General features: G+C 37.7%; 5 protein-coding genes across 11 annotated transcripts; 3 read left to right on the forward strand and 2 right to left on the reverse strand.

Annotated features, from left to right (window-relative positions):
• Positions 1 to 1,178: 1,178 nt before the first annotated feature.
• On the forward strand, positions 1,179 to 12,346 carry LOC117409418 (UDP-glucuronosyltransferase 2A1-like). Of its 4 annotated transcripts, XM_034924121.2 has the most exons (7): positions 1,179 to 1,960; positions 3,364 to 3,993; positions 7,245 to 7,393; positions 8,242 to 8,373; positions 8,995 to 9,082; positions 10,824 to 11,043; positions 12,006 to 12,346. In XM_034924121.2, exons 1-7 carry the CDS (start codon positions 1,237 to 1,239, stop codon positions 12,286 to 12,288), a joined length of 2,226 nt encoding a protein of 741 aa, XP_034780012.2. In that variant the 5' UTR covers positions 1,179 to 1,236; the 3' UTR covers positions 12,289 to 12,346. The 4 variants fall into 4 exon arrangements, with proteins under 4 accessions (XP_034780012.2, XP_034780010.2, XP_058849571.1 ...); XM_034924119.2 differs by lacking the exon at positions 3,364 to 3,993; XM_058993588.1 differs by lacking the exon at positions 1,179 to 1,960 and having other exon boundaries at positions 3,238 to 3,993.
• An 814-nt stretch (positions 12,347 to 13,160) lies between these two features.
• Positions 13,161 to 33,633, reverse strand: LOC131698887 (YTH domain-containing protein 1-like). 4 transcript variants are annotated; one of them, XM_058993561.1, is made up of 18 exons: positions 33,358 to 33,633; positions 30,353 to 30,454; positions 29,464 to 29,777; positions 28,374 to 28,752; positions 27,779 to 27,868; positions 27,047 to 27,100; positions 25,973 to 26,067; positions 25,584 to 25,692; positions 25,359 to 25,476; positions 24,742 to 24,826; positions 23,122 to 23,288; positions 20,451 to 20,530; positions 19,280 to 19,316; positions 19,137 to 19,176; positions 18,915 to 18,959; positions 17,863 to 17,928; positions 15,426 to 15,560; positions 13,161 to 14,826 (listed from the first exon to the last, which is right to left on the reverse strand). In XM_058993561.1, the coding sequence occupies exons 1-18, from the start codon at positions 33,383 to 33,385 to the stop codon at positions 14,611 to 14,613; spliced, it is 2,160 nt and encodes a 719-aa protein (XP_058849544.1). In that variant the 5' UTR covers positions 33,386 to 33,633; the 3' UTR covers positions 13,161 to 14,610. The 4 variants fall into 4 exon arrangements, with proteins under 4 accessions (XP_058849544.1, XP_058849549.1, XP_058849552.1 ...); XM_058993566.1 differs by lacking the exon at positions 18,915 to 18,959; XM_058993569.1 differs by lacking the exon at positions 27,779 to 27,868 and having other exon boundaries at positions 33,358 to 33,632.
• Positions 33,634 to 36,578: 2,945 nt separating this feature from the next.
• Positions 36,579 to 43,977, forward strand: LOC117968146 (dnaJ homolog subfamily C member 25-like). The gene is made up of 4 exons (XM_034915713.2): positions 36,579 to 36,996; positions 38,709 to 38,861; positions 39,648 to 40,118; positions 41,665 to 43,977. The coding sequence occupies exons 1-4, from the start codon at positions 36,685 to 36,687 to the stop codon at positions 41,785 to 41,787; spliced, it is 1,059 nt and encodes a 352-aa protein (XP_034771604.2). The 5' UTR covers positions 36,579 to 36,684; the 3' UTR covers positions 41,788 to 43,977.
• A 6,783-nt stretch (positions 43,978 to 50,760) lies between these two features.
• On the forward strand, positions 50,761 to 62,479 carry LOC117409415 (guanine nucleotide-binding protein G(I)/G(S)/G(O) subunit gamma-10). Its single transcript, XM_034015426.3, has 3 exons — positions 50,761 to 50,975; positions 59,097 to 59,229; positions 61,498 to 62,479. The coding sequence occupies exons 1-2, from the start codon at positions 50,895 to 50,897 to the stop codon at positions 59,220 to 59,222; spliced, it is 207 nt and encodes a 68-aa protein (XP_033871317.1). The 5' UTR covers positions 50,761 to 50,894; the 3' UTR covers positions 59,223 to 59,229; positions 61,498 to 62,479.
• A 4,991-nt stretch (positions 62,480 to 67,470) lies between these two features.
• LOC131698902 (protein shortage in chiasmata 1 ortholog-like) lies at positions 67,471 to 118,567 on the reverse strand. Its single transcript, XM_058993607.1, has 29 exons — positions 118,473 to 118,567; positions 117,218 to 117,304; positions 108,924 to 109,053; positions 108,123 to 108,213; positions 106,268 to 106,425; positions 93,598 to 93,760; positions 91,585 to 91,687; positions 91,033 to 91,180; positions 90,016 to 90,135; positions 87,943 to 88,072; positions 87,272 to 87,366; positions 86,048 to 86,284; positions 85,576 to 85,605; positions 85,045 to 85,464; positions 84,014 to 84,142; positions 83,387 to 83,563; positions 82,039 to 82,146; positions 79,780 to 79,970; positions 78,606 to 78,678; positions 77,983 to 78,049; positions 77,020 to 77,219; positions 75,880 to 75,994; positions 75,276 to 75,387; positions 72,664 to 72,785; positions 71,817 to 71,910; positions 70,932 to 71,063; positions 69,821 to 69,970; positions 68,446 to 69,337; positions 67,471 to 68,352 (listed from the first exon to the last, which is right to left on the reverse strand). The coding sequence occupies exons 2-29, from the start codon at positions 117,260 to 117,262 to the stop codon at positions 68,255 to 68,257; spliced, it is 4,530 nt and encodes a 1,509-aa protein (XP_058849590.1). The 5' UTR covers positions 117,263 to 117,304; positions 118,473 to 118,567; the 3' UTR covers positions 67,471 to 68,254.
• Positions 118,568 to 129,283: the final 10,716 nt, after the last annotated feature.

Consider the following 129,283-nt stretch of genomic DNA (forward strand, 5'->3'; position numbering starts at 1 on the left):
TTCAAACAGAATATTAACAAAACGTGTTGAGCAGGGGTGTACAAATGCAGTCCTTAGGGTCAATAGTCGTCCATGTTTTATTAGGTATTAGTAAATATTGAACTGATTTACAACTTGTTTGACATACCCTGATTACTAATCTTGGACAACCTTACCTAACATAACATTAGGTAGTCCAAGATCAGTACTAATTGCAGTCTGTGAAACCAGCCCTAAAACCTGGAAGTTGTTTAAATTGGTTCAATTAAGTCATTTTCAGGGAGTGGGACAAAAATGGAACCTTGAGGTTTGGAATTGTGCACCTCTGGTGTAGTAGAGTGTCATATCTTGTTTAAAGGGTTTGCATTTAGTACTGAATTCAAACCAATACAAACTAAAATAGCTATGAATTGGAATATAAGTTCAGGTTTAGGCTCATTACAAGTTTAAATCCTTTGTTTTATTATTTCACAGTGGTACAGTACGAATGTCGTGTATTTAAAAATGAGACAGCGATAGTTTTCGTGAAGTTATTTTATAATCTGAAATCAGTATTAAAATAAACTGTTGAACTCACAAATTGTGCAACAACTGCAAGCTGGGAAGGACAAAGTAGTTTGGCATTGCAAAATGAAGTGGTGTAAATTGATCATAAGTAAGGGTTTTGCTTTTTTTCTTGATTCTTGATTCATCATCCTAATAGATTGAACAAAAATTGAGATTTCTCATACAGACAGTTTGCATAAACTTGTGTATTTTATATCTCAATAGTTTCCTTATAGCTGTTATTCGTTGTATATTATACCGTGTTTGTCAGTGAAGCTTGTTTCAAAAAGCACAATGTGGGTGGGAACATGATCATTTGCTACTGTAACTGCATTAAAATACTTTGGTATAGTAAATTGATACAGTATCATTATTGTTTTGCTTCATAATCTGATATGCACAACTGTATGAGCTCCAAGCGTATAAGGTTTTAATTGAATTCATTACACAAGTTACTTGGAGGGCATTCACAGCCAATCCACAAGATTATTCCCTAATAGCCAAGCCACCTTCTCATATTAAAATACATCTCAGGGCTCATGCCTAATATCCACTTTGTCCAGGCTGTTGTGAAATAAAACCAGTCCTGCGTGAAAGATTAACAGAGGGCCAGAAAAACATAAAAGCTTTAAAGTGTCTGGCAGAGAGCCAGTTAAAAATTGTGGGTAGCTGCAAAACAGTTCACTTCCAGCAGTTCAGCCATTTTGAGTCATGACTACTGTTAAGTGGGTCTTGTCCGTTCTTTTTCTTCAAACATGTTTGACAGGGATAGTAATGAGTGGGAATGTGCTGGTCTGGCCCGTAGAATACAGCCACTGGATGAATCAGAAATGCATTGTGGAGGAGCTGGTTAATAGAGGTCATAGCGTAACGGTACTGATTCATACTGCAACACAGAGCATTAACTACAACCAAACAGCCCGGTATCACTTTGAAGTGTTTGATGTGCCTTTTACAAAACAATCTGCAGTGGACATATTGGATCAGTTTATATTTTTCTCGATTTATGAGTCATCATCTTCATCATTTATTCAGGCATTTCTTACAATTAAAAAATTTCTTCACACAGCTACAGCTCAACAGATGCAGGTGTGTGATGGCATCCTCAGGAACAAGGATCTGCTGGATAAACTCACAAAATCCAAGTTTGATGTTCTACTTTCTGACCCAATGATGCCATGTAGTGAACTTGTTGCTGAAAGTCTTGGGCTCCCCTTCATCTATACATTGAGGTTCTCTTTCGCCAGTACAATGGAGAGGCTGTGTGGACAGCTACCGGCTCCCCCTTCTTTTGTTCCAGCTATCACTCTGCAGTACACTGACAGAATGACCTTTGTGGAGCGACTCATAAATCTGGTGTTTCTTCTGTCTCAGGACATGTTGTTTTTTGTAGTGTCAACTTCAAACTGGGATTCATACTACAGTGAGATTACAGGTATGTCTTTTAAAAACTAAATATTGATAGCGACGGCATATTCTGACTAATTCTATTGCTGTGACATCAGTTTGTCACAGGAAATACTGTTGCACTATCAAATAATGTCATTGTTTATAGCATGCTGAAATCCCCTTACCCTAAACCACTACACTATATTCCTCAGAATGGCAGATCAGCGGTGTGTGCTCTTGTTTTGCATGTAAAGTAAACTGTCGGACCATCTCCAAGAGCTTCACAAATGTGAAAAAGAAAATTAAATGCCCCTGAGGGGGTGGGTTTGTTGTCCATTTTTCTAAACATCCAGGGCATAATAGTTCTGAGCAATCTATGTTTTATTTTATTTTATTTTATTTAATGGTTAATCTGTTTGCATGATGCACAAATCCAGTAAATATTTAAACCATCTTAAAATTCAGTGTTAAATTTAAAAAGTGCTTTTTTGGTTTAAGGGTATTAGGAGTATGTTGTAAGTAAAGTAAGTGGCTGTACTGAAGTGAAATAGTGGACTAAATGTTCACAGTTTCATTATTATTTATATTTATTTCTTAGCAGACGCCCTTATCCAGGGCGACTTACAATTGTTACAAGATATCACATTATTTTTACATACAATTACCCATTTATACACAGTTGGGTTTTTACTGGAGCAATCTAGGTAAAGTACCTTGCTCAAGGGTACAGCAGCAGTGTCTCCCACCTGGGATTTAACTCATGACCCTCCGGTCAAGAGTCCAGAGCCCTAACCACTACTCCACACTGCTGCCCTTCATACTTTTGTTAGAGTGACGGGATTGGATCAAGTACATTAAATTAGGTTATTTAATTTTACTGGAGGCATTAAAATCTGATTATCTAATCATCGCAACACTAATGCAGTGGTGCGCAAACTTTATGTGCTAGCTTAAACTAGTCCCATTTCCTACCCTACAGAAATAAAAAATGTAGTGTACAAGTAAAATCAAGTAAACAACCACTAATGTCTCTCAATTCCAACAGTGCTTATTCGAAATGATAAACCTCACTGATTGTTTCAGTCAACAACTGTCTTTCTACTCTGGATTTGAACATTAGACTGATGGAATTTTCAAATAATTTCTGAACACGTTTTTGGCATGTGTCCCATTAGTCAAACATATCCAAGCTCATGTTCTTTAGTCACAGTTTTTTGTACCTGATTGTTAAGACCGTCCCATTTAGCCTGTTGAACTTTCCTTCAAATCTGCACAATCATGTTTGTCAGGACTGTTTCGTAACAAGATACGCTATATAAAGCACACAACTCTCAGTTGTTCAGGGATTTTCAGTTATGACACCTGTTAAGTGGGTCTTGTCTGTTTGTTTTCTTCAAGCATGTTTGACAGGGATTGTAATGAGTGGGAAGGTGCTGATATGGCCTGGAGAATACAGCCACTGGATCAATCAGAAAGTCATTGTAGAGGAACTGGTGAATAGAGGTCATAATGTTACAGTATTAATTCATTCCGGATCAGCAACTGTTAATTACAACCAAACAAAGAGGTATCAGTTTGAAATTTTCAATGTTGCTTTTTCAAATCGCTCAATGGATGACTTGTTTGCTGACATGATACATTTCTGGACATATGAATCTTCATATTTATCTTTCATACAGCAGTATCTGAGACTTAGAGATATGATTATAAGATGTTCAATTCTAAATAAGCAGGTGTGTGATGGTGTCTTCCTAAACAAGGATCTGCTGGATAAACTTAAAAGATCCCAGTTTGACGTCATTCTCTCAGACCCAATGACTCCATGTGCTGAGCTCATAGCAGAAAGACTTGGGCTCCCATTCATCTATACATTGAGATTCTCTTTCGCCAGTACAATGGAGAGGCTGTGTGGACAGCTACCGGCTCCCCCTTCTTTTGTTCCAGCTATCACTCTGCAGTACACTGACAGAATGACCTTTGTGGAGCGACTCTATAATCTGCTGTTTTATGTGCTACAGGACTTGTTCTTTTATGAATGGACATATTCATACTGGGATTCATACTACAGTGAGGTCACAGGTAGGTACCGAGAGGCACTAAATAGTAGGTGTGTGCAGAAAATTATACTTGTGCTTAGAATTGCCTTTAAGAAGTATTTATCTGCCGGTATTCAATAAATCATTTCATTAATGTACTGATTTCAAAACTAGAAAAGCTGTCCTTCTTTCTGGATGCCATTACAGCAGTAAAAATGTCAGCGCCCTGGATGAGAGGAAAATATTCTTTCAATCAGGTTTTAACACTTGTTTTGATATTGTGATGGGCACAAAGGAGGATACGGACAACATGCCCCACATGTCCACCTGTTCCTATCCAGTTTTAAATAACTTTAGCATAACAGAGGCAGACGTGTTAAAGGGACTAGGAGCTCTTAAAATAAACAAATCCCATGGGCCGGATAAGATCCTCCCAATAGTACTCACAGAAATGAAAGAAGTTATTTACAAACTGCTAACCAAGATCATGCAACAGTCTCTTGACACAGGGGTTGTACCGTGGGTTCAATCCCAGGTGGGGGACATTGCTGCTGTACCCTTGACCAAGGTATTTTACCTAGATTGCTCCAGTACAAACCCAACTGTATAAATGGGTAATTTTATTTAAAAATAATGTGATATCTTGTAACAATTGTAAGTTGCCCTGGATAAGGGCAACAGTGGTTTAAGACGGTGGTTTAAGTCAATTTTGGCTGTACCAATTATTCCGACAAATGGTAGGGACAACTAGAAAACTCTTCATATAACTACGACAAGAACACAAGGAATTCTCTTTCCAAATACTGTGCACACTTAAAATTAAAATTGGTTCCTTTACTGTAACATTAGATAAGATTATATAATTATAGCCATACAAAGTAGCTTATTAAAAACCTTTTAAACATATACTGTTGGTTGTTCCTGTTTAGTATCTGCATTGGTGTTATGTTAGCTGTGTTTTTTGAGAATTGTACTGACTTATTTTTATATTATTGATAATAATGCAAAGCATTAATGGTATGCATAATGGTGTTTTTATTCTACCTATAATGGCTGCTCCCTTAGAGAACAGTTTAAGAACTTAATCCTGACACACAAAAGGCTGCAAGGCAAGGTCCCTGTTTGCTCTTGTGTAGGTGTGCGAACAGCCTTGCCTTTTATCCCAGTGAACTTTCTTTCAAATCTACAAAAAATATTGTGTCAGGTTGTCAGGGCTATTGTGCAATGAACATTTTTGGCTGAAGGCCAAACTAAGGTAGCAGGTATCAGTAAAATTATAGGTTTGATGCCTGCCAATTGGGGCTTGTCCATTCTCTTTCTTCAAGCATATTTGACAGGAAAAGTAATATGTAGGGAAAGTGTTGATCTGGCCTGGTGAATACAGCCACTGGATAAATTACGGTAATTATGGCGTCACGCTCTGCCCACCCCCACGACCCTCCACAAATTATTATTTTGATTATCTCATCCATTTATAATGGAGGGCGATGGCTAAATTTGATCTGCTCCGGTTGGTTTAAAATCCACAGTGTGGACTCATTTTGAGTTTTATTGCATCAAGGACTCGTCTCATGTTGTTGGTAAGAGTCACGTTGTGTGTAAAATGTGTAAGGCTCAAATGAAGTACAACCAATCTGAGTGTCCACTTAAAACGACACCATCAGATCGACAGCACATCATCGTCATTACAGTTACAGACATCGTCAGATCGGTCAGCAAATGAAGGTATGGTAACTCGATATGCACTAGAAACATTAAATCGTTCAAAACTCTCTGCAACATCTATGCGCGCTAAAACATTACTCAGTCACTACTGCATTCCGTTTGCAAAGATATGCGTCTCTACTGTATTGTGGAAAATTAAGGGATTCAAAATGGTTTCTTGCAGATTTGTTTGGTGACACATTTAGTGTTGAAGCATCACAATCAGAGACCAAAGTCGTGTTCTGTGAAAGCAGATATTGAGGTCATAAAATATAAAGAGGCAGCACCTTTACCTCTTGATGGCCATCCTCTTGACTGATGCAAGCTTCACGAAGTGGAATATCCATGTTAGCCAAGTTAACAAAGCGTTACCTGTGCATCCCAGAGACCAGTGTACTCCACTGCTGGAGATGTGGTGCATCACAAAGATGTACACTCAAACCAGAACACGTAGATCACTTCGTGTTCCTCAAGAAAAAAACTCAAAATATAAAAATGATATTTGTTTTAAGAAGAATCTGCATTTAGAACTGTTTGTTTTTTCTTTTTGAACATTTTTCAGTTAAAACTTTGGAAAAAAAAAACGTGTTTCCAAGAATGGTGAATTATTATTATTATTATTATTATTATTATTATTATTATTATTATTATTATTATTATTATTATTATTATTATTATGATTATTATTTACTGTGTTTGTAATTTATTTTAAAGAATAAACAGGAAACAAAAATAAAACACGCATAGACCATCGATGAATGTAGCCAGCAATAAAAGACAGAAATATAAATGCATGGCTTAATCTTAACCCAAATTAATTTTAGATTCCATTCAAATAGGGAAAAGAGAGAAAGTGAAAGTGAACAGGAAAAGGGAAATCGAAAGGTGGGCAAGGAAAGTTACTACTCTGATTGGTTAAGAATCCAAATCAAAAATAGAAACACTGTTATATTATACTCCCAGGGGAATAGTAAGTTAAAATGTAGACAGTAGTCAAAGCAATTCTGCTAACAACAAGAAACAAGCTGTACACACATATGCAGAAGTGAAGTTTCTTGGTTTCTTGGTTATGTTGTTTGTAGCTGGTTAGCACATAACTAACCTATTTCCAAACCTTACTAATACTGGAATAATATAGAACAGGTTAAAAAAAACATCATTTGCTACAGACACTTTTTTTTAATGAAAACTAAATACTAAAATGCTTAATACTATTATAAACTGTTTTTGATTTATTTTTTTAATGAAGACATTTTTAAATGTGTTTTATGCAATATTATGTTCTGGTTCGGTTAGGCTGCGTGAATGTTGCCACTTAAAGTGAGTTTTTATAGATCATCTGCCTAATGACCCCTCTACTCAGAACCTGAAACAATCAGTGAGGTTTATCATTTCGAATAAGCACTGTTGGAATTGAGAGACATTACTGGTTGTTTACTTGGTGATTTTACTTGGTACGTTTACCAGACACTTTATAGAGTCATTGGCTCTTTTATAAATTAATTCATATTCAATTGGTCAATAGTACAGGCATAATATATAACTCCTATCTAATAAAAGTTACTCAGTGTTGTTTTTTTCTGTTTAAAGGGAGACCAACAACTTTCTGTGAATCCATGGGTAAGGCTGATATGTGGCTGATAAGAACCTACTGGGATTTTGAATATCCTAGACCATTTCTTCCAAACTTCCAGTTTGTGGGAGGACTTCATTGTCGACCGGCAAAGCCATTACCTGAGGTACACACCTAATACTGGTCATATTTCAGCCGTGAGATGAGCAGTGCTGGTATTGCAACATCGACAACAACATGATTGGAGGAAATAACACATACATGACTTTTTTTATACAGTATTCAAATATGATAGTGCTCAAGACTGGCACATTAAACATCATGATTACAGAAAAAGTTAAACTACCAGCAGGATACCATTATAATATTTGTTCATACAACTGATATGCTATTGTTATGTTAAAATATGAAAATGTGGTATCATTCTGCTAATGGGTCATACTATAGTACTGTATCTGCACAAAACTGCTCTTTCTCAGGACTTCTTTGTAGTGACACTGCATTCCCATTGAAGATCATTTTGGAACGGGATAGTTAGAACTGTTAAACTACGCAGAACATACAAGACAGATTGCTGGCTTAGCAGAACTTGTATTGGGTTAAATAAAAAAAAAAGAAAAGAAAAAAAAAATGAATGACCATTTTTTCACACAAAAGTCCTTTCAGAAGCAATTTTTGCTGGAATGCATGGCAAATAATGATACCATTCAAAGGGAACCAATGCATATGTGACATCTGAAATGAATAACACACATTCTACTGTACAGTTTGTTTTTCCCCTGGCTTTAATATGTCCGGTACCATTTATTTATTTGTTTATTTTTACTGTAATATATGGTATTATATAAAACAAAATGAAAGAATATTCAAATATTTGTTTACATTTAGAAAGTACAGTATATTCAAACATGAGAAAACGATGTTCATTCGAGCACTATAATATAATATTAAAGAGTTAAGAAATGAAACACTAGGTAAATGTTGATGATATATTTCATTTGCTTTCTTTTTCAGGAAATGGAAAAGGTTGTACAGAGCTCTGGAGATCATGGCATTGTGGTGTTTTCACTCGGCTCAATGGTTAAGAATCTAACCAGAGAAAAGGCTAATTTGATTGCTTCTGCTCTAGGGCAAATACCACAGACGGTTTGTACTCTTTTAGTTATCTAAAAAAATTAAAGCAGGCTTTTAATCATACTTGTGTGACTGTTTTTCACATTAGTCCATAATCTTGTTGTGAAATGTTCAGAAACCAAACCATGTAGTTTTAACACATCTTCCTCCTCCATTGAAACATTCTTTCCAGTTGGAGGCTCATTTGTGGGGTCTAATTGTAGCTCAAAAATGTAAACAAAGGAAAAAAGGCAATGTCCTTTCTTAAATGGCGAAGTGAAACAGACAACCTGAGAGTAAGCCATGTAAACTGAGTGCTTTCTTTAACATAGAAACATGTCAGATTTTTGCAAATTAAAATACATATTTGCAATATCATGTGCTTCTTTGGAAACAGCACATGTGAGACTCATATTGTGAGTGGAAGTGCTCATGCAATTAGTATTTATAACCTCTAATCAAAATGAAATAGTATTACGGTCTACTCACTATTGGTACAACTATGCACAGCTTACTAATGGTCATCTAAGTTTGATTAATACTGTTTAGTATTTTGGAGGATGAAAACATTTCCTATAGGAATATGAACAGTAGTATCACAGAATATGTATTGTTATACTGTTCCGCTAAAACTGCTGTCTGAATTATTATCAGGTTCTATGGAGGTACAGTGGAGAGAAGCCAGAAACCTTGGCTCCGAACACCAGAGTTTATGACTGGATTCCTCAAAATGACCTGCTTGGTAAGACACTGCAGATGCCAGGCAAACCAAATGCTCTGTATCAGTAGTTTCCAAGCTTATGGCCGGGCCCCACAGGTGGGCAATGGAACCCTACTGGGTGGGCCGCAGACGTAACTTTTTCCTGGCGAAAATGTCTTGTGCAAACAAAGAAAAAAAGCTAATGCTGTTAAATGATTAAGGACGGAATGCAGCACAGAACATTCATTTAACAGATACATTTAGGATGCATTCTGGCACGTTCGCACACATCTTTTATTCTCTAATAGAATCAGGGGAGGCAATTGGGAGGACAAACAGATGGTTGAAACTCCTACAGTGGATCGTTTGTGTGTTGGCTTACAGATTTTGACATACACAGACAACCTTCAATCAAGAATAATCACACAGACTCGGTTTATTCAGTTTAATGAATCAGAGTATATATTTACTCCTTTGGTTTAATAACGCTTAAAACGTTCAAGTGATCACAGATTTACATCAAATCCTAGCTCATAGACAATCCGGTGTCTGCGCAAACTAACCTCATTACTACGATAAAGCAATATGGTTACAACACATACTTTTATTCAGTCTAAAAGCACCCAAAACTATCCTAAAGCATACAATATAACAGCCTCTCTAAGCTAAATATAATAATCATATCTGTAGCCTTATGATTCAATATAGGTGAGACACAATACAAAACTATGCTTACTTAGCTAAAGGCTCTGAATACAACACCAGCAGTCAGCTTTACAGGAAGATCTCCAAGCAGATGGACCAGTGGAGTCTGTGTTACCAAACTTGACTGATGAATAAACTGCAGTTTTGCCCTGATATTTATAACTTTTTTTCTGCTTCGTGCATCATAAGGCTTAAACATAAAGATTATAAAGACGAGGGGCCTCTGATTTAAAGCACCCATTCTGTCAGTAAATTTAGCCTCACTTGCTAAAATATTTCTCCAGTGCTTATAGTGTTCTATCACTCCTGCTAAAATAAAATTCGAAATAATAAGATGTTGTAAAGGTATTTGTATTTATCAATGTATATTTATAAGCAATATCGTGCAAATCCAGCTATCCTCCTAACTGCAGTGCTAACCAAGGAATATTCCTGTTTTGGGGTTGCTCACTAATGATGGTCAGCTGTCAGAGCTTTGACTTTCCCATTGGTTGCTAAAGCAGGCCCTTCAAGTGAGGCAGAGAATACCCTGGGAGATTTATGGCCCGCCTCTGCTCACTCCTGATTGGTCAACCCGTCTAAAAAAAAAAAAAGGACATTCTTCGACTCGCCTATTGGTTAAACTCACTCAAGACCTTCAACTGAAATGGAGAATACCCTCAACTGTTTTTTTTTTCTAGCGTCTGGTTGTTGTTCTAGAATTATGCAGGGGAAATGCAGACCTCTAATTGGCTGATCACATCCCCTTCAGAAAACCCCTAGACTTTTTAAGGAAACCCCTTAAAAAAAACCTCTAGTAAACCCTGTAAGTCATCTTGGATAAAGGTGTCAGACAAATGAACAAATAATAATTAGGAGTAGTATGTTTCACTGTTCAACTCACACCAGCACAGCTTGATGCTGGATTCTGAACTGGAGATTCTGGACTCTGGATCTAAAAACTATGCACACCACTGTATTGCATAATATAGATTTTGGTGTTAACAAAATATTACTAGTCGTCTGCAAGTGACTTTCCAGCTGGGTAGACTAGAGTCATTGAAAAGCAATGAATATGTTGAACTTGTTATTGCTATAGGTCATCCGAAGACCAAGGCTTTCATTACCCACGGTGGTACCAATGGGATCTATGAAGCGATATACCATGGCATCCCAATGATTGGTATCCCGCTGTTTGCTGACCAGCCGGACAACATGGTCCACATGGAGGTGAAGGGGGCTGCTGTGGTGTTGAATTTCAATCAAATGAAAACCCAAGATTTAGTTGATGCCCTGAACAATGTGACACAAAATAAAACGTAAGTAGAATTTAGCTCTGCACAAAAAAAAAAGTTGCATATGCAAGGCCCATTTATAAGTTTTTTTTAAAATTTTTACCCAAAATGTGGCACTCATGCATGTGAAAAGACGATAGATGTATGCATGCATTTCTTTTAGTGCAAGGCTGTTTTATTTATGCGGCTGTCTGATTACTACACTGCAGTACTGATACAGGTTAGCTTAACCAGCTTCACATGATCACTCAAACTGTGTGGGTTTTTTTTTCATTCACAGTAAGCTGTTTTTCTCACCAATATTATCCCCAATAATATTGGGCTAGCAGTATGATGAGACAGTTGATGCCATGACATTTATCAACAGTATTACAGAATGGTATAGAATAAGAATTGACAATTAGATTAGTGACTCTCAAGACATAAACTTGTAGGTGTGCGACATACAGATGGATTGATGAACAGACAGACAAACACCTCCATATATTTCCATAATAATCTGATCTTTTCAATAACTTTAATTAAATCATGTATAGTATTTAGGGCTGTCAAGTGATTAAAAAAATTAATCTCAGTTAATCTTGGTTTTAATTACATATTTAATTGATACAATTACTGCATCCATCTCATTTAAGTTTGTTTTATTACTGATGCTATTATTATCATTATTATTATTATTATTACAAGTAACCTTCTTTCTATCCAGCGAACCGTCAGCAAGTTTTAAAAAAATAAACGTCCCATTCACAAGTCCTTCAGTTTGAGTGCTTTGCTACATAATGCAGTTCCGTGACACATTTATATTCAAACTGGCATGCACTAAAATGGTGCCTCAGGAAATGAATTACGGTATGCTAAGAGGGACAAGACAGGAGTGTGATTAACGTGCGTTAAAAATATGTATCTCCCAAAAAAAAGCGTTAATCGCAGAAGTTAACTGCAAATAATTGAAAGTCCTATATATTATTTTTTTTCCTTTCTTTAAGATACAAAGAAAATGCCATGAGGTTATCGAGAATTCATCATGATCAGCCGATGAAACCCCTGGACAGAGCTGTATTCTGGATTGAGTTTGTAATGCGTCACGAAGGAGCCAAGCATTTAAGACCTGAAGCCCACAACCTGACTTGGTACCAGTACCACTGTTTGGACATCATAGGCCTATTACTGGCATTTGTAATAGCACTTATGTTTATCATTGTAAAATCCTGCAGCTTCTGTTTCCGGAAATGTTGCAAAAGACCAGAAAGGAAACACAAGAAGGAGTAATTTGTTTTCTTCACTTGACCACTGAATCACTTATTAAAATCTAAACACTTTGCTACAACATTGATTATTTTAGTTATTTGTACATTTTAGCTATCAAAGTGCAAGTGTATGTAGTGTATATGGAGGATTACATGATATAGCACTTATTTGAATGATTAAAACCAAGCCAACATCTAACATACTCCAGTGATAAAACACAGTAAAGTTCAAAATCTAGAAGATTCAGACATTGGATTTGACGATTGTGTTTTGTGTTTTTTTTTTTTTTTTTTACTTTCTTGGCAAGTTTTGCTACCTTAATTTTGCCACACAAAAAAGGTGGTGCACAATACCTGCCTGATGACATTCATGGGGTTTCCATGCGGATAAATTTACACGTGAAATGGCGATGCGCGTGCACGGTTGGGAGAATTACTCGGGTAAATCAGGTTTGTGACCACTCTTCCTATCAAATTGTGCATCACCTTTTCTGTTTTCATTTGATCATAATCACCCAGTATAAAATTCAAAACAACGTAATTCAATCATTGTGGGTAATTTACTGTATGTTAACAAATGTTCTGCTAATAAATAAATAATAAAAGCGCACGTCATGCATCAGAGAGCTGTCTGTTTAAAACAGCTGCTGATATTTTCTTTTTTAATTTTACCCAAAATCCATTCTGCCCTGTATTAAGTCCAATGACCATTTTTCTTTTTCTTGCTAAAGTGTTTTAAACTTTAATCTTAATCTAAATTTCAGACTGGTCAATGAAACAGACAATTTATCAGCAGATGTGGATTTCAAAAAGGCCACCTTTCTTTAATCCCCAACATTTGATCAGTCAACAATTGGATGAAAACTTCTGAAGTTTAAAAAAAAAACTGCTACATGAAACAAACATTATTTATAGTTTAGGTTGTATTCAAGGGATATTTTCTTAATTACCTTTTCAAGTACAAAATCTCTCCCCTACATTTGACACCATGTTCTCCTTACCAGCTGTAATATCAAGTCAGTGCAAGAGTCATTCTCTTCTGATTTTAGAACCTGTAAGCACTGTATACAGATGACTTGGTCTCAATGAGGAAATGCCTAGTACCCAAGCTAAATCATCCCATTAAAGCTAGAACTAATTTAATAGATGGTTTTCAAAACACAAATGAAGCAATTACACCAGACACTTTTTACTTAGCAACTTCACAATATGTTCTGGGTTAAAATTGAACAATTACATCCAGTATCCACGGCTCCCTCTAGTGGGCTGCCTCTGAGTGTACAGGATTATAAATAAAATAAACGAATACTATGATTCTTGTAAAACCAGTTTTGAATATATTATATTTAAAAGAATTCTTTTAAATTCCCACAGATTTCTAGTTTTAAATACCATCATGCTTGTAGGCAGAGAACACACCTCAAGCATTTAAAGAGATTACGCTAATATTTGTACTAATTCAAATTCATAACATGAAAACCAATGTCACCGAGTCCAGAAAAGACTAAATACCAATATACATGCATTTCTCCCAAATAAAATTGTACTTACAAAGCCTGTACTTTGAAGAAAAATATGGTCTTAGCATGAAACAATTCCAAAGCAAAAATACAATCAGATTTTTTTTTTTTTATTATTTCATATCAAAGGTATCACTAAATGATACTCTACCATTTTTTTTTTTAAACCACATACTAAAAGTTGTGTACATCGCAAGCCACTGTATATTAGTTTAAGCCATATATAGTATTGATTGGAAACCTAAGTGGTCCTAAAGGAAACGGTTGAAAATAAGTTTAAAATAGGTGGCAATAGTGTCTTAATATTGCTTTTATCTTTCAACACTGGAAAATACATGGTTTGAAATCTAAAAAGGACTATAAAAAAAGTACTTGCTACAACACTGCCATACAGTCATCATTACACTGTACAAGTACAGCTGAATACTCCTTATTAGCAGCAACATCTTCATTTAACCATGTGCAATAACAAACAAAGAATGTGGCGAGAGCAGGGATACCATCCCTGGTTTTCAGGATTAACACATAACTGGGCAACAGTAAAGGCAAACAGGTAGTTGTGTCCATATAAAACAGGATATATACATATATTCTTGCACCTGCTCAAATAAAAAATAAAAACAAAAACAAGAAAAGGTTTAAGATATGCATTTTTGGTAGATTTTTCTCCAGTTCGTTACACTACATGCACAAAACATACATGGGCCATTGGTTCTAATATACAAAAAAGTAATTTGTTTTTTGTTTCTTATAAAAAGGGACAACTTAAACAAAGTTTCACAATTGTAAACACAAAGGATTTTGTATTCAACAGTGCTGGGTTATTATCTTCGGTATCTTCCCCTTTCCTTCTCCCTGTCCCTGATCCGCTCCCTCTCTCGGTCTCTCTCCCGGCCCCTGTCACGTTCTCTGTCTCGGCGTGTGTCCCTGGGTCTGTCGCGCTCACGTTCCCTGTCCCTTTCCCGGGGACGGCTCCTGCGCCCGCTCACCACTGCCTGTGTGCGCCGCAAGAAGTCGTCCACTCTCATGTCATAATCATGCTGTTAGACAAGAAACAAGTTTATAGTTTGTAAATGACACCTTACATTAAAATTGAGAAATAAAATAAAAGGGTTACCATTATTCAATTCAGCAATTAAATTAGAATTCATTGGTATCCTGTACTTTGTGTATTCTAGTTCATTATAAAGCTAAATGTAAAGCTCCCTGGCACTTAATAGCAGGTGACAATTTTGGTGATTAAAAGCTAAAAACGGTTGGATTCACAGAATCACACCTTACAAATTTTAGGTCGTCCAACATTAACACAAATTGGGGTCTGTGAAACCTGAAGAAGTGGTGCAATTAAAGCTTGTGGTTTTACATGTTTACCTGCAGGCTGTTACACCACTGTAAAATGTTTAAATGTACATGACATGGATTTATCTCCAAATGTAATGTTAGACCAACCAGGACATTGGGTTTTTAAACAGCATCTAAAGCATTCAAGCTGCTAATGAGGCAAAACTAGCCAGTTGAAGCATTTGGATGAGAACTATGGTTTTACTTCAAGTTAAATTTTGGGTATTTTTTTAAAGTTTTAGCTTGCATCTCATGGCCTTTCAATAATCACAGGAGATAAACATGCAAGAACACCTACCACACGTTTGTCTCTGTATCTGGTGTCATGTGGCACTGGGTGATGTCCGGAGTATGGTGGGTGAGGTTGAGGTGGTGGTGGATGATGCTGGTAATAAGGATGATGTGGTGGCTGCTCCATTCCAGGATAGGGGGGCTATGAAATGCAGACAGCTGTTAGACGGATATCACGTTGTGTGCAGGTAGGTTCACTTAACAGCTGCCCCTTGCTTTCTTTCTAAACATGCCTCTTCTAGAAAATGAGCCATGCAATAAGGAATTATTTGTAATTTCTGGTTACCGTTCATAATTATGCATTGTGTTGTAACAAAATGTAAAATTATCCATTCAAGGGGTAACAATTATTTGACTGGTCTTATTTGATTACTATGATACGTTAATTGTACTACAACATTATTAGCTCCACTTATCTCTTCCATGTTATTAACTGAAATCCACCAGAAAGCACATTGTTTTGATAATCTGTCAGCCACAGTAAACTACATGGACCACTGAAGACTTGCCACCAGTTTCGTTAATCAGATACAACAAAAGATTACATAAAAAAGCTTGGGAGTTCTGAAAGCTTGTTTAAGATTCTGATCAGAACTCTTTTTAAAACATGTATTTAGGTCTCCATGAAAGAGATTGTCTGTCTCTTTAACCACAGCCTGTCAACAAACAATGAACTTTTACTGAATGAAGCACTTGAGAAACCAGCCGACTGGTTCCTTTTCTTATGGGTGCATAACATTGTGAAAGATACAGTTTGACTGCATTTAACAGAGAAGTAAGATAAATTCAGGTTTATTTTGGGGGGTTAGAAATTGGGGTGCACCGATAAATCAGTAGCCTATCGGCATGGCACAGATATAAGGGGAAAAAAAAACAACCACAAATCGGCTATCGGCAGTTTTTTGTTATTTTAGCCGATAATGTACACCGATATTCATGCTTGAATTTCTTCCAGCACATAATTTAATGTTTGGTCAGGTGCGCTTATTGTAATGACACAAGAACACTGATACACTCATTTTCCCAGTGCTGTGTAACGTGCAACCAAAATGCAATAAATACGCCTCAATCGCAGTGTTTTACTTATTTATTTTTAATATCTGAAGACAATAGGAAAGTGAGTTGTGTGCAGAACAGACTTGATGCTACATTAAATCCAACGATGAACTGCGAGTAGAATATTATTCTGATGCTTTAAAAAAAAAAAAAAAAGTTAAATCCTAAATAACATTGATAGTTTAAGTTGTTGTTGTTAATAATAATAATAATAATAATAATAATAATAATAATAATAATAATAATAAGTAGTAGTAGTTTAGAGTACAAATAAATATAAGTATAAAAGTATATATAATTTATATTACTTTATATACTTATTATATATATTTATTATTCGGAAGGAAATAGTATTAACTAGGCAAATCATTGTTCAAATGCAGCATCGATGCGCGGTTAGTTACTAAACTGCCTCTGCGATGTCTCTGCTCCGTCACGCTCTTTGGCAGCTTAGCATCACCTCAGGTCCTCCTCCGTAGCTCACTTGATCAAATCCTTCAACGTTTGCTGAAAAGCAGTTTTTTAAAACCAAGTCTACAGCAGCAACAACAATCTCACTAACTTCCAAGGAGTTGTGGCCTCTCTAAATGTTAAGTGGGAATTACCTTTTGTATTTTTTGTTTATCTTGCTCTGTTTGTTTATTTGAATCTGTGTTAGGCGGCATTTTGAAGGTGGAATTGATTACTGTGCCGTCTTGTTTAGTAACAGATTCAAGTTTGACTGAATTTTGTAACCGGATATTTTCATGACATCTTTTTGTTTTTGATTAAGTGAACAATTTAAGTTGGACTGCATTTTTAAATAGTGTATGCTTAAAATAAGAATTTAACAAATGTTATTGTAGTTGACATTGCGTAGGCTAATTTTTTTCTTCTTCTACGGTACAGTATAGGTCGAAGTTATAATACGCAATGTTTAACAGCAAAATGTCACATTATATATTTTTTCTACAGAAGTGTTTTTACTAGTACAAATGCAAAGTGTTATTTTTGTGTTGTATAGATTGCTGACAAGCACAAAATATAATACTATGTTATTCTTACTTTGTGTTCATTTTCTGAAGTAAATGCAACAAGTAAACAATACCTGTTTTTGTCAAAAACAACAAGTAAACAATATCTATTAATTGTTTAACATTTATAATTATAAAACAGTTTAAATATAGGCCCTATGTCTTGTTCTAGTAGTTTACCTGCACTATCTATTATTATCGGTATCGGACGACATGGGTAGATAACCATCGGCTATCGGGATCATCCAAGAAAGTCTTATCGGTGCACCCCTAGTTAAAATTGTTGGCAGGTAGTATGCGTACCCATGAGGAAGGATCAGTGATTAAAAGCATTACAAACAATAAACAAAGTAAGAAAAAATAAATAATACTTGCCATTCCCTGCCAGGGAGGGGGTGGCCCGATGCTGTGATGAAATTCCCTCATATAATCATTGTAAGACTGAAAACAGAACACATTGTTTTGTTTTAACCAAATATGCTGATTAAAATAAAGCAATCAGAAGACATCGCTGTGCACTGACAGCATGCATTTTTTCCAATGTTTTTAATTTATTCTTGAAATTACAACTTCTGGAAACTGAGAAATACTGACAGTTTTAATTTAATAACAAAAACATTTTTAAAAAATGTTCAGGAATTTCCACAAGCTACATAGAGAATAAAACTCAGGTTGCACCTATAAAACGACAATAGAAAAAAATAGTGCAGCCAACATCTGGACAATTAAGTTCCATCTACAATCGCTCAAAACTAGATGGAATTTGATTGGTTTCAGATTTGAAAATTACTGGTTTTATTTTATTCCTGCTGATCTTTGGAAGCTAAGTGAAAAATAAAACAGTGGTGGATCATTCATTTTAACTTTTTTTACTGCTATTTTGTTATTTCTGTACTGTACTAAAGTTTGTGGAGACAAAAAAAAGAGAAATAAAAAATGTCACCGTGGCTTTGGCTGATGCATAGCACTAGGTTTGTTTTTGCATAAAAATTCACAATAGAAACTACACAATAGTGAAAAAGTAAAACAAGAAGGATCGACAATTACATTTTTGAAACTAAACACTTTTAAACAAAACAAATCAAACAGATTTCAAAGGAAATTTAAAAAATACTAATTCTTTTTGTTTAGTTCCTCTTTATACACTTAAATGAAGAAAGAAACGCAACAATAGCACCATAAATGGACCCTATTGTCTAAACTATAACCCTTTCACCTTAACCCTTTAATGCCCAAATTATTTTTCCCAGTCTGCAAAACAAGCTTTGGAAAGCAAAAGTAATTCTGTTGATTTGTCATTTGAAAGACAAATTTAACATTATTTTATATATTTAAATGAATGGTTTCAAAAACGTGTAAATGTGGATACATTATTTTATTCTAAGACAACATGGGCCAAAAACCTGCTCACTCCCAAGCAAACTCACCTTGTGCTGCTCTTGGGAGGTTTGACGTGGCCAGCTAGGGAGTGCCTGTGCGTGCAACAGGTGTCAATTGTGTTATATTGGTGAAAAAAACAAAAACACACACACAATTTTCTACAACAGGCACTAAAGGGTTAAGCCAAAAATAAATAAATAAATAAATAATCTGAACTGTTCATATGAACACAATTGTACTTGCTTTTTTACAAAATTCAGGAAACTCACCCCATTTAGAAACACATCCCGTCTCACTCCTGTAAAACGTCTGTTGGGAATGAAGTTACTTGTTAAAAAGGGATCTATTCATTTGATATAGGGAAACAAAGCATAAAGCAAAATTATCTAGATATGAATTATCAGGAACCTACCTGTCTACATGTTGATTTCGAGGGTCTTTCATGAAACCTGTTTAAAACACCAATACATTGATTAATAAATTCAAAGCAGATCATATTCTCAATTTACTTCAGTAGTACTATCCGCAACATAATTTTAAAAAGTACAAATCAAGCCATACTAAACAGCAGCACTTGTATTGGAGATGAATGGAAGTAACTGGAGCAAGACAACTTAATGACTGTTGTAAATCAAAATGAAACATTCACTAGTGTACTGTTAAACCTGTTAATACATCAACCAAGGCAATTGTGTATGTATACAATGCCATCTATAATGTACATTTACATGGATAGTAAGGGATTGCTCCCCGACAACTGCCAACAGGAACACATTAGCCTGGAATCAAAGTGCTCATTATAATAAATGTCTTACATACAGGTTCGAAAGTAATTGGTCTTCTGGGGTGGGTGGGAGCAATATTTCTCTCAGTATACAGTACATCCAAACTACATCACACATTTCAAGAGAGTAAGGAACAGGCACCTGCACCGCGCACAGTAAATGCTTCCATATACCTGTTACTCTCATTTAACCTTCACAAACATTTTGTAACAGATATCCAAGCATAGATATACATTTACAGATAAAGGAAATAGTCAAAACTTTTGTCTACTTAATTCTATGATTTAAGTGTTTGGTTTATAGTTTTAGTTTAACACCAATGAATAAAAACAAAAAAACTCAAGTGCCATTGCTTAGCAGCTGTTTGAATTGGTCTCATTTTAGTTCAACTTTGTTCCCAGTTCAGATATAAAACAAAGAAATAACAGATTTAGAGATTAAAAGGGGGGCTTCACTGAACGCCGTGGTTAACATTAATCTTGGACTAATGTTACCTTAGGTTCTCCAAAAGTAGTGATCATAAAGGTTTCTGGAACCAATGCACTAAAATCTGTTTACAGTAATCTTTGACTTTATTAGTAAGGTTTTAAGGATCAGTGTATTATCTATGCACGTACATATTTTCAAGAAAGAACAATGCTCAACCTGCCCAATACAGTTATGTGGACAATGCACATAGGTAGTAAAATACTAAACAAACAGAGTCCACACATTTCAAAATTAACAGTATTAAAAATGGGGGGGTTTACTCCTTTAAAAACGTCACCCTCAATAATGTGATGAGTACGAGATAATGACCTGGTCTCTGAGGAAATTCAGGTGGATAGTCAATCCTTGGTCTTTTTCTGCTTTGCATGTCAAATTCCTCTGGTCGACGCCTACATGAATTAGGTAAATAATTAAGAACAATATTGTGCATATTACAATACAGTGAAAATACAATTGTATCCCAATTAGGCATGTAAATCTCCTTTCTCACACCCAATGTTAAACTTACTATGACAGGACAATCTGCAAAGTCAAGAGTCTGCAGTATACATACATAATATGTAATTTGAAATGCAAGTCTAAACATGACAGCTTTTACATTTCTTTTTTACTAAATGTTAAAAAAGTCAAATTGTTTTGCTAATGGTTTCACCACTTGGCAGCAACAAAATGCAAGTCAAATGATATTATTGTTTCAAAGTGTATTCTTAACTAAAGCCTCTATCAAACAAATGTAACCAAAATAGTATGAACTCCTTAGGCTTTTTGAAAAGCAATATATGTGGACTCCCTAGAGATAAGTTATGATGCATGCATGCTTATAGTACTTTTTTTAATGGTTAATTCACAAACCAGACATTAGTTAGCAGAAACAGTATTCATAAAATCCAGGACTAAACCAGGCAGAATGTGTGCGATATACAAGACAGGATTAAGGTAGAGGGATCTTAATAAACTTGTTTTCTGTTGCTGTTTTAGAAGTGAAACCAGTATTTTTGTCATTGGGGAAAACCAATATATTTTTTATTAGCACTGTAATATTGGAGGAAGGCTTAAAAAACCACATACCTACATGCTGTCACTTTATAAAGACTGTTTTACCTAAACATGTTATACTGCAAGTGCTCACTTGCAAGTGCATACATACTTTCAGAAGCCACTGGCTTCTACATGTACTGTAGCCTTAACTGACCATCTATACTGTAGTTGTGCATACAATCTAATCAGTGTAAACTACTGTTACTTCAAGTATCTATCCCTTTCTAGTTAAACTTCCAGACTCATATATTACTGGGTACATTAGTTTTTGCATACATTTATCTAATTTATCACATTTATTACCATAATACAACTTAGAAAACTTTCCTTTTTTTTGAAAATATTGCAGATTGCACTAATGAAAAATTGTATCTACAGCAAATTCAAAAAAAGAAGCTGGTTAAAGTGGCAACATACCGATTTCTTGTAGTTTTGTGACTGTGTTAACGATGGCATTAATTATGATAGAAAAGTTCATAAAAGCAGTCCAACTAATGATTTATGGTCTAAGCCACAAACACAAAAGGAGGGCCTGGCAGGCAGAGCTGGGTTGGTAGCAGTGATATTTTGCAGTCCATTGCAAACAAAAAACAAAGGAAAACTCCATTTTTATATATATGTATATTTACACAGCACTGTGTACCCCCTTGGCTCATAACTTCAGCTGGGTTCTCAGTCCATTTAAGCCTTTAACGAATGGGGTACTGCCAGGTTTCCTCCTACCTTATGTGTATACAAAAGTCCTTTAGGGAAAAGAAAATGGAAACACTCCTTGGGCTTTTCTACCTACCGCAGGATGTGTTTCCACAATAGGAAACGTTACCAATGGCTTTAGCACCATCACAACACAAACATCCACAGTCCTTTTCAGAAGTGAGCAGTATAAACCATTACTTTTCCTTCTATGCTGGCATGGGGGAAATGCATTAAGGAGCATGGGTATTTCAGTTCATTCATAAGGTTTCTCCTCTTTTTCCTTTTTTTTTTTTTTTTTTTTTTTTTTTTTTAAAGGAATACTTTAAAAAACCCTTTTAAATTCCAAAGTGTGGCAAACATACAGTGTTCATATACAGCAGTGCTCAATTAAGTTGATCCCTGAAAACCCTAAGAAGTCCATAGGCACTGCTGCAAGCACAGCAACAGCAACAGCCCGTCTTTGTGGCCCTTGGGAGACCCGGCAACAAACCAGATTCCCCCTTTGAAACCGGCCTATCACTTTTCAGCAGCTCAGCAGAAGGATGTGTGCATTCTTTTTGTGGCTACTTTTTTTTGTGTTAAAACAGAACATTTTGCATGGGGCACACCACGATGGCAAAACTGAGAAAGTCCCGCAAAAATGCTCCTCTTGAAAGCATAACTTAATATAGATATATAGATATATATATATTTTTTTTTTATTATTATTATTTTCCCCTCAAATTGAGGCATCATCTTCTGAAAAATTATTATGGCTTCGTTATAAAAGTCCCATATCTGATTAGGTTTATCCCCAGGGATACACCTGAAAGAAAAGGCTTTTGCAAGATATTAAAACAACGGTTCTATAAATAAAAGTAAAATAACGTATGTATTTAAAAAAAAAAAAAAAAAAAAGCAAGCATGCACTCTCCCCCCATCTGCTTAAGAGAGATATTTAAAGCATCTTTCTTTTAGCTCTGGTTTGTAGAAACTGCAACCAACCTAGTTTACCAAATCAAATATCAGATGTAACATTAACTTCTACAAGTTATGTGAGGATCTCCATCATTTTGCTCTCCAAAACGATTTGTGTGTGCAATCCTCACTGAAGCCACAAGTCGTCCATGTAGCTCTTTTTTTTTGTTGAGGATTTCATATTCTCCCTCTTCTGTACTGATGACACAACGGTGATGGTGAATCTCAAAAGCTCCGTCATGTTACTCCAACACAAGTGCCTACTAGCAGTCCAAAGAACATTTCTAACCTTCCCACATCGCGACCTGGTTCTCGGCGGGCGGGGCGTCCTCTCGAGCGTGGTTGAGAATTTATCCTCCTCTTGTGGCGCATTTTATGAATCACCTGATACAAGTCAATACTTTCATCAGGAGGAAACAGTAGGCAAAGCTGAGTTCCACATTCCAATTCAATTTCCTTTAAAATAAAAAAAAAAAAAAATAAATTGTCAAAAGAAACAAAAAATGTAAAACTTAGTAAGTGTTGATGCAACACAAGCTACTTTTGGGAGTACCATTAATATATTATATGCCCAATTCATAGTACTAGCTTAAACATGTTTATGCACACAACTTTAATACCTCATTTAACCACCCAGATGATTTTTTTTTTTGGTAATTTCCATGTTAAAAATGCTCTTTTTGCAGATTTGTCACTCTTAGCCCTCAAATAAGCAATTTGGACAGTTTTCAAAACAATTTGCTATATGTTTAATACACACTTTTTATTGTGATTATGATAAAACGGAAATACAGTATTTCAATAGAACTTAAATAACAAAACAACGTGTTTACAATTGTAGCATTATAATATAGATTACAACATAACATTTTTTACCCCCCAATGGCAGCATTATACAAGTATAAATAACATAATACTTGTTAAGGCATATCACTTTTTAGAAATTATTTTGTGTGATAGATTTCAGAGCAGACACACTTAAATCCCTCATCAATATTAACATCTATCTAGCACATATACATGAGAAAACTTGCAGATTTTCAAATCAGGTCACATACAGTATCTTCCCCAGTTTCAGGCACAGGTGTATAGCGCGGTTATATGAATTCTGTGAAGTGTAGGTACAAGAAATAAATACGTCGTTTTAACCAGTACCAAACCTGACAAGGCTTCCTTACAACCTGTAACACCAACAAATAAAGAAAGAAATCTCCTCGTTTCACTCTCTGTAGATACACAGGCATCCATTTTTCACTCTCAGCTGTGTATATACAAATCACCTGGTCTGTCAAGCACATTTCTTAGGGACTGCTGCCATCTGCCAGTAAAAAACAAAACTGCATACACTTTTACAATACAGTTCTTATTTTTTTCCTTGAAGCACGTTAAGACGACGTGTTCAACTTTGCAGATGCACATAAGTGGCTGCACGCTATTCTCAGAGGAGTGACTAATTTGGACTCGCATGAGCTCCATGTGTAAATAAGCAACTGGGTTGTTAAGGAGCTATATTTTGTATGTATCAAAAGTGACTTAATGTTAAGGGAAGCTAGTATAAAAAAAATTGAATGTATTGGCTTACCTTTTCCATTTTTCCGATAAACTTAAAAGGTTGAAACAGTGATGACCAAAAAGTCTGTTCAAAATTGACCAATATTTACCACTTTTGAGAGACATTTCACAATCTAGTTTGAATGCTGGTATTTTAAAATTACTTTTCCTGTTGGTATAAAAGATCTTTCTTCTCAAGTAAAAGCCTAGTAACCTTTTTTTCCTGAACCATTAGAAGAGTCACCAAAAGGCAGATTATTTTTATACATACATACATACAAATCACCACAGAAACACATCATTTAGAATATAGCTGGTATTTACACAATTATAATTCTGAAATAAATGTATTCCAAACCTGTCCATCACGTCCAATTTTCACTGGCTTATGTTCATTCCATGGATTTGAGAGGTGTGCAGTTTTTGTGAAGGGCAGCTCACGTCTACCAAAGAAAAAATACAAACATTTAAATCATACAGAAAAACTGTTTTTTGACCAGAAATTAAAAAGCCTTCATTTTAAATTAATTTATAAGGCAAGGAATTGTCTTATTTCAAAATTAATCTGAATTGAGATATAAATACAGGATCAATTTATATTTGTAAGAATTAAAGAATGTTTTGGTCTGTTTAAAAGGATTAAACAAAGATTGATATTCACTATAAAAATAAATACATATTTAAACTAGAATGAGCTGCCGCTAATAGACGGCAATTCTGATTTTTAATGGTCAATTAAATTTGTGTACCTTGGTTCTATCAGACTTTCTACCAAATTTCAGGTTGTTTAATGTGATATTGTTAGCAATGGACCACAGACTCAATTAGGGCTATATGGATACTCATGGAAATGTATCCAGAGAAAGCATTTGAGTAGCATTTGCGTCTTGCTTATATAGTTATTCGCCCTGCAATAGAACTCTAAAGAGGTGTTAGTGTTAAGTAATCAAGAATAGGTTTATTTTATTTTAGTACCTGCAAATCCAGTCAATTTTGAACACACCCCCAAGCATTTTTGCATTCATTCCCGCTGGTAAAACCCAATGTATTGGTGACCCTCCGTGGTGGGATTCCGATGAAAGCCTTGCAAAACCTGAGGCGTGGAAAAAGTACAAAAATCAAGCAAAATAAAAAAAAAAAAATGCATGTACTGGGGTTAAAAAATATGAGCCACTATTCATATTGGTTCATTCCACTTACCCTGAAACTTTCCACTTTCTCTCACAGAGAATACCAAGATAACACTTCTGGCTGATCTAAATGCAGCATTTAGCTTCTTCTCGTTTACTGGAAGTGTGGACCACACCCCCTAAATTAAAAATAAATAAATAAATAAATAAATTTAAAAGATGCAATACCTAAGCAATGGACGCCCCAAGGCAGAAATTGTTCACAACAGAATAACAAGTAAAACGTACATTGCACCTGTAAATATTTAATACAAAACCGCTAGATTTATATATTTCTCTCCAGTGGAAACTGGGTACCAATTCTTTTTCAATAAAGTGATTTAACCCCCCCCCCCCCCAGAAGTTGGTCTTAAGTATAAAGTACAAAATGAGCAGTTAAACTTGTGATTAGTTACATACCTTAGCTTTGGCCAGGGAGACATTTTCGTGGTTATTACTCTTAATAAGGAAAAACCTTGCGTCTCGAAGTATATATTTCAGCTTACTTGTTGGATCTAAAAACAAAAACATGCTTTTACATACTTTTGTTCAATGGCTTGTGTTAAAACCAAGATTCTGAAGTATATGATTGAATATATGCAAAAAAGTCACTGGATTATCAAATCCACTGCATATGATGTGCAAACATTTATATTGTGCAGGAATCCTTGTAAACAAGTAACTGATTCCAAACATCTCTATGGAAAGATCTGAATGTATGAATGCTAAATGATGGCGGCAAAACTGCACTTCAGTTTGATGGCAGTGAGGTGAACAAAACTGCATTCTAGGTCGGGGTTTAACTAGGGCATTGTATAATCTTAGCATTACCTATCTAGACTTGATTTTCACATTTTTTGCAATATAGCCTAACATTCTACTTGCCTTTTTAATTGCCTCACCACACTGGTTATAGTAGATGACTCCACTATAACCTAGAGACCTTTCAAAGTCCTTGCTCCCTATTTCCATCCTGTTCATTTTATACTTAACATGGATTTTTACACCCAATATGCAATATCTTTTACATTTCTTAACTATAAAATGAATTTGCCACAAGAGAAGGTCTGAATCCCTTTGAATTAGCTGGGCTGTGGTAGTTCACTACTACTACCAAGTTTGGTATAACTTGCAAATTTAACAATCTTACAATGCATATCTTGATAAGTCATTTCTATAAATGAGAAAGAGTAAGGGTCCAAGTGCAGACCCTTGTGGTACTTCAACCAGTTCTGTATCCAATTTCATGTCTTCCCCTCTATCCCTGCTGATTTTAATACAAGTCTTTCATGTGGGACTTTGTCAAAGGCTTTTTGAAAATCAAGATAAATTATCTTATGCGTTGTCATCATCTACATTAAACATCCTCAAAAAAGTCAAGTAGGTTAGTTAAGCATGACCCCCATCTGCTGAATCCATGCTGGCTATCCCCTATAACACTGTTGCTGTATAAATGGTGGATAAGAAAAAATTAAATGTGGTTCTATAACCTACCTTTGCGAACAGCTCGCACAGAGGATGAAAGTTTGTCATGCTTCTTCTCTGACCCTATGTAACAAGACTAGATATTAAATCATATACAGAAAGCAACTCTCGCATGCAAGGTATATGTATTGAGAATTACTCCTTGCATCAAAAGCATTTTTACAATTCCAAAAATAAGTGGGTTTTTTTTTACACTACAAGTAATGAATGGGTTTACTTGACAGAACTGTGCATTACGATATTTTTACGAGGATCTTAAGCCGGTTTCAAGTTAGAGACATTGAAATCAACTTTTATATGTTGCATGAAATTTACACTATATGGAGGTAGCCAACAGGTGTCAGTAGAACACTGCCATATCACAAAATACAAGTATTCTTTAAAAAAAACAAAAACACACACACAACTAAAATCAGTACTGCTGTGCAATACTGGCTAATCAACAGATTATTGCTGCAAAAGAATATTCATCATAATTTCCAAGGGACAGCAAGACTACCATCTGTTAAGGTTTTCAACTGTAATCTTGCAATGTAACTTAAAGTATGAAGATCTCTCTCAACCCTTAACCTAATTAAATCAGTCCTCTTTTCTTCAGTAAACCTAACTTGAGTTTGCTGGAGATCCGACATGCAGATGGTTTTTCTGACCTAGTCATTATATGCAATAGAACAATAAACTACTGCTATCCAATGTTAGAACGGGAACCTAAACTTCTTCAGAATCATAAGAAGTTTATACCTGCATAAGATTCTGAAGCTGAGCTTCCACTTCTATCAAAAACGATTGGAGAAATCCCTCTAGCCCGCTTCTTCTCTTTTTTCTCCTTATCTGAACAGTAAATTGGAAAACATTTCCCTTGTGTTAGACTGTCCATTTGTTCAAGATAAAGGACTGTTCTACAATACTGTACTCCATTTGAATTACTTTAGGCAAATCTCCCTTTCTACAGATTTAACTTTGACACAACCAGGCAGCAACCCATAGTGAAAACTTCTAACAACATACAAGTCAACCCACAAATACACTTAAGGCTGCTCTGCAGAGCAGGCAGCCCTGAAGGATTGTAAACATGCTGTTAAGCAACTTATTTTTTATTAACTATAATTTTGAACAGCAGTATCTAAGTAAGAGCAGGAAAGTAAAGGAAAAGGGGAAAGGCAAAGCTGTATCTTGTGAAGATGCATTCCGTAGCGATAAAGCCTGCCTACGGGTTTTTAAAGGGCTACATTGAAATATAACTGATTTCAAAGGGTTCACAGGTGCAGGGTGAAAGACATCAGTTGCAGGAAGTAAAAACAGTTTGTGTGGGGAGAACAGACATAAATTAAAGTACCTGAAGCTTCAGATCCTGATCCAGATCTAATAGATTCCCCCTCGGAGAAAGACACCGACTCGGATTCAGAGTCGCTGGCCTCACTGCGAGTGTCGTAGTCATTTTCTTCATTCCTCTCCCGCTGATCTACCTCCTCTTGCTCATACTCCTCATCCTCATCCTCCTCCTCTCCCTCCTCCTCTTCATCCTCCTCTTCATCCTCCCCATCAACTTTATCACACTCAACTCCCTCCTCATCCATCCCCTCGTCCTCAGAGTTGTTTCCCTCAGAGGATGCCGAGCTTCCTGTCTCCTGGTCAGACCCGTACTCGTCTGAGTTTGCACCCTCTTTGGAAGAGCGGCTTGCCCTCCCGCTTTCCACACTGGTGCGACGCAGTTTCTGTTATATTAAAATGCACACAACAGTTTGTAGTAGCAACAGTTGTAAACACAACTGATTATACATCACAGGTTTAAACAATGTGGCAGTGGGAAAATTATTTTTTACTGGACAAAGACATGTAGATCTTACCTGAGAATCACAGTATAAAGAATTGTGTACAGAAAACACATTAAGTCAAAGTGTACTGTCTACACCCCAGAAACAGTGTCACACATGACCGCAATTTGGCAGCCATAATGTCATTGGTCAAGACCACCAACCTTAGCAGGCAGACTTTACATAACCCTGCAAATAAGAAGTTACTGCCCTAAATAGTCCCCGAGATGAGGCAGGCAGCTTTGCAAAATTAGAATACATTAATTCCTCTTGAACGATACCCACCACCAAACTTGACCTACAGAGAACCATAAGATTCTGTTGTAAGAAGCCTGTATCTCAAAGGATTAGATCTTTATCCGCCAAAAAGTCGCATGACCAAAATATAGTAGTAATCTTAAGACATATAAGGCTGAAGTGAAGGGTACTGTTAGATTCAAATCACCTGGAATTGCTCGAGATGTTCTCCTTAAAGGCATGTTCATAAAAAAATGTTTTTAAAAAGTGATGAGATTACAATATAGTATTCTCATTAGTTGAATGTATGCTTGTTTTAGGAATCAGAGTAACAGGATGTGCTTGCAAATGGCTTTTTATATTAAATATGTTTACCTGTGGTACCTCTGCCATTAATGGTTTAATCCTCCTGTCTGAATCCTTTCTTCTGCTCACAGGTTTTTGAGCATCCCTGGAGCTGCTCCCTCTTACAGAGTGGTTCTTTCTGTCAGCACAGTCCTTACTTCTATCATAGTGATATTCCTCATTCTTGTAGTCTGAAGAATGTCTGCCTCTGGCATTCATGGGTTTCTTGCTGCTGCTTATGGTGGAACCTGCAGCTCTCTTGACAGCTTGCCTGGTATAATGGCCTGAAGATCTTGGCCTTTTGCTGTCGTTATGGTCGCCTCGATCATTTTTCCTCTTTGATCCTGCAATTCAAAAAGTGTAAGCCAATTATTTTGTTTCAACGTAAAGCATGATATTATCGGACATACAGCTATTCAATATAGTACATAGTTATGGTATCATGTTTGTTTACCATATGCCGAAGCCACATTTCCATCTGCACCATGAAACCAGTCTGTAAAACTTGATCTTATCTCATTCCAGTGGGCTGCCACTACCCAAGGGCATGTTCTTGAATTAGTAGAATTAAGTATTTTCTTGATTGTAAAATTAACCAAGGTTAAACATCCATCTCTAAAGCAGTTTGCATTGGACACTCACTACCTTCAGAGCGCACACAATCCCAACAGAGGTTTATGAAGTCCCAATTCAAACCAGTTATATTTCTGCTGGTGATAAACAAAAAAGTACTAGTTTCAAGGTGTTTTTGACTCTGTCCCAGTGGTATATGGAGACAAGCTACTATTTTAATGCTTTAATACAGGAACAAAATGTATCTACCACAAAATAACTTAATATCAGGTGAAATTCAAGGCTGCCCTTTGACAATCTGAAATGTAAGGCATCACATTTGAGAGAAATGAAACACTGCCTCTACCTTTTTTCTCATTAATGTCATGTTCACTCTCAGGGTTGTACAGCTCATCATCTTGATCAGGTGCCTCAGTCAGGATGTCATCCAACACATTAAGTTCACCATCTGCAAGATAAACACTTAACGTGAGGTTCAGGGACCAAAGTGCTTTCTGGATGCACCTGCTTCTAGTTATCTATATTGCAGCTGTAAATGGACAATGCATACAACTATCATGTTAATCTGTTTGTAACACACCACTGGGCACAGAACTGTTCAATTACAGTATATCATAATACTGTGCATCATAACAATATATAGACAGTGTTACATCTTGACTCAATTTATACTGTCTGAAATGTCCATTAGCACTTTTTTTGAAATGACCAAACAGTGACAGGGGGAGGGAAATATATTCACACCGAATTAAAAAAATGGATTAGCATGAAAACAAATCATCGTGTTTACAATCTTATCATAAAGCATTTCACCCCACCCCCTCTATTCTCTGCATGTAAATCAATTTATACTTGATTACCTTAATCCCAGATTATTGACTGCACACTGTCCTCATGCAACAGTTTGCATTGTATTGAAGAATCTCAGAGGTGATGCACTTGCAATTTATCTCAGATGTCAATACTATCTGCATTCTGCGGTTCTTATAGTAAATTTAATTTACAGCAAAAATTCAAAAAAGCTTTATTGGTTTACCCCATCAGATTTGTGGTTTCATCGTTTTTTGTAGCCCAAAGGGAACAATGCAAAAACTGTCCAATAATAATATTAGTCTACTCCTTATGCACAGTGTGCATTAGAAATTGAAAGCCCTCACCCGCCTGACTCAAAAGTAAATAATACTTCGTATATAGTTTTGTCTGAGTGGGTAAAAGCCAGACCAAGACAAAACTGTCTGGACAGGTCATTAAAACATCTTAAAACCTTTATCACACAAGTACGCCTTTTCTATAGCCTCCAAATAGGGCCTAAATAACTGTGGCTTTTTTTGTTTTTTATCAATTAAAAAGCAGGATTGGGTAAAAGCCAGAGCGAGACACAAGTTCCCAGACAGGGCATTAAAAGGGGTCTGGTTGTCTTAAAACCTACAGCAAAGTATGACTCCCTCCCCATTAGTCCACTTTTGGATGAAGAACAATGAAATGAACTGGAAGATAACAGCAAAAAAAAAAAAAAACTGTCTATGTTACTAGCCCCGACTTTGTCACTTCAAATATATTTTTAGTGGTTTGTAAACAGTAACGAAAAACGCAAGACACTTGTGCACGTTATCCACCCCTCTCTGACTTAGATTTTGAACAAATTATTGAAATCCGAAACGTTGTTGAATTTATTTTTATTCCTCAAGTTTGTTCTGCTCACTGTGTCTGCACTGACAGGAAAAAAATAATAATAACTCAGTGCTGTCTGAACTCTGCCATCCCCTGGTGTATTTTTTCAATGGCAATATGCACACTATAAAAAAAATGATTTACTTTATTTTACTCATCTTTTAAGGATATTTACCAAAAAACACTAATAATGGTTTTGCCTTAAACATGATTTATGCTTTTTTTTCCCCCTTCAAATCCATTGTTTTACCTGGATTATAAATGCAATAAGGCCCTGTAGGGCGTCCACATATACACTGAATATATGTTCTTCTCAGGGGTTGAAGGAACTCGAACTTGTGCCTCACATTGCCCGGGCGTCTGTATATTCGACGTACACGGACGCCCAGCCGGGTCTTATTGCATACATATTGCCAAACAGAAATTGTTACTATTTGTATCGTTAGTCAATCAAATATTGTGATATTACAGGAAAATGGTGTGGATAAATGTTAAGTCACTGATACGTAGAATCATTTAGCAATCCACATTTGCAAACCTTCCTTACTTGTCAGTTAAGCAATGTTAAAGGCTATGCAATGTTAAAGGCTTACTAACATTCAGAGGAAAATATTTGTGTGTCTCATGTGACAGTATTTTAGTTAAGATTTTTCTGCACTGTGATATTTTGTAATAACTGTAAGTCACCCCGAATAAGGGCATCTGCTAAGAAATAAATAAATACATAATAATAATAATAACAATTTTCTTGATACTACTGCAGTGTTTGGGAATATGGTAATTAGTATTTTTGCCAATTTGAAATATGGGAACTGCTATAATGACCGCTCTTTTTCGCATGTAGACTATAGGGAAGGTGTAATTTTGTGTAGGTTAAGACTTCAGACCATTTTTAATGCCCTATCCGGTAACCTTTGTCTTGGTCTGGCTTTTACTCACCCGCATTTTAATTGATTAAAATAATAATAATAATAATAATAATAATAATATGGAGGTTAAGTTGTAATTAGGTTGTATATGTTTTAAGACGTTTCTTAGTTATAATTCTGTGAGTTGAGTCTTTGTGCGGCAGCATTTTATGTATTTAAAAAAGTATTACAAGTCATATGATGATTCTTTTTCAATCTGACGTTATAGAAAATGAGTAATTGTGTAGTATATGTCAAGACATTGCTACATATTTTAATCCCCCGTCCGGCAGTTGTCTTGGTCTTTACCCATTCCCTAAAAAAACACTTGCTGGATACAGCAGGCAACAAACAGTGCGATACAAAAAAATCCCGTTCAGAAAACGACACTGCATCATGTCTGCGGATGGATATTAAACAGTAAACCGTTTTACAACAACACAGTTTTGCAATTGTTTTGTGTACTTTAAATCTCTAGATTTAATGTTTTTCTTAAGTTATTTCTTGCTGGGATGCAAAATTGGACATTATTCAAACACACAATAAGACATCGATCTTTTAAAACAGAGGTGCGCTCCTTAAGACATGGATTTCTAAATGCTGCATGTTATTAATCACTTCCACGAAAAAAATAATAACCATGTAAAACGTTTCAGGTCGTGGAATATCTTAATTACACAGATTTAGCTTTATTATAAAACACGCTGTGCCCGCCTCCCTTTTCCGGTTTCCGAAAAATATCAGAACCTAAATAAAAACACCGAAATAATACCTTTCTCGTCCCTTCTGTCGACCGCCATCCTCTTCCCCGTTCTGTGCTTGGCGCTTTTTCAGCAAAGTCGCTTTGCTTCGCCTTTCCTACCGACTACTTTGTTCTTTTTTCGAAAATGATTGTTATTAAAACTGTTTTCTTTTTCCTTTATGTTCTCCCCGTCGCTACTGGCAAAATGGCGCCCGACGTCTCTCTGCTTGCTACAATAATACGATTACCCACAATCCGCTCTGCAGCGCGTCACAAAGCCAATGCTGCTGTCCCACCTCCGTCACGCTGCGGGGTGTATTAAATCACAACACAGGGAACACAATGAGACTAAATAAATACCCAATAGTTTTAATTATTGTTATTATGAATCAAGTACACGGGAGAAACACTGTAACACATATATAACGCCGCTCCGAAGCCATGTTTTCCTAAGAACTACTGTACCTACACCTGGGTCACGCGCCCGTTGGAACATGCATGTCAGCGACATTCTTACCCTGGCCACTGTGCTGTACTGTATGCATTAAAAATTGCAGGACTGCTGCATGCACATGTCAAGATGTTAGTGTGACATGCAGACAGACTCCATAAATCCCCAGATTATGATACACTCAAATGGTGTGCTAAAGAATGTTCTTGGCAAATCTCAACAGATTTTGACAAGGAGTTTCCAAGATAATTGAAAAACAAACCAAAAATAATACTGCTGAAAAGTCCCACAAATGCTGTTGGGTAATGACCAGCGAGGTTTGGGAATTGGCAGTTCCCTGATATGCACAAAGCATCACATTTCTATTTCAGGGAACCAGGGTTATGATAATAACACAACACTCCCTTTTAAGTAAGAAATGTAACCATTACCGAATGGGATATTTCTCTTATAACCCGAATTACCTGAGCACTTACATCAAAGGTGGTCCTTTAGAGCCCCATCTGCATCAGGCGTTTTCTCCGCCCCCTGGAGATATCAATGACTGTCGCACACGGATCAGAGCCATTTTTCTTTCAGCCTGCCTGAGAAAGGCATGAGACTTTTCAATCAAAACTATGGTGATAAATTAATATTTCACTTTTTCAGTCCAAAGCAGCGGTGAGGTTACTGACATTCCAGAGGCTTCTGGGCCTGATGGCAGCAGCATCTCAGATCCTTCTCTTAGGGCTTTAACAAATGAGCCGTCTCCAAGCCTGATTCAACCACAAGGTCCTTCACCCTGTCGTGGACTAACACAGCCTGCTCACAGTGTCTTGTCACTGTATGGAAGCTCTCTCGTGGTCGAAACAACCAGCTCCCCTGTGCTTGGGCAAAGTTTTGTGCAGTGTCATGGGGAGAGAGGTGGTGACTTAAGGCACTGTCTGGAATGTGGGAACAGTTTGGACTGGTGACTCCATCTGGAGGTTGTGAACCTCATATGGGCGAAGTTCGGGTGTGCAGAGACAGACCTCTTTGTGACCCAGGAGTCCACCCATTGTCCCCACTGGTATTCCATATTGGAGAGTGTTCACCCACCTGGCATAGACGCACTGGCCCACAGATGGACCACCATTGCCACTGCTTCCACTGCGCATGGAGAAGATCAACTCGGGTTTTCTGACAGGGTCATTGTTACCCTTCAGAATACCAGGGCAGCGTCTATGTGCTCCCAGTACAGCTACAAATGGGGTGTCTTCCAGACGTGGTGTCAGTCGGGGGGACTGAACCCCATGACAAAATATATCTTGCAAAATATGTAATTAGAATTACTTAGAATGTATAATTGAGTGATAATGAATCAAAGGCATTGTTCTGCCTGTCTATAAATAACTAAGGTATTTATAATGTTAAAATTAGGTTAAATAAACTTGGAAGTGTTGTTATTTTTTAGCAAGGATGTTTCTGAGCACAATAAAAATAATATCTGCCTCAGGGGGAGTTTTTCCTCCTCACTTGCATATTCTTTGGACTCCTTATTAATTACATTAACACAAGACATTATGAAAGCTTTACTGTACATTGACCTTGTTTAATGGAAACACACTTCAACAGGGGTGGCAGCTCACACACCCCTTAGAATTTCAGCTACTTCCACAAACCAAAATGACTTATTTACAATGGAATCCTTCAAATAAATATTTTTTTTCTTAAGTGTAACTGTTTTGAAATAAATTGCTACAGTGTAATGACCTGTAACAGCAATCCTAGTGTGAAGTGGTGTCATCTTGCAACTGTATACAATATTAATAAATAGGTTGACAGGTTATTCAATTGACACTGATTGGTTTGATTAAATGAGAGGTGGTATTAACAAGCTGTCAGTCAGTTGACCTTGCTGAATTATTTTGTAACCTATGTTCTGCAAAAATGACCATGCAAATGTACTTTGGAAACTGGTTATCATTCTCTATTTTATTTATTTATTTATTTATTTATTCTGGTTAGAACACTAAATAACAATTTCTGCAAAAATGTACTTCAAAGTTCTATTTAAGTAGAAATTACAGCATCTCCATCACTTCTAAAACTACCTCACATCAGAATAGAATGAAACAGTTAACAGGAATAGTAAACAAATAACTGAAAATCAGCAGCGAAACAACAATGGGTAGGAGAATGTTAACAGCAGCGGAACTTCCTGCGACACGATGCGGTTTTAATAAACACATGTCACAAAGACTCCCTTCTAAGTAAAGCACGCTGCTGAATGACTGGTTCAAGTCAGACTCTGGGCACACAGCAATGTTTATTTAAAACAGTTCAGCAGTCACATAATAGCTAAAGTTGAATGAATATCCCAAACTGATTTGATTCACCGGCAGACCACTATCTTCCGGTACACCGTTGTGACCTGCAGTTACAAAGCATAGTTAAAAAAGAACGATAACACATCGGCAAGGATTGTAAACAACAGAACAATATTGTAAAACATGAAACAACATTATATGCTTAAGCACTGCAATTAACTTCAAAATGCCTGTGTATGCAAATTCACCATGGTAAACTATAGGGATTTAATTTTAGTCTCTGTATCATGTTGGGTAGAGGTTTAAATAGACTAAAATGTGCCCAGTTGTGTTATGACACGTAACATAGTGGGGTTGTTCCATCCCCTGGTTGGTGCAATTATAAAAAAAAAACACAGAAGGTTGGTTCATCAAAGTAGAAAACCTGAGTGTAGTGTGTAACAGTCTTTGCTAACAAGTTGTGGGTGAGGTGTGTGTGGCACGGCTAGGAGCGCAGACCGCAGTGTCCACTGTTCTGCTGTTGATTTGCACAAAACAAGTTAAGAACTACGTTTCCCAGCACGCCTTTCCCGTCTCAGCATTCGAACGTATTGGTGGGGCGACTGACTATGTGCTGACATGGCTGCTTCCATGGAGTTCGTGAGGTCCAAGACTGGTCCACAGTTAATAATCTTATTCTTTCTGGTGTTCTTCATCCCCACAGCAACTGCCCTCATTGAGGGACTTTACTGCGGTACAGAGATTTGCTATGATGTGCTTGGGGTATCCCGGGAATCCACAAAGTTGGAGATTGCTCGGGCTTACAGACAGCTGGCAAGAAAGTATCACCCGGACAGGTACCGGGCCGGGGATCCAGGTCTGGCTGGAGAGACTGCAGAAAGTGCCCATCAGAAATTCCTGCTCATCGCCACTGCCTACGAGACGCTGAAGGTAAGCAAGCGCAGCTCATTTTTTTGAATATCTTTGGGATCATTTTTATGCTCTATGCATTGTGAAAAAGTAAAGAATAAACAGTACATAAGGAATTTGCAGTGCATTGTATAAATTGTGGTTCTTTGTGTCAAGGTTAAAAAAAAAAAAAAAAAACTTGCCTATGGAACCCGACAATGTATATAAAAAGAAAAAATATAACTTTTAATAGTTGATAAAGTACTGTACTGCTTGACTTAATTTTAGTAATTACATTGAAAAAAAACTGCTACTCAGTGTTATGTTAACGGTGTTATCATTACGAATTTTTTATTTATTTATTTATTTTAATATACCGTATTACTCGAATTAACGGCGCCCTTAAATTAACGCCTCACTCAGATGTCAGCTTTTTAATAGACGCCGCCCTCGAATAAACGCCGCTCTCAACAAAACTTAAAGGTGTTTTTTTCCTACACCTGATCAAAAAATAAAGAAAGAAACGCGCGACTCTGCCTATGTACATGACACCCCCGAAGAGACTGCAACCTCAATCCAGCATATAATACAAACTAATGTACACCCACCTTAGTAAGCACATGTTATTTTATAGTACAGACTCTAGACAGACAACCCAAAATGAACTACTTACAGCACAGCAGTCCTTCAGGTCTGTGTTTTTCCAGCAGAGTTCAGTGCCAACAGAGCAGGGGATAAAACAAGGGCTGTCTGTTTACCTCGTCGTCAGCTTGGATGGTGAAAACTTAAACTCAGAGGAATTTAGAGCTTTGCCGGTCACTTTAAGTGCTATCAGAAAGCTGTCTGAAGATATCTTATGGGTTTAGTTGTTTTGTTTTTTATTCAATTGGAATTTTACTCAGTCCTGTACAATTATATATAAAAAGAAACACTTGCTTACTATCTATGAGAAGATTTAGTTTCGGTTTCTCGTCCAGAGAAATTACAAACAAGCAGGTAAATTACAGTGAGAAAAATAAATAAATAACCGAGTAGGATATATTTCAGTTTAAACAGAAATCAAACCGATATTCAGAGGTAATGTTTTTCGTTAAGAAAAACAACTGCATCACACTCAACTACCGTTCTCGCTCCACTTCTTGTCCCGCCCCATAGCAACCAATACACACTCCTGATTCGCTGGTACAGTACTCCTCTGACTTCCCAACTCCCCCCTAATAGGCTCTCGTTAATGGTCAGTAAATGTACTGTATTCAAGCCCCAAAAACACACAAGAGTATAGTGCTGCAGATCTGAGCCTCTCATGGCGCCGTTTCTAAAATGCCTTAAATCATTTAATAAAATATTGCAGCGTTTGTAAAGCATAGTATTATTAATAAAGGCCGCCCTCGTATAATCGGCATATATATATATAAATTAGCTCAAAATATAGTAATTTAAGTTTAAACTGTTTTATGTGAAAATTGTGTATTTACTTAATATCCCTTATATGATTGGTCAATTGCATTAGGTTACTATAGACTAAATATCTGCCAGCACTGTGTTTTGACAGTAACCTGTGCCATTGTCCACATTTACAAGCACCAGAATAAGAAAGATGCACTCAAGGTTTTGTGAGTGTTGAACTAGAACCACCACAGCGGCTGGCTTAATAATAAGTAGTGCAGAGCTCTGGAATTGCCAGAAGACAGCAGACATCAGGTATCCATGTGGTTCTTGTTAACCCCGCGCATGATTCTGCCCTTGTTTTACAGGATGAAGAGTCGCGGAAGGATTATGATTACATGCTGGATCACCCTGAAGAGTACTACAGCCACTACTACCATTACTACAGTAGGAGGCTGGCGCCCAAAGTGGACGTCAGGATAGTCATTCTCGTAACAGTGTGTGCCATCTCTCTTTTCCAGGTATGCAATTTACATAATGACAGATAAAAATGAAATAAAAAATAAGCCTTTTGTTCCAAAGTACCACACATTGGGCTGATAAATTACACCACTTACATAATGATCTGATTTGCATTTGAACTCAACTGTTTGTCATTACGATCCATTGTACTAAGTGGTTTTACACTTACCTTTTATAAAGAGGTGGATAAAGGATCTGATTAAACAGCACAAACTTTGACAAATAATTTAAATAATAATATATCTATGAAAAAGCTGAAGGACTTTAATTTCCCCAGCAACAGCAATGTAATGGAGGTGCTTATTAGTGTACATACTGTATGGCAAACGTACACTTTTAGCTATATCTTTTAGGTGTTAAAATCATATCCGTAAGCATAGCAGGGTAGTAGTTTGGATATCCTGGTAGTGGGGCCCTAAAAAATCCAATTTTATTTTCAGGCTTTTTTCTCCTGTTCTGTTTTAAAATAGTTTTTGTGCGTGTGTGTGTGTGTGGCTTTTTTGATCAGTTATTTTATATAATATGTGTAACTTAAGAACACCCCTTTTAATCCTTGGTTCTATCATTTTACAAACAACTAACAGCTAGGTCATCCACACTGAAGATCACACAATTAAAGCGATATACAGGAAATTGATTATTCAACAATTATGATACTAGTTTATTGCAGCGCTATGCACTGTGCTGTGGAAATGTAGCATGTTAATGATTTTGAATGGATGTGAGTTTGTACAAAAAAAGAGAAAGAAAACAAAATTGATCTGTGTAGGCTTTTTTCCCCTTAGTATTACAGCTGGTGGAGTAGCTACACTGAAGCCATTAACTACCTAACCACTGTACCCAAGTACCGAATCCAGGCTGCAGAGCTCGCCAGGCAACAGGGGCTGCTCAACAAGACTAAGGAGAAGGGTAAAAACAGAAGGTCGAAGGAAGAGATCCGAGAAGAGGAGGAGGAAATTATCAGAGACATCATTAAAACCAAGATTGACATCAAAGGAGGCTATCAGAAGCCTAACATATCAGACATACTGCTGTGTAAGATCGTGCTAGCGCCCTACTTCCTGTGCACGTACATCATCTGGTACTGTCGGTGGATATACCGCTTCACCATCAAAGGGGAGGAGTATGGGGAGGAGGAGAAACTCTACCTTATTTGCAAGAACATGAAGATGTCCCAGGCTCAATTTGACAGCCACGAGGACCATCAGGTGCAAACTTTCTTGGAACGACAACTTTGGATCAAAGAAAACTATGAGGTATGAAAGTGTTATTAATTGCAGTCCCAACCAAAATTACAATAATAAGAATATTAATCCAGGTCACATTTATTTTGTGAAATGAAAATCAGGCTGTGTGTCTACGCTTGTTGTTTTTCATTTCAGAAAAATCCAGGGTGGATCCAATGGATATTGTCCTTGGGTAGTTTCTGCCAAGTTGTTTTGTAACATTAACTATATTTCAATAATACCATATTAAGTTGAGATGTAAGAAGTAGTCACGAAAACAACATTTACTGAACTCTTTATCTTTAAGCATTTTGAATTGTAGGATTTTTGGTATCTTTGTAGCCTGCCACTATTTGCCCATATGATAATCTGGTCTTAGTATGAGGTTTGACTTGGGTGCTGTTGAGCTTTTACCTGCCTTCTGAGTAGTATGAAGTGCTCAGTTTGGATTGTTGGAAGAGGTTGGAAATGGGTATTATCAAAAAGGTTTGGTTAGAGAAAAGCAAATCCTCCCTACTAATTGTTTAAAGTTTTTTTTTTATATATAATGTGTTTTCAGCTTTGAAGTCTTGTATGAGGGACTAGTTAACAAGCAAACCGTGAAAGAAAAAAAGAGAATAAAAGGCTAAAAAAAAACTTGAAAGACAGATGTGGTACAAAGGATGATGTTTGGATTTACTTAGTAAATCTTACCTTCATTCTCTCCTTACACATTGTCATGATAAACATTTTAAAAACTGAAAAGTAATTCTTTGTATTCATATTTATTTATTTATTTATTTATGTATGTATGTATGTGTGTATGTATTGATATATTTATTTATGTATTGATTTATTAAGTTTTTGAATTTCCTTTGAAGAGAAACTATCTTTTTTTTTTCAGGAACTGTGGTGTTTTTTCTTTTCTTTTTTGTGTTTTGTTAACCTGGTTGGTTAGGTGTTTTGAGGGCAACACTCATTCCAAACGCAAGTAACTTGAAAAGTAACTTCAAATCGTATGTCTCCACATGCACTTAAAAAGCATTATTTGAGCAACAGAACCACTCGGAATGATTATAAACAAGGGGCAGGTCAAATTACATTTGAAGCTACTACAAAGTGCATTGCTATGAAGAAATGCAGACTGAGTAACTTTATCCATGCACAACCTAGCTTGGCTTACATTGCATTCCGATGTTTCTAAATTACCATTGCATTTAATTGCATTTTCCAGCGCCTGCCTTCAATTGGCGGTTCTCTGCACATTCAATCTGGGGTTTCAGTGTTTGCTAGTCGGCTACATTTGCAACTGAACCTCAGGCTTCATAGATGGCCTTGGTGCTGCCTTACACTTTTAGGATACAATTATGAAGATATAAATATGAAAATGCTGAAGGTTCAATGGATGTAGAGGTCGGCATTGTAATATATGCATCCATAAAAAGTTCCAACTTGTTGGATATGTTTTTGTTTTTTTTTTGTAGCAAAAATAATTCCTTTGCAGTCTGTCTCAACAAACTGCTTAGTACTTAATCGCCAGTATCAATGTGCACCCGAGGGTACGATGATACCGTTTGTTTAATCTTGTTTTTTGTAGGTATACAAGCAAGAGCAAGAGGAAGAGATGAAAATGAAGATGGCGTCAGACCCTCGGTGGAAAAGATACAGACGGTGGATGAAAAATGATGGGCCTGGAAGGTTAACGTTCATTGATGACTGAAGACAAACAACATTGCACTCCCACAAATATAGAAACAATATATATACATATAAAATGATGGGCCTGGAAGATTAATGTTTATTGATGACTGAAGACAAACAACATTACACTCATACGCATATAGAACCAATATGTATATACATATACATATATCTGTTGATTTAGAATGATTTTCATAGCATAAGTTATATTGGAGGGTTTGCGTGCACGTGGAGTGGTGGACTCAGGAATGTGCGTAACATGCAGCTTCCCTAATAGCTCTCGTTGGTAGAGCACATCTGCTGATCCCACATTGAATATTGCCATGGCAAAATATGGTATACTTCAATCTGATTTCTTTATTTAGAATGTTTAGAACAAGTTCCCGAACTCTGTTCTGGGTGACTGAATCTCAGGTAATCCCTACAATTCACTAGGGTCACTGTGAAAACTCGGGTCGCTGTCACACCTCAATTGTAATCCCTCAGTGGAACTTTTCTGCATGCATTTTGATCCAACCCGGATTTATGCTAAATAGTTAACATTATCTTGCATGTTGGGGCTTATTTTAGTACTTTTTTTTTGCCTGAGGTACAGTATGTTGTTGCCCAGCTAGAAAAGTAGACTGTAAAAAAGCATAAACATGATTTGCATCATTTAAGTATATATCATTTCCATAACTTCCTCACCTCCTCCAGAACAGCGTGCCGTTTATTAAAGTACATTGTTCTTGGCCCTTACGATAGTGTAGTTGTTTCTGAACTATTTGCTACCAGTTTCTATTTCTAAACCCCATACACTTATGACTGTTATTTTATTTGAAAGCCAACCAAGAATCATAGCTTTTTTGTATTGGTTAAATTATATTTTCAGGTAATGACTGCCCTTAACCACTGGTCGCTTATATTAACTTGATTAAGCCTTATAACAGGGGCGACGCATTTTGTCTCGCAGGAAACAAATACGGTATATTTGTAAATATTTTACAAACACCGCCAAAGCCTTAAAATGCGAACCCTTTACTTCAAAGAATCTGAACTGCTCTGCTTGCCCTTATTCTACGCGGTTTGTAGCTGCCAACAATAAACATCCAATCTGAAAAAAGTGTCTGTAAAGTAACATTTCAGGGTCAACTGGGGTTGGCGTAGAAATATGAGTTATACTGTATCTGATAAGACTTATTCTCAACCTTGAATGAACTTACAGGAAACAGTTTTGTTACATCTTGTTGCTGTGTCTTGGTTTTTACATCATTTTTACGAGTAGTAGGCTAATTCAGTTATATGTAGAGAGCTACTAGAAGGATGAAAAACATTTAAACACTTACAGCGGTATTATGCAACATTATGTAGCAATATTTCTTAAAAAGACCATAGAATCATCACTTTTGAGACGTTTTGTGAAACCTCAGTAATTAGTGTGATCTTGGATACTGAAATGCCTGCCTTCCATGTGCCAGCCCTCAGCCCTCAGTCAGATACCATCAGGTCTGCTGACTGGTTTCACTGTGACTGAAACAACAGGGAGATGCAGCTTTTATATATTACAGAACATGCCTGGGCATGTCTATTTACACAGGTGAGGATGCTACATGTTGCATTTATTATTCTTTGAAACAGTGTGGTTTATTTCTTTTAACCTGATTTAGCCTTTTTTATTTTCTTCGAAAAAGTTTTCTCCTTGCAAATTTTCTGTGCTTTATACACAAACTGCTAAATGCTTAAATGCTTAAATGAACCTGCTTTCTTTTCAAAACTATTGTTTTAATTTACCCTCAAAAATTTAAGTTGATTAGATGTCCACATGCCAAAGTGAACTAACCAAACCCATTGTTCCCCACACCAACACATACACATGTACCTCGGTGACATATAAAAAAAAAAGTCTTTGAAGAGAAATTAAATGAAGAGTTTATTCTACAACTCATTAGATTGTCGATTCTACTTTGGCGTACTGGTATACAGAACTACCCTTACATGTTTCTGGAGTCATAAATCAGTAGAAAGAAAGAACAGCTTGTGTTGTGCAAGAGCACCGCCTAGGGGCTTCTCAGTGGCACAGCAACCTAAAACTGCCCTTGTTTCAACAATCCGTTTGATATGGTTTTCAAGCCTTGCTCTATGATGGGTGTCCAATCCTGGTCCTGGAGGGCCGGTGTCCCTCCTGGTTTTTGTTCCAACTGTGTCCTAAATTACTTAATTGGACCAATTATTACCAATTATTGTTCTAATTAAGTAATTTAGGGTACAGTTGGAACAAAACCCAGGAGGGACACCGGCCCTCCTGGACCAGGATTGGAGACCCCTGCTCTGTGAGTTCTGTATTTAACTGTTAACAGAGGGTTTGTTGCAATTGCGCATGTATGGGGAAGGAAACAAAATTTATATTTAAAATCCTCAATAAAACTCAACCACTATAGATTTGTTGAGGCCAGTTAGTCCTCTGATATCAAAGTTAAGCTGAGTAAACTGTATCAACAGAAGTGCTGCTGTGTCACAGCAGAAAGAGCGCATTGTTTTAGAGGCTGCGGGTTACATGGCTGCTTGTCAGGCCATCCTCAGTTTCTTTCAGCGTTGCATAAACTGTTTCTGCAGATGGCTCTCACGTAATCCAATAACCGTCTGGCCAGCTTTTGATTTTGGCCTCATGAAAACCTCATCAACATTGTACAGTATACAGTATATTTACATGTCATTGGTGCTTGTTAAAAATCTATATACATTTGTATATCACATTATGACAATTTTTGTTAATGTAAATTGATGTACAGTATCACATAAAAATTATTAACAATAGTAATATACTATTTAAGTTGATTATAATTAGCACATTTTGCTAGCTTCATATTTTGCTAAATGAATAAAAAAAAAATCACAAAAATCGAATAACTCAAGGCTCTTGTATTGGAACAGTACTTAATCATTCAATTGAAGAGTATGAAGATAGCCCACTTTGATTATAACCCCTGTATGCAGTGTCTTTAAATGGGTGACAGCCCAACCTTTACAATTCTTTTTCATGGCTCTTCTAAGCACAAGCCACTTTATCACTGCGCCCCGAGCAAAACATAATTGAGTTCTTTGCATCCTTTTTCCAAGCTATGTTTTTGATTAAACATTTAAATGTCTGATTCCTTCAGCAAATGGCTTCCTTTACTGTAAGTCACATGGTCTGATTGTAGCTAGGCCATTGTGAATTTGACCAGGAACAGGAATTCTTAAGGAAGCCACAACAGCTGTTAAAGTAAAAGAAACAAGCAAGCAATGAAAAGTGGGACCAGTAATCATGTTACAAGGTTGAACCCATAGAGATCCCATATTTTGTAAAGCAGGACTAATTGTTTTTTTTTTTTTAAGGGGGTGGGGGGAATTAACAGTCACTGCAAATCCTACTATCATCTATCGGGATGTGCAGCAACATCAAAATAATGTCTGTTTTGTGATCATCACTGATGTGTATTACTGCATAAAAGAGGAACTGTTAAAGGGCATTGTTCCCAAAAGAGAGAAATCAAACAAACAAACAGAAACCTTATTTTGTTAAGTTGTGGGATGCACTGCCTACTGTCTCTCGGACCTTCTTTGCTACAGGGGTGTATTTTACTGAATAAGTAAAAGAGTGTTCCTTTTTCCCATTTTGTAAAGCACCATGTAGCCTATTTACAATTTACAATTTATAATACAGATGGTTTTCTCTTGAATGTTACAGAAATGCCTTAGGAAAAGAACACTTGAGATGTTATTTAGGATTGTGTACACATTTAAAGCCACTGGCATTTCCCCCATCATGGCTTCTTGTGCAGATTCCTTTGAAGATCATATGTTTTTATTTCTCTTCTAACCACTTACACATAACTGATACCAAAATAATTCATTTTTATATCCCAATGGAAGGCACCTCAGTCACACAGAGCTTGCTGTGTTTTTAGTTAGTTTTCTTGAGTTGGTTTTCTGCTGCTTATTGGGGCGTTCCAACAGCAAATATCAATATCCCTGTGATTTTAGTTTTATTGTGTTTCTTTTTGTCGTTTGTGTTTGTTATTGTGCATTTAAAGTTGGATTATACCTTTTCAAGTAGCACTAGTAAATTTAGGGAAAACCAATGCTTTAAAACATTTTCTTACCTCTTACTAGCATTATCCTTTGTGTTATCATTTTTGCCATTTTCAAGCAAGACTCAAAAACAGTTTTAAAACACTTTTTAAGCTGCTGCTTCTACGTTTTCTGTGTTAGCCGCACTCAAGTCGCCTACCAAAATGAGACAGGGCTCATGGGAATCGACCTGACCTACAAAACAGAAAGTGATAGGGTGCAAGAAAGCATCAGTTTAAACATTTAAATGTTGAAAAAAAAAATCTGCATGCCAGATTTTTTAGCACAACATTCAGAGACCCAATGATAATAGCAACACAAATTAATACCAATATCAGCAGATAATACCAATATCAGCTAATCACCTTTTTAAAAAAAGTTGTACCAGTAGAGTGCAAAATTATTTATAAACCTGTCAAAATCATGTACATTTACACATACATTTCTGCTCTTGCAGTGTCTGTGCAGGGGTGGAAATAAGACTCCTATTGCATAGCAGTTTCACCCATTCCAAGTTTTATTACCAGCTTGATTAGTCACAATGTATGGATAGCAAGCTCAGGTTCATCTTATTGAACACATAGTAAAACCAGGAATGGATCAAACTGGTATATAATGGGTTTTATTTCTAGCCCTGCATCTGCACTACTCTTTTTCCAGTACAGTTCCTTTTCTATCTGCCAGTGCTCTGCATGGACACATCCTCATCATCACTTTTCATAAAGGGTTAACAGAAAGAGGAGATCACATGAGCATGTGGAAGAGTTATTGCTGGTAGCATTTTGGTTCGACTGTCAGCCTGCAAATGTCCATTCACTCCTTTGCTTACTTGCAACCACTTGGTATAGAACAGTTTAATCCAAAATGGTGCTCAATGCCTCACCCCTAAAATTCATACAAAGGCATCTTTGCCAAGTACTCTTCTGTAATATCAGGCCTTTGCAATACAATTGCTCATTCATACTGTGTATCTATTGCTCATCCATGTTACTCAGTGTCTTCAGTATCCTGTGTGTGGCTGTCTGCAGTTTGAGCTCCCTTGAGTCTCTTGAGTCACAATTGTACTTTTGGAGTAATCTTCGTCGAGCAGGGCAAGGACCTGCTCAAAGGTGTAATTGATTCAATGTAATAAATTGGACATGGTTGGAATGAAAGGGCCAATTTAACTAATACAAATCATTGGCGGATCTAAATACTGCTGTAGTTAAATAAAATAAAATGAGACCTTCCCTGGCATTTACTCTTCATTTTACAGACAAATAAACTAAATACACATAGAGCTGCCTTTGTTATAAATCACTTTAAAAGACTCCAAATACCTGAACATGGTGAACAGGATTTTGACTTGTGCAATATAAGCCCCACTTTTAACAATGTGGATAGGTGGACTCATAGTTTTGTACTGTACTGTATCTTTAAAAACAATTGGTTTACTTGAAGCATCTCGTCTCTTAAAGAAAAGCCTTTTATATTTCAAAATAACCCAGTATGTAGATATTAATCTGCAGACACAAAACTTGATTTCATTTTTTCTGTGATGTGTTTAATAGCTATCATCTATCCAAGTTTTACCATCAAAATATGGTTACAATTATTTCTTTCTAAGATGTACTAGGAGGCTTGGTGGTCCAGTGGTTAAAGAAAGGGTCCTGTTACCAGGAGGTTCCCGATCCAATCCCAGCTCAGCCAATGACTCACTGTGTGTGACCCTGAGCAAGTCACTTGACCTCCTTGTGTTCCGTCCTTCGGATGAGAAGTAAAACCGAGGTCCTATTATAAGTGGCTCTTCACCAGCAGTTGTGATGCATCGTTCACCCCTTAGTCTCAGTAAGTTGCTTTGGATAGAAGTGTCTGCTAAATGACAAATTATTATTATTATTATTATTATTATTATTAATAATGTACTGGTATATATGTATATATATATTTATATATAGAAAGAGACTTCTTAGTCCAGTAGACATGTCTTTTATATATATTTTATTATTTTTTTATTTCTTAGCAGACGTCCTTATCCAGGGCGACTTGTAATTGTTACAAGATATCACATTATTACATACAGTTACATTATTTTTTACACATTATTTTTACATACAATTACCCATTTATATAGTTGGGTTTTTACTGGAGCAATTTGTGTCTTCTAGGAGTTCACCAAACTCTTTTCACCTGCTGATCTGACAGGCGATTTCACAGACTCCAATTAGCACTAATCCTGGACTAAACTGCACGATAATTCAAGATCCATGAAAAGTTGATTTCATTAACAGGATTTAAAATACTCCCGGAGTATGGTAGTTCTTGACTAAAAAAAGGTTAGTTTCATGAAGGCTGATTAGACGTAGTCCAGAACTATATGGAGGCATAACTTAATCCTGTAAGGGGACAGGTTAAAATTCAGATTAAATCTAGTTTTTCCTCAGTCTCTGAAGAAAATGGATTACTTGGACAATGTTAATGATCACAGGTGTGTTCCTTTGAGACCAGAGAGAAGAATACTGGTAGGCAGAAGTAATCCAATGAACTATTACAACTTCTATGACTATCTTTGGGTGTATATAGAAAATGTAGTACATCTACTAATATTACTGGGTCAAAAAACGGTCTCATGCATGAATTACTACAGGGGAAGCCTTTTCCTTATGTTTTACAAGTTTTGGTGACCTAAAGGTTTTTGGCTACTAGAAATTTTCATCGGGAATTTGAGGATTTATTTGGTGCCAGTGAACCAACAGTAAGTAGAATTGTGCATAAAGTCTGTCATTCCTTATGTCTGCTGAAAGATCAATGCATTCATTTCCCTGATGCTGTTGAACAAGACATTTAGAAAACACAGTTCTATCAATATGGGAACTTTCCTGGCATTATTAGCTGCATCGATAGGTGTCATATTCCCATGAGGCGCCCAGCAGTGCTGGATTATGAGGAATACAGGAACAAAAACATGGTTTTCAATCAATGTTCAAGGTGTGTGCACTTCAGAGTTATTGTTTTCAAACAGTGTTGCTCAGTGGAAAGGTGCTACTCATGATTCTATATGCCCAGTTTGAAAGAGGGCAATGTGGTGTCATTTTACTTTATTGTTCTCTCCCTATTTCAGTGCAGCAGGAGTTTCATAACAATGGTACAACCATGCTCACGTTCGTACAAGAAACCTTGTGGAACGCATGTTTAGAGTATGGAAGAGCCTCTTCCAGTGTCTGCGAAAGACACTTCGCTTTCATCCTAGGAAGTGCTGTATTGTTATCGTTGCCACAGCTGCACTGCACACTTTTTTTAAACAAGGTGATCCAGACTCTCCTACTGAGGAAGAGGAAGGCACGGTTGTTCCAAACATTGTAGCAGACAAAAACGACTGAGGTGGACTGTCTTATCTGGAGGCTTTTGTGCTTGAACACTTTTCCAGTTAGGTTAAAGAATGTAAAATATTTAATACGATGTTAGTATAAATGCAATGGAATTCAAGCAAGAGAAATGTATTTCAGCAAGCATCCCCATTTATTCACAAATTCATACACTGTGCCCTCAAAAGCTAAACCGGTACTTTCTTGTGAGAAGCCTTATTGTGTACAGTCCCTTATCGATTTTTCATGCTCTGTACAGCCCATCTTCCTTTCCTCGTCCTTGGTGGCCAATTTTCATTTTCATTTCACGCTTTCTGAAGAAACATCTTACCAAATAAATCACTATCTTCCTGGTCTCCCTCTGAGTCCAAAGAGCTGTTGACACCATCATCATCATCAGGGATACCTTCCAGGGGTTCTTGGCTCTCTAACAACCCACTCAGCAGGTCACCCAGTGGTCCCTATCAGGTTTGGGTGGAGCACCACCTCTGGTTTGAAATCGCCCCTTGTGGTCTACAGCGAGAGTTTTCTTAATTTAAAGTTGTACATTCTTCCACTGGACCTGAAAGTATCTTTATATTTTGACATAGGTTGTATCCAGTTATTGTTAGAATTTGACTCAAATGAAAGGTTTTTTATGGAGCAATGTCCATTTACAAGCACAACAAGAAATTTCAAAGCAAAATGTGGATACGATTGAGATAACAAGGGGGGGGGGCTGTCAGACAGAGAGAAAGTTGTTGAATCCTCTACCTGTAAGGTCTGCTTTATTTTGCACGCAACGCTACAATATTTTAAACCCGCCCCAACTACTTAGTGACAGCACATTCCTACATTTTTATTGGAGACTCCACTTGCGAGACTTAAAACGAGACTAAAATCAGAAACGGACGTTACATAAAACTCGAAAATAGCTAAAAAATAAGCAACGAAAAATACAATTAATAAAAACCAAAAAACAGAAGCCCGAATTATAAAGTCTACATCTGCAACCGCTTAATATAATTCTGCACTACTTTCAATGGAAAACAATTGTTGCTGTACTGAGTCTCGTGATTTCTAGTTAAACCGTATTGTGGTGATGCCAATTGCAAATATTCGTGATACAATTTGCATTACATAATAACAGTGTAAATAACGAAAATAAAATAGTTCTGTTTTTTCTCAGTGGCACAGGTGAAATGCATCCGTCTCGGTTCTTGTTAATAATGTATAATAAGGCAGTAGTAGAACAATTCAGACACAGCGAGACCCTTGAGAGAAAGGGATGCTCTTCTAGGACACGTTTCTCATTTATATACAAGGCGTACAAACTAAGAGCTGGATCAGATTTAAAACACAATGGAAAAATCTCACTGAAGCTGAAACGTCGTTTTATGCACAATTAGGAGCACAGTAGTGCAGTATAATTAGTTCTCAACGAAGAAAAAAAAAACACAACTGGAAAATAATAATTTAGGATACTCCATGCCTGCAGATGGTGTACTTACAGCGACATCCACCAGTGTTCTAATTTGCTTTGGAAGCCCTCCCTCCCGAGCCTTTTTTGTATTGTAGTTTCCCCTTTCAGGAAATCTGGGTGGGTTCTCTGATCTCAGTTCCTGTAGTGGCAAGCTGTATATTTATTACAGAGAGAGGGGTTGTAGAATACAGTCTACAGAGAATTTATACCGTTAGGAAAAGGTAAACAAAAATGTCTTCAAATTCCAACTTGACTACTATGCGAAGACTGGTGGAACAGTTAAAGTTGGAAGCAAGTGTCGAGAGGATCAAGGTAGGTGAATCTTGAAATAATAATAATAACACAAAGTTTCTACAGTGGATTAGGCAGTTATGTCTACGTTAGAGAATTATTATTTATTTATTGATATATCAAAAAGGAACAGTGAATAATATTCTCTGTATCACAATAAAGCTTTTTTTAAATTATATTTTTAAAATGGTGTTGTTTTCCTCGTCAAATGTAATACGATGAGGAGAAAGCAGTGTTTTTAAAGGAATCCAAATGATTAGGGAACATTGCCAGGAAATGCATTTAACGGTATTAATCAAATTATGAATTTTTGTGAAACTAAACTGCTATTACGACACGCAATTAAGTTAAATGGAATTATGTTTTTATAATCTGTCAATCTGACGCTTACATTTTATATTAAACGTGAAAAAATACTGCACCGTTAAACTAGCCGACTGAAAAGTGCATGCAATTAAGACACCCATGTAATTACAGCTACTGTTAAAATGAATGGAAAATAGGTTTTAATGTTTCCTGTAAACAACTTCCAGTTTACTATTTAGTTAGAAATAAGAACTATAGACTATAGTCAGCAACACCATACATTGCCCAGTAATCCTAAACATATCGATAAACACCTGGCATTAAACTACAGGAAGACAAAGCTCAGAGAATGTTTATGATAAAACTAATAAAACCTCTGTATTTAGTCATAATCACACAGGCTTTACAGAAACAACATGTATAGCAATATGGTAAACTAGTAATGCACACCCTATTTGCATTGCCCATGGCAATTTATGCTCTGGTAAAATGAAAAATATAGTGCGCTGGTAATATATGGGTCCCTTTATCGCTTTAGCATTTAGCAGGAGGCAGAAAACAGAGACGCTGGTCCCTTTTCCAAATCCTTTCTTTATTTCTTTCCTTACTGTTGGACATTCTCTTGAGCACCAAAACCAGAGCCAGCAGCACCCAACAAGAACACATAAAATGGCTGCACAGTGCCTTTTATAACCTTAGCTCCACCCCTTTAGTCTAATAGGGTACCGGAGCTTACACACATCCCATTGGTCCACAGCCACACACTAGGAACAATGGGCACAGACAAACAACGGCCAATCACAGGGGAGACGCAAAAGGCACCATGCGCAGCTAGAATTACAGACAGAGGTAAACAAACAGCGGCGGGAAATATACAGAGCGGGAAGGAACAAACATACAGAGTGTAATCACATCTAGACACGGGACACATAGACATGGATCACTACAATACCGTGGATTGACAGCTTTATTGTACAATACAGTATATGTATGAAATAAAGCATTTGTCCATTTTGTAAAACTGGAACTGAAGGTATATACGTAATTGAAAATCTGCCGTGTTGTTGGTTTCTCATTTTGTAAACCATTCATTTTATCGTCATTTTTTGTTCCATTCGTATTTTAAGACTGGAATAAATATTTTGAAAATGTGCTCCAGTGGACCCTGTTTGCTGAGCTTTAAAGAAGCCAACACCAGTCTAGAACAGTTTAGTAAACATTTCATTGTATCAGATTAATAAAAACAGACTCTAAATAATTAGAGGAGTTAAACCAAACCGGGCCACATATGTCAGTAAATATTGCACAATAGATGAATACTCTGGTATTCCATGTATAAAAGCTGCAGTTGTGTTATTGTCTTGTATATTTCATTACATACAGCTAATCTAATATGATTTATTGGATTTTTACTGTGTACAAATAGGGAAATAAAGAAAAACACACCCACACAGCTACAATATAATTCCCTGAAAGGCAGCGTGTATGTAAATAAAGAAATTACTTTGAAAGGTTTTCCATCTATAAATTTAAGTTGTATCTGCTAATATAAATAATGTAAGAAAAAAAATCCATCCATTTATTAGGCTGCTGTGATTAACTGTAAGAATGAAATTAAATACAAGAAAAAAGACTGCTTTCATGCTAAATGCAGTAAAACAAATAAATACAACAAAACAAGAGACCATACAAACAGTATTGGGCATCTGGTGTCAAGAAATATCATTTCATTGTTTTTGCTGGAACATATTCACCACTTAATAACTTGTGCTAAATACTACACTAGACTACACACCACTTCCTTTTCCTTTGTGTGTTTTTAGCTCAGGTTTATCACTCCTGCCCACAATATATATTTTTTTTCCACCACCCTAATTTGTTTACTTTTCTGATAAATATTTCATAACTGCTAGTCCAGAGCCTTTAAACATTACCACAAGGAAGGAACAATTTACATATGCCTGTCTTTTATGCAAACATGCAAAAATAGCACACGAATGAAACAAAAGCAGATATTGTTGATGAGTGCCTGGTGGTTTATTTTTGCATGTATGACAGTTACTGCAGTTACAGCTGTGTTCGTCACTACTCCCATACAATGTGGGTAGATTCTGTTGTTATTCTTATTTTGCCAGTGTATGTCTTGGCACTTTTAGAATGACAAGGTTAATGTATGTACTGTCTGGGCACTTTATCAGGATCTGCACCTAATATCCCTGATCACAGTCTTGTGGCAAAGACTCCACAAAGTTCCCTCCACTGAAGGTCCATTCAGTCGTTAATATGACAAATACATTAAAGTTCATCCCAAACATGCTGAATAGGATTTAGATCTGGGGATTGTGGTGGCCAGGGAAGATGTCAGAAGTCTCTGTCATGCTCCTCAAACTATTTGCACACAGCTAGTATGGTAGATGGTTACATTATCGTCTTGAAAGTAGCCATCGCCATCAGGGTGCAAGCGCGGTATTGTTGGATGGATTTTGTTCTGCAACAATGTTTAAGTAAACTACAGCATTCATAGTTTACATCGTTGCAGGAGAACATGCCCCTCACCCGGGTGATGGCAAATCCAATCGGGTAGACTGGTTCTAATAAAGTGGCGAGGCAGCATGACTGAAGCTCCTTTTGTGCCATTGCTAGAGATCTAGCATTGGAGCCAGGAGGCAGTTCAAAGTCCGCATCTCCATCTTGCTTGAGATCCCTAGATACTGTGGCAGTGTGCCCTGCCCCTGTGTGTATTTTATGTTTATCTGTTGTATGTAGTGTCTTATTGTTGGTGTATGTATAAGTGCATGGGATATAATGTGGGGTTATGTAGCACAAGTGTTTTAAATTAGTTGTATTTAGGCACAGGGATTGCACAGTCACTTCACGTGCAGGTAAAATGTGTATTAGTATGTGAGCACGGGGAGTGCACAAATTAGTTCACATGCTGGGATTCAAGTGAATAATTAATTAGTAATTGAATCCCGGCACAACTGTATATATAGGTGCACGTTTCACTCACTCGGGGTTGTTCGAGAGTGGAGAACGGGTTTGGAGAGGAGAGAATGAATTAAGAAAAAGAAATAACAATTGCTACGCGTGCTGGCTTTTAAATCAGCACGATAGTTGTTATTGTTTGTTGTCTATTTGTTTTGTTTGTTCAGTCAGTGTTTGTTCTGTTTTGTTCAAACTTTTATTTTGCAATAAACCGACGCAACAGCACAATTCACAATTCACTCCCCACTCTGTGTGTTTATGTTCCGGGTATGATGTCACCACTAAAGCCATCCTGTGACAATACACAGTAGAATATATATATATAATTTTTTTTTTAAGTGTTGCAATATTGGTTGCTTTCCAAGTGTAACAGTCCTGTCTGAATCATTGAGTTAGTGATGCCGGTAGACTGAATCTTCTGCCCGTGTTCTAAAAATATGGGGCTTGGTTGCACATGCGCAGATGAGGGAGAAACATTATGCAACCTACTTTGAAGCACAAGTGCAAAGGCAAAAGAAAATAGGAACTAACACGATTGCAACACGAAGACGTTGCATGAAGAAGTTCAGTTTCTGACCTGGTTTCTTGAAGTTTTTACACTGTAAAAATAATGTATTTACGCCTTACCCTTTTCTGTTCCAGTTGCTCCAAAATAGCGTGCATGCAACACTAAATCATATGTAAAAGTAACAACACCAGAGTGTTCCATAATAGGTTTTTGTGACTCACAAATATTCCTTGTTCAAATTTATTCTTAATGTTAAAATGTTTAAAAATGAATTGAAACGAAACTGAATCTTACAGCCCAACCAATTACCCTTGGACTCCCATAAAAGCCACATTAATCTATAATTTATACCAGTGGTTACTGTGCTGCTGCTGATGATATTGACCCATAAAAGTGCTACCAATTTAATCAATTCTTGGTCTGTAACCACTAATTAAAATATGACTCTGAGAAAGATATGCAAGTATCAGGCTTTGCTAAGGAAATTGATTGGTGGAAAGTAAGCCAAACGTCAGTTTTATTCGCTGTGACATGTCTAACGGGGCGGAGGCTGGGCGCAAACCGGCGACCCCTCACACCGTAAGCGAGCGTCTTAACCACTATGCAAAAGTGGGCTCGTCTGCATTAGAGCTTTTAACCTCATCTCACGACAGGGGTCATAATCTGTAATCTTGAAATAGGGCTAGGCTTGCCAGGATTCGATTTTTATCGGTAAAAAATTCCCATCGATAAAAATCGAAATATAGCTAGAGTGACCATTGTGAAGTTGTGCTTAAAACTTGTTGATGTTCCACCGGTGTTTGCTTTGTGAAAGTGCAATGAGGCGTGTACTGAACTAACGTGAACTAGACAGCTACAGTCATTGATACCCTCAGTTAATGGGTTCGGTTTACAGTACGTAAGGTCAAAGTTGAGAAATCATACGTAGTGTGCACGCAGTAACGTTCTCTTTCACTGTTGTTAGCTAGCAATACACCCAGTAGCTACCAGAAGAGATGCGTGGTAAAACAAGTAGAAAAAGAAAGGCTACTCAAGAGCACTGCAGTGAACACCCTAATCTTGAGTTTGTAACGGTCAGAAAGTCAAGAGGATGTTGACATTTTGCGCTGCAAGATTTGCAAGACAGAAATAAGCGCCAAATCAAATCGCTTTTCTGAACATTTAAACAGCCAGACACATCTGAAATTGAAAGAAATTCAGGAACGAGTATCACGGTCTACAATTGAGTCATGTCTAGGAAGTATGAAACAAAAGAAAGAGGAAGCAGCAGATTTTCCACACATTCTGGTGCATGCGCTATGTTTTGAGGGAATTCCAATGAATGCGGTCCAAGGCTCAAGCTATGTACATGCTCTGCTTCGCAAATACACCGCAGCAGCGCATACTTGTCCAGAGTGGTGCCAATTGGAAGAGAAGTATTTCCCCGAAGTGTTCGCTCACCACCAAGCGGTGATCAAAGAACTTGTGGGAGGTGAGAAATTCTCCCTTGTGATCGATGAAACTCCTGAGCTTTCTGGAAGACCGGCAGTTAATGTCCTTGCTGTGTTCTACAGTGACAAAAACAAATCCGTCAATACAGTAGTTGAAGTCATCCATTTTACTTCAGTGCAATGCAGTGGTCCTGTCAGTCTTCCTTCAAGACGTGTTGAGGGAGAACGGTTTAACTGTGTGTCAGTGTCACAAAGACGGCCGGAGTGGGTGGCGTCAGACCAGATGCAGGAAATAAACAGACAGAGATTTGTGGTTTGGTGAAGCTGAGCGAATGCTTTCGCTCAGCATTTAATAAACAGAACAGAAAATAAAAGGTTGGAACACAAAACAGGACACGGCACTTGTAGCCAAAATAAACAGACAAACAAAACGAACTAACACTTAACAAACGGTGCACGGAGAGACAAACAAACAAACACGGTGAGTGAAAACAACTACTAATTCTTACTCTTTTCATTAACATTTACCTCCGCTCCAATCCCGTTCTCCACTCACCGAACACCTAACCCCGAGTGGAAGAAATGTGCATCTATATATACTATTGTGCTGGGATTCAATTACGAATTAATTATTCACTTGAATCCCAGCACGTGAATTAATTCTGTGCAACCCCGTGCTCACATATTACATTTAACCAGCACGTGAAGTGATTTGTGCCCTCCTCGTGCCTAAATACAAATCTACATTTTTAAATACACGTGAAACACAGACCCGTTTATATCCCGTGTACCAATCTCTATACACCAACATTAACACACGCACGCAACATACAACACATAACACACAATTGCATACAGGGGCGGGGCACATTGCCACAGTCAGTCAACACTGACTCTGCAATGTACATGCAGCGCTTAATGAAAGATTTGAAAGAAATCCATCTGCATCTGCAACACATCCCCTGCATGTAGCCATTGATCACGCACTGAAAACGGATGCGTTTAGTGACATTAAGAAACTTGTGGTACATTTCCCAGCAATGTTTCGACATGCCAACAAGCTGAAACGAGTTTTTAACGCTTGCACCAAAAACAATATCAGCCCATCAGATTTGCAAGTGCCCCCCCCCCCCCCCCCCCCAGTGTTGTGCCGTCCCGCTGGTTTTCCTGGCTTGAGGCAGCAAAATACATTCTTGAACACTGAGACAGTGTGACTGACTTTCTGAAAGATACGGACATAGACACTTCCAGTAAAGCAAAAAAATTATGGCGATTGGTCGAAGATGATGGAAACCAGCAAGAACTCTACTGCAAGTTGTCTTTCCTGTGCGTGTTTTTGGAGAAAATACACGCAGTTCACCTGCAACTGGAGACAAGTGCCCCACTTATGCATCGGATTGACATTGTTTAGTTGCGATTTACAAGTTGCTGCAAATGTTGCAAGTTCTATGAAGGAATTGGATCTCAAGGCCATGGGTACAAGAAGGCAGCGCCTGTCATCTGCAATGTGTACGTTTGCATCAGAATTTCAAACCAAACTGAAGGCAACCATGACACGCAATGTACCAGAAGGTCTCTATGGGTGGGGATCGTTATTTGCAGATTGCAAGGTGTTTGACCCATTCATCAAGGCGCAGCTGTCACAAAATGTCATCGGGGCCTGGTTGTGCGACATCATCCTGAAAATAAACGTCGATAATAAATTCGAAATATATGCTGAAAAATAAATGTCGATTTTATCAGTCGAAACTGGAAAAAAATTAAAATCGAATCCTGGCAAGCTTAAATATGGCCCAAGAAAATATAATGAATTTGTTTGAATGCAATACAGAGAAAAACTTTCCTGCGCATTGTCCTCCTGTGTGTGTGTGTGTGTGTTTGTTTGTTTTTTTAACAGAATGAAAACTGTTTAACAGATTGGAGTTACTGAGATTTTTCAGGATTTCATGACTCTCATTATTCTTGTACCTTTTTGCCCAATTGTTTCCCATAGAGAATATATTTATCATATTTATTCACAAAGCCTTATATTTAAAATGTATCACTCATACAACTCTTATATGTAAAACATATATATTAAAACAAGATATATATACAACTGAGTCATTGCTCATAGGAAGACCTTCTTTACCATAAGAATCAATGTCAGCTGTACATATTAGCTTGTTGGACCAGTCCTGGCAGTCACCAGAGCAGAAACCATTTTTCAGGGGTAAAATAAAGAACAAATATATATTTGGGAACTGGTGTCTCCCTCATTGCCATTTAATACCAAATCCACTTCTGAAAACGATTCATTCCCTTCAGTAATTATGAGCGGAGATAAATACTGCATGTAAAAATAAATAAAACATTGCCTGCCATAGTAGTTCAGTTCACATTGTAAAAAAATAAGGTGTGAACAGGGAGTGTAAGACAAAAATGATTTTTTGGTTTACACTTAAAAAAGCAGGACTATTTTTTTATATCTATAAACTATTTTTTACATGGCCAAACCATAATTGGGTCACTGATTTCCGTCTCTGAGAATTAGCTGAGAATAACAGAGAACAAATGCAGATAAGAAAGGGGAAGCTATAGGCATGTTTTATAGCAAACTGCATCCATACTATGTGCGATTCTGAAAACAGAAGTAATAGACAGTTTGTCTTTTGTCTACTCAACGTTTAAAATGTTTGACATATATACTGTGCTTCTGAGAAATTCTAATGCATTAAAAATCAGTTCTAGACCCTGATAAGCATCAATTGTGGACTACCTCATGTTACAATGAAGCTAAAGTAATCCAAGATTAGCGCTAATCTAGGTCTTTGCAATAAGAGAACATTTTAACAAGTTAATTTCAATTGAATTATCGTGCTTGAAATACAAACATGCCTATTTCTTTTTCAAGCGAAGTGGTTGTTGTTGCAGGTGTCCCAGGCTGCTGCAGAGCTCCAGCAGTATTGCCTCCAGAATGCCTGTAAAGACGCCCTGCTGGTTGGAGTCCCAGCTGGAAGCAACCCCTTCAGGGAGCCCCGGTCCTGCGCTCTGCTGTAAACATGAGGTACACCACCTTTATTCAGTGGAACCTTGCGCCTACATTAGCAAACACCACACATTCTTGTGACTTTTTTCATGTTGAAAAATCAAAGGCATAGGAGGCTTGGTGGTCCAGTGGTTAAAGAAAGGGGCTTGTTACCAGGAGGTTCCCAGCTCAATCCCAGCTCAGCCACTGACTCACTGTGTGCGACCCTGAGCAAGTCACTTAAGATCCTTGTGCTCTGTCCTTTGGATGAGACGTAAAACCAATATCCTATTGTAAGTGACTGCAGCAGCAGTTGTGATGCATAGTTCACCCCCTAGTCTCTTTAAGTCACTTTGGATAAAAGCATCTGCTAAATGAATGAATGAATGAATGAATGAATGAATGAATGAATGAATTAATTAATTAAGGAGCTTCAAAAGTAGGGGTGTGCCGTTACTCATATTTTGCATTCAGGAAGCTTTTGTCGGTAGGCATTAAATAAATCCATTCATTTAATGATTTCAAAACAAGAAAAGCTGACCTTCCATCACTTTTTTACAATTGCGTACAAATCAATGGCAATTAACTTTTGTGTTATAAAAGACGATTGGAAGCAGATTTTCCTTGCACCCTCGCACTGACATTTTTACTGCTGTGCTGCCGTACCGAGCATGTAAACTCACAACGGTGCAAAATGCAACTGCTTCATCACGTAAATGTGACCGTTCTTTAAACCTAACTGAAGAGCTACCGCTGTGGAAACTGGGATTTGTATTTCTTCGTTGAGTTTACTCAGAGTTTACCCAGGACTACAATCCCACAATTCACTGCAGAGATGATGCATTTCTAAGGAAAGAAGCAAAAAATGGTTTTGTATAAAAGAAAGGTAAGACAAATAATCTCTTAAACATTTAAATGAGTTTTAGTTTGATCACGACAGGTTCTATATTAAATAACACTGTCAGATTGGTATTGATTGAAACTATAATTGTGCAAACAAGGGAAGCCAAGGGACTGCATTGTTTCTGTGCTGAGTTAACCTGTTTTATTCCATTTAATGAATACCAAACGACTTCAAATTTCTTAAAGGCAGTTGCTCGCAAAATACAAATATTGGCACACCCCTATTCAACAGTGTTTTTTTTTTTTTTTTTTTTACGTGACTATTTTATGATGCTTTGTGTTATTTTTCTCTACATGTGCTATTACCTGACTTTGAGCCCCACCAACAGGCAGGCCAGTTGAAAGATCACACTGCACCTCAAATTCAGCATTTTCAGTTGTTGACATTGGGACATTGGTTAATAAGCCTGGTTAATAATGATTTAAGCAAAAACATCAATAGAGATAATAGTGAACACACCTGATAGGATATTAAACAGGTAAGACGTATCAAAGTACATGGTGCTAACAAATAAAAATTCCAATAAATCTTAAGTAATAGATATTGCCATAATTTTGTAGGTCTTAGATTTGCCTCTTGAAAAATGCACGCATTATGGTACATTTGTTTTTTTAATGGTCATTTGTTTAAAACTGTTAGTAAATACATTAAAAAAAAATAGATTTTTTTTTTCTGTGAAACAACTAAAATGGTCTTTTAAAGTCTTTTGCATTTAAAAGCAGAAGCGATTCATCTGTATTACTGTAAATACAGTCACGCAGAACGATTGTAATAAAGTGTGTCCAGCATAAAATACTTTATTTTTCATTATAGCTTTAATAAAGATTAGTTACTTATTCACATGTTGTGATCTCGTTTGCGGATTTAAAAGCCAGTTTAGTTGTTTCACAGAAAAACTTAAATCAATTTTACTATTAACTCGTTTCTCAGTTGTGATTGAGATACATGAATGGCTTAACAGGTATGAATTTAATTCTTAAAGGAGAGTAAAAGCCGGGGTAAAACACAGAAAATCAGAAACCCTAACTATATTAAACAGACTCCAGTGAATTATATTTGAGTGTAAAGTGGTACATGATTGTGGGAGACTTGTGGTTTTAAAGTTCTATTCAAATTAGATCAATGTACCACTCAGCTATTGCAAGCAACTAGTTGCCCTACAGTGTTCTTTCTGTTACATGAGCATTTTTTAAACCAGACGTTTCTTTGTACTAATTGTTAAAAAGAGTTTAAAGAAATTACATATTTAATATGCTTGAAATATTTTAAGTAGTAATACAACAAATAGATGGAGGGTGCCCACATTTTATCATGGCAAAAGCATAGTGAAAACCTTTCTTGCAGCCCATTGATCCATTCTGGTTGACTGTACCTTACAAACAGCTCTCTTTGTTTTGTTACAGAAACTGGCTTTTGTATGTCTGAACTGAAGCATGACGCGACTATCGATTGCTGCCTATTCCGTTTTGAAGGATCGCGATTGCAGTGCCATTAAATTTCCATGCCCAAAATGTCTATTTATCAGTACCTTTTATAGTCTCTTAAAAGAACCTTTTGCTAATGTGTGTATAGTATTTTGTATATATTAAAAGAAGAGTACAGTTACACACGTTTTTTGTGAAATCTGGTTTTAGTACTGCTTTACCTATGCAATGTTTACACTTTGTACCAATGTGCCTGTTTTACCAATAGGTTATTTCCTAGTAATGATAAGATTCTAACTAACATTTGACATTATTCTGTGGCTAACTTGCAGTTTTGAAATATATAAGTAGCAGAGGTGACCAATATATACTGGCAACTGTTCTTGAGCAACCATTTCAGTTTCACATGAATTGTGCTATTCTGATAAATATACCGCACAGATAGTGGATACAAAAGAAAAATAGTTATAGAAAAAACAAGGTGTATGGCCTATAGGTGGGAAAATGCTCCTTATGGAGCCTGCATTACCTATAACAACATTCTATTACATCGTCTTACTTCATATTATTCTCCGAAAGTAAGCCGACCACAAGTTTACGAGAGAAGTTGCAACAGTATGTAAGTTATTGAGTTACAAACATTGCCAGGGTATACCTGCCTATATAATACATGTCTCAATGTTAGTTGGAACAATATCATTCTACACAAATGGTTTGTCTTGCTGCTGCTTTTAAAAAAGGTCTGCGTTTTAACAGAAGTGCCCCTGACATGCACGCTTTTTGCCTTCTGCTGTGTTATGGCAGGCAAAGACTTTTTATACAGTTAAGCCAGTGTTGTTTATGTTGGGATAAACTTCTTGCTTACGCTTTTAGGTTTACATTTGTGTTATTGAAATATGTGGAAAACCAACGTGGCTCCTTTTTTAAACTAAATATATTAAAGTATTTCATGTAGAAACAACTGTGCCTCTTTCTTTTTTTGCCTCTGGAAAAGTGGAGTCCTTCTCAAGCCAGCTTGTGTAGATCCACAGAACAAACATTCAGCATCCCTGTGGCTTTGGTAATGAGCCAGTTTGGTGCTCCGTTGTACAGCTTGTTACAGCTCTATCCATTTGGCTCTTGACCAGAATGTACCCTGGCAATGCTCCAAGTCACATTTATGAGTACCCATTGAAATGGGAATAGGACAACCTGTACAATAGTGAATAATTTGAGAGGAAAAATAAGTTTGTCACATTTGTAAAACCCTATAACAGTCATTGCAAATCAGGCAAGTATGCATCCTTAATATTTAGTTGTATTTATCATGCAGTCTTTCTCAGAAACATGTTTTAGGAAAGGTGCTGGGTCATATGAAATGTGTTGATGTACTAAAACAGGGATGGAAATAAGACTCCTATTGCATAGCAGATTCACCCATTCTAGGTTTTACAACGTGCTTGATTAGCCAGTGTATTGGTAACAAGCCCAGGTGTGTCTTATTAAGCTCCTAGTAATACCAGGAATGGATCAAACTGCTATGCAATGGGAGTCTTATGTCCATCCCTCTATAACTATGAAGTATATGACATTTAGTTAATTCTGTAAATTAAATAACATGCTTTAAATATTTAGTAATAGTAGTAATACTGCAAATAACTGCAGGGAGTCCACACATTTGAACTATTGCTCAGAGTACTGTATATACTTATAATAATCTTTATTTTAAATAGTGCTTTTCATGTAGTACATCTCAAAGTGCTTTACAATCACAACAGACACATACAACAGTCAGTATTAAAAAGTAGTCATTTAAATAAAGTAAGTTACAATGTGGAGTGGTGGTTAGGGCTCTGGACTCTTGACCGGAGGGTCGTGGTTTCAATCCCAGGTGGGGGACACTGCTGCTGTACCCTTGAGCAAGGTACTTTACATAGATTGCTCCAGTAAAAACCCAACTGTATAAAGGGTTAATTGTATGTAAAAAAAAATAGGTGATATCTTGTAACAATTGTAAGTCGCCCTGGATAAGGGCGTCTGCTAAGAAATAAATAATAATAATAATAAATAATAAGTAGATATAAATTTCAGTTTATAAATGTATGTTTTCAGTCGTGTTTTAAAAATACCAACACTTCCTGAGTCCTTAATTTCAAGAGGAAGAGCATTCCAGAGCCTAGGTGCGTAACTGCAAAATGCCCCGTCACCCTGTGGCGCGGTAGCCTCCCAGCCCAGATTTACAGGAACAGAGACTCCGACACAGAAAGCTGCAAGTTAAATTGCGCAAAGGCACACTTTTAATAAACAAAACATTAACAAAATAAAAGGTCTACACAAAACACTCACAAACATAAACAGGCCACAGACATACACACATCACAGCACCACAAAACCTACACACCAACATTAACTAATCTAATCCCACCCATGAACACCTATTTTATACACCTGCGGCTGGAGCCTAATTAATGATTTATTCAATTGTCAGCTCCAGCCACATTCCCACGTGTTTTGACGGGGAGAAATGTAACCCCCTCCTTACTATTCACCACACACCTGTGCACCGGCAGGGCTTTCACCCTGCCATACACCCATAGAGCAGAGCCTGGTTAGAGGGACATTTAACAGTCCAGAGCCTGCAGATTGCAAGTTACGCACAGGAATATAGCTAGTTACAATGTCTGAAATGTAAACCATTCAAGGCTTTATAGGTCAACAAAAAGATTTTAACAGGCAGCCAATGCAATAATAATAATGCCAGAACAGGTTGGCTGCAGAATTCTGTACATACTGTAGCCTACTGAGAGCATTTTTGATGCACCCGCTAGCAAGGCATTTCTGTAATGAAGTCGAGAAGAGACAGTCATGAACGAGCTTCTCCGCAACAGGTAAAGAGAGAATAGGTGGTAGTCGAGCAGTGTTACAGTGGTGAAAAAATGACACCTTGGTGACATTCTGCATGTGAGACTCAAAAGTTAAACTAGGGTCAAAAATGACACCAAGATTCCTAATTTCATAGCTAGACCGAATTTCAATCCCATCAATAACCATGTTAAAGCTATCGAGTTTGCGCAATTGATGTGGAGAGCCAAGCAACTTTACCTCTGGCTTTTCACAATTCAACTGCAAAAAGTTCTGTTGCATCCATAATTTAATTTCAGCCAAGCAGTGTGAAAGTACAGAAACAGCCACTTTAGTGTCAGGTTTAGTCTGTAAATGAGTCTGAGTATCGTCTGCATGAGTGGAAACTCACGTAGTGATGACGGATCTGGCCGAGTGGCAGCATATAGAAGTGGAACATTTTTTTTCCAGCCGATAAGGTTTTGTATTTTGTACTTCAAAATTAAGATCTTAGCTGATGCAACAATTCTAAATAGAAAATGACCATGTATATGTTAAAAAATCCTTTGTTTGGGTGTGTATTTAGTGCTCATGATGAACAATGGCATCGACTACAGTCTGCCAGAAGGTCAGGAAGCACCATGAGCACATCCTCATTCCTGACCTGAACACTCCCTGACATTTAGTTCTGTGACTTTCTCACACTGAGGACGGGGCATGCAACCAGAGCCAGTGTGTTCTTTGTAAGTGGCAAGTGAGATGTAATACTACTGTACTCATTTGTTCTAGGGGTAGAACTACTACTAATTTGACCAATAGTCAAAGTAAAAACTAGTCAAATAGGTCGACTAGTCAGCAATTAAAAAAAAAAAAAAAAAAAAAAATCATGCATTTGATAATGTCTGGTGCTCTATTTGTGAATGTAGTTTTGTAAAACGTTGCTGTTTATTTTATTTTTTTTTACAAATACTAACATTGCTAGTCCTGAGTCGGATCACTACTCGTTTTAAACATTCAGTTATGGTCTAATTGTGATGCAATAACGAAAGACAATAAATGCAGGTTGTCAGCAAATTTCCATTAGCTTAGTGTAAAAAATAAATCTAACCCCAACTTTCACTCTTAGGTTCAGGATTGTGTAACTCTGCAAAGCAACTCAGTCCAGCACAGTTCCACGGACGCACACACACACACAATAACAAAGTCCCAGCACCTGACCTTTTTTACAATATTTTACATTAAAACACAGTTTTCGCTATTTTTTTTTCTAGCACAACGTAATCAAATCAAAACAATTTTCTTTTAAGAAAATGTTTACTAAGGAAGTTATATGAATTTATATTTGAGCTTGTTATGCTAAACAGGCACATCTTGAGTAAATAAAGAGAGTGCAGCAAATATAACACCATTCGAAACAACTCATTAAATATATAATGTATACAAAATATTAAAAGATATTCCCATTTTTATTTTTTCTGCAAATTACATAGCACTTTATTAATTAGTTATCATGAAACAGTACTGCTATTACAGTACTTAGTGCTGAAAGATATACAAAATGTATTCTGTACTTTGTTAAGGACAGTGCTTCAGATTGATTGACTTCTTGGTGTGAAAAGACCTTTCAGCCTAGATCATTTCTGACCAAACTTACATGCTGTCATTTTTACAAGACTCCTCCTCCCCACCCCCAACTCCATCCTGCACTTATTCCAATTGATACATCAGTCTGTGCTTTAATGTGACTGGAAATAACAAGAGCATGGTTGAAGTGACACTGGCCCAACAATCCCTTAGGCTCTGGGTGGGTGTTGACCCGAGCGCTCTGGTGTCTAAGCGAAATCCACATTCTGCTAATGAAATGTTTTATTTTCTGTTTTCATTCACTCTAATTTAATAAAATGTTCCTCTATGCTTCCGTCTTGAATTTGATTATCTAAGCTGGTCTTATTTCCAAGAAGCAGTCTTATTAGTTTGCATAACTATTTTGATTAATGGCTTTCTAGTGTGATTTCAATAGAATCAGAAAACAAAATAATTATTCAACTTATTTATTTTGTCTTGTAGTGCTTTTTTTTTTACCTTGAATTTTGTTTAAATTCTCTCACACACAGTGCAGCACTGCAAGCTACATTTTTTTTACTTTGCCACTTACCTGGTATCTAAATATAGGGCTCTATTCACAAAGCTTAAACTTATGAGTGGTTAGTTTTGTGAATAGAGCCCAGTTTCAAGACAGGGACAGTTGGAAACTTGCAGTAACCAAACGGTCTATTCTGAGAGCCGGTGGCCTGTCTCCAAACACTTTTTGAAAGGAAATGACTTGAGAGTCCCCAGCTGTCTTTCGATTTTGCCAGTGGCTGCAGATTGCAAGTCCAGTTATTCTGCTAGGCATGACCACAGCATCACAGTGGATTTGAATGAACAAGAACTAAGTAGACAACATATTGATAAGGTTGGAAATCTATATAGACAAGTGAAAAGTTCAAGAGCACTGTAGTGACAATGAAAAGGAAAAAAAAAACATCAATTCAATTGTACCAAGCTATATGTATTGATTTTGTTTTCCTAAAATGCTTTTTCCATACAAGTTACATGTAATTGATTTGGCCCATGCCTGTTTACTGTATCTCCAGAATGGAGCTTGCAAAGTACACTGCCAGTTTTTCATAATTAATTGTTGCAAAAAGAAAAAGGAATTGCCTGTTTTACATGACTGTCTCATAGCTGCCTTGTGTTGTGGATTATTCAAGGACTGGTCTCTCACTTTAATTGAAAATGCAGTTTTTACTGTCCTTAAAATAAACCCTTGGAAACAGGACCGACAAGCTTCCTGGAGTTTACAATGCACAACAGCTGCTTGAATGTGGCAAGGAAGGCTAATGTCGGTTCAACAGATCAATAGGAAATGCTTCATAACTCAATAATGTCAGTCCTTAATGGAGTTAACAGACTGTTATGGTTGAGTATTTGTGTCCTGTTTTATTAAATAAATGGTTTTGTGTTTCTTACAAAAAAAAAAAAGCTAATGATTGTTGTTGCTCTGTCTAATACTGTCTTCCACAATAAAATAGGTAGGCTTGGTTTTCATGCAAAAATCAAAATAAGTTTTACCTTTTTCTCACTGTTGGGGTGGTTTCCAAGGAAAAAGAAAAATAAGTCTCCCCTTTTTCTCACACTATTTTGGTAGTACCTTTCGGGTAATGTGGGTTTCCATGTAGTTTTCTTTTAGATAAATTATCCTTCCAAATGCAAATAACTGAATTAATATAAAAATACTGGTGCGCATATTTAAATGTTTCTGTCTGAGTTTCAATTTGACCTTGCGTGACTACTGATAGCGTACAGCTTTCTTAAACTGGGTTGTCACAAAGTTTATATGTTGAAGCACCTTGGTAATAAAACAACTAAACTATAAAGCACTGTCATTTTAGGACTCGCCTGCAAATGGCAATAATCTGAAACGTTGAATAAATGGTGTCTCTAAACCCCTTGTATGGTATGCTTATTTTTATTTATTTTTTTTCTATTTGGTCAAAGAAGCTTGCCACTAACAAAAGTACATGACTTTTCAGCAATGCTGCATTTTAATGGAAATGCATAACTAAGACAAAAAATATAGAATACAGACGACTGACCTTTATTGAAATACATCCAAACATAGCAGCATGCACTGAACCTACCCAACTCTATTTTTTACATTAGATTTTATTTGAAAACTAAATGATTTGCATTCCGTTTAACAGCTTGCTATGCAGTATGGGAAATGTAAATGTAGCAGAACGTTACCAAATAATTTTATAAACATTTTAATATCAGCAAATATCAAATATGTAACAAATAAAAGATGGCCATTTTTGAACGTGCCATTATGATCTGAGCATAAATAATGTGATAAAAACAATCACCAAACTTTTTAAAAGAATGTAAGTCTTGTCTGCCCATCACTCCTTCCTGGTACTTTTTCGTAGGTCAGCCTCCTTCGTTTGAGTTGTGGTAAAAGGCTAAATCGTTCTGGAACACAAAGGACATTACAGGAGACACTATTGATAAGATACATGTATACAAAACCTCTTACAGTATAGATATAGGATAGGTCTGCTATACCTGAATTTTCTTCTCCCTCAGAACTCACTGCCCCTCTCTTCCTCTCCGAGAAACTTCGGAATGGCCTGGTGAAGTCTGGGTGCCTGCTGACATCACTCCTATATTCAGATTTCTGGTAAGCAAACACAGAGTCGGCTATTGATCTAGTAGCACGAGCAAATGGATGGCTGTCAAGACACAGACTATCTGCTGGCTGGCTTGACACATACAATGGCATGCCGTTGGATTCAGGGCCAACATAACCACTGGGAAAAGAAGGCTCTTCCATTAGCTGGGAGGAAACTGTTCTCTGTTGGGCAGAGTAAACCTGGGAATGTTGGGGCCTCCTCTCAAAGTAGCTCTCTGTATTTGTTTGTCCGGCTGAGTCGCTGTAGTACAGGGTAGAGACATCCTGTGCCGGTCCACTTGAAGTCCGTTTTGTATGGCTCCCACTGGGCCTTGTGCCTGCAAACTGCTCGTCATAAGATTCCTCCTTTTCTGGCCACAGATCAACGGAATAATTTTGTATTGATTCATCGTCCCCACCTAGCCCCCACTGATCATGGACTGAGGCAGCAGGGATTGATTGTGTTATGAATGAAGCCTTGTCTATATATAATCTACCTCTCTGCTGATGCATTTGGGCTCTGCATTCTGAGTCTGCAGTCCCACTGAAAGGCCCCTGATCATATGATAGGTCGTTTTTCAGGAAAGGCTGCCTCTCAAATAGGTTGTGCACTTCGCATTGCTGAGAGTTGCCTTCTAAGAAATCAAGCCTCGGTTGGAAATCTTCATGACCGACATTGTTATGACCAGAATGGAGGAAGTTGTCACTAGATGTCTCCTCCACTAGCGATTCAGGTGGTGAATGTGACACATTCAGTTTGTACAGAGCTGTGGTGTCACTGAAGAGCTAAATAAATTGAAACACAAAGTCTCTTGGTTAGGTAAAGTTGCTCCAGAAGTTGTTACTACTCTCACTTCTAACAGGTGAAAAAGTACTAATGATAAGATACTGCAACGTTTTTGAGTGTTTCTGGCAAATGGCCATATAACACTACATTTTGAAGTTAGCTTTGTATACATTTTTATAACTAATTATTTTGCAACTACAGATGACTCACTATCTTTTTGAAGTTGTTTCTGCAACTTTGTGTGTATCAAAGGTAAACTATCCTCAGATGATTTTTCTCCCTAACCAAAGACTATTGCAGTGCTCCCTGTAGGCCCCCGGTCAAGATTAGCAAATGAGATTTGAGCTCCCCATGCCCTGCAAGTGGTAGAGCTTTTACTGGCTCAACCACAGGAGACTCCCATAAAAAAAAAACTTTTAAAATATAAATAGGTGTAGAAAACCATCAAAAGTTTTAAAATGTAGTGTGTAACAAGCAGCAACCTTGATGACTTTCTGTGGAACCTCAGGGAGGAGGTCCTGCAGCTCATTGAACGTTGCTGCTAGAAGCCACTCCAGTGATGAGGCCTTCTTCAACATGAGCTGAGCCACCAAAGAGTTCACGCAGGGGAAGGTGAGCAAGCAGTTCTCAGCCTAGAAGCAAAATTAATAAACAAGGAACTTGTGTTTTTTTTTCCTTTTTAAACACTGTCACACGATGGCTTGTGTGGTGACGTCAGACCAGGAAGTAATTGACACTCAGATAGCACTGGGACAAATGAAAGCGCTGCGGCACGCACGTTTAATAATAAATAAAAGGCTTGAACATAAAACACTGAACAAACAAAACTGCACGATGGCCAAAATAAACAGACAAAACAGATACAGAAACTAAACAAACAAGTATCAATTGTTTACTTCAGGTTTCGCTTTGGGTTTCACTCCTACTCATGACTCCCGATCCGCCTCTGAAACACCAACCTCGATCAGCCAAAGCTGCAGGTCTTTTATATTGTGGCCGAAGGATTAACTGGCTATCAATTACCTTGTTTATCCCTTGACCACATCTGGCATGGGGTTTCTCATATGCTTGGTCAACAGCCAGTTTGTCAATAATCACTCGCTGTTGACCAAGCATTCTCACGATTTTATCTGGATGGGGCATTTTAATCCCATCCAGGCTGTAAACAATAATAACAAAACGTTGTGTTTTTATACACTAAAACATACATTTTAAATAACAATAATACAACAAATAATACAACACACACAGGGGCGGGGGGTGTGCCCCGTCACAAACACATCATACAACACAATTACATGTGACAATTACATCCTCAATTGGGTAATACAAGTTATCACATACTGAACCCAGAATATATAAACAGCAATGATGGAAAAAAGGTATTAGCCACAGAAATTACACTGTAAAATTATACTGTGGCCCATTGCATGAGGGTTTTATTCCATAAAAGAATGACTCTCATCCTCTTTTGAAAAATAATTCCGTCAGTTAATTGTTTTATGTGCACAGGACATCTCTTCTGATAAAATGGCTGTGAATCGTAATGTTTGACAGAAAGGGATCAAATGATGTACAATTAAGAAAACACACCTGTGATGGTACATCAGAAAGCCAAGACCTATCCAGCCAGGTTAAGGGGTCTCTCTTGGAGTTCATCAATGTGTTGCTAGCTATCTGACGTAACAGATTAGCTGTTTCCTCAGCTCCTGATGCAATCACTACCTGCAAAGAAAACAGATCTGGAATGTATTTGTCTTTCATTAGGATTCCTTGAAAAAAGTCAACTTATATACCATGATGCCACAAAGCCTTCCTTTTACAGCATATCATAGCAGCCTGTCACTAAATTAGGTTGTAAAAAAAGATGTTACAGAAAACATGGTTTTCATGGTTCTTGGTTTGCCTGCCTTGCAGGAAAGAAGCCTGTGAAGAGGTGGGGACAATTTCATCCTTCAGGTGAAATGACCCAGGAAGTGCAAGGCAGCCTTACAAACAGTGATTTCTTTCACCTAGAGGTATCAGATATCATGTTTTAAAATGGAAATACATGTGTTTTTTTAAAATCTGCACATTTGAGGTGGATAGATGGATGTGCATGGTGGAGAAAATGTATGGTCTTTCCCAGATTCCAGAATCAAAGCTATTTTTTAATTATGAACAGTGCACAGCAAAACAAAAAATCAGGGCCTGAGGAGAAGGTGCCCTAAGTGTTTTACAAATTGAAGCTCAAGAGCATAAGAACTTTTTTTTTTTACTTTACTTTTCCTCCAGCAAAACTAACCTGATGGAAAAACACATAGCCTAGAGCTTTTCAAAGCACCCAGCAACAATGGTGTTCTGTCGCTGTTTATAAACCTCAAATAAATATTATTACCATTATCATTATTTTTGAGAGAAGTAGTATTCTGACTGAGTTTACCCGAGAGCAAAACTACCAAGTAAGTTTTTTATACTATTTGCCTATAAAGCCTGTACCTTGATTTCTAGGTCCTCAGACTTTACCCCAAACAGCACAAGGGCAGTGTAGATCAACACCAGATTATTGAAGACCTCCCCTGTAAAATGATACCTAAGAAACAAAACAATGCGTTCAGAAAGGCTAGTCTTGACCTTTCAAAGAGCAAGTAGCTAAAGAGGAGCTGCTTTTTAGTACTAGTTGCGTGTCATGAATATATGTTACATTATTTTTTGTTTATTTAGCAGACGCCTTTATCCAAGGCGACTTACTAGGGTGTGTGAACTATGCATCAGCTGCAGAGTCACTTACAACTACGTCTCACCCGAAAGACGGAACACAAGGAGCATAAGTGACTTGTAATTACATACTTCACTCAGGAATGTTCGTTCAGCTATACATGTTCTGTAGTTCTTTTAATACATAGGTAGAAAAAAGTTCTAAAAGAATCAGGGCAGCAGTGTGGAGTAGTGGTTAGGGCTCTGGACTGACCGGAAGGTCATGGGTTCAATCCCAGGTGGGGACACTGCTGCTGTACCCTTGAGCAAGGTACTTTACCTCGATTGCTCCAATAAAAACCCAGCTGTAATAATTGTATGTAAAAAATAATGTAATTGTATGTAAAAATAATGTGATATCTTGTAACAATTGTAAGTCGCCCTGGATAAGGGCATCTGCTAAGAAATAAATAATAATAAAACTTGCCTTCTAGCAAAACCTGCTGTAAAAAAGCTATTGTATCTCAATTTAAAAAATCCCTATCAAATAAACCAGCATCAAATATTCCTGTTCACACCTCTGACTCACAGCACTGCATAGTGCAGTATCCCTTTTTCTTGCAGAATAGGTATAAAGGCAGGTACTCACTCTGAGTTCTGACCCTCTGCAGAATGAAAAATGATCCAGCAGCAGCTGTACTGTAGAGATAAGGCCACCAGTCTCAAGATTATGTTATCTGAGGCTTTCTCCATTGTCATCTCCTCAATTTCCTAATAGCAACCACAGAAAACACGCTGGTTGAAGCTTTCATCACAAGCCAAACTGAATCATTCTGAAAAATCATGAAAGCACTGCACATTTTTGCAATCCATTTTGTTAGTCATTATAAAAAAGGAGTAATTCCCTTTTGGCTTGGAAAAAACATTATAAAAAGATTGTGTCATGTGATATACATTTTGACATTTATCTATGACAAGGACACATTTGTTCCAAATCCTGTGCAAGCTTGATGTCCTCTTGCACAACCATATACAGTGCCTATAGTAAGTATTCACCCCCTTTGGATGTTTTCACAGTTTGTTGTGTTAGTAAGTCTCTACCAGGTTTGCACATCTGGATCGTGCAATATTCGCCCATTCTTCTTGGCAAAATTGTTCAAGCTCTGTCAAGTTGGATGGGGATCGTTGGTGGACAGCAATCTTCAAGTCTTGCCACAGATATTCAATCGGATTCAAGTCTGGGCTTTGACTGGGCCACTATAGGACATTCACTTTCTTGTTTTTAAGCCACTCCAGTGTCGCTTTGGCTTTGTGCTTGGGGTCATTGTCCTGCTGAAAGGTGAATCTCTGTCCCAGTCTTAGGTATTTTGCAGACTGAAGCAGGTTTTCCTCAAGGATTTGCCTGTATTTAGCTCCATCCATTTTGCCCTCTACCCTGACAAGCTTCCCAGTCCCTGCCGATGAAAAGCATCCCCATAGCAAGATGCTGCCACCACCATGCTTCACAGTAGGGATGGTGTTACCTGGGTGATGTGCTGTGTTGGGTTTGCGCCAGACATAACTTTGCATTTAGGCCAAATAGTTCAATTTTTGTTTCATCTTTTGCCACATCTTTTCAGAGTCTCCCACATGCCTTTTTGCAAATTCCAAGCAAGATTTTACATGGACTTTTTTCAGAAATGGCTTCCTTCTTGCCACTCATCCATACAGGTCAGATTTGTGGACTACCTGTGTTACTGTTGACACATGGAGAGTTTTTTCCATCTCAGCCATGGAATGCTGTAGGTCTTTCAGAATTGTAAAGTATGTTGTAAATCCATTTTATCATTCAAAAATGTTATGGCTTGATAAAAGACAGACAACTATTTATTTAGTTGTAACATCAAAACAAATTCAAATATTATTTTTTTCAGAAATTGACTTCTTAATTAAGTTTTCAAATGAAACTTTTGGTGGATATGTATTTGTTCTGGTCCTCCAGAAAAAGCCAGGGAAGACCTCTTGTGACCACTAAAAAAAGGCCAACAGCATAAACCTTTAAGACTTCAACAGGTCAAATCATCCATAACTTTAAACACCCAATTATTAAATCAGAAACTTTTTTCTCTTTCAAGGTCTTTAAATATCTGTTAAATTTAAACTTCTGTGGTGCTTTAAGAAAGACCTTGAAACATCTGATTTTTATTGTTTTAAAAATAACTAGTACATTCTCTGTTGTTTATTTATAAAAATAAGTGGCAACACACTTTGTTTATATAAGAAATCCCTCTGTGCCTGAAACACTCCTACAGTATCTGCATGTCTCCTCACCTAGCTTCAGGCTTAAAATGTTTCTTATGTATTTATATGTTGTGGTAATCCTGTTGCTAAGCAACTAAAAACTCTTTAAAACAGTATTTGGTCAGAAGATGGGATTTTAACTATTTGAGTATCTACGTCAGTGGTCCTTAGTTTCTTGGCACATGTGTTTCCTCATTAGGTCGAAGGCATGGCAATATTTCACCAATGACATGTAACTAATGTAATGTAACACAAAATATAAAAAAATACATAACTTTAAAAATACACAGAGGAAAACAGATTTATAGCTGTACATTTTAGTTCCCCTACCACTGTACTACAACAGTACTGCAGTATTCCAGATTATGTCTGTTAACATTGCAGGCAGCGGCCTTACATCCAAAACTTTGACCACTTATCTATTTCTATCATGTATTTAAATGTATATTTAAATGTATATTCCTAGTCTGATATACATTTAAACACTTCAAAAAGCAAACACAGGTTTTCCTTTAGAATATTTTTTATGGCACTACCCTCCTTTAGGGCAGCTGAATACTGTAAATGCAGAATGACTGGGTAGTGTGGCATTCCTTGGCCATTTTAATCCACTTGGAACAGTTCATAGTTCCCTCTTCAAATATAAGTAAAATATTTTAATGAATAAGTAGTCGTAGAGTATATTATAGCACTACAGTAGCACTACGTTTTTATAAATTTGACTGGAATTTATTGCACATTCAACCCCACATTTATCCATTTACTACCAATGCTGAACGACTGGCTGGAACATTCTTAATTTTTCTGAAATGGAGACCAAGACTGGTTCAAGATTCAATAAGGTACACCTCTGTAGAAAAGAAGAACAAATGACCAATGAGCCAACTCATAAGTTCTGCATTTATTCATCTTCCCCAATATGTCTTGGGTACAGTAATGTATACTTTTAACAGAATAGCAAGGTGTCTCTTCTGCAGGTACCTGAATGATTATTGCAGTGCATTCATCTACTGTAATCACTGCATAGCGATGAGTTCCTCCAAATATCTGTAGGGATTCACTGTAGCTTCTCACCAAAACAGTAATATTACATCTGAAAATACAGTTAAAAAAAAAAAAAAGTTTGTGCACATAAATACTGTACAACCAGAAATGATTACCCCAATCTTTTTTGTTATTAAATGAAATATATAAAGAGGATTGTTTTTTGTTTAGGAATAAAAAACACAATTGACTCGTATTTTAAATTATGCATGTAACATTTAATCATTATATGATGTGATTTCATTCTTTTTCTTTTCAGTAAGGTTAGACTCAAATGCCTCTCGTTTAATCAGGATATTTTTACTTCTCCCAAGGGGTCCCGATAAAGCGACGCCAGCTGTACAAATAAAACACATGTTTGATCCAAATTCATACAATGAAGGTCCAAAATAAAACGCTGCACAAAACTGTTCCAGTACTGCCCAAGTGGACTAAAGCTAGTGTAGGCTTGGATAGCCGAGGTATATTGAAGAAACGAAAGGATTATAATTTGTGTTGTATTGTTTGAAAGTGTTGTGCTTGTTTTGTGACACACACTGACCTAGACTCGAGAGTTTGTAGAAGCTCCGGGTTGTTCAACAGGCCTTCAGTTGTCAGAAACACAAAGGGAATAAGAAGCTCCAATAACAGGGCTGATTCATTTTCACAGGGTGCTTCTTGCAGAGAACAGACACACAAAAAAGGCATTACTTTTGGTGCTGGTTTAATGAGTAAAATAGCACATAAGAAAATATTTAATCCTACTGATCTGGATTAGCTTTTACTTCATAGGCAGACTGTTCATTTCAGTGAGTGCACACAGCTTATACTTTCATCTAGCAGCTTTTAGTAGTAAGAGAACTGACCATGTTATCATGCTGGGAATAAATACTACATCTTTGTTTAGTTTACTACTACTAATAATTTAGAAATGCATAAACTATAAATTAACATTGAAAAGTGATCTGTATCAATGGTTAGTTCTTGAATTGCACTGCAATCACACTGTGAATCACTTACGCAGCATTAATAAACAACCCAGCCTTGTTTTGCACAAAGATGTACAGTCCTTGTATTTTTCTTGACATACTTACCATGGAAGTACCAGTGTATCTATGCATTCATATAACTACAGCCTGTACAAGGCACAGAGCTCCAGGTACTTTCTGCCAAATGAATGTATGCAAAATTGCTGTCTGCAATATTTTAAAGGAATCATTGTTTATTGAGACTGCAGTTTACTGCCAATGGTTTTGTTTGTAAACATGGCAGCCTCAGTGGTCTCCCAAGATATCCCTTTTGAACTGGGTGGCCCAAACAAACATGTGTGACTAGGGTATTCCATAGTCTATAAGTGTAAATAATTTTTGATGTAAATGACTTGCTTACAGCAAAGCCCTTATAATCATTTCCTATGTATATAAAGCACAGAGAAGTATAGCAAAGTAATAATGAAAGCATGGTAAAGAATAGGCTAGGAAGGTAATTCACAGAGAGATTTGTTAAAGTATGGTGTAATGTTGCTAGAGACAATAACTGATTGTTTTAGGTTGGCTAACAATGAAAGTGTGCAAAGTGTTTGACTCTATCGCTTGTTTTCATGTGATACTTGCCTGCTCAAGCATGTCCACTTATTCACAGTGCATTTACTTACTGTATGAGGTTGTTTTAGCGAGCTTACGGGAAGGTAATACATCCTAACCTTGCTGGCTTATGTTTGAACTGATGGTCTTAGGAATGGCAGTTTTAAATGCCATGTGACTGATGTTATTGTCCGTGCAGAGATGAGTCCAGCCACAGTGCTCCATGTAGTCATATTCCACTACCAATGAGAAGTGCTGCCAGGGGAAATCTGCATGGATGTGCTTACTGCAGGCCACCACACACGAATACCTCTTGAGACTGAAAGACAACCAGAACAACATAGGTGCTCAGATAAGCTGTTTGGCATACCAAACAAGCATGTCAGTGACATTCATCCACATCTATGATTGTAATTTCAAAATTAGAACTGTCAGTACATGAAAAAAGTATATCATTAGGACCTGTATCTACTGCATGCACAGGTAAAAATGAAAAAAGGTTTGACATGCAGACAGATGGACAGTAAAACTAGCAAGAAACTACATTCATATAACAGCTTTCATTTTTATTTTGCTAGTTTTAAACTGTTATAAATTATTGTATTTGTTTCAGGAAAAAACTGAAAAAAGAACCAATTAGTTGTCAGCACTGTGAAAAATGAAGTCACCATGACCTAAATTTGTATTTCTTGTAATATTGGTTGATGAAATGTTTTGTTAAATTTGGGGTAGGTCAAATCGGTCATTGTGACCAGATTCTGATATTGAGAATTTCTGTTGACACAATAGGGTATCAGATCATTTCCATCACTCCAGGGTGAAGGGATACCTTTCATTTGTACCCCTGTTTACATACACATACAGTACAGAATGGCTATTATGTCTTGTTATGTTGAATGTCTTGAAACTGCGTTGCCTATAGTTTAGTGTCTCCACCTGTTAAAGCTCTGCAGCAAATGTTTTTTAACAGACAAGTGGCTTTACAGGAATGCTGATCTTTTTAAGGAATGCACATCGCCTATACTCCTGCAATGCTCGCACAGGAAACAGAAACAAATATGGTATGTAGTAAGAGTACTGACCATGTTATCACATTTTTGGAATTCAGTTTGGTATTTTCTTCAGGAAACACTGCAGCAGTTTTCAGACCTGAAAGTTAAAACAATGAAATCTGATTATTTAGTGCCTTTAACAATGGCATGAAAAGCAATTATAACATTTTTGTTTTGGCAGTCCTCAGGCATTTTGTGCTCAGTTCTCAAAAATATGCCATGTTTCCACTGCATTTCAAATCTTCAGATCATACACAACACATCTGAATGCGTGGATTGTGCACTTTGCCTTGCACTTTTCCTTGTTTGCGAAATTAACACTTTTATTTTTAAAAGGCGTGTTTGGGTTTCATTTAATGCCTGCAAAAAACACAAAGGGGAGGTATTGTTGTCCTGCTCTGTATGAACTTTGGCAAGCTTCCTATTCAAATTAGGATTCCTGATTATGTAAAATAATATGAAAATGTTTTGCATGCCAAAATGTACTAATTTCTTCAGGGTGTTGTTGACTGAAAGGCAATTTGAGTTAATCTATATTTCAGTTTTCATTCAAGCTTATACATTGTCCAAAGTATCTGTCTTTGTACTAGCATTTCTAACAATGGCCCATCAAGAAATGTACCTGAGTATGATGATAACATGCACTAAATTACCTTTCACATGATTGAGACTGTTAATAAGAATAGCCCTGACACAGTCTGAATCCATTCTTATTATTACCAGTACCTGCAGATAGAGAAAGCATATCATTAACAATAGTACTGGCTGTGAATCCAGATCAATCAACTATAAAATGTCCTGCATGTACATGTAAAAGTGAGACACTTATACATACATTCAGACAGTTGGACAGGTACCACCACATATCCCCAGATTTGGACACTCAGTAACCTGTGCTAAATAACGTCCTTAGTAAGTTTTATCACAATTGGATATTGGGATATATGCAAAAATGGTGCCTTCACTACTGTATATACCGTCAATAAGAATATGCATCCCACACTGGGGGTTATTAATGACAATTCCACCAATATGCACACTGAGAATTTTCTGACACCATTGTGAAAGATAATGAATAAATCACGTGATCTATACAAAAGTATTACTAGAGTCACATTCCTGTAAAAGGTAAAAAAAAAAAAGGTTAGAAAGGTGGCGGGCTTCACTAAGTTTGAAAAAGTGATTATAGTGGGAGCTGGACTTCACTAACATCGGAAGGTACAATATAATAATAATAATAATAATAATAATAATAATAATAATAATAACAACATTTAAACAGGTGAAAACCCCAATATATAAAAAAAAAAGTTTTTAGTCATGCTTTAAAAATACCAACACTTGGAAGGTTTACTCGGCAGATAGCTTGATGCAAAGTTGTGAATGTACTATACCTATATTACAAGTCTGGAAACCCGCAATGTTGAGTCAGTGTGTAAAATGGCAGAACAGGAATGCAAAAGAATATGTCATCTTTAGTGCAGAAATGTTCAATAGTCTGTCAACAAGGTCTGTTCTTTAACAAATTACAGTGCATGGAAGACTAAACTATAGCAGACACAGACACATACTTTAGTGTAGTGCTGAACATGACTCCTGTAATAAACTGGTTGCCTTTATACTTTTGTACTGCCTGTTACCAAACTATAGTTTCTGTTATAAAGGTGAAACGGTTTGGGGGAAAAAAAGAGACAATGCTAGTATAGGCTTTGACTACTGTATCTACAATTTTAACTCATCCCTGCTCACCTGCGTTTATCTTCATGATTCCTAATGTTAAAAGGATTTCCAGCCTTCAGAGAAAAGAAGCTGGGTTTAGAGACCTACTTTGTGACTCTGCTCCTGAGAATGGTTTCTTTGTATCCACGCCAACATCTTCCGCTGGAGCTCGGCTATTTTGGGGTTGGCTTCCTCATTCTTCTGGCTGATGTACTGCATGACCCTCAGTCTTTTCCAGATGTCATCCAAACAAGACCCCAGTGTGCTGACATACATTTCTTTGGCTCTTGCTAGATAGTCTGTAATAAATGGATTCAGGGAAAAAAAGGTCCAAAAAATAAGAGGTCTTTTTGGACATATGTGATTAGAATAGATTACACAAACGTGTTTGAATAACAGCTTGTGTAACTGTAAAAAAATACAGTATACACAATGATTAAGGATATGATTTTGGCACAGTGATTCTTAGTACACTTCATGGGCGAGTTGCAGGAAAAAAACAAGAATTCATAGAAAGGTCACGGAAAGGCCACCAAATAATGTAGATTTAGCTACATCAACATACACAAGGGCTTTTAAATAGTACACCAAAACCAATAATATAAAGACTATTGCTTTTGACTGCTGGCAAAGTTTTTAAATGCCGCCCCCTTTTTTTAGTATACATTTTGTCGCGCCCCCCCACCATATTAAAATGTTACACCATAAGTATTTTAAAGTTTTTTTCCCCGATTTCGTGTAAATTGCGTATTTTTTCCTTAACCACAAAAAAGTCCAGATTTAACTAAATACATACGCGTAGCACAAATTCAACATTTAAAATCAGTCTAGAAATCTTTCTTTTTTTTTTTTTACACTTCGAGTGAACATTTTGACATGAAAACCTGGGTTTCTAATAAATCAGTGAATTTAAATATTTTGTTTACACTTGGCAAGTCAACATTTAGCTAACATTTCTAACAAATAAATCAACGAAGAAATACATGTAACAACTCTTTTTTTGTTTGTTTTGTTTAAACTTGGAGATTCAACAGTTACCTGACAGATTCATCTGAAAAACATTATCGTTCAGCAATTAAATCTTAGGTTCTCACAAAATAGCCTATAGTATGCACATCGGGAGCGAAGCGAACGACACGAATACAGCACGAGTACAAAAAAATGTAGCTAGTCATGAAAAGAAAAGACTGTCTCCTTTTGCTCCTTTTGTGGAGACAAAATAAAATAAATAAAACACAGAAGAGCATGGAAACACCACACACTAAAAAAAGGAAACAGTTTAGGGAATACCACCGGCTTGTTTACGAGTTAATGTGATTATTATTATTGGTCAACATTATTAAAACAAAGAAGCATCAATTCACGATGACTTTACTCTTTTCCCATTAAAAAATAAAACCTACTACAAAAATAATAATAAATACATTTCCCAGTGCTGCTGGGCAATGTCCCGCCTTCCTGACAGCACATTCCTACATTTCTATTGGAGATTCCACTTGCGAGATTTAAAACGACATTACAATCAGGATTGGAGGCTTGTGAGTGGGATTTAAAGCTGCATTACAGTTAAGATACAGAGGATTTAAAACAGAATTGTGGCGAAATGTACAGACAGCAAAGGAAAGAAGGTACAAAGTGTGCAAGTACTGTCGAGTTACTACTATACATATTTTCACAGAAAAAAAAAACACTCAAGCATTTTGGAAAGAAACCAAAAACACTAATTTCATACAGTATATCAAAAATGAAAGCACAGAAAAAAAACGATTTACATAAAAAAAATACAATTAATAAAAAACGATAAAACAGAGGCCAGTAAAATGGATAATAAATTGAGCCAGGAATCTGTAGAAAACAGCAAAGTTGGTTATTTATTTTGTGGCCTGATTGAACTAGGATGACAAATACCCAAAGGACATCAAGGTTATTTGTAACATAGTGTGTTAAAAGCACAGTAAAAAACATAATTAATCCGTAACTTCAAAACCCCAAATCATACATTTTGAGAAAAATCTATAACTAAAGAATTACAAACTTGAATTTATTAATAATACCCCCATTGTTTTTTTAAAGTGTTACAAATTTAGGCTTATTTTTTGATAGCCTTACCTCAAAATTCATAGCATTCTCTCTCAATGCCCACTGAACAAAAAAAAAAAGTTACATTTCCAGCCAGCCGGCACAGTCACAAAAAAGACACATGGACAAAACTCACATACAAACACAGATACAAAACAATCCTAAATGAAGGCCATTGCATTGCAATTACTTACACTGTTCTTACTGTAGATATACTGAAAAGTTAAGAAACAATGCAGACAGATAACTTTGCTTTGTCCTATGAAATATATTGTTTTTAACACTGACCTACAGCTGTGTTAAGGTCACACATAAGCAAAAGGTCTCGAACTGTCACCAAAAGATGCACCACAGCGGCGTGCTTATACGCCGTTACATCTTTTTCACTTGGTTTACCTGCAAGACAATTTTTTTATTATCATCATTGTTATACATAAACAGAGGGGTCATTCCGCATCAAATAGACCAATGGTCCCCACCTCACCTCACCGTCTCAGATTTAGTTTTGTATCACATATGGATGTACCTGGAATAGTAAAATAATCACGTGCCAGCAAAGTGAGCATCAAGGTAAACGGCTTTCCCTTAACGGTTGTCAAGATCTCTTTCGACAGGTAAATCAACCCAGTCAGATGAGATTGATTTCTAGCTGGATAGCCTAGTAAAAGTCTGATCAGTTAAGAGCAGATTTAGCAGGAGCCTGACTTCTCACATTGCTGGCACATGATTATTTTATTATATTTTTTTCAAAAAACTAAAATAGCTGACTCAAACTGTCTTAGAAATAACTTATTGTATTGCAATGGGGGCCAGTCTCCTCAAGACATGGATACAAAATACAATGTTGACAACACTGAAAATACTGTACATAGTTGAACTGATAATTTACACAGAAACCACAGTTCACTGTTCCATCAAGTATTTGCTGTCTAGATGCATGTAAACCTTGCTAAATTGATAACAATAACATATAATAACTATAACAAAATATCATTAGTGAGTGTACAAAAATGGTGACATTTTTAAGGAAAAAGTGTGCTCTATTTTAAGTAGCAGGACACATTTTATAATTTTATTTTTTTTTCAGCTGCAGCTTTATGACATATTGAAGGCACAAATATGTACCTGCTACCTCTTTTGGAGTTGTGCGGTGCTGAAGGCATGCCATTTCTGGCCAGATATCCACTTTTGGGGTTCATAACTAAGTAATCAATTACACTGTAGCACTGAAATTGTATATATTGTTTTTGTTGTTGTTCGATAACCTGGAGAAACTACAGTGAAGGCAATAACTACATTGGTTAATGAGTTCTCAGAAAGACAATATGGCATTTTTATTGTCTACTCTGTCACATTAACATCCAGGGTGACCAGAAGGTAATATGTTGGCCCATTATTAAACTAGCAGAGCAGTTCCTCTGTCATGTCCGGCATCTAATCTGGTATGTTTACTTTTTGCTGTCCAAAACTTTTAAATTACTGGAAATGTTAGTAAGCTAAAACAATAAAGAATCATATAGAACACACATAATAGAATTCAACACTTTTAGACATTTGATTAGACATTTTTACAAAATTACAAAGCATATCTATTTGTTTCCATTCTTAGCATCAAATGGATCATGAAAACCCTAACCTTGTTTTAGGCTGTTGCTGACCAGTTTTTCCTGCTGTTTCAAAAAGAACCGGGTTTGGTCAAAAGACAGAGTAGCAAAGTCCCCCAAGGCAGCAGCAGATATGCCCAGTTCTTTTGAACTAAAGAGAACAGGGGATGCAATATCATGAAGTACACGGTAGGCTCTGCACTGGCTCTCTGTCAAAATACAAGAATAGAAACAAAGCTTTTTCAAAAAAAAATTTATTAATCAAACCTTATGAATCTCTGCAAACTGAACACACTAAAATGTCACCACAATTGAAATACTATGAAAGCCCCTCACAATCTGATGGGGTACATTTGGAATATTTTGGCATATGGTTGGTTTCCTATTCATTAAAATAAAATTGTTAACTGACACTGAGCTAAAAAATGTGTGCAACTATAGATATGTTTTTATTATACTTAAAAATGAAGTCATTTTGATTAAATAAGTCTTGACCAAGATAATAAAGTAAAAACAAACAAATAAAACACTACATTTTGAATGTATGTGGATTTGTTGGGGATATAATAGTAACAATCAATGGGGTAACATGAGTTCAATATATTATTCACAGTAAAGATGTCTGATGAATACATATTCGATTGTGTTAAATCTGATACCTGATGCTTGGACCTCAATCACAGCAGTGTTCCTCGTTTCCGTCTTGGCTTTCTCTGGTGTCACAGGCCTGGCAGCAGAGCCTACTTCTTTGGGGGTTGCACAAGCAAACTTATCTTCTACCTTTGTATCTGTAAAAAATCATATTTTACAGCTTCTTTTTTCAAAGCTGACAAATTTAGAATTGGTTCAGGATATACTCTAAGTGCACTCCACTTATAATGGATCCTGGTAAAATGGACTATAAAGTACACACTGTGTAAGATGTACCAAGACGTAGGTGTTGATAAAAACTGAATAAGAAGAGCATGTAGTTAATAAAAGATAAGTGACCATGCTTTATTTTGCTAATAAAAAATAGCATTGTGTAGTCCTTAAGTGGTTCACCCGGTAAAAGCATGTGTGGTGTGCAGGGTGAGTCATACAGTCAAAGGATCACAAATACGTGTTCTTGGTTGTGTGAAGTTGCTGATCTTCACTTGGGATTCCACAGAGACCAGCGCATTGGCATTGACACTGGCTGAGGGTTAGGGAGGCAAAATCGCCAGGGACTGTTTCTCAACAGGCTACAGCGGCCCCTACTGGCCAGGTGCCCAATGAGGTCATACGGACATCTGCAGGGTTAGCATTTGTCCTCCAGAGGCCAATAGCTCCTCAACATCTTTTATAGAGCTCCTGGGTGTAAAGAGGTAATTGGCTTTGTCGTGGGTTCAGAAGTGCCCACTGACCTTTAGTTATCCTGAGCTATAGTGGGGAGTTTCTGCGGTTTGGGAACAGAATAGGACATTCTAAATAAAAAAATAGGGGGTAAGATAATGGTGCACTGTACAGTAACTGGCAGATTTAGTGACGGTTCTACTGACGAAAACGTATGTACAAGAATATAAAATGCAACAAACAGAAGTGCCTTAACTCTTTACCATTTTTACCATGGGAAGGTTTCTGAGACACCTTAAGCTGCTGAGGTGTTTCAAGCAAATCTTCAAGATCAAGAAAAGTCAACTTAACACAAACAAGCTTCCTCTCTACTCACCAGCCTTGGTTTGACTCTCATTCTTGCTTTTGGCTTTGGGGGGAGCAGCAACTGCATTTGTCAGCTTGGATCTCAGCATTATGAAGTTGGCGAGCGGATCCAAATCCTCCTGCTGTGGTTTCCGTTCTGTGCCCTTGTTGCAGGGGTCTTTTATGTCTTTTTCAGGCCTGCCGATAATGAATGAATTTTTAGGCTGCACTGGAAGACCCTCTATTCCTTCCAGCACTTGTTTTCTTTTTGCAGACGCTATCACTGCGTCTGACCTCTGAGCTGGCTTACTTGCAGGGACGTCAGCAGCAGTATGTTGTGCTTTCTGAATATTATTTTGAACGTTGGTCGGTGTCTCATTTTTATTTTTTAAGTCTTTAAGAATGGATTTGACTTTGTTTTCAGGAGGTGTGGCACTCCGTCTATGGTATTCTGAAATTAAGAAAGATCAAAAGGTTATGTTTTATGAATCCTTGTTAAAAAGCACAGGACAGATAGAACATTTTAAATGTGCAGTATTTCTAAGGGAAACATGATGCTGACCTGCGTCCATGCTGGACTTTCTCAAAATATCTGCAGAATAAAACAAACAGTAAAAAATGTAAAGTTTAATCATCTAAAACTTCAACATGCTCAACCAGAATTGTAAGCTACTAGAAAATAGACACACATTTCAGCTAGTGTCTTCTAAATGTACAATGCATTGAAAAAGGCACTAGTGTTCCCTTAAATTAAAAGGTGTTTTACTCTTCCGTTAAAATTTTCAAATCATTAAAACATAGTAAATCTTGTCATAAAGGTAGATACAAAGTCAATGTAAAAGAAGAATTTTACAGTTCAAGTAAAACACAAATGCTTCAAGACCCAAAGTACACAAACACCTGAAATTATATTAACCTTTTAGTTCTAGTGCTTAGAATGCTTACAGTGCCTTTAGCCTTTACTTCTTTTTAGTGATTATTAAAAAGTCAACAGGCCCAGCCTTGCTATCAAAGAAGATGATCTAGAAACTTACTGTCTAACTGGATCAAGGTGAGAGTAGAAAATGTTTCTGCTTTCGCTGGTGGCAGTTCTGGTGCACTATGTGCATCTGTGGTCATTGTCTCCAAGGGGCTTGGCTGATCTGGGTTTAACTGTTTATAGTCAACTCTTTCCACTGTTACATTTACTGAAGGATCTGGCTCAACACCCACCATCTGGAAGACTTCTGTAGCAGAATGGCACTGCAAACTGGACTTCTGGACTTGAGGTTCTGCGTAACAGGAGCACAAAGACACATTCTTCAATTGATATGAATGTATTGCAACTGGATTAACAGTGAAGGTTAAACACAGTATGAAGTGAAAAAGGTAAAAAAAAAAAAATACGGTACATTTTTCATTGGCAGTGACAACTTTATAGTGTTAGCAGTGAAAGTGTGATGTTTCTCAGCCAATAGGTGAGACATATATTGAGTCTCTGCCAACCATCATTCCAAACTCTTTCAGTACTTTCTAATGCTCTCTGAACTCTTAATGGTCAAGAAGTGGGTGTGTACTAATTATCCATGAATGGGGTATTAAGCCTGCAATGGTGTGTGTTGGCTAATTAGTCACGCAGACGAGAATGGAAAAGAGAAGAAAAGAAATAAGTAGAAATAAATAACATAAAACAAAGACATGAGCACTAAAATAAAATAAAATAAAAATAAAAATAAAAAGATGAGATGGCGGAGGAGGTCTTAAGTGGCAAATATTTTCTAGTACAGTGGTGTTATTTCCAAAAGGGCTATCAGTTATTAGTTGTGCTATTGCTTATTTCTTTTTTGTTCTTTCTTGCATTAAGCATGTTGGTTGCATATAAAACTGAAAGGTAATCGAATCGAGCAATTTAAAATTGTGCAGTGAGACTAGAGTGGGTCTGGACTCCCAGTGGTCCCAATAATATTTATGAAGTGCAAATCTGGTAACTACTAATTTGCCAGTTTCACCAGTTTGTTTACAATAAATAACAGTTGAAAGGTCACCTCAAAAGGAGTAGGCAACTAGTATTTTCATGCACAGATACAGAGAAAAGTAAATACTGGACAGAACACAGAACCATGCTGACTGATTGTAAGCATCATAAAAAGGAAAGGAAAGGTGACAAAATAATGGCATTTGAAGCTATTTAGCCTTGAAGAAATACTACAGCTTGGCTACAATCCTCCCCGTATTCCATGAGAGTCAAAAACACATCATGTCCTACAGGAGTGCTTTACCTGCAAGCAGCAGACCCAGGAGAGCAGCGTGGTGTTTCTCTGCATGCCAGACTCCACCCTCCATGATTACTTTATCAGCATCAGAAACCACTCGACTGAAACACAACATCAAAATCAAATGGTACAAACCTGTGCACCTGGTTTGAACGGTTTAACTTCTAATTGCGTCTGAATGGTTATCTCCCATTTCAACTTGGTAGTTTTTCGGTACTTTTCAGCGGTGTAAACAACATCTGAGGCACTGTATAAGGATCACACGTGCTGACAACTGCTATTTTATTTGTATACCTGTCGAATTCCAGTGTCGTGAGGTGTCTGGTGTGTTCGGTTTGTATAACTGTATCCTGAGACATCATACTTGTACTGAACTTGCCTAGTTTATTTGGATTATTTTCTTTAAATTCGTACTCGTACTTAACTTGTATGGTAGTTTTGACAGCTTTGCGGCAATGTTAGACCGTCAAAATGGCAGACATGACTCCCTGGGTCACATGACTCCAAAGCCTCTATACCCCTAGATGTGCATAATTACCTGTTATTGTAAAGAAAAGTGTCCAAGCTGTATTCAGTCAACAACCTTTTTCATTCAGTTAATGTAAAACATTTTTGGATCATTATATCCTTACACTAAAGAAAATAAAATCCCACTGTTGCTGCGCACTCCAACTTACTTTATGTAAATTGGGGACAGCTGTTCAGGGCTGAACTCCTTGCATGATAAACGGGCTCTAGTCTGCAGGGGCTGACGAGGAGGTGTGAAAGGAGGGTCTGCTTCCATATGGGTGTACAACCTGGAACTAACTGATAGGAGAGGTTGGGGGATTCAAAATGTGGTATATCATACTTCCCGCGGGTTAAACACAATGAAACACTGTGGCACAGCACAGCCCATGTTAAATAACCTTTACGTAGCTCCTATGACCTTCACAGGTTTAATTTCTAGCGGTGCATATTACACATGTTGAGACAGACTCTCAAATATTTTTTTTACTACAAATAGCACTTTTTTCATTTATAGTAGTTATTAGAATCACCTAAAGACAAATGCATTCAAGACCCAAAAATAAATGGCAGATTAAATATAATCAAGCAATACTGTAAATCTATTTTTATATAGTGCCTTTCATGCCAAGCCATCCCAAAGCGCTTTACAAGACAAGCAGCAATTAAACTATAATATCAAACACTAATTACAACAATTAAAAATATGAACAATTCAAGTACGTAATTCACAAGGCTACTGTCTATAATTGCCTATATAGTCCAACAGGAATGTGATTATTTGAAATTAATCTGTCCTATCCACAACAAATGTTTATTGAAGGAATGTTTTCATGAGTCTGTTTTGGTGTATTATATGCAGTTTTAACTTTTTGATTGTTGTAAATATTATTTTCAAATGTATGCTCTATAAATCTATCAAAAAACATTATTTTAAATATTGAAAGAAAAAAAATAGTTCAAGTTGCATCTTTGAGTTTCAGCCAGCAGATGGCAATCTTTAATAGTTCATGACAGCTATGGTATGGCAGGACAGAAACTACAATAATGTATCGCTATAGAGAAGCAATCATTAGTTAGAGTTTGGAAACCAAAGAAGCAATGTAATGTATACATTTTATCATGTTGGCTTATTAGAAGACCTGCTATTGGCTGTAATCATAAATGTTATTATGGCTTTTATGTGTTACACTTAAGTGACCAAGGCCGCTGCGGTACAGCCAATGGTGACTGAACTTCAATATCATAAGAACATAAGAACATAAGAAAGTTTACAAACGAGAGGAGGCCATTCAGCCCATCTTGCTCGTTTGGTTGTTAGTAGCTTATTGATCCCAGAATCTCATCAAGCAGCTTCTTGAAGGATCCCAGGGTGTCAGCTTCAACAACATTACTGGGGAGTTGGTTCCAGACCCTCACAATTCTCTGTGTAAAAAAGTGCCTCCTATTTTCTGTTCTGAATGCCCCTTTATCTAATCTCCATTTGTGACTCCTGGTCCTTGTTTCTTTTTTCAGGTCAAAGAAGTCCCCTGGGTTGACATTGTCTATACCTTTTAGGATTTTGAATGTTTGAATCAGATCGCCGCGTAGTCTTCTTTGTTCAAGACTGAATAGATTCAATTCTTTTAGCCTGTCTGCATACGACATGCCTTTTAAACCCAGGATAATTCTGGTTGCTCTTCTTTGCACTCTTTCTAGAGCAGCAATATCCTTTTTGTAACGTTTCATTTAAAAATGTCTTTGGTATGTAAAATGGTACTACTAAGACATAAACTCTCTCTCTCTCTCTCTCTCTCTCTCTCTCTCTCTCTCTCTCTCTATATATATATATATATATATATATATATACACACATTGGAAAATCCTCAATGCATTTAAATGTATGTGAATATGTGACATTTTGTATGATTATCCTAGTTGTGTGTGAGCTGTGTGCAACTATTCGGCAACAATTGTGATAGTGGGTGCATTGACCAACACATCCATCAAGGCAGCCTCTAATGTTTGCAGAAGACCACGACTGGAAAGTACAACTACGGTTTTGTAAACTAGTTATGACTGAGCCTGCAGACGTGTGCAACATATTGTGACAAGCAACAACCTATTCACCTTTAGCACTGGACACAATATACCTGAATCCACTCAAATGTGTTTATCTACTTTTTATACTATTACTGTCATTTTTTTTAGAAGTCTGTTTTTGTAAAAACTATATAGGCACTACATGTTAGGCACCAAATTACCTGGATTTGTATGATCAAGTATGTTCTTTATCCTTTCTCTGTAAATCTCATCTGAAATCTCACTGCAAGAGGGACAATATTCGGAAAGCTCCACTGCTGGTGTGACACCAGAAATCACAACTGACAAAATAAATACATAAATAAATAAATAAATAAATAAATAAATAAATAAATCAAGTATTAAACTGAGCACAATTCAAAAATATTAAATTATGTAATATATAAAAAAGTATGGTGGCTGTCCATTTAAACCGGTAATAGGTAATCTTCTAACTTATGCTAAAGAGATTTGCTGCTCCAGTTAGCTAACTGTTAAATTTGAATACATTTCTACATATTTCTTTACCGAAAGAGAACACAGCTTAACATTCAGGTTTCTTGATTGCATTCTAACCTGCATATTCACTGGCAGTGAATTGCTTTGCAGTTCCCATTAGCAGGCTAAAGATAAGACACAATGGATTTCAGCTCACCAGTGTGTAGAGCTTCAACCAGGGAAAAAAAATCTACTTCTCAAAGCAAATAGCCCTGCTTCAGTAAGGCGAGACACTATATTGTGCTGTAACACACTTTTAAATCAGAAGAAAAATATACAGTAGCACTGTATTAACATTAGTGAATTAAAAACCCAGGACCCTCCAAATGAATCAGTACTGGTAATACTAAAAAGAAACTTAAGTGATGAGACTGCACAAACATTTCAATGAAAAGTGCCTTTGTATATTTATTACATCTTGGTACTGACAAAATCATTGACTTCTCAACTTCAAAATCACAACTCTGCATGTAAAACATTTGCAACTGTCTCTGAATGTTTTGCATTATTAATGATTACAAATAAAACAAATGACTAGTGGATTCAAAAGATCATCAAAAAGCACTTGTTGGAAATGTTCAGTTGCCTAATGAACTGAAAGATGAGTGTCTGCCTAATTTGTATTAAAAAATAGTCACTAGCCAAATGCATATATACATATAATATTTAAACATTTCCCCTACAGAAAATTAAATAGCTACCTCTCTGAAATGCCTCTTTCCATGTGGTACCTCCTTCCAACATCGGCTCGGATGCAATTCGCAACAAATCTAGGAGCACCCAGGCAGTGGGAGTGCCACTCTTTTGATTGGGAGAGTGGGATTCCAAATAAAATGGTAACATCAAAGACTGCAAATAAATATACAGTAAAATCAATCTGCTGTTTTTAATTGCCTAGTCCTATAGTTTCACTGTTTAAATGATGATCTCCTTCTCCTCGTGTTTGGAAGCTGAAGTGCACTAGTTTAAGCTGGGCTCATTACCACCATCAGTGACCTATGCAATTGGTCTAAATAGAGGCCACTTGTTTAATCATTCCAACAACATTTAATATTCTTCTTTTAAAGACACTGTTTTGCCTTGTTTCTCTCTGCCATTGAAGTAAACCATTTGAAATCAATTTAGTAAAGTTTTATTTTTAATACCTTTTGAATACCTTTACACATCTTGACATACTATTTTAGTTGGACAATGCTGGTTACATTTTAAAATACACCATTAGTCTGTTTTTGTTGTGGTTATTTTAGATGTACCTCTTCATTTAGTGCTGAGATTTTACTGTAATTCTCAATCCTCGGGTCTGCTCCATGTTCCACTATATCCCCAGTCATTGCATTGTCAAATGGCATACAATGTCTGTAGATGACAGAACCTTGTTAAGCTGAGCAACACCACAGTCAACATCAAGACCTGCCACTAATGAAGAAGCTTGTATGAATTGGACAATTCAAGCCACAGATTTATTTTTTTATTTTTTTTTTAATTACAAAACCAGCCAAAGATTGAACAACTAATACGAGGTCACCCTGGCTTCTCAGAGGTCTTAAACATTTGGTTTCCGAAGGTCTGACAACCCACAGCCTTAAAAAGAAATTTCAGAAGCCACTCCTGGACAGAACCTTGGTACAGTAGAATGTATGTTATTTTCTCCAGACGTCATTTATGCATTGTTTTTTTTTTTGCATGATATCTTTCTGATACATTGATAAAGTCTGTAAAAAGAATGAATACAAACATGATCATGAAGTCAAGCAGAATTACTTGAGGTGAGACATGTGTTATACATAAGGCCTTGTGTAAATCGCGATTTTACAGGCTGCGCGGAAATCATGAAATTAGCCCAATACTGCGATTTTTACAATATTCTTAAGAAATAAAAATAAATTATTTCATAATTATTATTTGTATTTCATACAAAAAAAATCAAATTAACAAAACTGTACAGCTCTGCTGTGTGTCTGCGTGTAGTATTTACACATAGTGCTGTGCAGTGATTATGTCATGTGACCATATGCAATCTAGGCAGGATATTAAAATACTACACACTGTAAACAAGAAAATGGATGTCTCTAAAAAGGCTAAAAATCCAGCATGGGTTTTACACAGCAATGGAGGTAAGCTCTTCTGTACTTTCAGCAACATTACTGTAGCTCACTACCGAGAATCGGCTGTTGACAGGCATTTAAATTCAAATATTCACCGAAAGAGAAAGTCGGAAATCCAGAGCAGCACTGAGACTGCTTTACATGCAAAGAAACAAAAAACTGTGACTTCCATGTTCCAAAAGTCCACTGAAAACCGTGAAGCACGAAACACATTACATTTTGATCTGACAGGAGTTTGTTTGCACAAATATCCCTCTCGAAAAATTGGATAACCAAAAGTTACATAAATTCTTCAGACTGAGTGTAGCAAATGGTGGAGTGATTCCTTCATCAGCCCAGCTGAGACGTAAATACTTACCTAAAGCTGCCGAACATTACAAGCAGGAAATTATGGAATTGGTAAAACAGACTGGTTGCTTGTCACTGGTCACTGATGAGTCGACTGATGCCCAAGATCAGCATGGGTTACACATTGTATTTGTTTTGCAAGACCTAAATGGTGAACATGAATCTGACGTACTAGAACTGAAAGCTGTCCTTGCAGATACACTTTACCTACAGGCTGTTAATTACAACACTGTTTCACAAGCTATTGTAAAGTGCTTGAGTAACTTTGACGTTGATTTTGATGTCAGCGCATTTATCTCTATATTTGATGTTTAAAAACATAATAACATGTATACATAATTTATAAAATAGTTCCGCGCACATTCCGTGAAATACAATGCTTTACCCGTGACACTGCCGTGAATTTTAAAGAAAACTTCTGCGATTTTCACAGGGCCTTAGTTATACAGCAGTCAGACTCCTTTCTTAATAAATATCTTGGTTTTCCTAAATAAATAATTGTCCAATGTGGTGGTCCTGTAAATATAAAAAATTGGAGGGCTGGGTAGCGTACTTGTTATTTATTTTACCACAAATAGGTCTATTAATTGCAATTGCACACTGAATGTGGTGCCAGTCTCGACAGTCATAATATATTTTGCACACATTTGAAGAAGAGAATCTTGTCTATTTAGGGATACCAAGATAAAACAGGTAAAACAGACAACAAATACCCCAGTCAGCATTATTAATTTTTCCCAATATTTGATGGCAGGTGTATATTTGAAGTGTTAACCTGCTTTAGATTTTTATGGTGTCACCTTCATCTACTACCTGAAAAAGATTTCATCTGTAAACAGTTCTCCTCTTGAATTCAGAAGGGGATCTTTGACAGAGAAAGTCCTCAGTCTGCCAAGCAGGGAAAACAGCGTTGGCATCTGTCGGCGAAACTCTGACAAACAGTCAGCGAAAATGACCTCCTCCTGCAAAAGCAGATCTTAGACAAGAATACAAACATGAAATTGATTTCAGCTCACTTGTTTTTTCATTTATATCCCTGTCAGTTAACCTTGTACCGTAGTAGGCTTTCAATACATGTGCATACAAGACGTAGATGTTTGCAGTCCTTGTTAAATATATTTAGCATGCTCTTTCATATTTCACACACCTGAATATTTCAACTTTAATGTTTTACCTTTTCCACAGCTTTTAATGTTCTTTCCTTTGGGTTTGAGTCAGATTCAACTTCAGGCAATACATTAATTCCCCATTTCCCATCTAACTTGAGCAGAAATTTTGTAATAGTTTTTATATTAGAATAATTTTTTTAAATGTTATTTTCTGCAACAGATAAAACTGAGGAGCTGGGTGGGGTACTTGAGCTCAGGAATATGAGGGCCTCTTTATGAAGCAAATGAATGTCTTTGTGCAGGTTTAGCTGTGTTGCTACACAGAATAGATAGTGCCGTGTTGAACATAGAGGAACGATGGGTCACAAATGACGTCACTACAAGGGTGTGTGTTGAAAGTTATAAAACTGCACTGAATGTATTTCTAGGTGCTCAGTTTTTGATCTCGCTGTAGCCCAGAGCACGTGGCTCTGCCCTTTTAAAGTTATTATTTTCTGAGCTATACAAATAAACACATATTTGACTTGAATAATATTGTTTATCAGTTTTATTTTTCCCTACACTTGTGATCCTGTGACATTTCAAATCGGTTGGATTCACAGGTCGTTTCCGCCACGTTTCAAGTAGCCCTTTAAAATGTATCCACTATACAGTCAGCGCTGCCGAATCGGGATCCTGATAATCGAGATTTCTGCTTAAATAGGTGTGGCAAGTGGTTTGCAGTGCACCGGTGTAATACTGATGCAGTGCAGTAGAATAACGACCCAACACAATTCCACGGTCAAAGAAGCTTTATTTGCTTTTTAAATAATAAGGCTGGCAATACACACCAATGTGTATTTGCACAGCCAAAACCCAACTGGGATTTTAGTCCTGAAATAATAATAACAATAATCCAATGAAACACTATACACAACATGGTCACCAATCCACAGTGAGCGCTCTTAGAACAAGTGGTGAAATACGGTGAAGTGCAGTGTAGTCCGGGGTTGGTGCTGGCTCGTAGCGACAGCTTCCGGATCTTTAGCCGTCTATAATGATCAATACAACAATTACTAGACTGACAAAACACTCAGTTACTTTTTACTCCTCCAGCAGTCCTTTCATAACCATAAAACAGGAACAGATCGCTTCGCCACATCCCGATTACCCTCAGACACGCCCCCTTCGGTAGCGAGTGCAATCGCTTTTCCTCCAATCCGCGATTGCCACATCGCCGACCGCATTAAGGCGATGACTTCTGGTACTGTGACTCCGCCCCCTTCTGGATGGCCAACTTCAGACTTTCCTTGGAATGAATTGCTAACCCATCCAGTCTCACACTGTTTCTGTTATATAGCAACCTCACGGTTCTTCCCGAATCTATTTATGTTGTTTAATTGGGACGTCACTTCGTTTAATTAGGATACAGTATTTTCAAATGATGTGTAGCACAGTGCAGTGAGTATACGATTACGCTGTGACTTGCATAAATTGCATAAACCATGTTGAACTCTTGAAGAAGTCATCGTTTTGGTAAGTAGCATTTTCAGAATCATATCGTTATGTATACTATTTAGTACCGTATGTTAAAACATAGCACTTAATCCACAAAGCCAACGAAATACATCCTACTTTATGTGTATTTTACATTTTATTTTTAAAGTTAAATACAGTACCTGAAGCAGACATAGGCTAGGCGTTTATCATATCAACAACAAAAACGTATGCAGTGGTAAAAAAAATAAACCAACATTTTTTTTGAAAACTGCAAAATGTTTACTTAGGGCAGGGTTAAGAATTAAAAATCTATAGAAAAAAGTGGCATTTTTTACATTGCAAAAATAAGTGGTTGCAGGAAGGTTAATCAGAAACAGAAACACAACAGAATGTATGCAAGTACAAAGTAAATGAAATGAAAAATGAAATACCAGGTATATCATATAAGATGATGTGAAGTTCTTAGCAATAAAAATAAAACAGGTTATATATTTTTATTTTAACTATAGTATAAATTAGACATGTGCAAAAGCCTTTGTAAAGTTGCTGTATGAAATACCGGTCTGGATGCTAGAATTATTATTTATTTTTTTTTTAATTTAGTAGTCGCCAATTGTTTTTATCTTTTTTCTTCCAATTTGGAATGGCCAATTATTTTTAGGCTCAGCTCACCGCTACCACCCCTGTGCTGATTCTGGAGCGGCGAAGACAAACACACGCTGTCCTCCGAAGCATGTGCCGTCAGCCGACCACTTATTTTTCACACTGCAGGCCCACCATGCAGCCACCTCAGAGCTATAGCGTCAGTGGACAACGCAGCTCTGGGCAGCTTACAGGCAAGCCAGCAGGTGCCTGGCCAGGCTACAGGGGTCGCTGGTGCGCGGTGAGCTGAGGACACCCTGGCCGACCTAAGCCTTCCCCCTGCCCGGGCAGCACTCGGCCAATTGTGCGCCGACCCTGGGAACTCCCGTCGGAAGTGGAATAGCCTGGACTCGCACCAGCAACGTCCAGGCTATAGAGCGCATCCTGCACTTCATGCAGAGCGCCTTTACCGGATGCGCCACTCGGGAGCTCCCTAGAATAATTTTTTATTATATATTTTTTGCCCTGACAGGTGAGGACAGGACAGGAGATATCTTAAAAGAGCAAAGTTAATTTAATAAGATGTGAGGAAAACACCAGAATAGAAGAATAATGGCATCTCAAATAAAACTCACTCATTTTTTTTTTAAAGTGAGCTGCTAGTGACAGTGGTGAGGACGGTGAAAGTGACACTGTAAAGCGTACCAGAAGCAGTGCCATGTTAGCTGATTGTGAGTGTGACAACATACAAACAGAACAAGAGATTGAGCCAGAATCAACAGGTATTGATGAAACCAAAGATGACAGCCTTCCAGAGTGCTGGACAGTGACTCAGAAGGTACAATTCATGGAAAAGAACCCTTGGCTGATGGGTTGTAAAAATAAAAATGGGTTGCAGGGAGGTTGGAAGTCTAGGTGCCTCGAAAACACAAGGAATTAAATTCCAGTATAACACATTATGGAGAAACTAAAGAAAAACAAGAAATGTCACTTAGGAAGAAGATTGGAGAACATAAAAATTCTGAGGCACATAAGGCTGCTTATAGAAAATGCTAAAAAAATCCAATCTTGAAAACATGATTGTTAGAGTGACAAAGGAGCAATTTGCAAGTACAGCTCGAATGTTTCGTACAGCCTACAAAATTGCTAAACTCAACAGGCCATTTACTGATTTTGAAACAGATATTCAACTGCAAATACAGAATGGTTCTGACCTAGGGTGTTCTGTGCACTCCAGAATTTACTGTGCAAATATTCTGGACCATATTTCTGGAGAAATGCACAAAAGGCTGGTGTCTGCAATAGTTTTATCCAAACCTAAGCTAGCACTTATTCTTGACGAGCCCACATCCTTAAGCAAGAAAGCAACACTAATTGTTTATTTGAGATTGCAGCTCAGTGACATGAGTGGTCCAACTAATGTATTCCTCTGTTTGATTGAGCTTTCTGATACTTCAGCTAAAGGCGTTTTCACATCTCTACTAAACAGCCTTAACAAATTTGGAATATCTCAGGAAATTCTCAGTGAGTGTCTTGTAGCTTTGTGCTGTGATGGGGCTGCAGTCATGTCAGGACAGAAATCAGGTGTTGCTCAGTTATTACTTGATGTTTTTCCAGGGGTTGTCATTTGGCATTGTGCAGCACATCGCTTGGACCTCAGTGTTAATGACACAATCAAAGAAGGAGCTGACGTAAACCACTTTAAAATATTCATGGACAAACTGTATACACTTTATCATGCTTCTCACAAAAATCAGAGATAACTCAGTGAATGTGCAGAAAGACTAGAGGCAGAGACTTTAAAAATTGGGAAAGTACTTGACACTAGATGGCCATCCAGATTTGTGTTTTTGAGTGTATGACTGATAGACTTGGCTCCCATGGTGTGTTAGCATCAGAGGCAGTAAAAAAAGGAGAATTTAAAACTGCTGCACTGCACAAAGGCAGAAAATGTGATGTAGCCATCAGACAAGGTCCATTCTTTCACAGCCTGGCTTCTAACTTAAAAAGCAGGTTACTTACAGTGCGCGCTTCCAATCAGAAGTCAAAGAATAGTGCCCAGACAGAGCAAGATGATTACAAGGAAATAATAGAGGAATTTAAACTCTTATTCCCAAGGTACTTTCCTGATGAAATGGAATGTGGAAGAAGCTTCAGTCAGCTAAATCTCATTGTTACACCCATACGTACTGCACTTTCAATAGAAAGAACCTCAGCTCTGTAGTTCCTAAAACTTATCAGCCCCCCTCTTGAGAAGTTTAGCCCGGATTCGTATGTCCAGTCTTGGATAGCAAAAGGCAAACATTGAGCTGAAGACAAAGTAAAAACAACAAGGCACCCAGAAGACCCCCAGATGGAGAAGATTTGGATGCTGTTCTAATCAAACGTGGCATGGCCAGGGCCTGTTGTAGGTGAGTACCCAGGGTCTGGAAAGTAAGTTTGATTTCAAAGAATTATGGTAAATTGGTTAGGATTTTTTTTTTTTTTTTTTTTTTTAATTTTGTGTACTGATATATGTACATTTTATAAAATTGTCGTTTTTTATGCTTATGCGTAGAACAACAGAACAGAATCAAAATGAATACTTGCAAACATAAACATTTAAACATTTTCTGGAAAAGGTAAAAATATATATATTTAAAATGACATCAGAAACATTAATGAGTATATTGCAACAACATACCAAGATCACAGAGATCTCTAGGACATGTTATGGTGATGTATTGCACGTTATGGTGATGTATTGCATTTCTGTATTGCAGTGATGTACTGCAGGTTGCTAATAATAACAACACCCACACAAGGAGGCATGGTATCACCCATTCTCAACGATGCAGTAAACCTGAATGGGGTTGGGCATTCATACAAAGGGTGACTCATATTATATCCTTTTCAGATGAGAGGGATTACATAACTCCATGGCAGCATTATGATTTGATCACAAGCACTGTTACGAAACAGCACAGGAACATATTGCTCCCTTACATTTCCAAAATAAGATTTCTATCAGACTATCCCTCTCTTGCTAAGAGATTAGGTATTGATAGGATTACAACACACCTTTAAATTAGTACATTCCATATAACTTAAAAACTGTTATGCATGTGGATGAAATCTGTTTAGTTACAATGTACTGTTTAAAATGTCAGTTCACTTAAAAGTATTGTCAGTGTTTAGTCACTATATATATATATATATATATATATATATATAAAGAGGAGATGGGAAGAAGCAAAAGGGACGGGACACCCTGCCACACTAAAAATATCTACTTAAATATCTACATTCATTGCAGTACAATGTATATTTCTTGTTTTCAATTTGCCTTTTTCTCAGTTTTCAAAATAGGATTTAAAAAACTTTTAAATCAAAAACTGTGATTTGTTTGGTTTTTTATCATATATAAAGGCAAGGTTAATACAATTAGATTTTCGGTGGTAGCAAATTACAAGCAATTTCACCCGAAAAGGGGGTATAAGGAAACATTAAAGCTTCTATAAATCAGAAGTTCAGGGATGTGTGCATGTTTGTACACTTTTACATATTTTGTTATCAGTTTTTACAGCTCAGGCTTAAATAAAGTTACAACACAATGAAGCTCAGCTTCAACATTTTGGACATAAATCTTTTGCCATTTTAAGACTCACTGCTCAGATTATTGCTGAAATCGATTTGATCAACTTTTACCCCGCCGGGATAAGACATAGCTGGATTTTACAGCAAAAGAATTGCATCACTTACTTATCCAATCTCAGGATACCCCCTAAAAATAGGTAACTGATGCAATCCAGGGCGATCTGCCCGGTGCTGTAAAAAACAGATGAAGCTTATCCTCATCAGGGTATAAGTTGTTCAAACCAACCCCTTAATCTCAAAAACAAGATGTGGAGCCAAATACTTGATGTCTTCACACCCAACAAATAATTCCAATTAAAATGTTACAATGCCATCACCTGAATTTGATGCACCAACCCATCTGCTGCAGATGAATCAGAAAGAGGGTGGAGAAAGGTGGGGATTTAGAGAATGTTGGTATCAACCGAGTGAGGCATTTGATCATTTTTGTAATTTAGGTTTTTGAATACACAAATGTTGCTCAAGGAAAATTCTTATCTTTTAAATAAGGAGTTTAAGATTCTCCAATTGGGGTCTGACATGAATGGATGTTCCAAGCATAGTTAAGCTGGTGTCACAAGTCATCTTTGAACAGTTCTGCGACCAGGACTTTAACAGAAGCCGGCATTGACTTGCTTTTCAGTCCGCTGTTGGATAGAATCAGACACGTTGCTTGTGCCGAGCCACTACCTGCATGAGAATGTAAAGAATGGAGGCTGTGGATTGGTGCAGCGCATTCTCAACCAGCTAGTGAGCGCAGCAGTGGCAATTGCCTTTTAAAAGTAAGTGGGTAGATGAATGAAAATAAAAAAACAGTTTCAATCCTTGATCATCCAAATAAGCTTCATACCAGGATGAGTAGGTAAGTGAATCTCACCTGAGGTAAAAAATATAAGATGAAAAAACTGGTTTTATGACCCTTACTATTGTAACTGGTGAGTGTAGTGTTCCTGAAAGCTGGACTTCATGGTTGGAAAGCAACCTGTGTTTTGGTAGGATTATTAAAAAGTATTTTTCTTTTGTGAGTTTTTGTGTATTAAGCACAAGTGCGCCATGTTTACCACTGGTGGTAGCACAGGCACTTAAGCTCTTTTGTTTCTCGAAAGCTTACATTAGGCAATAAAATATCTGTGATTTTTGTAAATAAACCATGGGAGACTGAGTAGTGTTTCACAACCTCTGAACCATTTTTACCAGCACATCTGCCGAAACTTTTATAAAAAGACAGACAAACAATACATTTGGGCGACTCCATTCAAATAGTTTTTAAGACTAGGGGGTAAGTAAATTAGGACCATTTACAACAAAGAACCCAACAGTGTCAGCCAAAAACAGCTTGCGTGTGGTGATTGAACAAGTTAGGATAAGGTAATACTTCCTTAACAACAATCACACCTTTCCACAACATACAATTACTACTACTGACAGTTTGCAACTGCACATGAATTAGCCAAAGAGACAATCCACAACTCCCACTCATTGCACAATCTCCCTTTCAGTAGATTAAAGTGTCTGTATTATTATAGGACACAAAGCTTGCGTCATTTTCCATGATTCAAAGAAAATATTTTACTAGAATATTTATAAAAAAATGCATTTCTAGTTAACTTCCCTTCCTTTTATTCAAATTTGACAGAATTCAGGGATTTCGTACAGTAATTATTCCTAGCATTTAACATATGTATCTATTTGATCTCAATAACGTTTTTAAACCTGCTTTTTCACTGACCTCTTTTCAATGTATTTTTATTGCACTTAGTGACATTAATTGGGGTTTTAATAAATCTCCCCTGGTAGAAAACCACAGCATGATTATATAGTTAAAGAACGTCAGTATTAATATCCACCTTGGTTTAGATCATCAAAATATGCATTATTTCTTACCTCAAAGCAATTAATAGTGTGGGCTCAGTCTAGCATGTTCACATATGTAAACCTCAAGACAAATGTGTATTTTAATTACAGAGTAAGTTACCACCTGAATTGGTAGCAAAGTTTCCAGAAGTATGTTGTACCCACATCATCTTTCGCCAGGTTCATCAGGACAGTATGGGACATCTGTATTATTTTGTTTAAATTGACATCACAATGTATTCTGGTACTTGTAATCCTACATCTTATAAAATAAAATAGAGCCATATGGCCTCCCTACTGCAAATCACTAGCTGATCAGGCAGATGAACTCCTGTGTTCTTGCTTAATATAGCGTTACAAACTAGAAGTAATAATGTATGAATCTTATTGTAAATCAGCTGAAACAGTCTACAGAAGCAATATTGAACAGTATTGACAAGCTTGCTAAGAGAAGAACACTTAAAAAAAGGTGTTTAAAGTGAATTGGCTGCAAGTGGGACTGGGGTTTCCATTTCAACCGTAGGTCGAGTATTGCATCGTGAAGGTCTCAATGGTCGTAGGCCAAGGAAAAAGCCACTCTTGGGAAAACATCACAAGGACAATTGCTTAAAGTTTGCAAAACAGCATTTCAATGATGGTTATAAGTTCTGGTCAAAGGTTTTGTGGAGTGATTAAACAAAAATCGAACTATCTGGTCAAGCTGATAGTTGTTACATTTGGAGAAAGTCTGGTGAGGCGTACAAAGAAAAGAACACCATATCTACTGTCAAGCACGGAGGTGGTAATATCCTTCTATGGGGCTGTTTTTCCTCTAATGGCACGGAAAATTTAGTTCCAATACATGGTAAAATGGATTCCGTAGCATACCAAAAGATACTGGCCAATCATCTGAAACCCTCCGCTACAAAACTTGGTTTAAGCGCAACTGGACGTTCCAACACAACAACGATCCGCAGCACACATCAAAAACTACTTCGGAATGGTTAAAGAAGAATCCACAGCACACATCAAAAACTACTTTGGAATGGTTAAAGTCCCGATCTAAATCTGATTGAGAATCTTTGGTATGAGTTGAAGAAGGCTGTGCACAACATAAGTCCTCGGAATCTGAATGAACTGGAATAATTTTGTGTTGAAGAATGGTCAAAAATCACTAAAGGATCATACCAAAAGCTCATTGACAAATATCCTAATCATTTAAAAGTGGTTATTATTGCTAAAGGTGCCTCAACTAGCTATTAATTTCATTTTCCTTGTCATGGTATGAATACTTTTGAATTAGTGTTTTTGGAGTTTTGCAAAGAAATTGCTGAAATAAATAATTGTATACATCTATTTCTTGTAACTTTTTTTTCCTCACCCACAAAAGCAAAACTTTTGCTACAAAAGATTTTTCCTAAAATTCTTTATTTTTGAGAAATTTCTAGAAATTATAAATTTCCATTGGGGTATGTAAACTTTTGACTACAACTGTATAGTTAGCTTCCTATGTGCGAAAGGACAGAGTCCAGCTGTTGTTCACATTGAAATTTAACAAGCTTTTGTCCAACGAACCGAAACAGCTCTTTACGTGGACTCAGTACAGTATGGTTCCCAAGTGTTGTTCACACTTCACACTAAACTTACCGAACCGTACCGAGTGCGGACCAAGCCCTCTAAATGGACCCAGTGTGAACACAGCCTAAGATAATATAATAGGCATTAGTACTCTCCAAAACAAGTAAAGTGTCACTATACTTTATGAGGATCCCTGTATTCATTTTTGAACTACAGCTAACTAAATCCCACCTGGAGGGTACTTAGAATGTAGCATTACTGTAGACAAAATACAAATAAAAATAAATCATAGCAATGAGTGCAACAACATGACGCTCACAAATTCTTTTGCTCAAAATAGTGACCCTGGGCTGTTGTATAAAAGTTTTGTTCGTAAATCCCTCTTTTCATGGTACTTATGTGTTTCATTTAAGTTACAGAGATGTATAAATAAGGTTTACGGGCTTGTATGGTCTTTACCGTTGCGTATGCTTAATGTCTGCAAAGTTTCATTAAAATATTATGGTCTGTTGAAAAAGCAGTGGGAATGCGTTAAAGTAACTGATTAAATCTGATCCTTCCTCGCTGGTTAATGAAGTCCATAGAGTCATCAGCTCAGTTAAAATGATCTACAAGTTTGATGCGTGAAAACAAGCTGGTTCCATTTGTATCTATAATCTTGTTGGCTGGGTAAACAAGACATTTTTCTCAGTTGCTTGGAAATTGAAGGTTATTATTAATGCCTGTGTAACGGAGAGCTATGGAACAGGCACACAAATCACTCACAACTCAGTGTCTTCCTGGTAACAGGCCACAGCATAGTAAGATAAACTATCAAGTACTAAAATGGAAAACCAATAAAAAGGTCTCAATGGTCCAACTCTTATTAGTGCTAGCAAGGTTGTTACTTTCCATGTGCTGTGTGGTTTATTGGCATTGTCCATTTACTTTAAATGCAGCTTTGAAGGTTTTGTTATCTATCATGCAAAGGTTGCAGTTGCTCCCTGGTACCTAACCACATCATGTAATGTTGGTCACATGGTTATAATTTCAACATGATGCTAAATCTGACAACCAAGTGACCTAAATATAGAAGAAGAAGTGATTAAGTACAAGGTACAACCACGCAAGCGAATGGAATGTTTTAAATCTTTAGTCACATAAAGAGGTCGCCTACAAGGACAATACAAGGATAGACTTTTTACTATAGGAGTAGGTACCCAGGCTAATAGTTAAGCCGATGTAACACGAGGCAACTTTCATGTATTCTATTGATTCATATATTGTATTAAAGTAATCTATTTAGTCTTTAAATTAATATATTGTATTTCACTTAATGTTTCTATTTGGTTTATGAATGTATTGTGTTTGATTATAAATGAAATTATTTGATCCATCCCTACATCTTCTTGGTCAGTGCTTCCAGGTGGAGTGTAAAGCACACTTCTGGTGGAGTTGCTCCTCAAGCAATTGTGCAAAGCAGAGTTAATATTTCTACTTTTCCTGGAGCAAGTCCAATTGGTGTCCGGAAAATCCACCAGCGGCTTGCCAGTATTCCAAAGGCATTCTCCACGCAGCGCCTTGCCCTAGAGAGACGGTAGTTTAAAGATCCTCGTCTGTTTGTCCAGGTTTGCTTGTGAGTAGGGCTTCATCAGGTAAGGTTTAAGTGCAAAGGCATCATCTGCCACCACCACGTATGGCACCTTACTATTCTGCCCTGGCAGGCATTCTGGAGGCAGAAGGTTTAACTGATTGCTCTCAAGAGCTGAACTGAGACCACGTTTGGCCCAAACCCCACCGTCACTCATTCTCCCATTTGTCCCAACATCAATGTATGAAAATTTTAGCTCAGCATCCACGAGGGCCATGAGAACAACTGAATGTGAGAGCCTGAATGTGGTGGGGGCTCAATAATTACATGTTTGCCATCCAAGGTCCCAATGCATTGTGGAAAGTTCCACATGTCCTTAAATTTTGAGGATACAGACACCCACTCTTGTTGAGTTTGTGGAGTTCTGAGGTATTCTTCCCTAAGCCCACTGTACATGTTTCCAATCAGCCTTGATGACTGTATTCCGGCTGACACGGAACAAGTACTCCATCTGTGTCTTCTGTGGCAAGCTCCTTTAGAAAGACTTTTATCTTTTTTGCATTTTTATCCTTTTTTCAAACACACTGCAACAATGCAGGCAGCTGCAAACCTTTTCTTTTTTCTTCCATTTTGACTTTTACCAACTATTTAAGTTTTTAAAAGTTGACAACTGTAACTGTAAAACAGATTTAGTAACTCCAAACGTACCTTAAATATTATTGGTTCATCTCTTAAGTTTCCTGAAAAAAGTTGCAATTGGAAGTTGCCTGGTATTACAGTTGCCTCATGTTACATTGGCTTTACTCCAATGGCAATTTCTTCAGAAAGGCAAATCCAGTTCAATAAATGAACAACAATAAACTACATTGAGTAAAGTTATCAAATCAGAATTAAACAACTCTGACTTTTAATTTAGGTGCTTATAAGTAGCATTAAGTTGTTTCTAATTAGCTTTTCGATGTGCAATTTCAGAAAACAGTTACTTGTGCTAAATACGATATTTTAGTAAGGGGTCTAAATGGGAAACAAGGAAAAATAAACATCCCTCTTCCAGTCATTCTGTTTCAAGACTGATGGCACATCATTTTGACCACCAGTGCATAACTGTGCCTTCGGAAAATTTAACTAAAAGTTATTATAGAACATGGAAAATAACGCAGTTGCTCTAATTCTTAATTAAATCTCCCCCAAATAATAATTCGAAATGAAAATGTTTGCTCTGCCATGATCTAAACAAATGTTTTGTTTTTCTCAGGGAAACTAATTAATGAAAAAATCACAATGAAGAAAATATTTTTTTACAATCACAAAAGAAAGGACTTCCGCTGTGTGCTATCCCGACTAGAGGTGAAAATAGTTTAAAGGTTTATATATTAGCCAAGTGTTAAACATATAGAATTTTACCTAAACATTTAAACATTGTCAAAAATATGCGGGAAAATTTAGGGGTTTATATTAGTGTAGAATGTAGACCAACTTATTTCATCAATATTTCTTCATAAAAAAATATGGAGGGCTTCTTATGATGGCTTTTCTGATTGGTTAAAAACATTCCCAAAATCTTAAAGTTTATACATTTGGATGTGTTTAATACTAAAGGAATGCTTAGGAAAATAATCAAAAAGTAACCCTCCTTATCTCAACTATTGTTTGTGAATACACACTCCTTCTAACGGAATATAGTGTCATCATTGGGGCTACATGATTGCATACGTACCTTCATCCTGCAGCAAGAGTTCTTCCGTTTTGTCCAGTTCTTTTCTCATCTGAAGCAACGTGACTTCCTCTACATCAACTTGAGAGTAGGGGATTGAGCTGGGAACAACCTCCACTGTGTCACTCTTAACCTGCACTGAGGTACAGGATACGCTGATCCTAAAATGATTAGAAATAATAAATGATAACCTATGATGAGCAACCTACTTTCCCTCCCATCTTCCCTGAATATAAGAGCAGAGGTGGGCGGGCTACCGATCCCAGACAACAGAGATCAGCCCTGCTTTATCCACTCTGAATGTGCTCGGTGTCTGGCCAGTAGGGTTCGCTGTTGCACGATGATGAGAAGGAATCCCTGTCGGTTTCCCATCCCCCAACCTGGGAGCATTACAGTCAATGTGACGCCCCCTTCAGAGTCCCCAGCAAAGTTCGGCCTCTTTGCACAGCCCGGATGCGGGCTGGCGTCGTCCAAGCTGTATGACTCATCCTGCGCTCCCAGCGGCAGTGCTTTAACTGGATGAGTCACTCGGGAACCCCATGGCAGTTGAATTTTAATAATTTGTGCAGGTTTCTTGATTTGTAATGTTTGAATAACAATATGAACAAACACCTCATGTTCCGAATTAGTATACAGGCTTCACTGTAATCATAATGTACATCTATGGCCAAAAGACTACATGAAGCTATAATAGTAAATTAGTGTTTGATGTTAGATTGCGAAATGTCACATTTCTGTATTTTTGTCAGTTTTCGTAAGTATGTATATTGAAAATTACAAAGTGGTATGTAATTCAATATGTTTACATAACATTATTCAGCAGGTTTCATTCGACTTTATTAAGCAAAGTTAGTTAATTCTATAGGGTGATGCAAAACTTTTGGCCATAGTTGTACAGTGACTATTGATCTATCGCATACACTGTGTAGTTCAATGATAAAAAGATGCCTCCCTTGTATTCCCAAACTGTTCTCAAGCAAATTAATTTGGCAGTTTTAAAAATACCATTGGGATACCATTATTAGTGCATTACTCTGACGAACCCTTAATAGAACAATTAAGACCACAGCATTACCAATAAATTAGTTTTGTGTTTTTTCTGTGTTCCTGTAGATGGACAGTATGTAATCCTACAGTACTGTGCTTTACATTCTAGTAAATGGCACTTTGATTTGAGCGCGGATGTATTGTGCAACATATTAGGGGTTCTCTCTTAGTTCAATCCTTATAAATAGCCTGAAGACTTATTTTTATACAGAAGCTTGGCCTTTGTAACTGTTTAGGCATGTGTGAATTTAGATTTTATTAGTGTTAGTTTATTTGTATTTTACTGTAGACCTCTTAAAGGGTACATAAGGACCTTTTTATTTTATTGTTACATGTTCCCATGTGTTGCTACAACTGTTTACGTAAGATGTGTATTGTTTTATTTTTATTTTTATTACATTTGAAGATGGCTTCAACTGTAGCCACATGGACCTCTCAGAACTACATTTCCCATCATCCTCCTGCTCATATGTAACTGAGATGGATTTACCAGTGAACAGGAGGATGATGGAAAATGTAGTTCTGAGAGGTACATGGGAAGCCATCTTGAGGCAGGGAATGCAATTTAAAAGTTTAAAAAAGTGGTCAAAATGTAAAAAAAAAGAAACAAAAAAAGAAATACACACACCTTACGTAAACAGTTGTAGCAACACATGGGAACATATAACACAATAAAATAAAAAGGTCCTTATGTACCATTTAAGTTCTGTATGTATTATCAGCATTAGTTTATAATAATTGTCTTTTAGTTTTGTGATATGTACAGGGCCTTAAGGTATCTCTGATCTTGCTCTGCCATCATATATTTTACTTTTCCTGAAAGTCATCTGGGCAGCCGTACGTCTTCCAGTCGTTCAGAACTGAGCCACTGATAACTAATTTGCAAGTGGAGACCACACAACCTAAACACACACAAAAAAATGTGTTATTATGTGTAACGGGTCAAAGTCTTCTGGCACATAACTTATCTTCAGCTTACCAAGATTTCCAAACACAAGTTGTTTACAAGAGTTAAAAAAAGGTCTGCCTGGTTATATTAATATTTGTCTGGTAGGATCTATGGTTCCAACTATGATAATGTGCAAAGATTAATGGCGAATGAAATCTAGAGAACTATCTGACTGACTAAACTAAAACAAATGTAAAAGCATCTGGTGAAAAAAGGTTAACAATAAAGTCAATGACGTATTTAAATCCTTTAAATCAAGGGCCATTTTTACACAGCTTTACACAGGAGAGGGGTTCAGTGTGTTACACAGCAGCAAATTAATGACAAATATAAGTTATATCATCTTTTTGCAATTTAGAGCAGTTTCCAGTCCCTGGGGATGTATCAGCTCCTGAATTCCTAAACAAGCTGACAGTGAGTTAATACATCATTTAAAAGAATGTATGTGGACAAGAAGTCTGACAGATTTCTGTGTAAAACAAACTAATGGATGCTTTGCACTGAAATGTGGACACTGGCACAATACATTTAAATGTGCAATGGATATTTCAGTCTAGATAGGAACTTAAAGATTATTAAGTATTGTACAACCCAGGGATTTAAATTAGTGTTATGTAGTTATTTAAAATTGAAATCGAATGCATTTATGTCACTGTACAGTACCTCTGGTCCATGGTTTCCTGTAGGTATCATCAGAAATGCTACCTTTGTAACAGTATCGTTCTGATTGGTCCAGATGATGAGGCACTGGTACCAATAACCAATTGATCGTCAGTTTTTGCCTGGCCAAGGCCTACAAGCATAAATACTAATTAATGATCAATGCATGCTTTTTGAAAGCCTTTTTTCTTAAATCTATTGTAATTTGGTTGTAAACTACTCACAATATTTAATAATTCTATGAGTAACGATTGTCCCTAGCGCAATCCATACACAGCATAGAACCTAATACAGAGGTAACACATACTCTGGCTTGAGCCACTAATAAATGGTAAGTCATTCTAATGTAGAGTCACATTCATTTCTGTTTCAGGTCTTTTCTCTACAAAACTGTACTCAAATGTTACCTGTAAACAGCGTTCCCTCTAAGCTTTTTAGATACTGAGAAACTTGCCGTTTTGACTGAAAAAGGGTAAATTATCAGTGAGAAACCATTGGCCACGCATTAACCCTTTTAATATATTAATTTTTATTGCATTATACAATTTTGAAACAATATTCCAACACAAGTATCTGTAGAAATGTACAATTTGCATTAAATTTAAACAAGGCATTTATTGTGGCTCTGCCTCTGATTCTGAATCACCCTCTGAATATATAAATATAGAATTTTTATGAAGCATATATTTACCTTTATGAAGCCTGTCTGAGATATTATCATAAATGCAGCCCTGTCAGTTGTTGTCATAGATATAGACTGCATGCTTAACTGATAGCCTGCATATAAGTGCTTTATACAGCTGTATAAAACACTGGCATCTTTAGGGCTACTGATTTTCCATTTTTGGGAATGGCAAATTCTGTTTTTCAAAGATGGCTAGTTCCCCCACTTTTTTATCAACTTAATAACATTAAACATGGCATTTAATATAATGTCGATAGTTAAAATAAGTAAATTAATAAATATTACCACCATTCTTTTTTTTATTATTATTAAAGCCAAATTTTTTTTAGTTTTTTTTTTTTTTTTTTTTAATAAGACTCTTGTTGCTGTAATAGTAAGTAAAGCACCTGAAAACACTTCATAATGTTTACAGACATCACTTGGCTCATTGCTGGCATTAATATAAACAGGAAAACCTAATAAATATATTACAACAGTTCAGAAAACAAATGTCCAGCACTGTTGTGAGAATCACATTTACAGTCTTCCACTAACAATGTAGTTCAGTGAACAAATGAAGGTGTTTTGAAAATACCTGTTTAGCTTATTGCTGGCATTACAATAACAATAAAACAAATATGAAACAGTTTAGTTACCGTCCAATAATGTCATGTGAGACTAATCCTATGTACAGTACTCCACAAATTAAGTTTATTGCTGAAATTACAATAACCAGGATAAAATATGAAACACTGATAAAAAAAAAGGCGCACTGTTGACTGAGTCGTTGCTCTACACAGGTTCACTGCTGTGTATCACCCGATTGTAATTTAAATAGCTCCCCTTTTAATGTAAACGCATAATTAATCCTCCCAATTGTTTCTTTGATGATTCTGCCTTGTTATTTGCTAAATTTAACAAGGAGGTGTGTCTCCGGACAGAATGTATTTATTAAACAAAGGTATATAATGTAGTGACTATATCCTTTACACGAGATCAATTTTCTTTAAGGAATGTATAGCTAGAAAAATAGCTTTGAGCTCCTTTCTTCATCGTCAGATAATACAGAAACGGCCATGGTTTAACATTGCTTTTTATAGCTTTATTAAAGGCAGGTAGCATAAAAGAAAGAAACTAAACAATAATTAAACACGCAGTTAATTTGGCTTACTTAAGGAAAGCCCCGCCTGAGCGCAGTACAGTACCTTCGCTTTCCATCATAGAAGAATGCAGTGCTTTGCCATTGCTGTCGTCTTATTTGCTTTCTTGTTCTCTACGTGTTTACGACTAGCAATATGATCTTTTAATAGTATTGACTCGTACATGATCAATGGAATGACAGCAAAATTCATATAGACAATCAGATTTTTTTAGCTCTGTCTTTTACTGTAACATTGTATTTTTTCTTCATTCGTGCAGCTGCCATGTTGAGTTTCAGCAAAGACACGTGAGTGAAGTCACATGAACTCAACTTGCAAAAACAAAATGCACATGGTTACGTCTTCTTCAATTACTGTATTATACACTTAAATGCGTATTTTCGACTCTAAATTAATATTCTGATTACATTTTTACCAGTTCAAAACGCTTCTGAAATGGTTTTTTTTTAAACGGGAAATAAAACACAAACCGTCAAAGTATGAATATTGTGATTTTTATTTATGTTTACTGGAGTCTTTATCTTCTAAATAATGCAGAAAGATTGTGCTTCACTGATTAGTATTCAATTATACGACAAGTTAAAAACTGCAAAGTTCTTGAGCAGCACCGAACAGCACTCTCCATAGAAGCAGAATCGCCAGCCGCCTGCTTCGCCCACCCTTACTAACGATAGGTTGCGGATGCAACCCCGGTTCCCTGAAAGAGAAAATAACCATCAAGGTATGGGATATTGCCGTCAGGCAGTAGGGATTGAGCTTTATAGCAAAGCTGCCGATAGGCCTCTGCGCGAGCTGCCGTGTAAGCCCGCCCCCCTGGGAGCTTACTACACGCAGCGCGCAGAGACTCTCTTCCTCTTTTGCTCTTCAAGCCGTGAAGGCTTCCGGAGCGACCTCTCGGCTTGATGGTTATTTTCTCTTTCAGGGAACCGGGGTTGCATCCGCAACCTATCGTTCCCTTTCAAGTCGAAAATAACCATCAAGGTATGGGAACAGTGTACCCAAGCCGTCGGGAGGGAGGATTCTCGGCAGTAGGACAGACTTACGTCATAACACAACTGCGTAGGCAATACATCTACACATATGCGGAGCTGCGCCTCAGTGTCTATGCTCGCAATGACACCTGTCCTAAGGTGGAATAGTGAACACCATATAGTCAACCACTCTATATGTCCGCATCCTGAGGTGTCATAGAGTGTAACACAGATGCTCCAAATAGTGGAGCAGAGGAATCCAGTACGTTAAACCGGTAAAACCTCATAAAAGTATGCGGTGTAGCCCAACTGGCTGCCACGCAAATATCAGACACCAGCACCCCTCTAAAGAGGGCCCAGGATGTCGCCATACCCCTAGTGGAATGCGCCTTCAACTGCCCTGGTGGTGGAAGGCCTGCAGATTCATAAGCTAATTTAATAGCATCCACTATCCAGTGGGAAAGGCGTTGTTTAAACAACGGCTGACACAAAGTCCTAGAACCATGGCATATGAACAACCGTTCTGTTTGCCTCACAGTCGTTGTATGGTCAATATAACACCTCAATGCCCGCACGGGGCAGAGCATGTGTAACCGTTCTTCCTCTGGGGAAGAAAAAGGAGGAGGATGGAACGCCATCAACTTGACTGGTTGGTTCATATGAAACGGGGATATGACCTTGGGTAAAAAGGCCGCACAGAGACCTTAGAACCGTCTCCTGCGAAACGAGTACATGATGAATGCACTGACAGTGCATGTAGCTCACCCACGCGTTTGGCTGATACCACTGACAGCAAAAACGCAGTTTTGATAGACAAGAGCTTCATATCCACGCTGTAGAGAGGCTCGAATGGTGCCTTGGTAAGGGCTTCTAACACCACGTCAAGGCTCCATAACGGTAAACTGGTCATCATTGGAGGCCGCAAGCGTTTTGTGCCCTTCAGGAACTGAGATGCCAGAAAATGGCAACCTGGTGATAAACCGTCAATGCGTACATGGCAAGCCGATATGGCGGCTAAATACACCTTAAGCGTAGAGGGAGATTTCCCTTCATCTAACAGTTTCTGTAGTAACTGTAATATCACTGCCATAGGGCAGGATATTGGGTCATGGCCCTCCGCCAGACACCAATCTTGAAACAACTGCCACTTGTATGTGTACTGCGACCTAGTAGAGGGCGCTCTAGCACTCTGAATGGTCGAAATCACCGCCTTCGAGAGCCCTAAGGCTGACAGGCACTCCCGTTCAGGGGCCAAGCCCATAGCTGCATGAGCTTGGGGTTCGGGTACCAAAGCCCTCCTTGGGTCTGGGACAATAGGTCCGCTCGCAGGGGAAGCTCCCTCGGGTGACCGTGCAGCAACTGCACCAGGCTCGGAAACCATATCCTCCGAAGCCACCGAGGAGCAATCAGGATCACTGTCGCTTGCTCTACCCTGACTTTCTCTAAGAAGGCGGGGAGCATCGGAATCGGCGGAAACGCATATAGGAGCCCTGGCGGCCATTCGTGAGCCAGTGCATCGACTCCTAGGGGGCTGTCGAGGTCCCTCACCGAGAACCATAGGGGGCAGTGCGTGGTCTCTCGCGAAGCGAAGAGATCTACTTGCGCTATGCTGAACCATTCCCAAACGCGCTCTACCACCTGACGGTGTAGACGCCATTCCCCCGCAAGAGGACCTCCTCTGGATAGGAGATCCGCTGCATAAATGACTCTGCCCGGTAGGTGAACTGCGCGCAGAGAGGTCAAACGTGGTTGTGCCCATAGCAACATGCGTGTTACTATCCGGTGAAGGCGAGGGGACCGTAGGCCGCCCTGGTGGTTGATATACGCCACAACCGTGGTGTTGTCTGACCGCACTAACACGTGCTTGCCTAGAAGCACTGGCAAGAAGTGCCGGAGGGCGAGGTCCACCGCTCTGAGTTCCAGAGCATTGATGTGGGCTGACCTCCAGGGTCCTGACCACACTCCGCGGGTCCCTGAGCCGTTCCAGACTGCTCCCCAACCTTGGTTGGAAGCGTCGGTCGTGATAACCTTTGGAAGATGGAACCCAAGCGTACGCCCTGGCGGATGTTCAACGGAACTTTCCACCAACGCAGCGCTTCCCAGCAGGTTCGGGATACCGTCAATCTGCAGTGTTTGTCTCTCCACGGATGCAACGTGAAGGCATTGAACCAGGCCTGCAGAGGTCTCTGGTGTAATAAGCCCAAGGGAAGGGCTTGCGAGGCGGCAGCCATCAACCCCAGCATGCACTGACACAGCTCCATGCTGACTGTTTCTCTCAACCTGAATAGGGAGAGACACCGCTCCATCGAGGCAACTCTTTGTGTCGACAGGGTTGCTTCCATGGACACAGAGTCCAGATGCAGACCCAAGAATTCGGTCTGTTGGCTCGGCACGAGGCGGCTCTTTTCTGAATTGACCTTCAGACCCAGCTGCTGAAGATGGTCTGTAACCATCACTGTGTGCTGTGCCAACTGCTCCTTCGACTGCGCGCAGACGAGCCAGTCGTCGAGATAGTTCAGCAGTCGGACGCCTTGAGCCCGCAAGGGAGCTAGAATGGCATCCATACATTTTAAAAAGGTTCGAGGAGCTAGTGACAGGCCGAATGGAAGGACACAAAACTTGTATACCCTGCTCTGAAATGTGAAACGCAGATACTTCCTGTGACCCGGGCAGATGGGAAAGTGAAAGTACGCATCTGTCAGGTCCACAGTGGTGAACCAGTTGCCGTGTCGGACTCACTGGATGATGTGCCTGTGCGTAAGCATCCTGAACGATAACACCCGCAGGTATTTGTTCAGTACTCGCAGATCTAAAATAGGGCGGAGCCCGCAGTCCTTTTTGGGCACCAGGAAGTATTTGGAATAGAACCCCTGGTCGATCAGAGCAGGGTCTACTTGTTGAATGCATGCTTCCTGAGCAATGCCTGTATTTCCACATTCAGAGATGAGGACTGAACCGAGTCCTCCACTGCAGTTACCACTACTCCCCGGAAGGGGGGAGGTTTTAACTGGAACTGAAGGGTGTACCCGGTGAATATAGTTTTGCGCACCCAGATGTCGTTGGTGCATTGTTGCCAGAACTGGAGCTGTGGGACAGTGTAGGGGTGGGTTAACAGCTGCCTGGAGTTTTCAGGGCTGTTTCGGCTGCACTCGTTTGCGAGGGGCCTTGCCAGAGCCACGAGGGCGTGGCCTGCCACCTCCTCTAGGGTGCCACCCTCCGCACTGCGGTCTTACAGACGTGGATTGGCTGCGCGCTGATGGACCTGAAGGGGAGATCTTACTACCTCGTGATTGCGCCTGCTGCTGTGGCGGTGCTCTGCGCCACTGGCGCTCCTGCGGCCGCCTTGGCTGGAAAGGTTTGTTTGGCCACATCCTTGCCAACTGCTGCGACGCCTCAAGTGCCTTGACGGAGCGTTGCAGCATCTCCTCAACCGCTGGGCCAAACGTGTGCCCCGGTGAAATTGGAGCATCCAGCAATGGGACCTTATCAGGCTCCTGTACCCTCTACGGTGAGGCGATCGAGATCTCGACCTGGACTCCCGACGGGGACGTGCCCCGCGAGAGTAGGGGCTGCGGGAACGTTCCCGAGCACGCCTGGCTGGGGACCTCTGACCAGCTGTAAGCTGGGAGGATGGGCTCCTGGACAGCTGCAACGCCATCGGCGGCGTCATAACAGACGACGGCGGAGCCGAGATAGGATGGGACAACCCCGAGGATGGGGACTGACCCCCAGCCGCCCTCTTTGCTCTCTGGCGAAGGGTGCGTGTCTGGAACCCGGCACGTAGATGGCAGTATGCCTTATCCGCCAAGGCAGATGCGGCGTGCTCCGGCCCCAAACACGCTACGCAGTCATCGTGCAGATCGCTGGCAGGCAACTTGGCCTGGCAGGTCACGCATCGGTGAAAGCTCGACATAGTGCTCGATCACCGATGTGCGTGCGTCGAACGCCGACGCGTCGAGCACCTGAAGTGCGTGCGTCGAGCGCCGACGCGTCAAGCACCGAGCGTCGAGCGTCAAGCACCGATGCGTCGAGCACCGAGCGTCGAGCACCGAGCGTCGACGGTGCGTGCGTCGAGCGTCGAGCACTGAGCACCGAAGCGTCGAGCGTCGAGCACTGAGTCCCCAAGCGCAGACGCGCTAGCACCAAGCGCTGAAGCGCTGCACAAAGCGCCGAAGCACTGCACCAAGCGGCAAAGCGCTGACACCGAGCGCCGAAGCGCAGCACGCCGGAGCGTGAGTACCGAGCATAGAACGCTAGCGCAGACGCCTAAGCTTCAGCTGACCCGCAGAGCGGAGACGCTAAGTGCTGGTACAGTGTCTTGGATGCTGTGCACTACTTACCTGTTGGTGCTGGGGAATTGCGCTTTGTGGTCGTCTTCCTTTTTTTTTTTTGGGACGCTGCAGCAGCACTATATGATAGTGATATGTGACTGGGGCACAATAATATGTGGGCACAGTACAGCTACCACGCGGTTGGTGGAACACACCGCAGAGGTAGTATGTGGGAGACTGCAGTGCAGGCTCCACACACGCGGTCTAGCCAAGGCAAGACCGAGGCTGCAGATACGCGCGCGGCCAAGGCCAACGCAACGCGCGTCCTTCACAAAATATATATATATACACACAATATATACAATTTTATTTACAAAAAACCCCAAAACACAACACTAATAATTAAAAAATATTTATTAACACAGGAAAGACGGAGACCATGAGACAACGCGATGCCGAAGCAAAGCGTGAAGGAAATATATATATTGTAAAAACAATTTATATAATCCTTAAACAATAATAATAATCACTCCGAAGAGTATAACTGAAATAAACTCAGAGAAGGGGCAATAACCAGCTTCTCAAGCCTAAGCTTAGCGAGTACAAGCAGTTACCAGCTCTATTACCTACCGCTACCAATGCTGAAGACAAAAGAGGAAGAGAGTCTCTGCGCGCTGCGTGTAGTAAGCTCCCAGGGGCACGGGCTTACACGGCAGCTCACGCAGAGGCCTATCGGCAGCTTTGCTATAAAGCTCAGCCAATCCCTACTGCCTGACGGCAATATCCCATACCTTGATGGTTATTTTCGACTTGAAAGGGAACTAATAGATTCGCTGGCACACAAGCGTGCTCTGCACGAATGTGACGTGCATTTTTACAGAGGGAAATTAGAGAATCCGCTGCAAGACAGACACAAATATGCTTATGTTAATGCTTTGCAAGTACGCTCTCAAAATGATAAGTTAAGGTTGTTATGTATGATAATAACCTGCGAAAGTTAGTAAACTGAGTGAGAAGGTTGTTGCCTTCGCGCATTTTAGCCTTGGGAACGCTGCCTGTAAACATAAAAAACAGATGGTATTTTAAAGGTGGAAATACCATTACCTTTGGCAGAAATGCCTGTAAGCTTGTTTCTCCTTTCTACTACTGTCAAACATTGATAACCAGCTGCAATACTATAGGTATAACACCCATATAGTTAATATGTAAAGGTACTTGATATTTTACCTACCTCATATACATAGTCTACTGCATGGTATTTCAATGCTGAAAACATTCTTTTCCTCTCATCACTAAGAATCCTATAAACAGAAATGACCTGCAAAAAGAACAAATATATTTTTATTTTACCAGGAATGAATGCTTAATTTTTGACGGGGATATGTATGCTATGATATATATATATATATATATATATATATATATATATATATATATATATATATATATATATATATATATATATATATATCATGCTATGAGATATATATCCCGTATATATATCTCATAGCATACATATCCCCGTCAAAAATTAAGCATTCATTCCTGGTAAAATAAAAAATAAATAAAATTGCCTGAAATTGAATTCGTATAACCATGTTTGTTTCATGCAAACGTATTGTCTATTGTGAATGTTCACTAGCAGATAGCTTGTTAAGGAGCAACAATCAAAAAGGGGCACCTATGTTTTTATATTAAGCGTGAAATAAACAACTAGTAGTTACATTGTTTAAAGTTAAATATTATTTTGCATGGGAGAAGCGTAATGTCAAGTAAATTTAGACATGGGTGGTAGAATGGGCAGACGCCGTCTACACACGCATTTTCATTTTCAGTAAAAATAAGAAAATGTAAATATAATATTGAAGGATGGGCATTTCCTCCTATACAGTGTTCCCCAGATTATGATGGTCTCAACGTCTTCTTCCCAAGATTCATCACAATTATATATGGCTCTCTGGAATTTATTGCCGGATCTCAAATTATTCCAAGCTCAAAGCATGTGTAGGCCGTACATATGGACAAAGAGCAGAACAAACCGATAGCAAAACCTTGAAATCAGCGTTTATTTGACACAATGCGGTGCGCATTAAGGGTTGCTAAATTTAAATGTACTACAGTTTTAATTTACCACTGTGTTAATTTACTATTTGTCTTGTGTTTTTTACAGCATCCGTTTGTTGGCAACAGTAAGGTGCTATATAAATAAAGTGCCTAATTTTAACGATGTGTCAAAATAGGGTACACAAGGGAACTAACGGAGTCCTTCAAATTCGTATTCAGTTTCCACTTTTTGATTGTTTCACAGACTGGTGATTACCGATTCAGTAAACTGCTTCGTGGACGGGCATACAGAGAGTACTGCCTACGAGAAAACGGTCAGCGAGCTGCCCACTTTTATTACAAAAAAGCTCCCCGTCATACTTTATACAACAATATGAATACTTATTATTTGTTTAATGTAAGTTATATGTAAAGTACTTTACCTAAATCCATTTACACCGCTTAATATGTTCCTTGTTCCTGCCCGTTGTCTTCTCGCGCGTAACAAAAACGGGTAATTTCCTGACGTCATATGTCGATCTGCAGGTTGATTGTATCATATGACTGTAGTCTATTGATCTAGGCTATATTTGTTCAAAATCACTTATGTGTGCAGCATTAAAATATTTACAGTGTACAGGATTGTGATCCAAATCAATAATGAACTTTGGTGTCTATTTACAACCTTCTAGTTTAGCAGTGATAGTCCAATCTGCTTATATTTTTCAGTCTTTGTTCTGCAGTATTTACTAAGTGTCCTCTAATAAATATTTCAATTTCCTGTACTAATAAAGGCAGTATATACATTTTTATACAGTACCTTATTTGTATATTCTAGGAACACACTTCCTGAATTTTGTTGATACAAATTAAATTGGCACCTAACTTAAAAAAAAAAGTTCTAATGTTATTTCGTAATTAAACCTGCATTTTAAAATTAAATCATCTGTGCCTTTAATTCTTTATTGTGTAGTCCTCCAATTATGTGACCCATTACTTTGCACATTGTATTTCAAATGAGTTTGTGATACAGTTTTCCTGCGTTCCTGCCAATTGACCATACAACATGTTGCCTAATAATTTAAAAACATGTACCCAACTTGCTTTGACAAGATAACGTAAACATTTAAACCAATAAACATGTATTTAATAATGATTTAGAGTATTTCTAAAAATAGAATGCAATATGTACAAGGGTGGGTTTCAAATGTCTAAATCTATAAACAAAGGCAATGAAATAACTAATTGTGCTTTTTGGTATTTTTTTTTATTTTATTTACACTGTTTATAACAGTACATACATATATATATATATATATATATATATATATATATATATATATATATATATAGTGTACTGGGGAAGGCAGTATAGTGCACTGGGGAAGGCAGCAGTAGGGTTGATAGGTGACGAATCACACACAAAGTCATAGTCGGCTCTTTTGTAAAGCAGTATCGCCGCTATGCTTTAGTGCAAGAGGACCCAGGTTTGCGCCTGCCCTCCGCCTGTGTGTGGATTGCCTCGCCCTGTGTGATGCTCCTGCCTGCGGGAACCAGGATCACTACAATAGATACAGTGTGTTATATAATTACAGGAGTTATATAATTAATCCCTTTGAAGTAAGATGACAAGAGTGTGACCATGAATGTCATCTAAACTGTAAGTTTGGCTGAAAACTAAATATATATATATATATCTATATATATATATATATATATATATATATATATATATATATATATATATATATATGTGTGTGTGTGTGTGTGTGTATATATATATATATATATACACACACACACACACACACACACACACATAATTTAGGTTCTCAACACATTTTATAAAGATGGCGATCTATTGTACACTGTGTGCCTTAAAGGAATCTTCAGAATGCTATAAAATGCTATTATATAACTACTGGGATGCAATTATGTCCCAAAACTCTTCTTGGTCCTGAAAAGTAGTGTGTCACAGTTCTTCGCAATTTCTTAGCAAATGGTAAAGCAGCTGACCTCATGGTCATTCTGCCTTATCTAAGTGTCCCCAGATACAGTATGTGGCTGTCTTTTCCAGATGGCATCACAATTTGCAGAAGTGAATGAGGTTGTCCCACATCTGACCAAACTGAACTTGATACGTAATCCACTTTGCCACAAGGTGCAAGCACAAACACCCAAAGTGTCAATGTCACCCCTTAATCCTAATATATTGTAACATAAACTCTTAATGTTTGTATTGTTTTGTTTAACCTTTTATACTGGCCCTTGTGCCTGTTTTGTTTCTTCCTGTTTTTGTGTTTAATAGATGTGTGCAACAGCGCTAAACTGCAGCTTCTTAACTCTGAGTCTACTTCCTGCCAGTAACAGCTTGGGCCATGATGCTATCCTGCCACAGACCACTACAGAAAATATGCAAAATCTCCCACAGTATGTTGGCTGACCATTTGTGTTGGCCTAAAAATAAAGAAGGTAAAGCAGTACAAAAAAGAAAACTACAAAAGGTCCTGAAAGAATTTCATGAAAAGAAAGCTCAAGAAAAGGGAAAAAGAGCAAGAACAGCACAAAGAAATGCATCAAACAACGTAAACAATAAGCACTTTCCTTGTATAGTGAAACATCAGGATTGGATTTTGAAGAAAAACTCTAGAACTTTCCAACAAAGAAAAAGGAAAGTCCTTCACACAATGTAACTGACTATGTAATTGTAGAATTCAAGGGGGGGGGGGTCTTTCCCTGGAATTGTCCATTGCGGTGGGTGGGGGGCGGGGTGCGGGGGGGGGGGGGGTGAGTCTGAAGAATGAATTATGGCAATTCGGTGTCATTAATACTTGAAAGTGGCTTGAAAAAGTGGACCAAATTTGGTATAAGCATTGTGACATTAAAGAAGTTATGAATGCACCCCATATCAGTGGTACAACTATGTGTGGTTTGTTGTACTTGAAAAGGAAAAACAACGTAACTGTGTACAGCGTTGTAACCAGAGCTGACATTCTGCCAAGGTCAAATTTAAGTTTCAAGCTATAGCTGGCAGTATTTATATGACTGCTTGCTATTTACTAATTCAACCTCCTAATCTATGTTACACAGCAAACCAACAGAGAAAATTAAAGAGTCTGTTATACTTTACTAGAATTTGTATATGATCATCAGCATTGATGATGCGAAAAAACAACCGAGGTCACAGCCTCGGTGTCCTCATAGCTAGTTGACTGTGTACACTTATTTGAAGTTCATTATCAGTTAAAATTGATTTTGCATTAATAGACCTAAAAGTTTATAGCACAGCTGTCAAACTAAAAGTGTTGTTTAGGGTATACCTGTCAAATATGTTCTAAAACAAGTTCAGTATTTTTGTTTTGGCCTAGTTTAGAGTTAAGCCTTGAGGCCTAATTGTTTTTTTAATTTGTTATCCCTGCTCTGTCAGAATTTTTCTATCTAGGCCTTTATTCAGTTTTAAGACGCATATTGATGTACTCTCAAAAAACGAATTAAAAAGAAAAGTCGCTTTATAGTAACTTGCAGTGCATTATCAGTTAATTTTCATTCATATTAAAAATAAAAAATAAAAATGAATACATGTTTCGATTGAGACACTTTATATATTGCGGACAATAAACAACAATTGTCCATAATAATACATAAATGACTTAAATTGGGTTAAGTTTCCACTTAATATTGCTTTTCTTAGAGAAATTTATTTCACATTTTTTTTCCCTTAACAGGTCATTCTGTGGTACATTGACCCTACTAATGTTCAATAAATATCAAGTATGACCTGTTGTCGTCACATGCACATTTGTATATTTCACATAAGGGTGGGCATGATCATTTCTCTCATTTTGTACATTTAGAATTAACTACTAATTCCAAAATGTTAAATAAAATCACATTAAAATACAGATTAATCACATGGCATAAAAGCAGAGTGTTAGAACATGAAATAGTTGATTGTAATGCCTATAGTTCTCCCAGCAATACTGAGTATTGCAGAATTCCATCTCTTAGATGTCATCACGGGAACACTTTTACCCACAGGCACAGCTTTGTAGACCACCGTGAGGCCAATTACGTAGGCTTTACCGCAATTCAATCTGATCCCCCTGATGCTCTTTCGCACATCCATGCGTCTAGGTTAAATTAGCAATCAATTCATTCTTCCAATGGATTGTCATTCCCTTCAGACTGGGTCATTTACAATACCCATTTATCTTATTTATCTTATTTTGTCTAAAATAAGCAGGCATTTTAAGAAAACTAAGTGTAAAATAATTACACATAAAACACATAACTATTTTGGGATGTAGAAATTAGCACTTTTAACTATTAGTCTTATGACTATTATGCTTATAATCAAGGGCACATAAACTAACATTTTCTTTTGCAAGTCGTACTTTAAACTGTTTGCTTTTTACAGTATGTATTCTATGGTTATGAAACAAGGAATGTACTTAGCCTCTTCCAATCACATGCCACAATTATCTTGTGACATTAATATTGTACCACACAAGACTGTAGATAAGACTATTATCAAGAATATGTTTAAAAATGATTAACTAAAAAGCTATACATTATATTATAAGGTCTGGTATGTTGTGTAGTCAATTGGTGCTATTAGGTTTTTTTTTGGAGAACCCTCTGTAGTGGTATGTCTGCAATTTTGGAGAACCATCTGTAATATACACTAAAAGGGCAACAAAATCTGATTTTCTTATGTGGCAAAGTGATTACCAGTGTGCAGGTGCAGGTGTGCAGCGGTGATCAATAAACAGACAGACAACGATAATCCAGGTGCAATGGTGTTTTATTTTAAACCCAAGTGTCAGATGACACAAAACACACAGTAAATAATAACAATGATAAGCTATACAGCAGAGTGTATTGCTTTACTGTAATCCACGGGTTGGTCCCAAAATAATAATAATCCCGATCTTTTACACCCACACGTAACACAAACACAAGTCCACAGTGCGTGCTCTAGTGCTCGTAGTGCAAATACAGTTTATTGTGCAAACAAGTGTTGTCCGGGTTTTAGTGCTGGCCTTTGGCGACGGCTCCGAATCGTATTTCAGCCATCTAAATAATAACAAACAGTATTTTCAGACAGGACAAGAAACAAATAAAACACTCACAATAACAACACAGGTTTCTCTTTCCAGTTCACGTTAACCATTACAAAAAAGAAGAGATCACCTCGTTCCGTCCCCTTTTGTACCATCTATCATGACCTCTTGGTTAACGAGTGCAACAGCGCCTCTAATCCACGGCTACCACATCGTTTCCTTTCCAGGTCGATGATTTAGTATATTGGAGCTCTGCCCCCTTTCTGGATGACCAACTTCTGCCTAACCCTGGGAATTAATTGTCTGGCCATCCAGTCCAGGGCACTCTGTTCCCTTTACACAGTGCCCTCACAGGTCAGGAGGGAGATGTATCACCAAGAATCATTTTGTCTCTGTCACATCTTATTAAACAGAGCCTGGAAAGTGCTCTCTTCTCTCTAGGTTCACTCTAAGTTTAACTAGTACACCGGATTTTAACCATTAGTTTCCCTGCAACACTCTGCCCCTAGTCTATGTAAGAAATACATCAGTAAGAAATACAGTAACTAAGGAATATATGGTAAGCATGAAACGTACAATGTAACCCTATACTAATAGCCGTTGGTCTCAAATCTCCAGCTTTTGTTTTTCAAACTGTACAGCAAAAGGTCAGAAGCTGTCATGTTCCCAAGAGTTTTAATGAAACATACGTGGCTATCATGCATAATGAGTCTGTTTTTAACAAACAGGTCAGGCTCACGCTCTCCTGGGTTATCTTATAAGAAACAAATACATTGGAGGCTATTGACCTTAATCCAACATACAGGTGTATTAGCTTTAATTGGTGCTCACAGAATGATGTGACCATAGCAACATTTATTTCCTAACAGGGACAGGTACAGCTTGAAATAATTAGGATCAGCAACTCTAAGCAAGTCTGTCTAAGAAAGGCAGTATCAGTTAATCTTTCTCTTACTGTATAGTGCAGTATTTTGCTTCAAATCATTTGTTTCTGTATTGTTATCTGATGTACAGTGGCTGGACAAAAAAATAGAAAACACATACACTGTCAAATTATCTACCAATTGACATAAACATGTACAGTTTTCTATTTCATTTTTCAAGCAAGCCATGAGCCACCCTTGTTCACATTCATAATGCATGTCAATAAAGTAACACTCCTATACATTGCATCCTTCATGTACTGTGTACAATAATTCAATTTGCATTTCTCCAGGTAGAAAAGTTGTTAGTAACTGAGGTGTGACTGTTCATCATGAATCAGAATTTGTGTATATTGGATACGGAAGCACCCTGTGTTTTTAGACCTTTAGGGATGGTAGGAATTCATTGTTTTAGAAACCAAGAACAGCCAGCTTAGATGTCAGCAAGTCATGTTTGACGAATCAAAGGATTTAGTCATGCTTCACTAAGTCAAATCAGTGAACACCACTCCGAACCATCTCACCTCTGTTGAGTGAAACAAATAAAATAGGTCACCTGTGAACTTGAGTGAGGTGCTTGGGATTGAATGCTTTGAAATCTAGAGAAGATGTTTAAAGCTACAGTGTAAACGTTGACCACGCTTTATTTACACAGGAATTTCCTTTACCCATGCCTATACAATGTATTACGCTTAACGAAGTTTTTACAAATCTTTACCATATTTCTCTGATATTTACCACACTTGTACAGTATGTGTTTTAAATATGCTTTACTATGATTTATCCTACACGCTTCAGTGTTTCAGAGCAAAATGTATAACATGCTATAAAAATAATAATAATGAAACCACATGGAGCACCAGCAGAATTTAAGCCGTGTAATGTGTTTTTCATAATGACACCCCAAAATGAAATGCTCTTTAATTTTTCACCTCAATAATCAGCAGCTATGGAAGTGGTTGTTAAGTGCCTGCTTTCAATTTTGCTGTAAAAAAATAAATAAAATTACTTGACAGATATTTGGCAACATAGCATGCTGCCAATGTCAACATGTTATTGTCAAAGCTTACTCCCACACTTCTGTGAGCACAGTATTTGTGGTTCAATAACTGCATTAAGAAGACCAAGAGATCGTAAATCTCTTAACTAAAGTTCTTAAAATTCTCTTCACATTGAAAGGAACTAACAGACAGTGGTCTAATTGGTGAGCTGGAGTTTATATTGAGCGTATGGAGTAATGCAGATAATGTAAAACATTTATAGAATTATGTATAACTGTTTAATTCTGTTATGGAGTATTCAACAAAGTGGTATATGCTTATCCAGGACCACAAACCCACCATGTGTGCCCTGGACCCCCTCCCCACTCACCTCTTTCAAGCTGCTGCTCCTGCTCTACTCCCCTTCATCTCCTCCCTTCTCAGCACCTCTCTCCTCTCTGGCTTCCTTCCCTCTGCTTTCAAACAAGTCTCCCCCCCCTCGACCCCACCTCCCTCCAAAACTACCATCCTGTCTCCCTCTTACCCTTCCTCTCTAAAACCCTTGAGTGGTCAGTACACCTCCCGCTCTCTGCTTTCCTGTCTAACCACTCTCTGCTTGACCATCTCTAACCTGGTTTCCACTCTGCTCGCTCCACTGAAACTGCTCTCCTGTCTGTCACTAACTCGCTAAACTCTGCCCATGCTGCCTCTCTCTCCTCTGTCCTAATTCTCCTCGATCTCTCTGCTGCCTTTGACACTGTTGATCACTCTATTCTCCTATCCTCTCTCGCTGACCTGGGAATCTCTGGCACTGCTATGGCCTGGTTCTCCTCCTACCTCTCCGACCGCACCTACCAGGTAACCTGGCGCGGCTCAACCTCCACACCTCACCCTCTCTCAACAGGAGTCCCCCAAGGATCGGTCTTGGGTCCTCTCCTGTTCTCTCTCTACACCTGCTTCCTGGGCCCCCTCATCATGGTTTCTCATACCATTTCTATGCTGATGATGCTCAGATCTTTATCCCCCCCCCCCCCCCCCCCCCCCGACCCCACCATCCCCTCCCGTATCTCTACCTGTCTGTCTGCTATTTCCTCCTGGATGCACTCGCATCACCTCAAACTCAACCTCTCTAAATCTGACCTCCTTTTCTTCCCCTCCTCATCTTCCCCCTCCTCTGATCTCTCTATCTCCATTCCTCTGGTCTACCATGCTCTCTCCCTCCTCTTCAGCCAAGAACCTCAGAGTAACCCTGGACTCCTGTCTCTCCTACTCCCAGCACATCTCCACTCTAGCATGCACCTGCCATTTCTTCCTGAGCAGCATACGAAGAATCCGACCCTTCCTCACCAACTAATCCACGCAACTCCTCGTCCAGGCCCTGGTACTCTCCCGCCTAGACTACTGCAACTCCCTCATGGCCGGCCTCCCTGCATCCGCCACCCGTCTGCTGCAGCTCATCCAGAACTCCGCTGCTTTCCTGGTCTTCTCTCTGCCTCACTTCTCCCATGCTACTCCACTGCTCCGCTCACTCCACTGGCTCCCGATCACATCCAGTTCAAGACTCTTGTACTCGCCTACCGATGCCTTGACCAGACTGCACCCAGCTACCTCCAGACCCTCATCTTTACCTGCACCCCCACCCGACCTCTCCGCTCCGCCTGCATTAGAAGACTGGCTGTACCTCCTCTACGCTCCTCTGCCTCCAGAGCCCGCTCCTTCTCCACCCTCGCCCTGCAGTGGTAGAACGACCTTCCTACGGATGTCAGGACTGCACAGTCCCTGACCACCTTCCGGCGCCTACCTCAAGACACACCTCTTCAGACAACACCTGTAAAACTCAACTCTTCCCTTCTGGACTATATTACACTCTGCCTTTAATGCACTTTAACTTGCACTTATCTGCTCCCTATTTTATTGTATTTAATCCTGCACTTAACCCAATCTGTAGTATTTTTTTATTTCATTTGCACTCGTATCTAACCCTGATGTAACTATCAATACTGTTATCTGCTCATGAATTGCCCCGATATCAAATCGTACTAAATTTGCTCTTATTAGGACTGAAGTCATTGTATTTTGTATCTTGCTCTTAATTGTACTGTAATTCTTGATATGTACTTTTTGTATACGACTGTAAGTCGCCCTGGGTAAGGGCGTCTGCTAAGAAACATACATACATACATTCATCGATAGGATCAGTCATTCATGGAAGTACATAATAGTTACAGTAGTTTTTGATAAAATTTGTTTTCCGGAATGTAATTCTGTAACTGCATTGGATTGGGTGAAGTTTTGAGAAAACTAATAATCTGATTTAGTTTTCCAAAAAATAACACTTTTCAGGTCATGTACATGCACTCTAGTTTGATCTTTTCTGATGCACATCGGACATGACAATTCACTGCAGGTCTCATTTCCTCAAAGTTAAGACCTTGCATAGATCGATTGCTTATTTAGGTGGTTTGCAAAACCTTGAAGACTTGAGACGCAATAGTCCTTGAAGTTCCAGTTGCAGTTGTAACCATGGACAACAATGTGCTACCCATGTAACAAATACCTCTGCAGAATACAGACCATGTAATGATGCTACTTTACATTGACCCAGATTTGACTGGTTCAGCACAATTCTGGGTGTATTTCAGTACTTCAAAGTGCAACTGTGTTTATTATTTAAGGTTGTCTGAAACCAAGTGACCAAGCTGTAAATTAATTGCAGATGTGTACAAATCAGATCCTCAAGGTCCAGAGTCCTCCAGGTTTTATAAATACTTAACTGATTAAGACCTGGAAAGAGCTTAAATTGGTTCAATTAGGGTATACAGTAGGTGGAACAATGTTAAATGACTGCAAAAGCATATGCACGGCATACATTATTTTAAACTTGCTTAGTAAACCCTTGCTGTTTAGCCATTGTTTGTGAGTCTTGATTCCAGAATCTTTCAATGTGTTAAAATTAAGCCACAAATTGATGCAATGAGTGGTGGTTTTAAGCTGTTTAAAGAATAGTTTTAGCTGGTCATGAGACAGTAATGGAGAGTCAAGTGTGTCATGTTAATTACAATGTACCAGAGACTGAAAACTGTAGTGAATTGTCTCAACTTGCATTGTCCTTGTTTTGTCACATGGTCTAATATCCACAAGTTAGGATATAACAGGATTAAGGTTTGTTTCAGTGACTTTTGCAAAAGGAAAAGGTAAAAACTGTGTATTTTAAAATCTTTGGACAATAACTGTGATTATAGTATGACCAATGATTTTGTAATTCCTAAATGTGACCCTCCACACATTTTTAGTGAGGACCACTTGCACAGACCAGTTTAGTTGGCTTTTACAGTAGAGGACCTACCAGCAGAGGATTTTCCTGGCTTTGAAAACAGCGGTTGGAAGATTGATAATAGTCCTGAAATGACTGGCATTAGATAACATTGGCACTAGGTAGTGCATAATAATAATAAGGCCTATTTTATCTGAAAGACCATTCACAAACAGATATTTTGCATAGGGCTGTTTTAAAAAAAAATCTTATTAAATTCATTAAATCAAGTTTGTGGTTTGTTTTATTCTCATTTTTTAAAGCACTGCTTTTATCAATTGTTTATAAAGTTTTTGTAAAGTTTTGTGATTTGGCCTATTATTTGGTACATCAGGGGTTCCCAAACTTTTTTACTCGAGGCCCACCTGTTCAGCTGCATTAGGCATGCGGCCCACTAGCACTCCTTGGGAAAATGTCAAATTAAAAACATTTTAGATGTTTAAACCTGTAACATTCAATAGCTCACTATGTTTTTCTCTTTCTGTTATTTATTATATTATTATTAAATTGCTCTCATCAAATGTTAAACTAGCCCCTTTTGTTAGAAAAGCACTCTTGTCCACACCCCTTACATTTTACAACTATCAACTTTCTTGCAAATATACATGTATTTAATTTCCCATGTACAGTTTCTGTAAATCTTTCTATTGTTTAGTTTAATTGGGAATATTCCATGTATTTCGCAGAGTTAATGCAGTAGCAGGGCAAGGGCATGTCCATTGTACAGGCTTATTCTATGAGAAGAATTCCCTTTGCTGGAGACCCCTTTTCCTGTAGAACTATCCTTTCCCAGTCAGCCCAGTCTATTACTTAATTTTTTGTTTCTTCAAATGGCAATCCAGTTAATGGAGCTCCTTTATAGTCCTTTAAACAATATTTGAGTTTCCTTCCAAGTTTATTGAATCATTCAGGGGGCTTTCTCGTTGTTATTTGCAGCTGGCAGTTCCAGTTGTCATGTACTGCTGTTTATTTCTC

The sequence above is a fragment of the Acipenser ruthenus genome, chromosome 2 (assembly GCF_902713425.1).
Source record: "Acipenser ruthenus chromosome 2, fAciRut3.2 maternal haplotype, whole genome shotgun sequence".
Lineage (NCBI taxonomy): Eukaryota > Metazoa > Chordata > Actinopteri > Acipenseriformes > Acipenseridae > Acipenser > Acipenser ruthenus.

Coding starts and splice junctions, on each gene's coding strand:
- LOC117409418 (XM_034924121.2), top strand. CDS start 1,237: ATGACTACTGTTAAGTGGGTCTTGTCCGTTCTTTTTCTTCAAACATGT. Junction 1,961..3,363: donor ATACTACAGTGAGATTACAG/GTATGTCTTTTA, acceptor TATGGCCTGGAG/AATACAGCCACTGGATCAAT. Junction 11,044..12,005: donor AATGTGACACAAAATAAAAC/GTAAGTAGAATT, acceptor CCTTTCTTTAAG/ATACAAAGAAAATGCCATGA.
- LOC131698887 (XM_058993561.1), bottom strand. CDS start 33,385: ATGGCGGTCGACAGAAGGGACGAGAAAG. Junction 29,778..30,352: donor TGACATTAATGAGAAAAAAG/GTAGAGGCAGTG, acceptor TTTGAATTGCAG/GATCAAAGAGGAAAAATGAT. Junction 15,561..17,862: donor CCCCTCCCTGGCAGGGAATG/GCAAGTATTATT, acceptor TGCATTTCATAG/CCCCCCTATCCTGGAATGGA.
- LOC117968146 (XM_034915713.2), top strand. CDS start 36,685: ATGGCTGCTTCCATGGAGTTCGTGAGGTCCAAGACTGGTCCACAGTTA. Junction 36,997..38,708: donor CTGCCTACGAGACGCTGAAG/GTAAGCAAGCGC, acceptor CTTGTTTTACAG/GATGAAGAGTCGCGGAAGGA. Junction 40,119..41,664: donor GGATCAAAGAAAACTATGAG/GTATGAAAGTGT, acceptor TGTTTTTTGTAG/GTATACAAGCAAGAGCAAGA.
- LOC117409415 (XM_034015426.3), top strand. CDS start 50,895: ATGTCTTCAAATTCCAACTTGACTACTATGCGAAGACTGGTGGAACAG. Junction 50,976..59,096: donor CAAGTGTCGAGAGGATCAAG/GTAGGTGAATCT, acceptor TTGTTGTTGCAG/GTGTCCCAGGCTGCTGCAGA.
- LOC131698902 (XM_058993607.1), bottom strand. CDS start 117,262: ATGTTTTCAGCATTGAAATACCATGCAGTAGACTATGTATATGAG. Junction 79,971..82,038: donor TGACCTTAACACAGCTGTAG/GTCAGTGTTAAA, acceptor CATTTATTACAG/ACTATCTAGCAAGAGCCAAA. Junction 75,388..75,879: donor CTACAAACTCTCGAGTCTAG/GTCAGTGTGTGT, acceptor CTGTATTTTCAG/ATGTAATATTACTGTTTTGG.